This window comes from Hermetia illucens, chromosome 3 (genome assembly GCF_905115235.1).
Source record: "Hermetia illucens chromosome 3, iHerIll2.2.curated.20191125, whole genome shotgun sequence".
In the NCBI taxonomy this organism is placed as follows: domain Eukaryota; kingdom Metazoa; phylum Arthropoda; class Insecta; order Diptera; family Stratiomyidae; genus Hermetia; species Hermetia illucens.
Genome location: NC_051851.1, coordinates 97951630 through 98054622, shown reverse-complemented (window position 1 = coordinate 98054622; position 102993 = coordinate 97951630). Strand labels below are relative to the sequence as shown.

The window sequence follows — 102993 nt, the reverse complement described above, 5'->3', positions numbered from 1 at the left end:
TCCAGTGTGAAATTGCATCATCAAAATAAATGACCCAATGAAAGGAGTTTAATTAATTTAGCTGAAATAAAAATTCTAGTAAGTGGGACGACAAGGGCTCAAGATATGTAAAAATATTGAAGAAAGCGTAAACGTCCCAGAATGCTAGGATTACAATCCCATGCAATTGGAAGCCGAGATGTGTGCAATTGATTGGGAATTACGAAATGCACTGCTCTAGTAAAAGAGATTCTCTTCCTAAGGGCATCATTTACAGGCGCCAATAACCATTAATCAACCGATCATCTACAAGGGCGAAGTGATTAATCAAACCAACCTCAAATAAATCAAAGAAAATAGATACTAAATATAGTGGTTCAAACGCATAATCGTACAAAGAGCGACTCGTGTTTTGAACATATTTTCTAATGTACAAAATTATTTTTTTTTTTCAAAATTTATACGCATCTTTTAGGTAATGAGTATAAAAAAACATAACAACCAAATATAAGTAAAAATTCAAGTCAAACAAATAATCGCTTCAAAAGTGGGATTTCAATATTTTGAAGTTTTTCCTCTTGCTTTTATCACTGCTTCTAAGCTTCGGGGTAACGGGTGCACGGTATTTGCCCAAAATTGTGGGGAAATATTATTCCACCCCTACTTAATAGCCTTCTTAAACTTCCCTACATTTATAAATCTTAAGTTCTTTAAATTTCGTGTTAATTCTTCCCAATCGGGTTAAATAACGTTCAGATCTGGTGACTGCGAAGTTGTTTTCAGAAATTTCGGGCAGGAGGAGCCACTTTTCAGGAACATAGGAAATGTGCCTGGAATCATCTCCTGATATGCCTTACGTTTTGCTTTAAGATCTCCATTTTACCGTCTATGAAATAAATGTCGCGTATTCCTGCGCTAGAAAAATCTCCATACCAACACTGTTGCTAATAACAAATCATACCAGGAAGGAAGTAACTTTTTGTTGCGAAATTCTGCTGATTTTTTTGTGTGTCTCATTATTCGTTTGACGTGACTTATTTCCTATTCTTTGTTGTTCTGCTATTTCATAATGATCATCATCATCAACGGCACAACAACCGGTATCCAATCTAAGCATGCCTTAGTAAGGAACTCCAGACATCCCGGTTTTGCGCCGAGGTCCACCAATTCAATATCCCTAAAAGCTATCTAGCGTCCTGACCTACGCCATTAATAATAATCGTTGGCGCAACAATCCATGTTGGATCAGGGCCTTGAAGTGTGTTAGAGCACTTCATTCATGACCGTAACGGTACACTAGGAGGCAACGTGGTCAGCATTGCGCTCGCCCGAGATTATTACCCTGATTTGACTCAGGTACTCATTCACAGCTGAGTCGATTGGTGTCCGACGTCAAATCACGATACAAATTCCACTGCCACCAATGAGATTTGAACCGCGACCTTCCGTACGACAGCCTTGCGCTCTAACCACTCAGCTATCCGGACCTACGCCATTGCTCCATCTTAGGCAGGGTCTGTCTCGTCTTCTTTTTCTACCACAGATATTGCCCTTATAGGCTTTCCGGGCAGGATCATCCTCATCCATACGGATTAGGTGACTCGCCCACCGTAACCTGTTGAGCAGGATTTAATTCACACTTACTCACGGTATTGCTCATAGACTTCGCCATTATATAGGCTTCATAATAATGTTGAATGAAAATAGGTTATATTATATATATATCTCTTGAAAGGTAAGTATATTATTTAAAATCTCCATATAAATTTTGAAAACATGTTCATGTTTGTGTCCGGATAGCTGAGTAGAGCACAAGGCTATCGTACGGAAGGTCACGGTTCAAATCTCACTGGTGGCAGTGGGATTTGTATCGTGTTTTGACGTCAGATACCAGTCGACTTAGCTATGATTGAGCACCTGAGTCAAATCAGGATAATAATCTCGAGCGAGCGCAAGGTTGACCACATTGCCTCCTATAGGGTACTGTAATCCAGTGTGTATTGTTACGGTCTTGAATGAAGTGCTCTAAAATACTTCAAGGCCCTAATCCAACTGGATTGTTGAGCCAACGATTATTATTAAACATGGAGCACTCTTTGTCCGATTACGTGTTTGACCCATTGTATATTGGGCAGATTTAAAATACAAAACAAAAGACTTGAAGCTAGAGCACGTGGACAGATCGGGATCAAATCCGTAATATTTGTGAATGAAAGCACCAAACACCGTTTGTAATTCATTTTATGCCGCTTTGGGAGACCTTCGCGATGCAATATTGAACAAGTCGGGACACCGAAAGTTGGTCGCTTCAGGCATGAAACGTTTCGTGTCTTCTTATGTAAGGTACTTTGGATATTCGGCAGCTCTATTTGTTACACAACTAATTTGTTTTAGAAAGTACTGTATAGATGAGTCCACTTACGTGAATATCTGGGTTTTCTTTAAGGGGTTACATAGAATTGTAATGTGTGCGGAAACCGAAAAAAAATATATCGCATATTTTTTAAGTACATTTTCTCAAGAACCCGTAAGTAGATATTTTCATATTATTCCCAAGAATGCTTTTGAAGTTGTTCGCACAGTTTTATATAGTGGATATTCGCTTGATATATTGTTTCAAACTGCTTATAGCGGCTTCAAATTACTCTCGTAATGGTGGCTCTCAGCCAGCAGGAACGTATTCTTTGTAAGATCTAAAGTTATCTTCAGATGAAGGGCTTTAGTAGCCACGCAAACAAAAATGGCTATGTACACCTTTATAGTTCCTGGGGTCCACAAGTTTGATGTTTTCTCCTGAAAAGGTCTTCGCAGATCTATTCCAACGTTCTCAAATACTGCTATCCGTCTTACTTGCTCTGACGAAAGATCGGTTATTTTCGGAATTGGTGCCTCCCTTCGTATTTTGGTGCATTTGACAATATATTAGTGACCCCTATTTATTTCTTTACTCTTTGCTGCATACAGTATTTCCTCCGTTCTAATGTCATAGACTGCTCCTCCAAACAGAAGAGAAGTCATCTCAGCCATCAATGTACGCAAACGGAGTAAAACCACCGGGCTCCCGCAGAATTATTCATCGCTTCGCCTCCGCATACGGAAATCCTGGGAATCCAAGATCGTTCCCAGAGAGTGGAAGAAGGGGATTATAATCAAGATTCAAAAAAAGGAGTTTAGATATTTGCTTCACCTTTTTATCGATTTCGAGAATGCTTTCGACCACGTGAATAGGTAGTTTATTTGACGTGCTCTACGCAGGATGATGGCACAAAATGCCATGTGGGGGGGGGGGGGGGGGCGATTTGCGGAGTCCACCAGGATTGCATCTTATCAGCGATATTATTTTTTCTTGTTATTGGTGACGTTCTTTATGCTACTTTGTTCGGGGACGTAACGACGACTATACTGATTATATCTATTTGCTCTCTCATCGGGCTATGGACCTCTTCCAAATTACTTTGAATGTCAAAAAAAGGCAAGTACAGTTGGACAAAAAATGAACATAAACAAAACCAAAGTTCTCACTCTGATGGGTCATCGTACTCTCTCTATGGGTATTAGTGGGCAGATCATCGAAGGTGTTCTTAAGTTTGTATATCTAGGAAGCGTCATTTCTGACAACGGTGGCACTGAATTTTCGCAGAACAGTAGATGACGAGCGCGTGCATCTCGAGAAGCCCTGGAAGCAGTTGAAGCGCATTTCAGCAGACGCACTATATGGAAGTGTTGAGTGTCGACAATGCTGGTTTTCAAACAATACTCTCTGCATACCCTCTCCAATTGTTTTGTGAAAATTTGGTTCTACTGATATCCGATTACCGCATATTGAGCTCGAACTAGCTCCTGGACCACCGTTTCAACAACGCAAACATCTTGCGACGACGTCTAGGGAGTCACGGTGTGGTTGAAAATCGCTGCATGAAATCCAATGAAGACCGTGATTGCGAACTCCCCTTAGTCAACTTAGTCACTATTTTTATTTTTGAAGGGATGGAATCTGTTCGAGGGAGCTCGTCCTGCAGAATTTGTGTTTACTGAAACGACGCATAATAGACAGGATTCAAACTGGATTTTACATGTTGTATATCTGCGGGTATCACAAACTTACCCTTTTTTACCAGCTTATTCTTACTGGATTTTTGGCTTTGGATTCAGCACAGAGCGGCCTCGCGGGTCAGTATAGACCGTGAACTTTGTTGTGATATACCCTAGCACTACGCTACCTTGCTCCAGTTTTGGGATGGTGTATACTTGAGTACCCTGGTTCATTTGCATTTTAAGAGGCGTGACCCTTCTTCACGCGCAATTATTCATATGTCATATCCCTTTTCGGACCTCTCACGGTTGTATCATATCCATCAACTGCCGCATTACTTCTTTTGCGCTAGCGTGCATAGTTCACTGCAGAATACGTACTCCGCTCAGATAACGTAATGAACATATGATCTTCTCCAGCTGGCTCCTGGTTGGAATAGTGATGCCGTTATTCTAGTCGTACCTTCTCTAGAGTAACGGAATTTCCATCTTCAGTTTCATAATAATGGATAACAACTAGTCAATTGGACCGGCCAGTCACAACCTATTTTGGTCCTTCGGTGCTAATAGCATCTGTCTATATATTTTGTTGAGTTCATTAGAAAGCACAAATGGAACCAAACTTGTGTACTCTAGTCACAATGGCAAATATTATGGTCCTGCAATTTTGAACCAGAGTTGAGACTACACACTGAATACACTCTATAATTTAGTAGATGTGGCATTCTGACGTATTAAACTGAGGCATGAAATATAATGCATCTATTGTCCATAATCCCCCTTATCTTACTTACGTTTCACCTTCTTCGTCCACCTTCTTAGTCCATTGTTTAGAGTTTACTATAATAGTATGATACTGGTATTATTCTATCGCCAGTGAGACGGAACTACATACTGACATTGTAACGTTCGATGATAACTTTTTGTTTACAAGTCCGGCATTCCTAATCTTCAACGAGATTAGCGTCATCTTTACCCAGAGGTATATCCGAAAGTATTTTTATTCGGTTATCCAGCTCCTCCATTCCATCCATACATGAGATGAGGTGCATTTCGGACACTCAGCGGCGGCAAAATATTTGAACCCAAAATGACATGTGATGTGGCAATTGGAGTTAGCGCCAAAAATGTTATGCCTGATGCACCCATAGGCAAGGCATTCACTTAGGAAGGGTTCCTTAGATTCCATTTCCTCTCCGTTACAGGATGGGAATGTATCGTCTTCTTATATTCCCATTCAGAACATATGTATGTTCATCTAGTGATAAACTTTGCAATATGTTTGCTTGGTCCTAAGAGGAAAAAACTTTGTGTGTCTAGTGTAATTTAGTCTCTGCCCCTTGCCTTTATGGGAAGTTTATTCCTAGTTATTGATAATAGCATTAGCCAATGTTATTGATACTCCAATTGCTGTATATGTGTACCGAGGCCAGTATTGGCAGTTCTTGCAATTCACACAACGCACCTCCTTCAGGTAGCCTTTCGTTGCTTCTATTGTCAAAAAATGATCAAAACACCTATTTCCAAACAAACAACAACTCGTCTTTCAGAGTTACGTCTTTTCTTTCGGAAACCAAAGAATGGAGCGCAGACTTTCCACTCTCCTAAATATGTTTGTTTTCATTTAGCGAATCTGATGCTCAATCAGTTTCTGCAGATATTTCAGCGAGAATTGTGTTAAGCTGATTCGTCTGAAGTTCTCTGGTTTTAAATAAATCATCTTCCACAGGCTTTGGTATGTGTTCAAGCGATTTCACCGGATTTTCTCCAGTAGCCGCATCTTCGGAGCTAGCCCCATGAAACCCAGTCTGCCTGCGCATTTAACCTCTTCCGTCCTTACATCACATGCTATGCAAATGGCCTGATTGGACATCACGAGATTCTTTTCCGCCTTTGCATCAGCATGTTACTTACCAAATGGTATATTTGGCCTCGACATGACTTTCTTCCGTGACAGCAATTCGCAGCGCAACAGCAGGTGTCGATTTGCCGCCGACAACCAAATTTATAATAATAAACAAGTATTATTGTGTTGTGTACAAGAACACTTTCAAAGCAATGTGTAAACACGGAAAGGTCAAACATAGGTGATTTTAAGAATAACGTTACTTTTAATTTTGAGTAGTTCAAAAGCCTCTGAACAGAGCTAAAGGGTTCTATCCGAGAACACTTTATTACGCGCGGGAATTACTTTAACTCGCTTTTGAGATTAATTAAGTAAAAATTATTAATAAGAAAGAAAGATTATTGTGCTTAGAAAATAAAAGGTTTGTTGAAGTGGAGTCGCGAGTGTTTTCTTTTACTTAAGCCAAGCCAATCAAGTAAGTATTATTCCTAACCCCTTTAGTGTTTTCTGTTTCAGTGGTGTTTGATTACCCCATCGTTCCGAAGTTAAGTTTCGGCAACCCGGAACGAGAGCAACCACGGTCCTCTAGTTAAACATCCAGGAGCTAGTGCGCGAGCTTGGCCAACGCCTAAGCAGGGTAGTTCACTGGAAGAGGCCGTTTAGGAGAATGCTGAAACAGTATGGAAACTGCCTAAATCATCTGTTAAGAGGCAGCTACGTAGCCTAGAGCAAGACGTGTTAGAAGAAATATTTGCTAGGAGTCGCTCTAGGAGCTTCGTACTCTCCTTTAGCATTGTTGTGCTCATTGCTCTCGCACTGTTCCCATTCCTCTTGCAATACTTTCGTGTTGAAAGTTTCACATAAATCGCATTTCTTTCTCTTTTACTTCTGCCACCTGACCTCCAGGGTGGTGTACTTCCACGAGAGTTTGAACTGAATTGGCTCTACAGTTTGTGAAAATACCATCCGCTTTTCTAAGAGACTCCACCTTGGGCAACTCATCCGTTTTAAGGACTCTTCACAACCTTGAAATCTTCTGCCACCTACCAGTTTCTTACAGTATGTTCAAACAAGTCTCAACACGAACTTCCCGCGAATCTCTCGTATTCCGCAATAGTCAGACTAAATTCTAAGCAACGGTAGTTTGGCAGTTTAACTTCGTGTAGCACCTATCAGCTTCTAATCTGAAATTTGAATCTTATCTACGTGAAAGTATTCGGTATTGTGTTTTTTACGTTTCAAGTCAAGTCAATTTTTAACAAAAAATGGGGAAATGGTTACGTGAAAGGACAATCCTTCATTTTGCCCTATGTTTCGGCAATAATGGTAACGAGCTATATATAATAGCAATATATAGCATGCACAGCGTTTTGAAACGAAAATGTCAGTATGCTCTTTGTCGCCTATCAATTAGACTAATTGGAATAATAGTGTTGTAAGGTTGGCGTCAATACCTGTCTCCACAGATAGCTTCAAACAGAATCTCCAAGACTCCGCAGCAGAATTGGTCGCCGATGAATCATTTGGAATGTTGATCCCATTGAATGAACAACGACTTTTTTCCAATTTGATTCCGATCGAGATGAACAATGAATGAATGTTTGCAATTTGATTTTCGGTTGTTCTTTGAGTAATATTGAATATTAGATTTTTTGCACGTTATATGTTCGCAAGTGCGAAGTTAAAAGTAGTTGTTAAATTGAAACCTGATGACCTGGTATCGAAGTCTTTTGGATTGTGTTCGTTTACTAGTAAAGAGCAAATTGGTAATACATGTCGTTATTAAATATTATTAAATGCGGGAATTAAATATGGTGGTCAAAGGGTGGTATAGGTCCCATGGCGAAACGTGGATTGGTACCCACAATGGAGTATAAAACCTGGGAAACGCCTTCTGAACCAACACCAACAGCTCTACTACCAAACCCTATCTCCACCTCCACGTGGTGATCGCTGGGAGTTCTTTCTTTATAAAAAACTGCAGACGGAGAAGGATGAAGGCGAATCTCCCGCGCCTAAAAACAGGACAAAATGTACCAACTGGTCTTCCAGGTTGGGGTTGGGTAGGGCTGACAACCCTACACGGAAAACCGATGTTACGAAGCCACAAAAGGAGCCTCGGACAGGATGGATCTTACAACGATGAACACGACAACGACAACGGATTAACGATTTGCACATTTTCTCATGGAATGTGCGCTCCCTGTACAGACCGAATGCTGCTGAGCAGCTAGCCTAAACTCTGTCCCAATATAAGGCTGATGTAACAACGTTACAAGAGATGCGATGGACAGAGACCGGTTTCCTGGAAAAGAGCCGCTACACCATATATAATAGCGACCATCCAGTAAACCATGTGCTCGTATTAAGTTTCTTAGTCAGCCGAAAAATGAAACCTGCTGTTATCGGCTTTGAAAATATAAGCGAAAGGCTATGCACTCTGCGTTTGCGAGTCAAGTTTAGAGCTGGGAGCTCTTTCTTAACGAAAAGCTGGAGACGGAGAAGGAAGAAGGCGAGTGTGCCGCCCCTAAAAACGGGACAAATTGTACCACCTGGTCCTCCAGGTTGGGGGTTAGGTAGGGCTGACAACCCGAAACGGAAAACCGAAGTTACGAAGCCACAACAGGAGCCTCGGATTAGACGGATAACACAACGACGGGGACCGGTTTCCTGGAGAAGACTCACTACACTATATATTATAGCGGCCATGCAGTAAACCATGTGTTCGGATAGGTTTCTTAGTCAGCCAAAAAATGAAACCTGCTGTTATCAACTTTGAAAACATAAGCGAACGGCTATGCAATCTGCGCTTGCGAGGCAAATTTAGAAATATAAGCCTCATAAACGTTTACGCCCCTAGAGAGGAGACTGCAGAGTCGGAGAAGGATACCTTCTACGAGGCGGTAGAACGAACCTTCGACGCCTGTCTCAGATATGATATCAAAACCATACTTGGGGATTTTAACAGCCAAGTAGGGGCAGAGTCCGTATTCAGACGATACGTTGGCTCCCATAGCTTACATCAAAATACAAATGATAACGGAATGCGGATTATTCAATTAGCAGTGTTGCACGATTTGTTGTTGGAAGTACCTGGTTTGCGCGGAAAGCGGTCCACAAAAATACGTGAGCCTCTCCACGCGGAACCACTTTCAACCAAATTGACCACGTGTTAATCGAACGCCGCCATTTCTCAGCCTTGATGAATTGAGAACATATAGGGGGGCCAATATAGACTCGGATCACTATCTCGTTGGCATGGTGCTCCGAGCTCGAATTACGACACCACCCAGAATTCCCTCTGACAATCAGGTGAGAGTCAACACTGAAGCCATCCACGACGCAACCCTCCGCAACAACTATAAGAGGGAAATGGATGCCGCAATAATCGCAGTCAACAGAGATCCTGGAAATGAAGCATCAACGAATGATCTTCACAATCACCTGAAGAACGTTATCATAAATACGGCCACAAACATACTTGGCACCAGCCGTAAAAAGAGTCGGAACGGCTGATTTGACGATGAATGTAAGCTAGCAACGGAACGGAAGCATGCTGCATACCGAGTAATGTTGCATTTTCAAAGAACGCGGGCACGCGTGGAGACTTATCACGAATTCCGGCGTGCGGAGAAGCGACTTCACAGACGGAAAAGGAAGCCTGGGAGAACCAACAAGTCTGTTAACTAGAAAAGTACAGGGAGTAACCGCACCAGGCGCGAAAGTTTTACCAACAAGCCAGCAGGATAAAGTCTTACACACTTCGATGTTCATCCTGCCGAGACAAAGAGGGAAATCTGATTTCCGACAGAATGGGCATATTGGAGCGAAAGGTTGAGTACTTTGACGAGCTACTGAACAACCAGAACATCGGCGAGTTGGAGGTCCCGCCAACTGAAAACGACGGACAAATACTGCCATCACCAAGCATAGAAGAAACAGTCCGTGCAATTCATCGGCTTCAAAATCATAAGTCGCCAGGAGTCGATGGAATTACAGCCGAATTGGTTAAATATGGAGGTGATTAATTACACCATCAACTTGTGCTCAAGGTGTGGGACAACGAATTAATGCCTGATGACTGGCAAAGAGGCATTATCTCTCTCATACATAAAAAGGGAAATGTCACACAGTGCAGCAATTATAGAGGTATCACGTTGCTGAGTATCATTTATAAGATATTCTCCGCTAGCTTGCTAGGCCGGATAGCCCCATACGCCCAGAACATCATTGGCCCATACCAAAGAGGCTTCACTCCAGGCAAATCAGCAACAGGTCAGATTTTCTCTCTGCGGCAAGCGATGGAAAAACTGTTGGAATATGGACATCAGTTGCACCATCTCTTCATCGACTCGAAAAGCGCCTATGATAGCATAGCCAGGGTAAAACTGTACACGGTCATGACAGAATTCGGTATCCCGACGAAATTAATAAGACTGACTAGGTTGACCGTGATCAATGTGCGAGGCCAGATGAAAGCACCAGAATCACTATCAAGACAAAATATATGGTGGCAAGGTCAGCACCGAAAACCAACCAACCAACAACATCAAACCACACTGGTCAAACGGGAAGAATAAAGATAGGAGAGTACAACTTTGAGACCGTTGATAATTTCGCCTATCTAGAGTCGAAAATCACAACCGGTAACAGCTACGACGATGAAATCCACGCACGGTTGTCGGCTGCCAACAAAGCCTATTTCAGCTTACAAAAACTGTTCCGCTCGAATCGTCTCACTATAGGGTTAAAGCTCTTACTGTACGAGACAATGATCTTGCCAGTCCTCATGTATTCCTCGGAGACTTGGATTCTTAGCAAGAAAAATTACGAACTCTTGGTCGCGTTCGAGAGAAGAATCCTCGGACGAATTTGTGGCCCCCCACATGAGGATGGACGTTTCCGTAGCCTACTCAATGACGAAATCTATGAGCGACACCATAACCGTCCGGTTGTGGATAAAATCCGGCTGAATAAGTTACGGTGGGCAGGTTACTTAATCCGTATGGATGAGAATAATCCCACCCGGAAAGTCTATAAGGGCAATATCTATGGTAGAAAAAGAAGACGAGGCAGACCATACTTAAGATGGAGCGATGGCGTAGGACGCCACATAGCTTTTAGGGATATTGAATTGGTGGACCTCGGCGCAAAACCGGGATGTCTGGAGTTTCTTATTAAGGCATGCCTAGACCGGATACCGGTAGTTACGCAGTTGATGAAAGTGTGTGCGGCCATGCGAAAATGTTGTGCTACATCCCGATTGTCGCAAACACTTCAAGCGATGACGCGGTGGTTCTACACTACAGAGACATGGATCTTAAATCGAAGACAGTACGAATTTAGACTGAAGCCTACTCGGTCAGATCAATAGGTATCAAAAGAGCTTTCAGTGAAGGACAGATAACACCTTGTTCTTCCGAAACCAACGGAGAGTCTATAAAAACCTCACAAACTCAGGTCGCGAAAATAACATCGATCTGAATCAGGCAGAAGACTTCTGGAAAAGTGTTTGGAGGGAATCCAGCCGTTGCAATTTAGAAGCAGCGTGGCTCCCACACCTTATGCGTTCATGTGAGGCCCTCCCTGAAATGACTATGCCTGACACAACTGAAGTCGACATAGAAACAGCCCTTGAAAAGGTAGGGAGTTGGAAGTCGTCAGGAGTTGACAATATTCACAACTTCAGGCTGAAGCGGTTCAAGAGCACTCACAGGGTATTGGCAAATCATTTTAATCAGATGATCGCCGATCCTGAATTAGTTCCAGAATTTTTCATCAAGGGACTCATACCCAAGGGTGCCTCTTGCCCTTCAAAATGTCGACCAATTACTTGTCTTCCTACCATCTACAAGGTCTTCACTTTAGTTCTGTGCGCGAACATCTTGATGTTCATAAATTTATAGCTGGAGAGCAAAAGGGATGCGCAAAAGGCTCCCGAGGCTGTAAAGAATAGCTTATAATCGATACGGTAGCTGTAAAGCAGGCTGTCCACCAAAAACGAAATATCTCGGCAACCTACATCGATTATAAGTCAGCCTTTGACTCCATATCGCATTCGTGGTTACTACAAGTATTACGCTTGTACAAAATCAACTCGAATTTTGTTCTTCTCCTGAGAACAGTGATGAAGAATTGGAGAACGAAGTTATCGGTATCTCATAAACATCAGGAGAAATACCAATCAGGCGTGGCAGCTTCCAAGACGACTCTCTAAGCCCACTGTGGTTTTGTTGGCTATGGGAAAAATACCCAGGAATGAAACCAAACATGGAGGAACAGAAGGAGAATAAAGTTACGATGCAGGGCTTCGGAAAACCAGTACCGGGGGTTTTTGGGAATGGGCAAGCGGGCTCCTGGCCGTCAATATTCAACGACCGCAGTGCCTCAGTAGTGGGAACCTTGGCTATTGTGGCATCTAATGTTACAAGCGTACGGAAGGGACTGGAACTGGCTTCATTGACGGTCCCGTTGAGAAGGAGCTCGATTCTTCGCAGATCCCCTCCCACACGGGCATAAGCCCCGCGATCGCTCCCCCTAGTGGGAAGCGCTTAGCGGGAGTCTTCGATGAGGAAGAATTCTTGACGCCGAATCACCCGAGCGATGTTCTAGGCAAATATCAATCTGGAGCTGCCTTTACTGTCCTGGGTAAAAATATCATGGAGCTGTGTGAATTTATAAAGGAGCGCAGGAACATTCACCAGAATATAAGGGCATGATAACAGGCATCCGTTTGGCGTACAGCAAGGCCCAGGACGAACGACGAATGTTGTTCTTCTCCTGAGAACAGTGATGAAGAATTGGAGCACGAAACTATCGGTACCCTCACAAACATCAGGAGAGATACCAATCAGGCGTGGCAGCTTCCAAGACGACTCTCTAGGCCCACTGTGGTTTTGCTTGGCTTTGTCCGTTGTCAGTTATCCCATCTTTTGCATGAAAGCAAATACGGGTTCCAAGCTAAAAATGGCATATTGTCGAAATACATTAAGTCATTTAATGTATATTGACGACATCAAATTGTATGCCAAAGACGAGGATCAACTTCGCACCTTGCTGGACATCACCATCCAGTTCGGCAGAGATATCGGCATGGAGTTGGGTATGGAGATATGTCGCATAAAAACAATTGTTCGGGGAAAACATACCGACAACGAAGGATACAGCCACAATAACATCCAAATTGAGGGTATGGATTTGGACGACGTCTACAAATACGTCGGCATATTGCAAGCAACAACACCTGCTGTGGCAATAATGAAATCTAAGTTTTGGGGGAATTTGAACGGCGTGTGGATCTTGTCCTTAAAACTGAGCTGTTCGGGAAAAATAAAATCATGGCAATCAACACTTTCGCCATTCGCGTCCTTCTTTATACTTTCGGTGTGATGCAGTGGAGTAATATGGATTTAGAATTTGTGTATAGACGAGTAAGGGTAGTTCTTGCAAACAACAATCTGCACAACAGAGCTGCCGAAAAATTGAGGATCACTATCCCACGTCATCAGGGAGGAAGAGGGGTGCTTGATTTAAAAACTTTGCACTACAATCAAGTGCATTCTCTTCGAGAATTTTTCTTTGAGAAACAATCCTCTAGTCAAATACACCAGGCTACCGTCATGGCAGATAATAATCTCCTTTGAACTTGAAACGCAGAGAATGGGATCCTATGTCGAATGTTACTTCAGTCCAACAGAAAATCGACATGTGGACCGAGAAACCCATTCACGGAGGTCATATCAAAAATTTTTTGTTGCCAGGCATTGACATCGAAGCCTCCAATAAATGGTTGACTAATGGTGTACTTTTCTATACTATGCTTCGTTTCCAACAAAAAATTACAAACGGTACATCCTTCATGGCTCCTCAATCACCAACTGCATTTGTAGGTAATACACTGTGAAGAGGAGACCATCCAGCACATAACATCTGTGTGCAGGATGTTGAGCAGTACCGATTACACCAATCGTCATAACTCCGTCTGCAAGATTCTCCATCAAAACCTTGCGTTGAAGTATAACTTAGTGGCAACGTACCATCATTACTATAAGTATACTCCGCAGAGAATCTTAGAAAATGATCGGGCCAAACTACTAGGGATCACACTATTACCACCAACCACGGTGTTAATCACAACAGACCCGATCTAGTTCTGCTTCTGAAGGAAGAACGAGCGTGTTTCACAATCGATGTAGGCGTACTGTTGGACTGGAACACTGTTAAAAGACAGCAAGAAAAAATCGGAAACTACGGCCCTTTGGCGGACGATATGAAACAGACTTGGAGACTACAAAAGATCGAAGTAGTCCCAGTGGCAATTTATTTTTTTAATTGTAACTATATTTTAGTTCCACGCAAAGCCTCACAATTAAAATGACTTTCGGGCTGTTGGTTCCCGATAATGATTGCAGCAGTGAAGCGCCGATTTTTTAAGGTTTTGTTGATGCGGTGAATTACAACACATTGCTGTACACTGAACTTTAGGGGGGAGGAGGTACCATATACTTAAAAGAGGGGTGCACAATTTTGCTTTACCGAATATAGTCATGTGGGATATCAAATGAAATGTCCCGATTAGTACGAAGGAGATATTATTGACACTGGATGCAAAGGGGAGAGTGCAGGGTCCGAACGGAATGGGAGTGCAGGGTCCGTCAAAACACTCTCCATTACGATATCTGTTCAAATACAGTTAATAATGCTACAGTTCCATATTTTGAAAATTTACTGCGAACCCCCCTGAAGTTCATTCTAAATCCGTAAAACATCATACTGGAAAGTTTGGTGGAACTCTTACGATTATTAACGAAGTTATTGTAGTAGTAACTTGCTCCTTTCGCTTGAAATAACTACTAATAGATAAAATGTGAGCCTAACATGGAATTGAATTTCGGGTATATTCAACGTATATACACTATGAGCTATATATAAATGGACCGTTGTGTGACCAAATATTCTTCCATAAAAGGTCAACAAAATCTTTCACATCTGAAGCGCTGAGCTTCCAGTTTCCGCCTTGATATATGAGTTCCTCTTGGGCGGTGTATCTTTGTTTATGCTCTATATAATGACCTCAAAAAATTCCCAAAGTTTGCTTGAATATTACTAAAAAAGTTATAAAATTCTGAAATTACTTTATGTATGTTTTGTCACAAGAAAAATTTAGCAAAAAAAGCATTAGAAACATGGCTTTCACACTAGATGATCGCCTTAAACACATTTGGTGAATAGTTTATTTCAGTCTAAGGTAGACTGTTTCCCTTTTGAGAAATTATTCGCTTACCAATGTGATTCTCCGCCTTCTCGATTTGATATTTTCTGACAGTTTTTAAGGTATCTTGTAAAGCAAAACCTTATTAAAATCGGTTTACTGTCTGTCTTCTTGTCCGTCAGTTTGTCACACGCACTTTTCTCAGAAGTGGTTATGCCATTGACACCGAGTTTGGTGGATAGTTTTGTTTTGGTGAAGAACGCCTCCATGTGTTGGTAGGTCCTCTGGGGACGGTAGAATCGTTTCAAACTCATTATTATATTTCTGATTTTTCCACAAAAATGAAATTGTAATGTCTGCTGATGGAGTAAATGAAAACTTTCAGAACCATTCAGCCACTTTTTGCGAAAGTGTTAATGATGCATTGAAGTTATTATATATTGCTTCATCGTTTCACAGGAGAGTAGCAGCAAATGCGCTGTGCACAAATAGATCGTTTAAAGAATTTCAAAAAATTACTCTAATTTATTCAATTTTATTTACAATAAGAAGTTATTTTGTGTTTCCGTCAGCTATTCCTTTTACTGCTGCTTTTCGTGTTACCTTCGCTACCTACAAAATCTTCTTCGTGTAGATCGAGTCCTTCAATAGTTGCTTCTTGTTCGGATGTCTCCATTTTCAATAGACTGTTCTCCAGTGATGCCAAAAATGGACTTTCTTTGAATTCAGGCCATTGTCGGAATTGAGTGAACAAAGTTAAAATCTGGGATGGCGTTAAATCACCAAACTCCGTGAAAATATTCATGCTCGGGTAGAGATCTTTATTCGACATAGTTGTACATTGTGTTGAATATTGTGGAATTTCGTGATCTCCGTTTCGGTGCAAAGGCTTCACGCCACAAGGATTGTCTGTTCCAATGATTAAACGGGGACCGCAGCCGGGAGCCCATTTTCTTGAAAAAGGAAGTAAATTAGCAGCCAATATTACACATTGTAAGTTCTTTTACTTACTCCAATGTTGGAATAACTCGATGCTTTCTACTGACACAATTCTGCTTAACAAAATATAACAGCGCTTGCATGAATTCTAAAGGACATAAATCATATATGTCGGCCCGTGGAGTTATTTTAACAAGATACAGATAATCCGCATCGATGGAATAAAACTGTTGGGAAATTTGATTTGAATAACTTTCACTTTACCATTAGATTAAGTTAATACCCGTGTGAGTTTTTTTAGTTTCTCTGGCTTATGATCATACTGCCAGGGCAAAAAGCACTTTTTGGGAATTTTCGTCAAGTATTCATACTCGAACATAATTTGGAAAAGGATAGTGTTGGCACGATACATGATATATCCAGCCTGGGCATTGCAAGTTAAATGCTGGAACGGTTGAAAACAGAAAATAAAATCATCGCTTTATGTAGATTTAAAATTAGCTGTAAACTTACAATATACAAAGGTGGTGGGACAACGAGGAACATTTCGAATCGACCATGGGTGAAAATATCACTTTGGCGAACAATTGAGTAGATGAGATATTTGAAAAAATTTAGAGAACCCACTGCAGCAAAAAATCGCATCGGTTTACCTGTGAAGAGATAAGAATTGGAAGATGAGTGAAATGTAACATCCCTATATCCTTTGCGGCAATAACTTTTTTTCTTTACGATTACGATGAAAAAACAAGCGTAAGAGGAGAATACGCACCATTATAAAGTGACAAAAGGCCTACTACAGAAATTTAGCACTTCGAATGCAACCTCGACAAAATCCGTTTTAGACTTCCACTGGGATTTTACCTCCATGCAGTACATTACATTTTACGCCGTGATATGTCGTTCTGATAAAAGCTTTTAGTTTCTCCGGAATGTTCTTCCTCCGTAAGGTAGCTTTCTCGAAAATAAAGTGGAACGGAGATCTAAACTCTGTACACTGCCCCATAATGACTCGAAGGGTGCTAGTGTCGACGATATAAGCGGATTTAGGGCGGAAATTTGATTTTAGCGACAGCACGGAAATATCCTTGCCTGCACACTCGAATAAGTTAAAGTAGCAACTTTACAGAAGTTGCAAGAAACAAACAGATAAACATTGTTGAACAGGGAAACCAAGCCAATCATCCAAGGACAATTCGAATCTCAAGGGATTGTCCGATCTGCCTCAGAGGATTCTGTCCAACAAAATCCATTATTTCAAGATATCTGATCTTTGCCTGGAAATGGTCTTCGGGCTAATTGGTACAATCTACTAGGAGAAGAGGAAAGTAACATTTCAGCAATGTCCACGAACACCCCTATCGTATACCCGCCTTTCAGAATTGCGTTCTTCTATCGAAACGAAGGAAGAAGAAGAGCAGGCTCACAAGATTCTCCACGTTGATTTTCATTTAGTGGGTGCTACCTTAGCACTTTTCCATGAGTGTAGTCATTTCAAGCATTTTAGCAAGAATGATGTTAAGTTACTCTGTCTACAGTTCTTTGGATTCGAATAGGTATTTTACCCAGGCCTTTATCTTCCGTAGCACAGAGCAAACAATGCTAGAAAAATATTTCTCAGCAGCCGCTCTAGGTGCTCATATCTTTCTTCGAAATCATTGGGTGAAATGAAGTCATTGGTAACCACCACTCTCGCAGTGTTCCAGTATCCCTTGCAACATTTTGCCTTTCGAGGTTTGCAGAATTCGCCGACACTCTTCCTCCCACTTCCGTCACCTGTTCTCCCGGATCCCGGAGTCTGTACATATTCAACTCTAGAGTTCGCGAAAGTTCCATTGTGTTGTAATTTCTTTTAAGGATTCGGCACAGCCTGAGTGTCTCTTCTTCGCCGTCCAGCTCCTCAGAGTACATTCTAAAAGAGCCTTGTTTCGAGTGCTTTTATATTCACGTTATGAGCTCGGGAGTTTAACCAGTCGTCTGGTTGATTTCCGGAGCTATTCTTGGTTTCCACCACATCAACACCCTACGGATCATTTTGGAACATTGCGCGGAGTTTAGATCTTCACACAAAATCTTGAAAATAAGTGGATCTTTACGTAAAAACAGCAACTCAATTGAAGATATGAAAAAAATCTATATATATATATCATAAAATTTCTGAGAACGAAAAGTCGGAGCAATATTTAAACCTCGAGGAAGGTTAAACAAATCTAGTACCTAAGGCAGTAAAACCCCATTATGTATTAGTTAAACAAAGGTGAATTTCAATGAAACGAAAAGATTGTTTTTTGATTAGGGACAACCACCAAATATACAGGTGGGCATACAGTTAACTCCTTGAGGGTTTTACGTGAGCACCTGTCTGGAAGACTTAATCCAACGGTCTTCTTATCACAATCAAAGCCCCGCTGAGACTAGCAACAACGGCACCAGTCTATACCAAGTGCATGACTTAGCATTCATACTGGTGGATGCAAGCCCTACCTAAATCTCTACCGAACTAAGGAGTACGGCACCCCTGTTGATACGCAACACCATGCTGAGGCCCGAAGGTCTCTTTTCGCTTAAGCACAACCACAACCCCCATGAAACTCCCATTAGGGGGCCAAGCACAACAATCGAGCTACTCACATACAACGGGAGTTCACCCGAAGTATGAGAGTCCAGGGGCTATCCCGGTTCCCATGGTACCAGTATACCAATGGTAAGGTTTCGTGATCAAATTGCCACTTCAGATGAATTCCCGTGCAGACTCGGGTTTAATCGCCCTAATTAGGCTTTTGGAGCATGCGCCTACTGCATCACCGCCGGCAAGCCAAAGTGAGTACAGCGTCTCCCGGTGCCACCACTATGAAGGTTCTCCTCGGCCACTTGGTTTTGGTTTGGCCGACAGGGTTGCCGCCCCGTCTTCCTCACCGCCACCTCTGAGCACCAGGTGGGCATACAGGTAATTGTTCCAACATGCGATATTTTCCACAAATTTTAACTTCGCATCTGATTTTTGCACATTACCGTTATATTTTTGAAAGTAGCCCTTATCCATATTATTACATAATATGAAGAATATCAGGAACGATTCTAGATTAACAGTGAAAATAATAAGTTCCCTGGTTGGGCGCTGTAGCGGTTGTATTGAGTGACAAAAGGATTTCAACCTCGGCTAGTGACGTGAATATTTCAAGAATGCAGATTTTTGTTAATAACTACTGTTGTATAATTGGGAAATTTATAGCCATAATATCATTCAATAACAGTTGATGATCTCAGTTTCCGCTATGTTCAGGATAATTTGTTGCAAGGTAAATTGAAAATAGTAAAAATGAGAGAATTAAGCATTGAGATTGCTTCTGCGGTTGTAACTAAGTGCAAAATAGGGATTTCAGCCTTGGGGTTAGCACAGATATGGATACGAAATTTACAACATACCGTATATATATTAGAGAAAAAAAAACAACCAAACAATCTGGCACGGCGGAAAATAGATTCAGATCTGATGGGATTCAAGTGACATCAGCAAGGCAGGATCGAATTATTTCTAACTGCATCAGAAGAAACCCAACTGTTTCCTTAAAAACTGTTCCCGCTAAATCGGATGTAGGGAATCAAATTTAAAACTCCACATCGTCTAAATTGTACCGATTATTTCTCCTTTTAAAAAAAAAAGCACGAAGAAAAAAAGGACGATTTCTTGGCCGCGTTCGAAAGAAGAATCCTTCGACGAATTTTTGGCCCCATTTATGCGGATGAACGATCCCGTAGCCTACATAGCGACGAAATCTATGAGCGATACCACGACCGTCTGCTTGTGCCACTTAATCCGTATGGATGAGGATAATTCAGCCCGGAAAGTCTATAAGGGCAATATCTATGGTAGAAAAAGAAAACGAGGCAGACCCTGCCTAAGATGGAACAATGGCGTAGGTCAGGACGCCAGACAGCTTTTAGGGATATCGAATTGGTCGATCTCGGCGCAAAGCCGGAATGTCTGGAGTTTCTTATTAAGGCAGGTCTAGACCGCACGCCGGTTGTTACACCGTTGATCATGAGATCGGATATCGGTAGTTGCGCCGTTGATGATGATGATTTCGTAGGTGGGACTAGAGATTTAATTCCCATCACTGGCGGGACTCTGGCACAGAATCGTTTCATCCCAATACTAAACGATCATGTGTTCTCATCAGGTGTAAATTGATAAATAAAAAGGCTTGGATCCTTCAGCAGGATAATGCACCGCGTCACAGAAGAAACATGATTAAGACTAATTTGAATGAAATTGCAGTTCAAACAGTAGACTGACCTCCGTAAAACTCCGAACTAGAACATGTTTGGTCAGCCATAAAAAGTAAACACGTGAGGAGAATGTGAGTACGGAGAATCTATATCTACAAGATTACTAGCTGTAATTGATACAAAAGGGGAAAGTACGAATAATAATTTATTAATTAGTAAATTCATTAATTTAATTTTTGACTAAAACCTTATTAGGTTGGATTTTTTTACCTTTTACATGAACGGGTACCATAATACTTTTGTTGAAATAATTATGGCCGAAGTTGAAATATTTTTGTCGCTCAAAACGCTACAGGGCCCAACCAGAGAGCTTATTATTTTCACTGTTAATCAAGAATCGTTGGCAGCATTCTTCATACTAATAAGAATGGCAGCTACTTTCAAAAACATAACGAAGTTAAAATTTGCGTATTTTGAGATAATTGTGCCCACCTATGTAAATACAATAGGGTTGTCCCTAATCAAAAAAAAATCTTTTCGTTTCATTGAATCACTGAGGATAACGATGATGATGATGATGATGCGGGAGCGGATCTATTCAAAACTAGGGCAAAAGTTTTAATACGTGGTATGGTGAATGGGTCATAAATCTGTTTCCAGTTGCAAAATTTTCCCCGATATGGTTTTGAACCTTGCAGCAATTTATCGCAATGATGCCTATAATGATATAATGCAAGGGGTATGGTATTATGACGTTTTATTGTTATGACTTTTGCTCAGACGCTGACGACACGGGTATAACGTAATCTGAACGTTTTCTCACTGAAAAAGCTAGAGAAGTTTGTAGAGAATAGTTTTCCCCAAGGTAGAATGACGGACGTAAGAATGTTCATTTCGAACGCGTACTGTATGGCCCAGATATCGTAGATTAGAGGTGGAATATGAATTTCATCTCAATTTTAACACTCGAAATTTTAAACTCGTTTTTCTCGAAACGTTTTTCGAATTAGACGAACATTTATTGCCTACAATTTTCAAGCACTCAAATTCAAATTGAAGCACGTCCATTTTTTCGATTGACTAAAATTTAACTATTTTGTGACCGATTTTAGACCATATTTAAAAAAAAAAAACAATTTTTCTATTTTAAATTAACGCCATTTTATTGAAAGTCAATATTTTAAAAAAATCCTACATCACCAGATTTTTATGTCAACTTTAGAATTTTTTTTGGTTTCTTGCTCTAGATAAAAAAATTCCCTGCAGACTTTCACCCATCATCGGTCATTCAAAAAAGGGGTTTCATTGAATCTACTATTGCGCCCCCATTTTGTATTAAAATAAACCAAAAATATTTTTTCATATACATTAAACTTTACATTAACATTAATCATTTTCCTTCCATAAATTGTAGAAAATGACCCTTGATTTCGTGCATACAAATTAGTTCTTGTTTTTGTTGTGTTTGTAGGTTTTAGTTGTCCCACAATGTCCCGGCAGGCTAACAGAGAGAGCTAAGCTTTCTGGTCTGGCCCACAATAATCATAGGTACGTAGGGACGAGAATTGGTGAGGCCTTCCGCCTATGTGTGCCAGCCGCCACTTTGTGTTGTCAGACTCGTTGTAGGTTAGATAACCCACGTATGTTTCAAAACGTTTTGTGACAACACTTGAAAGCACAATTACGTCCGAGCTTTTCCGAACAGGCAGGGCACGTGTTACAAGTTTAAACACAGCTATCGTTTTTATATGATTGTGGTTAGGTTATGTTGTATATTACTTGTTCAAGATTTTGTATTATTTGCCACTTCACGTTTTGTTATTATGTCAGCTTATATTAGTTTTTTTTGGGTAGGGCTGACAACCCTACATGGAAAATAAATTGTTACGAAGCTACAACAGGAGCCTCGGACTGGACGGATTACACAACGGCGAACCCGGCAACGACAAAGGAATTACCATTTGCGCATTTTCTCATGGAACGTTCGCTCTCTGTACAGAGATGAAGCTGCTGAGCAGCTAGCCGATACCCTGCCCCAATATAGGGCTGATGTAACAGCGTTACAGCAGATGCGTTGGACAGGGACCGGTTTGCCGGAGAAGAGTCGCTACACCATATATTATAGTGGCCATCCAGTAAACCATGTGCTAGGAGTACGTTTCTTAGTCAGCCAAAAAATGAAACCTGCTGTTATCGGCTTTGAAAATATAAGCGAACGGCTATGTACTCTGCGCTTGCGAGGCAAGCTTAGAAATATAAGCCTCATTAACGTTCACGCCTCTACAGTGGAGACTGCAGAGTCGGAAAAGGATACCTTCTACGAGGCAGCAGAACGAACCCTCGAAGCCTGTCCCAGATATGATATTAAAACCGGAGCCCGTATTCAGCCGATACGTTGGCTTCTATAGCTTACACCAAAATACAGACGATAACGGAATGGAAATGGTTGTTGGAAGTACCTGGTTTGCGCGGAAAGTGGTCTACAAGAATACATGGGCCTCTCCAGACGGGACCATTTTCAACCAAATTGGCCACGTGTTGATCGAACACCGCCACCTCTCAGCCTTGATGAATGTTAGAACATATAGGGGGGCCAATATAGACTCGGATCACTATCTCGTTGGCATGGTGCTTCGAGCTTGAATAGCAACACCACCCAGAATCCCCTCTGACAATCAGGTGATAAGTAACACTGAAGCCATCCACAACATAGCCCTCCGAAACGCCTATAAGAGGGAAATGGATGCCGCAATAACCGCAGTCAACAGAGATTCTGGAGATGAAGCATCAACAAATGATCTTGACAATCACCTGAAGAACGTTATCATAAATACGGCCACAAACATATTTGGCCCCAGCCGCAAAAAGAGTCGGAACGGCAGGGTTGGCGACAAATGTAAGCTAGCAACGGAACGGAATAATGCTGCATACCGAGTAATACTGTATTCTCAAAGGTCGTGGGCACGCGCGGAGACTTATCACGAACTTCGGCGAGCGGAGAAGCGACTTCACAGACGGAAAAAGGAAGCCTGGGAGAACCAAACAGGTCTGTGAACTCGAAAAGTACAGGAGCAACCGCACCAAGCGCGCTAGTTTTACCAACAAGTCAGCAGGATGATGATCTGATTTCCGACAGAATGGGCATATTGGAGCGATGGGTTGAGTACTTTGATGAGCTTTTAGGTTTTTCCCTATTCATTTTCCACTTAATATTTGTTGTACAATTTATTTTAGTAAATTATTGCAATTTTAAATAGTACTTTAACTTCAATTCAAATACTATTAATTGTTACTTTTCAATTCAAATACTATTGATTTTATTTCAATTTAAAATTTTTCTGTAAGGAGACGTCATGCGACTTTTGTACTGTTCGCGGTCACAGTAGGAGGCAGAAGATCGGTTCGTCTCCATGCGGTCCTTCTGCCCCCAACCAGCGGCACGTTCTCACCGCTAGCTCTCCACTCTTGTGGCGAGTTCTAAAAAACCTGGAGAGTTCCGTGCGCCATCTATCCGCGCGTATTCGCAACATTCGAAATAAATTTCGAATGCCGCGAGTCCTGCTGCGCCACAAGCTACTGAACAACCAGAACATCGGCGAGTTGGAGGTCCCGCCAACTGAAGACGACGGGCAAATACTGCCTATACTAAGTATAGAAGAAACAGTCCGTGCAATTCATCGGCTTAAAAATCATAAGTCGCCAGGAGCCGACGGAATTAGAGCCGAATTGGTTAAATATGGAGGCGACCAATTACACCAAGTGGTTCATCAACTTTTGCTCAAAGTTTGGGACAGCGGATCAATGCCTGATGACTGGCAAAGAGGCATTATCTGTCTCATACATAAAAAGGGAGATATCACACAGTCCAGCAATTATAGAGGTATCACGTTGCTGAGTACCATTTATAAGATATTCTCCGCTATCCTGCTAGGCCGGAATATGGACATCAGTTGCACTATCTCTTCATCGACTTTAAAGCAGCCTATGATAACATAGCCAGGGTAAAACTGTACACGGGCATGAGAGAAATTAATAAGACTAACTAGGCTGACTCTGGCCAATGTGCGATAAAAGCAGCAGGATCGCTTTCAAGACCATTCGATATAAACAACGGTCTACGATAAGGGGATGCCCTACCATGCGTCCTCTTTAACCTGGCACTGGAGAAAGTGATCTGTGATGCTGAGGTAAATGTAAGAGGTACGATCCTCTTTAAGTACATCCAACTACTGGCCTATGCTGACGATATCGACATCATGGGAAGAACCACCCGACACGTACAAACTGCTTTCATCCAGATCGAGCAGGCGGCCATTGGGGCGAGATCTTGGGCTGCACACCAATGAATGCAATACAAAGTAGATGGTGGCAACGTCAGCATCGAAAACCATCCAACCAACAACATCAAACCACACTCGTCAAACAGGAAGAATAAGGATAGGAGAATAAAACTTTGAGATCGTTGATAATTTCTCCTATCTAGGGTCGAAAATCACAACCGATAACAGTTATGATGAGGAAATCCGCGCACGGTTGTTGTCAGCCAATAGAGCCTATTTCAGCTTACAGAAACTGTTCCGCTCGAAACCTCTCACCATAGGGTCAAAGCTCTTACTGTACAAGACAATGATTTTGCCAGTCCTCATGTTTTCTTCGGAGACTTGGGCTCTTCGTAAGAAGAATTGCGAACTCTTGGCCGCGTTCGAGAGAAGAAACCTCCGAAGAATTTTTGGCCCCCTACATGAGGATGGACGATTCCGTAGCCTACACAGTGACGAAATCTATGAGCGATACCATGACCTTCAGGTTGTGGATAAAATCCGACTAAATAGGTTACGGTGGGTGGGCCAATCCGTATGGATAAGGATGATCCAGCCCGGAAAGTCTATAAGGGCAATATCTATGATAGGAAAAGAAGGCGAGGCAGACAGCTAATAAGGATATCGAATTGGTGGACCTCGGCACAAAACCGGGATGTCTGGAGTTCCTTATTAAGGCAGGCCTAGACCGGATACCGGTTGTTGCGCTGTTGATGATGATGATGATATTAGTTTTTGTGATAAAAAGACTCAGAGTTAAGTTAATTGTTTTATTTGAAACCAGTATATGCTAGTTTGTACTACTCATTCACATTGATCTTAACCAGGCATATGAAATATGGGATAGGTGGAATGAACTAGGGAGGGTGAATTTGTCCCTAGCCACACTGGGCATCCTACACTCAAAAATAAGGTGGTCTATTGTTTCCTGCACGGCACACATTAGATAATTGTTAAGTTAGTAACCTGACAATTTAAAAAAAAAAAACAAACATCAAAACTTATGGGCAGTTTTTTGTACTAAATACCATTGCATGTAGCTTCAACAGAGAGTGTATTTGCAATGTTTTCGATGGGAAGCACAGCTTCTACCAGTGTTTGATGAATTCAGAGAGCAGTGCAGGATTGCACCCTGTCGTTATTTCTCCCTGTAATCGGTGACGTGCTCCACGTCGCGTTGTCCGGAGCGCAGTATATCTAATGGGCAGTACCCATACTTAATGGACCGGACTTGCGAATGTATTGGGGAAGCTTATCCGTACACATCATATGCGCCCAACATTTGGCAGCATCTACATGTGGTTTAGTGCCTAGCTTCCCCAATACATTCGCAAGTCCGGCCCATTGAGTGCGAATACTACGTATTAGATGTACTGTGGTCCGAAGGACGTGGACGTCACTGGACCATGATATCTTTCCTCAAACACCTCAGACCTCGACCACGCTAATCACATTTGTTTGCTCCCACATCGAGTTATGGGTGTTTGCTAGATGGCTCTGGGTTTGGAGGAGGACAGCAGAGACGAGTATTTTTTTTACCTCAACACCAACATCAAGTTGAGGTTGTTTCACGTCAATGGGCGTCAATGCGTGTTATCGAGGTACTCTGATCACCGGCATACGACCCAGGTACTTGTGGACATATTGATCAGAAGGCGGAAGTGGCATTAAATAGATTACACATTGAGAAAGAGGGGAATTAGATTGCATGGGGTATCTCATGATGGTCGACGTGTGGGTCAGACCAGAAGCTCGTAGCGCACAACAGTCGAGGAGTGCACGCCTGGAGGCTTGCCCATTTATGCATGATGTTGGGAGTTTTCAATAGTGTTGCCCCCAGCCCACCTTTTGGAAGTTACTTGTTTTGAAATCGCGTAAACTTACTCGACCAACTCTTGGATGGAACTCCGGCCAAGAGCTCCTGCAATCTGGTACCGTTATCTTCCCTATCCTGAAAGCCGATCCGCCACATATTCACCAGGTCACCTCTTTGGATCCTTATGCGCTTCCCCTGTCCCGAGTAAGTATCCTGTAAAAGTTATTCAACTGGTATAGTGACCCTAATATGACTAAGTTTCGCGCGAGTACCTGCAATTTCTTCTCGAAGTTGTCGTCGCTTTCAAAAAGGTGGATTTTGGTGGCGCTCGAACGCGCAAGATGTTCGCTTAGAAGCCCGGGCCCGGGATTCGATTCTAGGATGACTTTTGCGCTGGCCGCCGGCTTACTGACGTAATCGGCTATTAACTTGGCAGCCTCTGGGCTGGCTATGTAGTAACTGTCTGGAAACTTATGTTTCTTCCGTAACATCTTAGGTGAGAATTGCTCGAGTAAGTTCTGTTGATTTATCGATGCAAAATACTCCACCAAGTCAGATGGGATTTTGTATTCCCTAGGAGGTTTGGCCGAACGTGCCTTTTTCGTTGCTTTAGGCACTGCCTCCGTCGAGAAGAGTCTTGCAAGGCGGGAATAGGTACGTAGTTGCAACATTTTCTGTTATGTTGCAAAGGCGCCAGGTCCCTCAGTAGGAGTCCACTCAGCCGACATTGACAGCACTTGACGTTTTAGCCAGCGAAGAACAGATGATTGTGTTTATTTGTGTATTTGAATGTGTTACTCATTCCAATTGGAATATCTCGTGAGATGGCACTGCCTCTGAAGTGAATTTGACGTTTGATGTGCCTCCTATCAGGCAGCTCACCGTCGGATAGGGGAAATTTCTAAGATGGCTGCTGTCAAGTGAAACGGGTCGTTGTTTGGCAGTGGGTATTGTCGTGTTTGTCGCTGTAAATGTCTTAATTTCCGTCATAAAATGATATCATTTGTGGGAATCGATAAATCTGCAAGTAATTGAATTTTTGCAATGAATTTAGCTTGTGATTAGAGCGGTCTTGTGGGTGAAAAGGCTCTGTAAATACGCGCGGGTACGTGTACTGTTGCGATTGTCGGGTCGGCGGTGCGGACGTGAACGAGACATTTGTGCGGCTAAGACAACGGATAGTGAGTAATAGGTGCAAGAAGTGACACGAATTTTCCTCGATGCAAACACCGAGCCGCATACGCAAGTGGCGACTAAGTATTGTGAAGTTTCTGTGATTTGGAGGATACGCGGATAGGCTTGGTCCTGGCTGGCGTTTGCTGCATGAATGAATGAACGTTAGCGGCCGATCGACGCGAAAATGGATAATTTAACCAGGAACGGTACGTAATTCATGTTTTTTCGACAGAAAACAACTCGTTGGTCTGCCACTCCTTCGAGCCGCTGTGTTCGGGACGTAGGATGGGACCGGCGAGCGGCCGTCAGTGGCAGCGTGGAAGTTGCGCTCGGCGACGGTGACACATTTTCCAGGAAGGGCGATGCATCCCTTGGGGAAACATAGCCGGTGACGAACATTTCCCGCTGATGATTAGGTTGTTATCCGGTTGAGAATGGCTCCATTGGGATCACTAACCTCCTTAACAAATGAGGAACGGTAGAGCGGGCTGTCGGGGCAGGGGCACTGCAGCTAATGTAGCCATTCTAGGCCTTGATTCACCTTTCCCGGTGAGTCTTTGTTTATTCGCTCGGAAACTCGTTGATTCTTGACCTCATTTCCAAGCGTTCTTCCAAACTGTGCACAAATATGTGCTTTTGTTGCTTGCGGTGACGACACCCGAGAGCGACGAGTGCTTGCGACACTTCAGGTGCTTGTTCTGGAATTCACACTTTGACATTGGACACGGCTGGGCCCGAATGAGGCACTTGAAATGCTTTCCCCATGAAATCTTACTTTTATGCTTGCATAAATTAAACCAATTGCTGCCGACATGTGCCGAACCTAACGGAATATCTCCGCCAGGATTGTGAAGGACGAAGGCATTGTTTGGAAATTGTCAACAAGAATAAGGATTTATTTGGATTTCGTAGGTTTCGCTGCTTAATTTACTCCGCGTGAGTTCCTCTCACGTTTCATTGTTTTCGAGGGAATGGGTAACGAATGTATCTTCCATTAGAAAGTGATCCATCAATTTTTCTTGGCGTGTCTAGTTTTCCTCCCTTAGATTACCTCTCTATGCCGGATTTTGAAATCTGAGTGGTTCTTGGTTCTGAATTTGATAAATGAACTCAAGAGTTGAATGCTTGGATTGCTGTATCTATGCTGCTGTTTTCAATTTTAGGAGATTTTGAACGGGAAAATAAAGGGGATCAATCCACAAAAATTCAACAACAAATTTTGCAAAAAGAAGGGCGACACCTCTCATATCACATTAAACCTGCTCCTCAATTGGGCAGTGGAAGTATTCTAACTTAAGAATCACAAAATCGGAAAAGTGGCTTGATCAAGTCCATTTACACGAATATTTGCGCAGCCTACCGATCAGTAGACGACTTTTGCAACGCGAACTTCTGTGGGAGACACAGTGAGGCAGCAGACTGCAGTTTGTAGCCCCAAAAAGCGGGTCATATACAAACCATCGATTCATTCATGGATTGGATTTTAATCTTCCAAGCGAAAGCGTCATGTGTTCCGGGTCTTCGGATGTTGCAACTCATTTGGGAGAGTCCGGCAAAATCAAATATTTCCTGTAGTCATTCCTCTATTAAGCACTTGGTGGATTTTTCACATCCTGGAGATGAGGAAGATCCATATTGAAGCCGGGCCAAATTCTACTGACGAAAGATGACTTAAGGGCTGTTCGTAAGGAGGAGGGGTTCTTTCATCGTTACTATGGCTGCTGATAATAGACACCTTGTCATGGCTCCTCAAGGACACAGCGATTTTTATGCTAGCAATAGTCGGCTATCTTGCCGGGATACAATATGCAACTGCGAGAGGGGCTCTTCCCCTTCCTACCACATACTTTTTTCATCCTCTCATCCCCTGGGGTTTGGATTGAAAATTCAAAATTATTCATGATATTATCCAAAAACCAAACTTTAAGTCACCGTCACTTACCATTATTTTACTATTTAATGATTATTGGTTCTCATGGAACAAAGATATATCCCTTCCAATCAGACGGTAATGCATGGCACTGAGAAAGTCCCACTTGACTATAAAGGAATGGATTAGATTTGAATCCCATAGAGAATTGTTAAACATATTTGAAACAAAAACTAAATAACTACGTAAAACCACCGGAGGGTGTTAGTGAGCTGTGGGACTGCATACTGGTTGCGTAGCAATCAATATCACCCAGACCATGTTGTTACACTCCTTGATCTTCACGAAATTGGATAAAACATTTGAAAAAAGCAGAGATATTTGACTAAGTACTAACTCGGTAGCGGGAAAACAATGACCTCATTCCAGGTGGAGATATATGCGCCCAGAGTCGGGTTCCACAATGGTAGAGCCACAACAAGCATCTGATATTAGGCCATCCACTATCAAGTTGAGCCTCAAGAGTGAAGTTGCCAGATGTAGCGCAATCGAATTTATACCACCATAACAACCATTTATATTCCTTCTTTCATCATTCATCATCAACGGCGCAACAACCGGTATAAGGTCTAGGCCTGCCTTAATAAGGCACTTCAGACATCCCGGTTTTGCACCGAGGTCCACCAATTCGATATCCCTGAAAGCTGTCTGGTGTCCTGACCTATGCCATCGCACCATCTTAGGCAGGGTTTGCCTCGTCTTCTTTTTTTACCATAGATATTGCCCTTATACACTTTCCGGGTGGGATCATCCTCATCCATACGGATTCAGTCAACCGCCAACCGTAACCTATTGAGCAGGATTTTATTCACAACCGGACGGTCATGGTATCGCTCATAGATTTTGTCATTGTGTAGGCTACGGAATCGTCCATCCTCATGTAGGGGGCCAGAAATTCTTCGGAGGATTCTTCTCTCGAACGCGGCCAAGAGTTCGCAATTCTTCTTGCTAAGAACCCAAGTCTCCGAGGAATACATGATTACTGGCAAGATCATTGTCTTGTACAGTAAGAGCTTTAACCCTATGGTGAGACGTTTCAAGAGGAACAGTTTTTGTAAGCTGAAATAGGCTCTGTTGGCTGACAACAACCGTACGCGGATTTCATCATCGTAGCTGTTATCGGTTGTGATTTTCGACCCTAGATAGGAGAAATTATTAACGGGCTCAAAGTTGTATTCTCTTATTCTTATTCTTCCTGTTTGACCAGTGCGGTTTGATGTTGTTGGTTTTCGATGCTGACCTTCCAACCATATATTTTGTCTTGAGAGTCTTGCCTTCATTGATGTGCAGCCCAAGATCTGGCGCTGCCTGCTCGATCTGTTTGTACGTCTTGGGTGGTTCTTCCCATGATGTCGATATCGTCATCATAGGCCAGTAGTTGGGTGGTCTTAAAGAGGATCGTACCTCTTGCATTTACCTCAGCATCACGGATCCTTTTTCTCGAGGGCCAGGTTAAAGAGGACGCATGATAGGGCATCCCCTTGTCGTAGACCGTTGTTGATGTCGAATGGTCTTGAGAGTGACCCTGTTGCTTTTATCTGACCTCGCACATTGGTGAGGGTCCGCTTATCAGTCTTATCAATTTCGTCGGGATACCGAATTCTCTCATGGCTGTGTACAGTTTTCACGTCAAAACTAATATGGCGGCTTTAAAGTCGATGAATAGATGGTGCAACTGTTGTCCATATTCCAACAGTTTTTCCATCGCTTGCCACAGAGAGAACATCTGATCTGTTACTGACTTGCCTGGAGTGAAGCCTTTTTGGTATAGGCCAATGATGTTCTGGACGTATGGGCAAGATAGAGGAGGTTGTAGGATAGAGGATAGAGGAGAGTACTCAGCAACGTGATACCTCTATAATTGCTGCACTGTGTGAAATCTCCATTTTTATGTATGAGACAGATAATGCCTCTTTGCCAATCGTCAGGCATTGATTCGCTGTCCCATACCTTGAGCACAAGTTCATGAACCACTTGGTATTTAACTAATCGGCTGTAATTCCATCGGCTCCTGGCGATTTATGATTTTTAAGCCGATGAATTGCACGGACTGTTTCTCCTATACTTGGTGGTGGCAGTATTTGTCCGTCGTCTTCAGTTGGCGGGACCTCCAACTCGCCGATGTTCTGGTTGTTCAGTAGCTCATCAAAGTACTCAAAACATCGCTCCAATATGCCCATTCTGTCGAAAATCAGATTTCCCTCTTTGTCTCGGCAGGATGAGCATGGAGGTGTGTAAGGCTTCATCCTGTTGATTTGTTGGTAAAATTTTCGCCCATGGTGCGGTTGCTCCTTGTATTTTTCGAGTTCACAGACCTGTTGGTTCTCGCAGGCTTCCTTTTTCCGTCTTTGAAGTCGCTTCTCCGTTCTCCGTTCTTTAAGAATGCAACATTACTTGGTATGCACCATTCTTCCGTTCCGTTGCTAGCTTACTTTCATCGTCAAACCAGCCGTTCCGACTTTTTTTGCGGCTTGGGCCAAGTATCTTTGTGGCCGTATCAATGATAACGTTCTTCATGTTGTTGGAAAGATCATTTGTTGATGCTTCATCTCCAGGACTTGTGTTGACTGCGGTTATTGCAGCATCCATTTCCCCTTGATAGGTGCTGCGGAGGGCTGTGTTGTGGATGGTTCAGTGTTAACTCTGACCTGATTGTCAGAGGGGATTCTGGGTGGTGTTGTTATTCGAGCTCGGAGCACCATGCCAACGAGATAGTGATCCGAGTCTATATTGGCCCCCCTATATGGCCCTATAAGGCTGAGAGGTGGCGGCGTTCAATCAGCACGTGGTCAGTTTGGTTGAAAGTGGTCTCGTCTGGAGAGGCCCACGAATGTTTGTGAACCGCTTTCCACGCAAACCAGGTACTTCCAACAACCATTTCGTGCGATACTGCTAACTGGATAATGCGCAATCCGTTATCATTGGTATCCTTTTGTAAGCTATGGGAGCCCACGTATCGCCTGAATACGGGCTGCGTCCCTACTTGACTGTTGAAATCTTCAAGTATGATTTTAATATCATACTTGGGACAGGCTTGGAGGGTTCGCTCAATTGCCTCGTAGAAGGTATCCTTCTCCGACTCTGCAGTCTCCTCTGTAGGGGCGTGAAGATTTATGATGCTTATATTTCTAAACTTGACTCGCAAACGCAGAGTGCATAGCCTTTCGCTTATATTTTCAAAGCCGATAACAGCAGGTTTCATTTTTCGGCTAAGAAACTTAATACGAGCACATGGTTTACTGGATGGTCGCTATTATATATGGTGTAGCGGCTCTTTTCCAGGAAACCGGTCTCTGTCCATCGCATCTCTTGTAACGTTGTTACATCAGCCTTATATTGGGACAGAGTTTAGGCTAGCTGCTCAGCAGCATTCGGTCTGTACAGGGAGCGCACGTTCCATGAGAAAATGTGCAAATCGTTAATCCGTTGCCGTTGCCGTGTTCGTCGTTGTAAGATCTATCCTGTCCGAGGCTCCTTTCATGGCTTCGTAACATCGGTTTTCCGTGTAGGGTTGTCAGCCCTACCCAACCCCAACCTGGAAGACCAGTTGGTACATTTTGTCCTGTTTTTAGGCGCGGGAGACTCGCCTTCATCCTTCTCCGTCTGCAGCTTTTCGTTAAGAAAGAGCTCCCAGCGGTCAACACGTGGAGGTGGAGGTGGAGATAGGGTTTGGTAGTAGAGCTGTTGGTGTTGGTTCAGCAGGGGTTTTCCAGGTTTTATGCTCCATCGTGGGTACCAATCCACGTTTCGCCCTGGGACCTATACTACCCTACACGATTGTAATCATCGCAGGCCATGATTACAATGGACGGAGTAAGTGCTCAATTGGTTTAACTGTTGATTGAATCTAGGGGCGCATGCGATTGAATCTAGAGTGATGCAAATTGAAAACGTAATTGCTTTTAGGGTTTTGTACTGACATAAGAAAAACCTGTTTTTAGTTTAACTGAGTTTTTGTTTGTCTGTCTTTAATGACTTACATAATTTATTCGACTGACTGTAGTGACACGATTTTGAGTTTATTAGAAAGACTAGAGAAAGATTCTTTACTGAAATGGCCTCTTTTACTTTATTTATTCAATTGCAATAGTCTCAATAGAAACATACGTATATATGTGTTCCGTCAGTGGTCTAGGAATGCTCAATTTGTTGTGTTATGATTGAAAATTCAATGTTAGTCGGAAATGAGGAATTAATTTTTAAATTTCTGGTCATTAGCGGAAAGATTTTCATTAATTTGTAGTAAGTTAAAGGAAAATCAGTTACTAAAAGAATTGGTCAGCAGTTTTTACTGATAACTAACAACTATGTAGATATAGTATATAGTGCACCTAGCATTAGGATTGAAAGGTTTTGTAATTTCCTTCGTTTCGGGACTGGGCAATATAGAAAAATTTGGGTGATGTTTGCGAAGGAATGTTGGGGCGCCTTTGTTTTTATGAGGATATCGTGAACAGGGTTGCTGTCTTAAGACAATCATATTACTTTGAGTGGAGCGGTTATGCCTAGCGGGTGGCTTACGGCTGAAAAGAGCAGAGCAGCCGATCCGATTTTTTATTGTGTAAATTTTAGGAAAAACGGTTGCCGATTGGTGATTTTCGGCAAAGTGAAATCCTGAAAATCCGAGTTGCTACACGGTCAATGTTGCGACTTTCACTGACGGTCAGCAGCCCAATATTTCGAGATTTCAGTTGGCAGACAACTATCAAACAGCAACCTTTTTTCAGTATGGCATCGAGCGAGAATTGCATGTGTGTTTAGATTGTGAGCGAGAATTTGATTGGCATCTTTATCGTTAGTGAACATTTTTTATAAATGCTCAACCATAAAAATATCTCAAATTTGCGTCTCAACGGATTGAATTATGAAACTGTTTGGCTTATCGCACGTGGATGCTTTCACTGAACTGAACGTGGATGACGGCCTTAAGACACAAAATGAATTGGAGTGATCATGACAACGAGATTGCAGCCCATACCAAAAGCAACATACAAAATAATGCTCAAAATCAATCCTAAAAGTACAAATTTTTCATCTGTAGAAACTCGATTGTAAAGGTGTCCCTGCCCCACTCAACTAAACTCAAAATCGGCCTACCAGCTGTATTTGTTGTAATTACTTTCACTTCCGTCTACTGTTACGAATTATGAAATTGCAATCAGAATTGTAAATTACATTTACAGTTGTATTACAGTTACAATCATATTTTGCAAAGCACTAACCAGAAAGACAAAATCGTGATCAGTACCTATCAAGAACGAAGAAACGCCCCTTATGTGATTACATATTCTATTCCCTCTAGCGAACGCCTACGACTGACGAGAAATATCGTTTACTCAACACAACTCAAAGAAGCCTACTTACATCATTTTTAAGGTTTTGTGTAAACACAAAACCTTATTAAAATCGGTTTACCGTCTGTCTGTCTGTCTGTCTGTCTGTCTGTCCGTCACACGCATTTTTGTCGGAGACGGTTATAGCGATTGACACTAAATTTGGTAGAAAGGTGGGAACTGTGAACGCTCACGCATGCAGTGAATTAAATCCCTTTACGTCGAATTTAAGGGGGGTCCCCATACATGCAAAAGGGGGGTGTAAATTTTTTTTTCATCAAATATAGTCATGTGGGGTATCAAATTAAAGGTCTCGATTAGTACTTTTCAAAGCCGATCTTAGTTTTGACATTCGTTGAAAGGGTGGGGAGCGCGGGGGGTTGAAAGTGATCAATTCTTTAAGGGGGCCATTCTCAGAAACTACCAAACCGAAAAATCCGAAAAAAATCAGGAGGCTGCCAATATATGGTGCCTGGGCTCCGAAATACCATGCCGATATCTGTTTAAATAAAGTTAATAATAGTATATTACTACCATTTTTTGTAATTGGCTAGAAACCCCCCTTAAGTTCATCCTAGTACCATGAAATTTTGCAGTGATATAGGCTATAATATAGAGCATGATCTTACCAAGTTTGGTGGAAATCGCAATATTACTAACAAAGTTATAATACCTCAAATTTGTTGCTTCTTTGAAAATTGCAGACTATGAATGTCAATATCACCCGAAAGTGGATACTCTCACATAATATATGGATATATTACGTTCTACGTACAAAGAAATACACAAAACCTTTCGTACCTGAAGCGTTTAGCTTCCGGTTTCCCGACTTGTTTCGAACTCATCTCAGCTGAAAGTCATACAAATGTAAACTTTATTAAACAACGAGATAAGGCAATCGGATATGAAAATGCAGGATTATGGTTACATGATTATGATTACGTGATTGCATCCGACGCTATCCTAAATGCTAGTTATCGTTTCACATCAGCTGGCTATTGACAAGGGTAGTAGGAAAAGTATCTACTTCATATATGTATATATATACAGTGAAGTGCCAGTGAATTATGCACACGGTCGATTTCAATGCAACTATGAAATTTAGTGTATGTACAATAGCTCTTCAAGGCCGCGGTGCGAGTTTATAATAATAGTGTACTTTTATGATATGTATATTTGCGTCCTGCGAATCCTTTGATTCGCTTTGCCATGAAGTGTTTTAGAGCACTTCATTCAAGACCGTAAAGGTACACTGCAGGATTGCAGTTTGGAGACTGCTGTAACTAAATCTACCGCTCCGTGAATTAACCTGCTGCGGAGTACAAGAGCGGCGCACACTGGAAGCTTCTGGTCCGGCGAAGAAAAATTCGTTGGATCTAGCGTTGAGGCTGCGCCGCTAGATCTAACCACAAGCCGGCCCTTTGCCTACACAGGAGGCAATGTGGTCAGCATTTCGCTCGCCCGTAATTATTACTCTGATTTGACTTCGGTACTCATTTACAGCTGAGTCGTCTAGTACTCGACGTTACGTCACGATGCAAATCCTACTGGCATTAGCGAGATGTGAGCGGCTACCTTTCGTGCGACAAACTTTCTCAAATAGATTGATTTAGGGGCCACAATCAGAGTCCCACTGTGAGAATTCCAGCGGTACTGGTTTATACTAAGTGCAGGCTCACCATTCATACTGGAGGATGCGAGACCTATTGAACACCTCTGCGGGTATTAAGGGATATGAGCCATGAGTTATAAGGCGCAACTCCACGCAATGAACCTGCAAGGTGCTCTGCTCGTGATATGAACGTAACCCCAATCAATATGAAATCCCCACGAGAGGAGTAACTACAAATAAGTGGACCGAAATTCTTCTGACGCATTTATCCGGATCCCAATGTATCAGTGTCCGGATAGCTGAGTCGTTAGAGCGCAAGGCTGTTGTACGGAAGGTCGCGGTTCAAATCTCGCTGGTGGCAGTGGAATTTGTATCGTGATTTGACGTCGGATACCAGTCGACTCAGCTGTGAATGAGTACTTGAGTCAAATCAGGGTAATAATCTCGGGCGAGCGCAGTGCTGACCACATTGCCTCCTAGTGTACCGTTACGGTCTTGAATGAAGTGCTCTAACACACTTCAAGGCCCTGATCCAACATGGATTGTTGTGCCAACGATTATTATTAATGTACCAGGCGACATCCGGTGAGATATCCTAGCAGACTCTGGTCTGAACGCTCTTTTTGAGGATGTGAAGAGGTAGCCTAAAATGAGGCAAAAAAAGATGCAAAAACTAAAATCTTTTAGTCGTAATTATTGTCAGAGATCCCGACATCTCACCTTCAGTAGATAAGTTGATTTCATACTTGATTTTTCTTGGTTCCATCATTTCAAGGCCCCTCTCAATTTCAGGGCGATTATTTAGGTGCTATAGTGTTCAGCGTTAAATGGCTCGCTGTTTTATATCCCCTCAAATTGTGTGTTGTATTGGGAGGAACGTAAGAACTACAGACAGCGGTTGATTTTTCATCATCATCATCAACGGCACAGCAACCGATATCCGCTCTAGGCTTGCTTTAACAAGGATCTTCAGATATCCCGGTTTTGCGCCGAGGTCCACCAGTTTCATATCCTTAAAAGCTACCTGGCGACCTGATCTACGCTATCACTTCATCTGAGGCAGGACCTGCCACATTTTCCTTTACTAGCATACCTTAGATATTGCCCTTATAGGCTTTTCGGGCTGGATCATCGTCATCCATGTGGGTTATGTGATTCGCCCACGCAGCCCGATTTTATTCACGATCAGCCGATCATGATATCGCTTATAGATTTTATCGTTATACAGGCTATGCAATTGTCCATCTTCTTGCAAGAGGTCAAAAACTCTTCGGAGGATTCTTCTCTTAAACGCGGCTAAGACTTTGCAACTTTTCTTGCTAAGAACCCAAGTCTACGAGTTGACATGTGGACTGACAAGATCATTGTCTTGTACTGTACGAGCTTTGACCTTATAGTGAGACGTTTCGAGCTGTGCAGTTTTTGTAAGCTGAAAGAGGCTCTGTTGACTGCCAACATCTGTGCGCGGATTTCATCGCCGTAACTGTTATAGGTTGTGATTTTCGACCCTAGATAGGAGAAATTATCAACGGTCTCAAAGTTGTAGTCTCCTATCTTTATTGACGTTGCCACCATATATTTCATTTTGCACTCATTTATGTGCAGCCCAAGATCTCGCGCCACCTGCTCCATCTGGATGAAGGAAGATCGTACATCTCGGATTGTTCTTCTCATGATGTCGATATAGTCAGTATAGGTCCGTAGTTGGGTGGACTTAAAGAGGATAGTGCCTCTAGCATTTACCTCAGCATCGCGGATCACTTTTTTCAGGGCCAGGTTACAAAGGGTGTACGATAGGGTATCTCCTTGTTTTAAACCATTATTGATGTCGAGTAACTTCGAGAGTGATTCTGCTGCTTTTATCTATAAGACTGGCACTTGGGAATGGTATTGCTTTCTGTATGGCCTCCCTTCATGCTGGCTTGTGCATGCTGCTGCAAAGTGACGGAAATCAGCATCTTCTTGGAGATACTTGCTCCTTTTCGCTGGCTCAGCCTTCTTGGGTAAAGTAGTTCTTGGTGACTTGCTGAGATTCTAAGGATTCGCTGATATCGTGCTTTTTCGTTATTCCAAATTTTCGTCTTACTTATCTGGAGAAGTTTATAGTATCCATTGTATAAAATGCTATCAATTCCATATAAAAAGTGTGGGAGGCTACAAATAATCCTGAATTGTTGTTGAGGATCTTGAATAAAAACATCCTGGGATTCCATGAAAAAACTGCAGGATTAGTGACGCTTCCTGATCCTCTGCTGCCGTTCATCGTTAATGGTGCAACCATAGTTTTGAATATCGGATGAATTTTGAATACGATGCTCATTGACTCGCTAATTGTTTTCTCTTTACAGTGCAGTACGAAAAATGAAGGTGTGTTAGCAATAATGAAATCTCCAGCAGCAGTAAGGCCCTTTCGTGAAAGTGGTGTATTTCAGCTGTCCAGATTGCACATTTACTCTTTTCGCTAGCTCATTCTTCTATGTGCGGTCTCGCAGCGGTTGAGATGTGTTAGGGTAAATTTAGGTTGAGTTTTTTTCATATTTTTCTTAGAAAGCACGTAGTCTATACTTCCTGCGATGGGGCTTTCGTTGCTCAAGTCAGCCGTTTTGTACAGTATGCACTCTGGATCTTTCGCGCAATTTCTTGCTAAGTACTCTTTATCATACTAGCTCCAGCAACATGTGATTTTACAATCTTATTCCAGATAGCCTTTCGATTTCTGACACTTTCTGAACTTTGGTTACTCTTAGTGAGTTGTTTGCCCATAGAGCTGGTAAGCTGACAGCGACTCCCTGAGAATCGCAAAGGCTTTATTGCGTCGACTTCTCTTTCTGAAACCATATCTACAATTGCTTATTGAGTTCTTTCCAAATATTTCCTTTTGTATTGATTTCATTGAAATGTTTATTCTATTCTTTGGGATGTGCAAATATTCCCTAATCCCCTATCTTGCTAGGCAGGATAGCCACCTACGGCCATACTAAACAGACTTCACTTCAGGCAAATCAGCGGCAGTTTAGATTTTTCTTTCACTTAGTCGATCGATGTAGCGTGTTTTAAGGAGAGGTTTACTGCAATTTTTTTAAAATTTCGTCTCTCTGCGTCTGTCTGTCTGTCAGTTGCGCACACTTTATTGGGACAAAATTTGGTAGAAAGATCGCAATTGTGTCTTGCGTTTTATGTTAAGTTTATGGGGGTTGCAATTTTTTCACTGGATACCCATCTAAGGCATCAAAATAAAAGTTCCGATGTGTATTTTCGGAAGCAAGCATTTTAATATCAGTTGGGGAGGAGGGGGGAAGTTAGAGAGTGGTCTTTTATTTCAAGGACCCATTCATACAAACTACAACCACATATTTGTCAAAATCTGAAAAAATTAACGATGTCTGCTCATGATGTCTACGGATTTTTTTGTGGCGTAGACAGCTGCATCGAGGTAAAATCTCAGAGGAATTTGAGTTGCAAAACGGTCACATTTTGTCTTGGTTTGATGGAGAATCGTGAAGTGTTTCTTCTACCTCTTTACCTGCTGGATTGTGGATGAGTATGGATATGTTTTACTTGTGTTTGTACGGCAAGTAGTGTCCGGCTAGTCTTCTCAGTTTTTGCGGTGAGGTCCACTAATTCGACATCCCTAATGGCAATTCAAACTATAGCGGCTCTCCCCTGCTCCTTTTCCAAAAGGGATTGTAACTATCTTTGATAAAGTTAAAGATGTGAATTATTTCGAAGAAACTGAGGATTATATCAAGGAGTTGGAGAATGAATTTGAATAGGCAGGAATGAGTTCGAAAAGAATTCGGACTGGAATTGGGACTTATTTATAGACTAGTTGAGCCGCTTTATTGCTTTTGATAGAAATAACAAACCCGTATATCTACACAAGTAAATATCAGGATTAGTACTATTAAAATTCCCCTTCATCTTTAAAGCGTGTGATCATTGATATCTTAACGCATTGATCAATCGGGTTAGGATTGGGCGGTCTTTCAATAATTTGCATTTTGGGTGCTTTAGAATAAGACCCTTCTATACGCATGATTATAGCAGTATTTTATCAGTGTTGAATGCTCTACTGGAGTCTTTCAATGACTACCTGCCCAATATTGTTAGCCTATTAATCAGATTACGGAAAGGCAAATGGATTCCATTAATTTGTGTGAAGTTTTAAAATTCGTTATTTCATATCTTTTCGACCACATCAATTATTAATTAATTTTCACTGTACAATTTAATTTCTGTACGATTCGCCTATCATTTAAACGGTTTCACGGGTACGAGATAATGAGTCACATCATGTGTATAGCTTGGCTGCCATTTTATAAGAATCACTTTCTCTGGTGATTCAGCTTATATTTTCTCAACTAATTTAAACTTTTACCAATTTGATGAAGTTGGTTTGTCCATATCTATAACAACATCAAACGGGTTTTGTAGAACGAAACATAAATTCTTATTTACTGGTTACCCTGAGTTTATCTCAAATTACTGCATAAGATGTTGCGAAACTTGATAAAGTATTCAAATCGATTTCCGCAGATAATTTTCTTTTCTTTCTTCCTAGAAATATCCATCTGATTTATAGAACTTCTGCGTATATCTACATGTGTTGTCATATGAACTCCTCAGAACCCACGAAGCGAGCAGCCTATCCCCTTCCCATGAATCAATATCTTCGTCCTTGAAAGCATTTTCGGATGATTTCTTTTGCCGAAAATAATTTAATAAAAATATTTGGAACTAATATTAGCATCAAATTTGCGGCAGGTCAGGTCGTTGTACCTAGCATCTAACCTTGGAATCTACATTCAATTTATTTTTAAATTTCACTAAAGCTGCAGCCTCTCATCCTTGAACATGACTTGCTGACGATTGAGATATTTCTAAACTGGCTCACGGTCGACGGATGTGGTTTGCATACAAATTGAAATGGGGCTTAGAAAGTTATGCAAATATGTTTCTTTATGCCATTTTCTATTTCTGGCTGGGGTCGCTCTCCTTTGAATTGGAAATAGTTTTTTTTTCATGAATCATTTGAAAAGTTCAACTTTGCTGCGTGCGTTTAATCTTGTCAGACAGCTAAAAAATTAATTCAGCTTATCATTTGATGATAAGGTGTGTTCGGCTTCGAAATATTTTGATAGAAAATACGAAATCTGACGCATTGCTCAGCTCGCCGTATCGTTTTTACCACCTTGAAGTATTTGTGTGGATAGGTGCGTTCAAATTCCTTCCTCGAACTTGATTCGTTGCTTTTATACATATTAATGGCTGTTTACCAAAGATTGAATAATTCCATAACTCACACTGAGTGAATATCGCCCACTATTTTACGACCATCACCTACAATTTTTCTCCAAAATATTTGTTATTTGTTTCTTCATATACAGCAATTGATATAAATTTTCGCACAGTTGTAAGATTTCCCCACAACCAATAGTAGCAATTATATGTGCATAAACTTAATATCCTTATTCTATAGTTTAAAGCTAAGAACCTCCTCCATTCCTCAATTAAAGCAATCAGAATCGTTTCTTTCTATAGCATCTAGAATTTCCTCATCTTCGTTCGTTGCTATTTTTGCAAGCCTAAAAACCTATTCAAATTTTCGCGTTTATCTTGGGTATTCTTCCTAAATTGTGTTAATAGCTCACAAGCAAACATCAGATTTTAAACGAATGAGATTTGTAGTTGGAATTACTAAAATTTAGTTTGGAAAGCTAATATCATTCGTGCTTTGCTTTGCATACGAATAGCAGCATTCGTATTTAAACGAGCTCGCCCTTTCATTCGACTTGACTTTTAAGGTGTGTTTATGCCCATAATGTCGTATTGAGATCACACACATTTTAGTACACCTTTAAATTTGTTAATCGGCAGTTTAGCCTAAAATAAATTATTTATTAATTTCGTTGGCAGCTTTTGTCATGACATTGCTGACATTATGGGCAACTGGGTGAGCGTTCCCATTGGCTAATCGACTGCAGGAGGGTTACGATCTAGGAAAGTGAAGATCAGTTGTGTGCAAATGGAGTTCCGCTGATCAATGGAAGAAACAACGTTTCCTTCGGAGTTCCACTCTTATATATCATAACACGCTCAGAGCAATGAATTGGAAAACAGGAAGGACTTTATTTAATGATAGAATCATCAAAGGCGATCCCGCATTCCCCCTATGATCGCAGTCCTACTAATACAAGGTGATCTGTGCTATGTTAAGAATCCCTCTGCCCCCTCAAGTCACCATTTTGATAGAGGACATATTCATTGCAATATTTTCCCTGCGCAGCTATTGTACTGTATGTCATTGTGAGTGGTTTTATTACATATGTTGTTGGGAAGGGCTTCCAGAGTAAATTTCGGTCTATAGTAATATGGAAATATTTAAATTTTGTTTATTGTTTTGCATTCGCACCATGTAATAAAGTGCTTTAGCTTCCTGGTGGTTATCAGCTTGTTCCTGTGAAATATGAGTGTGATTTTCTGGGACTGCTTTTGAGACTCTACCAATTTTCAAAGTTCCTTGGACACCTGCGAGCTCCTCAAATAGGAATTCTGAAAGGCATATAAACTTTACATCGGATTTTAGGTTAATGCGAACTGTTTATTTTTCTGTCAAATAACCTGTATATTTCCTCTGAGAGAGACCACTGATCTGTCCCCAGTATAGTCAGGCCTCTTGAGACAAGGCTGTTTCAATTCTTTCCATTATATTCTCCGGCCATCCTCCATTATCACAGTATTTTAATCCTTCTCTAACATGACATTCGTTTGTGCTTCGGTGTCTGCATATCTGAATAAAGAAAATCCAGCTTCTCCTCTTCATTAGGCAGCAGGCCAATCTCTTTACTCCTTTCTTTCTCCTTACTTTTTTCTGCCTGTGGGCTTCCATTTCTTTGGGACTTTCAACTTCACGATCTTGGTAGATTTCTTATTTGATGATATTTGTGAGGTCTTCTTCCTCGGTTTCTTCTTCCTTTTAGGGACCGATCATTAACTTTGCGAGTAATTGGCTTTTGTCTTCATTTTTGCTTCTAACCACTCCACGCTTTTTCTTCAAAACAATCTCCAAAGTTGGAATGCGTAACTTTAGGCAACAATGAGTGGTTGGTTTTAGACGGATAAACTGTTGTCATGTGTGTCCCTGGTATATCATCCCCAGCATATGTCGATAGTTTAGCCTTCTCACAGTTGTACGATTCCCGGACTTGGTTTCTAAACTAATCGGCTATATCCTCTGTAGCACAGTGTGGCAGTATTAACTATATGGCGTCGGACCTGGGCATAGTGTTCCATCCCTCATACAGCTGTTCTTCTTCAGAATTTGTTCCGTTCAGAAGCTAGGTCGGCTCGTCTTGATCGGTGGCGCCATTTTGTTCTGTCAAAGGCCTGATCTGGATGCAGTCGTGAATCTTTCAGATCACCCTCCATCATATGAAGCCACCATTGCTTCGGCCGGCCTTTTGGTCGTCTTCCATCGACTTTGATGATAGGGTTCTTGATTTTTTCTTACCTTTTATGAATTAGTATTTGTTCCGGCTACGGTTTCGGGTTGATGTGGTATTTGGTCCTGATTGTTTATGAGTTTTTATATGCTTGGTACTGTTTACTTGATTCACACAAAGAAGAGGAACAAGGAGTCCACCTTGCCACAGTCTCTAGTAACAAGACAAGATCGGAATTATCTTTTCATAGATTGCATATACTTGTGTTCAAGTCACTATGTGTTACTATTACTGCAAATTTTTCCTTAGGCGGTAAAAAGATTATAATTGCAGTAGCTAAGGTTCGCGGTGTAGTCTCGGGCTGCGATAAGTTTGCTGCCAAGTGCTTCAAAAGCTTTTGGGAAGACGGTGAATCTCGGAAGACAATATATTGAAAAATCCATAACTGGAATGCCCTACTTGATTTGCCCCCTACTATCAGATTCTTTTATCATAACATTTATTGTCTAATACCGACACCGCTTGTGTTCCAATGAAGAATATGTGCCAAACTCATTGTTCGGAAAGAAGGTTGTGAAGAATGGGTGTTGAATTTCATATTTTGGATAGACGTTGTGAATTTGGATACATAAGCGGGATCATAATAAATTCAATGCTTCTCGCCGAAAGGGCGGGTTGGAGAACGGTTTTTTGTCGTTGGTTTCACATCATCACACCAAAGTTGGAAAATGGATGGCGCTGAATACCAACATTACCAAGTGGAGGGTTGTGTCTGAGGTAATGCGTGGAGCTCTTCACTGGAGTATGTGTTTTGTACACCGGGCAAGTTATGTAGTTGCAAGAGAATTCCCCCTTATTCAATTCAAATGAGGATGTAGGTCGGAGATCACAGTTGTAACGCACACACTTTGTAGTCTGCAATAATTCTCGCTGCATATGCATTGGATAGAGTCTTACCTCTTGCGCTATTCTTCAATAACTATTCTTCTATGAAGTGAAAGCTATTAATTTTAAATAGAATCCTTTTTATCTCTTCTTATCTTTCTAAGGTTTTGTGTAAAACAAACCCTTATTAAAATTGGTTTATTGTTTGCTTGTCTGTCTATCCGTCACACGCTTTTTTCTCGGTTATAAGGATTATACTCACGGTTATACTCACGCATACAATGAGTTACATCCTTTTATGTCAAATTTGTTGGAAAGGTGGGGAGTGCGGGGGTTTATATTGATCATTTCCTTCCTTTTCACAAACTATCTAACCGAAAAATTTGAGAAAAATCAGGAGGCTGCCACTATATGGTGCCTAGGCTCCGAAATACCCTACATACCGATATCTGTTGAAATAAAGTTACTATTAATTGGCAGGAACCCCCCTCCTCCTAAGTTCATCCTAAAATCACAAAATTTTGCAGCAATGTTGGCTACAGCATAGAGCATTTGGCGAAAATCGCACTATTACTAACAAAGTTATAATAGATTGAAGCAGTCGTTTCTTTGCAAATTCGAGACTTCGAACGTCAATATTACTTGAAAGTGGATATTTTCACATAATATATGCATATATTACGTGTTACGTACTAATGGGGCAAATGCACACTCAAATCTCTTCATAAAAGAAATACACAAAACCTTACTTACCTGCAGCGTCTGGCTTCTGGTTTCCCGACTTGTTTTGGTTCTGGCCCTACTTTGGACTGATAAAAACGCAGGAAAGAACACTTACTGTTATTTTCATATGAACCTAATCCAGGGTTGGAGTGAAAAGTTTCCGGCCAAAAACATGTTTTGTTGTTTTCTTTCCATTTTATTTTTCAATGGGATCTTCATAGTGACATACGCTTTTCATTCTTCAAGAGCTCCGTGTCATTTTTTGAGGTTAGGGAATAAATGATAGTCGATGGGGACTAAATCTGATGAATATGCTGGATCATCATCATCATCAACGGCGCAACAACCGGTATCCGGTCTAGGCTTGCTTTAATAAGGAACTCCAGATATCTCGGTTTTGCGCGGAGGTCCACCAATTCGATATCCCCAAAAGCTGTCTGGCGTCCTGACCTACGCCATCGTTCTATCTCAGGCAGGGTCTGCTTCGTCTTCTTTTTCTACCAGATACCTACCTACCTAGATATTGCCCTTATAGACTTTCCGGGCTGGATCATCCTCATTCATACGGATTAAGTGACCCGCCCACCGAAACTTGTTGAGTCGGATTTTATCCACAACCAGACGGCCGTGGTATCGTTCACAGATTTCGTCGTTATGTAGGCTACGGAATCGTCCATCGTTATGTAGGGGGCCCAAGATTCTTCGGAGAATTCTTCTATCAAACGCGGCTAAGAATTCGCAGTTTTTTGCTAAGAACCCAAGTCTCCGAGGAATACATAAGGACTGGCAAGATCATAGTCTCGCACAGTAAGTGCTTTAACCCTATGGTGAGACGTTTCGAGCGGAACAGTTTTTGTAGGCTGAAATAGGCTCTGTTGGCTACCAACAACCGTGTGCGGATTTCATCATCGTAGCTGTTATCGGTTGTGATTTTCCACCCTAGATAGGAGAAATTATCATCGGTCTTAAAGTGGTAGTTTCCTAGTTTTATTCTTCCCGTTTGACTAGTGTAGTTTGATGTTGTTAGTTGGTTGGTTTTTGGTGCTGACGTTGCCACCATGTATTTCATCTTACCTTCATTAATGTGCAGCCCAAAATCTCGGGCCCCTGCTCGATCTGGATGAAGGCAGTTCTTCCTATGATGTCGATATCGTCAGCATAGGCCAGTAGTTGGGTGGACTTAAAGAGGATCGTTCCTCTTGCATTTACCTCAGCATCACACAACATTTTCTCAAGGGCCAGATTAAAGAGGACGCATGATAAGGCATCCCCTTGTCGTAGACCGTTGTTGATGTCGAATGGTCTTGAGAGTGCTTTTATCTGGCCTCGCATATTGGTCAGGGTCAGCCTAATCATTCTAATCAATTTAGTCGGGATACCGAATTCTCTCATGGCCGTGTACGGTTTTACCCTGGCTATGCTATCACAGGTGGCTTTAAAGTCGATGAATAGATTGTGCAACTGATGTTCATATTCCAACAGTTTTCCTATTGTTTCCGCTGAGAGAAAATCTTATCTGTTGCTGATTTGCCTGGAGTAAAGCCTCTTTGGTATGGGCCAATGATTTAGTCGGCGTATGGGGCTATCCGGCATAGCAAGATGGAGAATATCTTATAGATGGTACTCAGCATCGTGATATATCTATAATCGCTGCACTGCGTGGTATTTCCCTTTTTATGTATGAGACAGATAATGCCTCGTTGCCAATCGTCAGGCACTGATTCGCTGTCCCACACCTTGAGCATCAGTTGATAAACCGCTTGCTGTAATTGGTCGCCTCCATATTTAACCAATTCGTCTGTTGGTAAAACTTGCGCCCCTGGTGTGGTTGCTCTATGCACTTTCGAGTTCACAGACCTGTTGGTTCTCCCAGGCTTTTTCCGTCTGCGAGGTCGCTTCTTCGCTCGCCGTAGTTCGTGATAAGTCTACGTGCGAACGCGCGTTCTTTGAGAATGCAATATTTCTCGGTATGCAGCATTCTTCCGTCTCGTTGCTAGCTTACATTCATCGTCGAACCAGCCGTTCCGACTCCTTTTGCGGCTGGGGCCAAGTTTGTTTGGGGCCGTATTTATGATAACGTTTTTCTGGTGATTGTGAAGATCATTTGTTAATGCTTCATTTCCATGATCTCTGTTGACTGCGATTATTGCAGCATGCATTTCTCCCCTATAGGTATTGGGAAGGGGTGTATTGTGGATGGCTTCAGTGTTAACTCTCACCTGATTGTCAGAGTTGGATTCTGGGGGGTGTTGTTATTCGAGCTCGGAACACCATGCCAACGAGATAGTAATCCGAGTCTACATTGGCCCCCCTATATGTTCTGACATCCATGAAGGCTGAGAGGTGGCGGTGTTCGATCAACACGTGGTCAATTTGGTTGAAAGTGGTCCCGTCTGAAGAGGCCCACTTATGTTTGTGGACCGCTTTCCGCGATAACCAGGTAGTTCCAACAATAATTTCGTGTGACTGCTAATTGAATAACCCGCAGTCCGTTATCATTTATATTTTGATGTAAGCTATGGGAGCCGGCGTATCGCCTGAATACGAGCTCCGTCCCTACTTGGCTGCTAAAACCTCCAAGTATTGTTTTGATATCATATATGGGACAGGATTCGAGGGTTCGTTCTACTGCCTCGTAGAAGATATTCCTCTCCGACTCTGTAGTCTCCTCTATAGGGCCGTGAACTTTAATAATAATATATTTCTAAATTATAGTATGTTATGTTATGTTTTCAAAGCCGATAACAGCAGGTTTTATTTTTTGGCTTACTAAGAATCCTACTGCATAGCACATGGTTTACTGGATGGCCACTATAATATATGGTGTAGCAACTTTTCTCCAGGAAACCGGTCTCTGTCCAACGCATCTCTTGTAACGCTGTTACGTCAGCCCTATGTTGGGATAGGATATCGGCCAACTCCTCACAAGCATTCGGTCTGTACAGGGAGGGCGCGTTCCATGAGAAAATGCGCAAATCGTTATTCCGTTGTTGTTGCCGGATTCGTCGTCGAGTATTCAATCCAGTTTAAGGTTCCTTTTGTGGCTTCGTAAGCTCAGTTTTCCGTGCAGGGTTGTCAGCCCTACTCAACCCCCAACCTGGAGGACCAGTTGATATGATTTGTCCCATTTTTAGGCGCGGGAGACTCGCCTTCATCCTTCTCTGTCTGCAGCTTTTCGTTAAGAAAGAGCTCCCAGCGGTCACCACGTGGGGGTGGAGATAGGTTTGGGTAGTAAAGCTGTTGGTGTTGGTTCAGGAGGGGTTTTCCAGGATTTATGCTCCATCGTGGGTACCAATCCATGTCTCGCCCTGGGACCTATACTATCCTTTGACCAACTTTGTTAATTATAATGGTTTCAAAATTGAATTCTCACAAAGCGGAAAAGAGAACGAGGTGATTGGCAACAACTCCATTTGACGTCATCGAGTGAGCAATTTGAATCTTATCTACGTGAAAGCATCCGGTTTAGTGTTTGTTACTTGTTACTTTTCAAGTAATCACTCAGCTTTTAACAGGAAAGTGGGAAATTGATGCGTGAATGAACAATCCTTAAATTTACTTTACGTTTCGGCATTAATGGTAACAGGATGATCGGATTAAGTCACAGGCCTCGGATAAATGCTAGGGCGTCCACCTCAGTCGACGCGGCAGGACGGGCCCCGGTCCTGTCGAGAAATGGGCAAGGGTTCTTGACGCATGGACGGCGTCAGGACGTAAGCAAGTTAGTCCGCACACAACGAACAAAACAAATACGTGTCTGCACGCTAAATGTTGGTACCCTAACTGGAAAGACCGAGGAACTCGCAAGAGCCCTTCGGAAAAAGTGCATTAACATCTGCGCTCTGCAAGAAACCCGATGGTCTGGTTCCAAAAGCTGCGACATTGAACGCGAACGCGGTAAAAATGGCTACAAACTTCTCTATTTTGGTAACCCACACACTCAATATGGTGTTGGCATTGCCATCTCAGAGGGTTTCCGTGATGCCATTAAAGAAGTCGAACGATTTGATGATCGGCTGATGAAGCTCACCATTATATCAGCTGATCGCACTATTCACTTCTTCACCGCGTATGCACCACAGACAGGCCGACCTGATGCCGAGAAAGATGCCTTCTGGCAACTTCTCGATGAAAAGACTTGTCACGTGCCTGCTGACGATTACATAATCATTGCCTGCGACCTTAATGGTCATGTGGGTGAAAAGGCAGACGGTAACAGGTGCCATGGGGGAAGGGGGTTCGGAGCGCGCAACGAAGGTGGCGAGCGTATAATCGATTTTGCGGACACCCATGACCTTGTACTTATGAATACATGGTTCATCAAACGATTGTCTCATCTTCCCACATTTTATAGTGGGAACAATAAAACGCAAATGGACTATATTCTCATAAGACGTCAACATTTTGCTACTGTCACTGATTGCAAAGTCGTTCCCTATGAGACCATCGCACCTCAACATCGGCCGTTGATTGCTGTCCTGCGAATTAAGCCACCGATAAAACGGCGTGAGGAACGCACTGGCCCGCCGCGCATTAAATGGTGGCGATTTGGTGAGAAGAACGAAGAAACGGTCTCACTCATACGATTGCCAACCATCACGAATGTGGAAGAATCATGGAACCAAATGAAAGACACGATCCACAAAGCGGCCTCTGCAACCCTCGGGGTCACCAAGCCGGGTAAGCGGTACATCAACCGAGATACTTGGCTTTGGAATGATGATGTTGAAATGAAGGTCCGTGAGAAGAAACGCCTCTACCACAAATTTCTCGACGATAAAACGCCTGCTAATTGGCAAATTTATAAGAATGCCAACCGGGAAGCAAAGAAAGCGGTCGCTGTCACCCGAGCGAACCATTTCAAAAATCTTTACGATAAACTGGACACTCGGGATGGCGAGAGAGATCTGTATCGACTTGCTAAAAGCCGTGATGAACGCACACAGGATATCGAACACTTCTGTTGTGTTAATGACAAGAACGGTACTTTGCTTACTGATCGTCAAGCCGCGACGGATAGATGGCGAGAATACTTCGAGCAGATTTCAACTGAAGAATTTGCTCATCCTCCACTTCCACAATCATTGCCGACATTTGGAGCAGTTCCACCAGTCAGCGCAACTGAAGTCGAGGAGGCAATAAAACAAATGAAATCAGGGAAAGCAACAGGACCTGACGACATCGCATCTGAGCTCTGGAAAGCAAAGAGCTGGGACCCAACACCGTGGCTGAGTGAATTCTTTAACCGGGTTATTCAGGAAGGAAGAACACCATCTGACTGGCAAGAAAGTACCACTGTTCCAATATGGAAAAAGAAAGGTAGTCCAGCAGAATGTTCAAATTACTGTCCGATCCGGTTACTTTCCCATACCATGAAGATTTTTGAACGCATTCTTGACAACCGTATTCGCGAAATCGTTGAAATAACCGTGAATCAAGCCGGATTTGTCAAGAACTGCGGAACTACTGACGCAATACACGCTGCGCGGTTACTCATGGAGAAACACCGTGAGAAGCATCGCCCTCTTTACATTGCCTTTCTGGATCTAGAGAAAGCGTTTGACCGTGTACCACACGAACTCATCTGGTATGCTTTACGACAACACTTCAATTGCTCTACCACGATCCGAAAAGTAAAGTTCGAAGTATGGCGGGTGTATCAAAACCGCTTCGTGTTTCTGTTGGAGTTCATCAAGGAAGTGCCCTCTCACCACTCCTCTTTGTCCTTGTTATGGACACCGTCACACGGGATATCCAACGTCCAGCGCCCTACACACTGCTTTATGCAGATGATGTTTTCCTAGCATCTGATAGCAAAAATGATCTCGAGCAACTTGTTCAAAAATAGAATGATCGCCTCATGCAACACGGTCTCAGATTGAATTTAAACAAAACTGAATTTTTGACGACCGATCCCCATGAAACAGGCACAATCACTGTCAGCGGCAGTGATCTGCCCAGATCTGAGCGATTTAAATACCTCGGGTCAACGCTATCAGCCAATGGAGAGCTGCGTTATGAAATTGCTTCACGCATTAACGCAACCTGGATGAAGTGGCGTTCCACAACTGGTGTCCTTTGTGATCGACGTATCAACGAACGTCTCAAATCTAAAATTTACCGCAATGTTGTCCCTCCAGTCGCTCTCTATGGTTCTGAGTGTTGGCCGACCATAAAAGACAATGAACGGCATCTCGCGGTAATGGAGACGAAGATGCTACGTTGGACTAGTGGCGTCACACGTTTAGATCACATCCGAAATGAGGATATCCGCGATCGTTATGGGGTTGCACCGATCGTGGAAAAGTTGCGAGAGAGGCGTCTTCGATGGTATGGTCACGCAATTCGTGCAAACGAGAATTCACTTGCAAAGATTGGTCTGAACATCGAAGTCGATGGTAAACGACCAAAAGGCAGACCTAAGCAATGGTGGCTTGATACGCTGGATGGGGATTTGAAAGCCTCGAGATTGCACCCAGATCAGGCATTCGATAGAGCCAAATGGCGAAGCCGATCACGACGAGCCGACCCCGCTTGTGAACGGGACAAAGGCTGAAGAAAAAGAAGATTAATGGTAACAGGCTATATAGCAAATTCTAACACCTTTATCTGGGCGGCTAAGAAAGGCCAGAAAAAAATGGATTTGCCCTGAGCGGAATTCGAATCTTGGGCCGGTTTAAAAACCTGTGATTCTCTTGTTACTTAATTTGAATTTGAATAATAATGACACAAAAATCTAACGCAGTTTTAAAAATCTTAAATCACATTGAAATCATCCTCAAAATGTAAACATAATTTCAAAGACTCTGAATTTAGTCGGGCGATAGCGATCCACTTGCGAACGTTTCCTTTTGGGACAGCTGAAAAAGGTTTCAGCCGGGTTTTAGGGAATTATTTGTGCAGCAAGGCACGAAACAATATTTCACCGTCCTCCTTGGCGTTTCGCGCGGGGGGAATTAATTTTGACAGTTGTATCTTTTTATGAGTAACTGCCAGTTGTCGGTCTATTGAAATTTCTTGACTCGAATTGTGACGTCATACAACAGGGCGCGGATTTTTTAGTCTGTTTGAATTTGGTTGAAATTTCAAATGCTGCTAATTTTAAATATGCAGTTTTTCCAAAAACGGCCTTTGAGAGTTTTATTAGATTGCATCCTAGAAGTGATTTCCCTCCCTCCGTCTATTCGGAAGAGCTACACCGAGTCACTCTCGGTCAATAAACCCCACACCACAGTAGATATACTATAGGCAGTACCCTTACTAAAATGGCCCCACTTGCAAATGTGCTTGCAGAAGCTTATCTGTACACATCAGAGATGCTAAACAAGGAAAAGGCATAATCTTCGTCGAATCGTATTGGTAAGAGAGAGATCGGTGAGCTTTTGCTATTCTGGTACTACGGCGTGCTCACCCATATAGCAAAAAGTTGTTTCACGTATTCACTTATACATAAGCAAAAACTTGCCAATCTCACCAATACATTGGCAAGTCCGGGCGGTATGTCAAACACAGCTGATCGGGTTTTCGGTACATCCCGCTCATACTCAAGGGCAAAACAATTTGAAATCGTGTGTACTCGCACTGATTTCCCCCCTTGAGGGCCAAGGGGGAGTGAGGTAGCTGTCTAGTATCTAACTGTGCCCCACACCTACAACCAAGAAAAATTTCAAAGTTTTGATTCCCGCAGACAAAAATTGGAAAGTTTGGCGAAATTCCTACTTTTATCAATCAAGTTACATTAGGTCGGTAACCTATTTTCAATGGGGAACTGGTTTACTTTCAAACACGAAATGAAATTGTTGAGCTGATGACGTGCATATCGAAAAGTTGTACGTACGAAAATTACATAAGAGAATAACGAAGTTTTTCAGTTCCTAACTCCCGGCCACCGGCTCACTCAAGAGCTGCTCACTATTATCTCATGTGGAGAGCACTGGAATATTCTTTTATTTATTGCTTGTTTTAATTTTCAATGAGTTTTGTGTATTTTTATCCTTAATGCTATGAAGGTGATTAGTCACTAGCAAATTAGGGAGAGATAGCGTTCATGAGTTCGTCCTCCTGGCGGAGGAAGACTACACTTGCCTTTGAAGAAACAAACATTGATCAGGTCCTATTACAGTGAAAGTGATCCTATTTATTTTAGGCCCCAAGCTAGGACATTAGACTGTTACTGAAGAATAAGTAGTTTCATATGGTAAAGTGTACAACAAGTCATGTTACTGGGTGCTTTCCGTTTGCTTGGTGCGAGGTTGAGTGATATAGGTTTGTTTGTTCTTCAACTTTGTCTCCTACGTATTGAAAACAACGCCAAAAATCAATTCAAAATGTATCTATTTTATTTGACTCGCAGTCTGGTTTGCTTGCGGTTCCCGCGACTAATGATTGCGGTTTTTAATTTAGCACCTCGACCTTTATAGCACACAATCTATAAACTGTGTCTCATAGAGAGTACGAAACGCACAACTTCACCAGCACCGGAGGAGACTCTACTGACCCAAATTCAATCTCGAAACTCGCGTTACGACTTTTCTTTTGCCCCAATCGAGTTTTAGTTCGAGTTTTGAAGACAAGTTTGTCTCACCTTCTCGCTTTGTTTTGTCTCTTAAAAATGTTTTAGATATTTGTTGACTTCGCGAAAATAGCACAAGACGAAGAGTGGCCTGAGACCATTCCAGTGCGGCCCGGACCTGTGGGCTCCCAACGATTTGCCTGTTGCAGTTTTTACGTTTATTGGTACCTGGTATCCATTCAGCGCTGCTGCAGATACTCCTCGATAGCAATAATTCTATCTTTCGCTTGTGGCATTCTAGTGGCTTGGAGTAGCAGAGCAGAGAGGCGCGGCGTTCATCTGCGTGGCCATTTAACTCGGGAAAGTTCAACAAACTAAGATTGAAGGTTAGTACTTCTTGTAAGTCTCCCAAGAGCTGTTGTGGATCGTGGTTGCGCTGTTACTGCCTGCGAGTCCAGGTCGCCGTCCGACAGTTGGTGCTCGTACAAAGTGCTACATAGTTGGCATTACGGCCGCTTTCAGTATTATTCGATATTATTGGTGTCAACCTCCGTTCAATATTTGCTCGCCACCGTGGTCGTTGCCGTTATTCCTTGATCTCATTCGGGAAAAATACTGAAGTGTTATGAGAGTGATGAGTAGGAGTTTATGCGTTCTATGACTGGTTCGTGAGCAGAGTTAACGTAATTTTTGGAAAGATCACACATCGCGATACGGAAAGTGGCACACACGAGAAAACTGGGAACTTAAAGTAGTTGTTCGAATTTGGATTGGAGTATCTTCGGAGCTGATACCATTGTGCAAAGGTGAAAAGTTAGATGCTTGCCTATTATGAAGTCGTTGTTCATGTTAATATGTCCATATTCTACTTTCTGATTGGGTGAATTTGGAGAGCTTCCGCCTCTGCGTTAACGTTTATTTGTGAAATTCATTCGGAAATGTGGAGTGGAGTTTTTTGTTGAATTTAAATTCTCGTTTTCAATGACCTCGCTCAAGGACCTCCGTTTTCGTTGGGAATTAGCCAAGTTCTGATTTCATCAGTTTCGTGTGGCTTTTGTAAGATATTTTTTGTTTATTTATTTCACCATTTGGGAAAGATTAAGACCAGAGATTGAAAATTGCCAACGTTTCTGGGTTCAGGTATTCATTCTAATCATTGCGAGAAAGCTTTCAGGTTTCAGATGAATAGGAACAAACAGATTGTACGTGAATTGGATGGGTATCTCATCCAGTTTCATAGAATTATTTTTATTTATACATTTAGGTGGAATTTTCAATGTGGGTAGTAGTTTTTTTAGTGTCGTCTTTTCTTTCAATAACAATAGCAACTTTAATTTCTACAACAATGCATGTATTTTTGTATTGGCGACATTTTCTCTTACAATTCCTCTTATGCTCAAATGGAGCTTGATTTTAATAACTTTACACTTGTCTCGTAATTAACGTGTCATAATTGTTTCTGTTATTAAGTTATATTAAACTTTTTGAAGAAAATCATATTTGAACTGCTATGAAAAATGAATAATATGAATTTTCAATCGTTTTTTCCAACTGAGGAAAAGCTTCTTAAGCCGTTCTCAAATCCTAATCTCAATAAGTGCACGACCGTTTGGCAGAGCATTATAATTAAATAGGATATCGCCATAAAGAATTAAACGCAGTTTAGCAGATTACAATATCTTTAAAACCCGTGGTGCTTTTTAAGATTTTGCGCAACGACAAAACCTTCTTAAAATCGATTTACTGACTTCTGTCTAGTTGTCTGTATGTCGTACATTTTATCTCAGAAACGACTACTCCTATTGTTACGAAATTTGGCCGAAAAGGTGGACCTGTGTATCCTACTGCATGCAGTGAGTAACATAGTTGCAAAAGGGGGGTAACATTTTTTTACAAAGTATGGTAATGTAGCGTATCAAATGGAAAGTCTTGATTAGTACTTCCCGAGTTCGATATTAGTTTTGACATCGATTGCAAAAGAAAGGAGTGCGGGGTCCGAAAATGGTCAGTTACTTAAGGGCCCGTTCTTAGAAACTAACCAATCCAAATATCTGAAAAGAAATAAGGTGGTCCACGCACATGGCATTTGGGTCTCGAAACATTCTCCATACCGATATCTGTTTAAATAAAGTTAATAACGGTATATTATCATATTATAAACATATTTTCTAGAAATATTATCGTAGAATCATGATCATTGGCAGTAAAAAAGGCTACAGAATAGAGCACAATACTACTACGTTTGGTGGAAATCGCACTATTACTAAAAGAGTTATGATAGGTCAAAGTTATCACTTTTGTGCAAATTTCTTGAATTCTAAGACTTTGAATGTCAGTATCATACTAGAGTGAATGGTTTGATAAACTAAATGCATAAACATTACGAGCTACAAATAAGAAATACAGAAAACCTCTCATATCTCAGGCGTTAAGCTTCCGGTTGCCCGACTTGTTTATTGGGCGATCAAAAAAACTTCTGTACACTGACTTGTCGATTCTTCGCTTCTACATCTGTATATGCAATTTCAAGGTGATCATTTTATCGACGCATATTTCCAGGCATTTCATATAATTTAATTGAATTATGACGATGTTGTTGATCATTTTCACTTGTGGGCAGTTCCTTTTTCACAGAATCAGGGTTTTTGGATAGATTTGCACTCAATTGTATTTCGTGGAAAGTACGATTATCAACAGTTTATGGAAACAAAAAAAGGAAAACATTTGAAATTAAAAGTAAAATTTGTATGTATAACCTTATCGCATGTTTGTTCAAACCTAGAAAAATACTGTGCATTACCGAAAGCGTTGTTTATTTATAATATTATGTGGTTAATTGAGTATGGGTGAGAAGGATCTCTATAGAAGCACCATCTATAGTAGAAAAACAAGACGTGGTAGGCTCTGCCTCAGATGGGACGAATGTATTGTATGTCTGCTTGCTAGGGTAAGTAATTGTTGTTGGTGCACCAGTTTTTCGAATAGCTTCGATATGATGTGCGAAAGACTTATGAGTCTATACAACTTTATTTCAGCATTAGATTCTGAGAATATAACAGAGTAATTTGAAAGCTGCTACTGGCGCTTGTTTCAACATGAATATAGTGCCTTAATCGCGATTCGGAATCTTAACTGTTAACTGAATGTGAACTTTTTCGCTTATGATGCTTTTTCTTTCCCTATAATCTTTATTCCTTTTAATGAATTTAGATATACATATATAAATTCAGAGCACTGTAATGAGGGTAGCTCATAGATTTGTTTGCTTAAGTTTATAGGGGAGATAATGGGAGAACCGAATCTATCTCTTGTAATAAATTTGGATTCTCGAATCCCCATATATCTGAGACCGTGTTGCATGAGGCGAAAGAGAACTGCGTATGAAATTGCTTCACACATTAACGCAACCTGGATGAAGTGGCGTTCTACAACTGGTGTTCCTTGTGATCGACGTATCAATGAACATCTCAAATCTAAAATTTACCGCAATGTCGTCCGTCCTGTCGCTCTCTATGATTCTGAGTGTAAGCCGACTATAAAAGACAATGAACGGTGTCTTGCGGTAATGGAGACGAAGATGCTGCGTTGGACTAGTGGCGTGACACGTTTTGATCACATCCGAAATGATCGTTATGGGGATCGTGGAAAAATTGCGAGTGAGCCGTTTTCGATGGTATGGTCTTGCAATTCGTGCTAACGAAAATTTATTTGCCAAGATTGGTCTGAACATTGAAGTCAATGGTAAACGACCAAAAGGCCGGCCGAAACCACTATGGCTTGATACGCTGGATCGGGATTAAAAGGCCTCGAGATCAGGCATTCGATAGAGCCAAATGGCGAAACCGATCACGTCGAGCCGACCCCGCTTGTGAACAGGACAAAGGCTTAAGAAAAAGAAGAGTGAACTTATCGTCAAACATAGAAAAAACTGTGGCGATGAATGCATGACGGGATATACTGAGGTCTTCTATACCGATGGCTCAACAAAAGAAAAATGAGAAATGGGCTTTTATCTTGGGACAATATACAACGGTCTTCCAAATTTAAGTGTATGCGATCCTTGGAGCTTGGATGCTGATGAGTGATTGAAAAACAGCTGCATCGTAATCTGAGTGTTGAGCAATTCTTTGTTCATCTCAAAAATTATTCAGGAATGTCGATTGAACTCCATTTCCAGATTTCTAGAAAAGGGGCCCACCTCCATTGATAATATTACACTCTGTATAGAGCATGCAAAATACACTCCTTGTTCATGGTATTGAAAGCTTTCTCGAGATCGATGAGGAGCAGGTGGAGCAGGGGTCTAAATTTCGCACACTCTTCCAAAATGATTCGAAAAGTATTAATATTATCAATGGAGGTGGGCCCTTTTCTACAAATGGAGTTCAATCGACACTCCTGAATAATTTCCGGAAAAAATAACAGCGACATGACATCAAGTCAAATTGGAAAACATCGAAAGTGAAAATGGCAGTGGTAATTTATCCACATCTATGCAAGACGACAACTTCATTTTCGGTTTTATAGAGGTACCCATTATCCTAGGATATTTAGACGAATGGGTTGCCCTAGAGCTATGTGGTTTAAAATAGTAAAGGAGGGGTGGAAGCTTCTCGGAAAATCGTGGAGGGCGTTGAAACACCATTGCCAAGAACCCAAACTCCGCATTCTCTTTGGCGCGCGATTTAATAATTTCATTGAGTTTATTACTCGTTTGGGGAGAACTATGTTATCGCTATTCCCTTCACGATCTTCTTCAATTACGCAAAAGCTTTGGAATTGTGGATGAATAGATTTTTTTTAAGAATATCTTCTTTGATGTTTTGGTGTAGCTGGAGAGACGATTTCCTATGTAGTTTCGATGTGCTTTATGAATGTCTGACTAATTTAATAATGTATCGTATGGTCGTGAATTTGTGGATTTCCTAATCTATTTGTCTACTATTATTATTACAATTATAAATTGCTTGTGGAGAAACAAATTTATGAATATTTTTTCGATCCGTTTCACAGATTTTTTGAATGAATTTCTCGGACGTTTATCACTTCGGCTCATTGTAAAGAGAAGGCGCGTTTGTGCTTTCGAGTTATCCGTTTGGCGATAATTCATTTTTGCGAACTGGAAGTTTAGTTACTTTTGACCTCTATCGGTCATAACACTGGTATCCTGCGAATTGTTTCGAGCAGCCTTAGCGAAACACCTTCCCAATCGAGCAGAAATTCATGGTGAACGACTCCATCAGATTTTTTCCCCCGAATGCGAGTTTTTATCTTATCTAAACGCCGGGGTTTAATCAATATTTGCATGTTGAAGGGGAGTTTTTGACAAATTTTCGCCCGTAGTTCCTTCTAGTCAGTTTTCTTGGTATATGTCCAGTTTTTTTAAACAAAATTTATTATGACTCAATTCAAATTCCAACTTTTTCAGTAAGTTCCCTGGTTAGATTATATAGATTGAGTATCATGTTCTACTGATTATTGTATGCTTTGAGCCTTTGGTCATTGATAATGTTGCACAGGGCCTGAAGTTTTGCCTCTGTAACCTTTTTCAAATGTAAGAAGAAGATTTCGGGGGAAACTTTACCGAGTTTCATACAAAATTTCACATTATATCATTGTTCATTCAACTAAGATAATGTGCGAATCATCACAAATCGCAAAATACCCTCTACTTGAGAAAAGATATTTTAAACGAAGAAAAACAGTAGGTTTTAATGGATAAAAGGACGAGGGACACTGCAATTGATTTGAATCTGATGCACTAAGATTCTAATAAAGGTCTATCAAACTCGGCGCCAAAATTATAAGAATATAGGGTGATGTCGTTCGGGAAACATTCTAATGCAAATAACAATGATTTTGAATATTCCAAAATTGATGGAGAGATAGATAAAGCGTTTTACCACGGTTCCAGTTGTGATAATTTTTGATAACTCTGGCCACCGCATGAAGGTGGTACGAAATACTAGTTTTTTGTAAGGTTTTGTTGGAAGACCCGTTCTCAGAATTTATCCAACCGAAAAGTCTAAAAAATTGGTAGTCCATTCATATGACATCTAGGCCCCGAAATATTTTGTGTTATGATGTCTGTGCAAATGAAGTTAATAATAGTGTATTATTATTATTCATCCTAGATCTGCATTAATATAGGTTTTACTATGAAGCAGATTATTGGAAAGTTCAAACTGATTTTTTGGCGAGTAATCGGGTCAACTCTATCAGCCAATGCAAAACTGCGTTATGAAATGTTACACGGATTAGCGCAACCTGGATAAAGTGGCGGTTCACAACTGGCGTTCTTTGAGATCGATGTATCAAAGAACATCTCAAATCTAAAATTTACCGCAATATCGTACGCCCTGTCACTTTCTATGGTTCTGAGTGTTGGCCGACTATAAAAGACAATGAACGGGGTCTTTTGGTAATGGAGACGAAGATGTTGCGTTGAACTAGTGGCATGACCCTTGATTACATCCGAAATGAGGATATTCACGATCGATATGGGGTTGCACCGATCGTGAAGAAGTTGTGACAGAGGCATCTTCGATGGTATGGTCATGTAATTCGCGTTAAGGAGAATTCGCTTAATCGAACCCCGAAGTCGATGGTTAGCGGCGAAACAACAGCAGCTTGATACGCTGGATGGTGATTTGAAGGCCTCGCGACTACATTCAACCGATCACGACGTGCCGACACCGCTTTTGAACGGGACAACGTCTAAGGAAAAAGAAGAAGCATATTCTAGTTATTAGCAAAGTTATATTAGGTCAAAATTGCCCTTTTCGCCTCAATTTATACTCCCTAAGAAATAAAATATCAGTACCACATCAAATTGAATATCGGGTATAGCCATACGCTACGAGCTATATATAAATGGAACCATCGTTACCCAAACATTCTTAAGTAAAAATCAACAAAATCTACAGTATGCAAAATTCGTATTGGAACACATAGGTTTTTAACAGTTTTTTGCTTAAATCTTCGAAATTCGCACGAATTTTGAAAAATTAAAATGTGTTTTGGATTTTAAAGCAAAATATTTATTCAATTGTATAAAAATAACTAAAAATTTTGGTAACAAAAAAAAAAATAATAATAATTTCATACTTTAACAAAAACAAAATTCGTATTGGAACACTAAAATGGATTACAAAAATTCATTTTCTTAAACACATCTAATATTTAGTTGGGTAGCCTTTTTGCTTTATAGCAGCCCTTAGTCGTTTTGGCATCGACTGCACCAATTTTTCAGTCAAGTTTCTCGGAATTTTTTTCCATTCTTCCTGTAATGCAGTTTTAAGGTCACTGATGTTTCTTATGCTATGATATCTTAACCTCTGTTTAAAAATTGATCACAAATTTTCAATAGGGTTAATGTCTGGGCTCTGAGGAGGGGTTTTTAAATATTTTCTACAATTGTACAATAACCACAAGCGAGTATTTAAAGCGGTATGCTTGGGGTCATTGTCTTGCTGAAATATGTAGCGGTCCTCAATGCCCAAGTTTCACGCACTTTTATGCAGATTTTTTTTAAAATGTCGATATACTGCGCGGCATTCATATTTCCTTCGATAAAGTGGAGCTCTCCAACGCCGGATGCAGCGAAACAACCCCAAACCATTAATGAGCGGTACCCATGTTTAAAGGTTGGTCTCAGATTTCTCGGATGGAGGCGAGTATTTCGTTCACGCCAAATTCGTATGCGACCATCCGACGACTTAACATTAAATTTACATTCGTCGGTAAAAATTACAGTTTTCCAAAATCGGAAGTTTTTATTTAAATACCTTTTTGCGAATGTAATTCGCTTTTTCCGATTTACTGTATTTATAAAAGGTTTTCTTGCACTTACGTTGCTCCGAAATTGAAGCCGGCGAATGTAATTTCGAATCGTTTGAGCTGTTACACTTACTCCACAATATTTCTCTAGAAGGGCAGCTAGCTTTACAGCACTTACGGCATTATCCTTTCGAATTTGACGGAGAAGAAAGGACTGATGTCTGCGAGTCAGAAGCATTCGATTCGGATTATGCGATTTCTTATTGATCCTGCCGCTTGATTTGTATATTTTGATTATGTTGTAAACCGTCGTATGACTTCTTTGAACGATTGTTGCTATTTCCCGGAGCGATTTCCCATTTTCATGCAAATTAACGATTAATTTTCGAACATCGTTTGATAACTCTGTTGACTTCCGGCCCATTTTGATAAATTTTGAATAGTATAACTAATTATGGAAAATAAATGTAATTTTTATACTTAGAACTATTCTCTAACTCGATACACAGCCGATCATTAACTAAAACATCACAATCTGTGCAAATTGTGCATTTCCTGGAAGCGTACAGTGTCGCACCATTAGTGTTCTAATACGAATTTTGCTTCGACAATAATGATCTATAGCCTATTATGAAAAACCGGTTTTGTTATTTTAAAAACTTTTATGTGTTAAAAGTGTCTTAACTCAAATGCAAATAATTAGAAATATAATTGTGCTAAAATCATTTAATTTTCTCGTAGAATAAACCATTTTTCTGTAAAATCATAGGTGTTCCAATACGAATTTTGCATACTGTACATACATGAAGGGCCGAGCTTCTGGTTGCTCAACTTGTTCATAAATATGTACTTTTACAATGGAAAAATTTCTTTGGTAGTTGATCACTTTTAAACTGAATTTTGACTATTGAACATTACTATAAATCCCATATAACGAATTAATTCGATTTCCTTCCGATATAATAGCATATTTACTTCGTTTAAGTTATTTAAATTTTTTTTCATCATTCAACATTCAACTACGTCACTTTGGCTTTTTTCGAGTTCTTTCATATTTGTGAACTTTCTTAGTGTTGTTGCGTGAAGTTGCTTATCTTGGATACATATTGGTTTTTGTGCTACAACGCACGGACCGGTAATTTCGCGACCACTGGGAGTCTGATACAGTATTTTCACTGGAAATTAAGTTAGAAAATTTTAAAGTTTGTTTTCGCTGCGAAGTATCCAAATAATGCAATGCTTATCTACATTCATATCATAAATGTGGGTTCTCATTCTTAGAATCATACTGGGGAGTAGTACGCTCTTACCAATAAAATTGTAGCTGGTATTCGTTCCACTTAGCATTCTCAATGCTGCTACTCCAAATGTACAATAAAGTCAAAAGTTTTCGTCGCTGGCTGACAGACCTTATCACCTTATTCTTCTTAAATATGTACTCGTGCATAGATATGTATTGCATATATATATATACGTACCTATTCATATGAAAAAATGCGTTGGCTGGTGACGTCTTGTCCTAAAAAATAGAAAAAATTCCACATTTATATATATGTACATGTTGGTTATAGCGGATGATGATGTAACAACCTTGAAAGGGAATGCTATCTGGTACAAAGCAGAAAACTGCAATGAATGCTTGAGGGCATAATTTTTCTTCAAAAAGGCCCGTTTATTCTTAGATTACATTTGAAATTTGGTTATCTTTAGAAGCGTATATTCTCATATTATTGCATTTGGGGGCATAGAAGATGTTAGCATAAGGGACAAGATCAAATTTAAAAGCGAAGAGGAAAAATAATAGCTCAAAGAAATATCTATGTGTAGACGATTTTAGCTAGCAACTTAAATAATCAGGAAAATTTAATTTCGCTTTTCTGGAAATATAGAACATACAGTTCCTCGTAAACTTATGGCATACTACAGTTCTAGGGTTAATGAAGACGTGAATAGTATTGAAAATATCTTTTGCTACCGGTACTCGGACGAAAATAGGAGGGAACGAAGCTCCAATGAAAAGATAATGGTTTTACGGAATTGATATATTAATTGATGCTTGTTTCTATTGATTTCTGAATGCAAAATGTAGCCAACAAATGAAAAGGCTCGATTAGTACTTTTCGAAATTGACTTTGTTTTTGATATTGGATGAGACGCAAGCGAAAGAGGACATAAGATGTATGCCTCAAAAAGTGAAGTCTCGGTTTCAGAACTTTCAGAACATAAATCTGAAAAAAAATCACAATGATGCACCTATACGAAATCTTGGGCTCAAAATACATCCGATTCTGATGTTGCCTACGAGAGATGTCAAACAAATAGAGTGTATATATGTATGCGAATGAATGAATAAAAAAATGGATGAAATAATGATTGCCATAGTTATCGATTGCCTGGTGTATCTCTATGTATTTTTTAATATATTTTTTGAGCTCGATGCAACTTAAGGTACATTATGTACATTAATACATAATCATTGTCCACAATAATAAGCATACAGACGTGTGGTTTTCCCTTTTTTCTGAGTTTTCATTTGACCTAATTCCTTCCTATCTTTGATAAAATCAGTTCTCAGGTCAGCAATTAGATATGAATGCGAGGGATTGAGGTATGTGTCCATCAACTTCATTTAAAATTGTTCTGCATAACATCGAACATTGAGAAAAAGTCCTTGTAGTCGGATGGATATACATACAATATCGAAGTATGTAATATGCAATCTAACACACCATTAATATGTAGGTAACCCTATCTAACATAATAGAAAAAATACATGGCTATTTCTAGTAAAAAACACCATGGAAATAAGAAACAAGAACCACGATGAGTTTTTCTTAAATTTGCCTACTTAAAAATATGGGTAGTCTAGTCAAAAGTAATTAACATATGGGCATGGGTTTTCCCTGCTAATAAGTTTTTATTGACTTAGCAGCATTTATCCAGGCAATTCGGCAATTTTATACTCGGATAGCTGAGTCCCGGTTCAAATCTCACTGGTGGCAGTGGGATTTGTATCTTAACTTGACGTCGGATACCAGTCGACTCAGCTGTGAATGAGTACCTGAGTCAAATCTGGGTAATAATCTCTGGCGAGCGCAGTCCTGACCACATTGCCTCCTACAGGGTACTGTAATCCTGTAGTGCACCGTTACGGTCTTGAATGTAGTGCTCTAACACACTTCAAGGCCCTGATCCAATATGGATGGTTGCGCCAACGATTATTATTAATTCTGCAATTTTTGCAATTTATTTTTTTTTCGGGATGTTGTTTTCGTCCGCCTGCGAGAGAAATGTTGCATACACGTGGATAAAGTGTTCGTGTTCGGCTAGGAGAGTGTCCGGTCTTATCATCTTATTCTTCTTAATATGTACTCGGGCGCACTGGCGTCTTTTATTCTAAAACCACAACGAAACAAGTCGGGAAACCGAAAGCTAGATGCTTCAGGTATGAAAGGTTTTGTTTGCCTCTTGAGTGCACATTGGGTCCAGAACAATTCCATTTGTACGTAGCCCGTAATGTACATATATGTTTATTTAGCTTGTGAAACTATTCACTTTAATGTGAAATTGATGTTTTGTATTTTGGGTTGCAGTAAATTTACACGGAAAGGACATTGAGCTGCTGTAACTTTATTAGTAATGGTACGATTTTGATGAAACTTAGGGATATCATGCTTCATACTATAGTCGATATTATTGCAAATTTTTGTAACTCTAGGATAAACTTAAGTGGTGTTTCTAGCCAATTTCCCCAAAAACAATAATATACTATTATATACTTAATTTGAGTAGATATCGATGTGGAGAGTATTTTGAGGCCTGGACACCGTATAGAGCCAGCTTCATGATTTTTATTAGATTTTTTCAGTTAGGTAGTTTCTGAGAATGGGTCCGTCAAAGAAATCACCAGTTTTACAAACAATACTTTAAGAAATACCTACGGGAGATGTCCGTCTACGGGAGCTGTCTGCGACTGGATTTCACTATATGTGGAGTAAAGTGGACATGCGTGAAGATGCGTTAGATCAATTTAGACGGGCAACGTTTGTTTATTTGTGGTAAACGCAATTAGTCCAGTCATCAAAGCCGAAAATCTGTTGCCACCTCCGAATTCTTTCAGTCAAGGCCGATTGACATTAAATTTGGGATGGGGTGGGGGTTGGCGTAAGAAACGAAAGCTAGTATAGCACCGGTGTGGGCCTAGGAGGTGCCACACCCCTGCGGGGTAGAATTTTTTTCGAAATAACCACAGAAATCCGTTAAATGGTCGATTTTATGTAAAAAATGTTTAGTGAAAGTTTTTCGTAGAAGTAGTAGTTTTCGAGTTATTCATGTTCAAACTTGTCGTTTTGCTTCGGAAAAATGCAAATGCAATGCGATGTTTTTCAATAACTCGAAAACAATGCATTTCATGTTGAAATAATATTAAGCAGAAACAAAAAATTATTTAACAAAATAAATGGATTTTTTATTTTTTGGAGGTACAATATGGATCGAGTTATGGCTCGTCAAACGTAAATTGGTAATGTCTAAAAAAAAATTAATACTTTCAAGGTGAAATAACGCAACGTCAGTAAATTTTGGTGGAAATTGATATAAAATTCTTTAAGGTGCTTGAAAAGGCCCTTAAAATGAGGATGATCAAATAAAGTCGGTGGGATAAATAATAACGGACCTATGATCAGAATAATGCAATGACCTGGATTTTTGATATAAAAAGAATATATAAAAACAAAACCGGGTTTTCTCAAATAAATTGAAAGTAAGTCGAATCCCTTAAGAATGTACAGTATTTAACCCTTTGCATAAATTCTGAAAACTTGGTGGATTTTTCGAAAAAATGTGCTTTATCTCAACTTTTTTTAAGGTTTGTCGGAATTCTCTGCTAATTAGTATTTTCGGCGTCATTGTTTGGTTAATTTCCTTCTAATATGGGGGCGTGCGTGGATTTCGAGCTTTCCGTTAACTTTTCCTTTCCTGATGTACTGGTAATCTGTGTAGACAGTCTGACCCTCATATAGCTCATCTTGATGCTTTCTACTCATTCCTATATAGATTGTAAAAAGTGGATTTGGTTAAAGTATATAGTATAGTATAGTGTAAACATTCAAGGAACTCGGAACTTCAGCACGGTTAGCTTATCGAAAGGCTATTTTCTACTCACACGGTAGTTTTCTAAATTGTGTATGTCTCTAATGAGATTGAAAATGTTATTTTTGCTTGCATTATGCATGATTATGAAATTTTGCAAAAGAGGTTTTTGTAATTTAACTTCTAAACTAAGTTCTCCGGAATCCGATTTCATGCTCCTAAAACGCAAGTCTACTAATTGCTTTCGACCATAAACAGTTGACGCAAGTCGTTTGAATTCCATCGAAAAATCTTGAATATTCAATATGGTTTGGGATCTTCCTGATGGAGAACAGTGGCAATGGTATCATTGCTAAAATAGGTGATATTCGCATAAATACGAGAATCATCAATATCAAACAAAAATTCACGGTGTATTAGGCGAAACAGGTGGACGTTTTGTTGTGTGTGACTCATACCCCCACAGAAACATAAATCCATGAACATACATATTAGATTCGTATATTTATTTCCTTGATAAGATTTCCTTATCATTTGTGTTATGTAAAGTTTTCTATAGTGAGTCAAAGATTGCAAAAATAGGAGAACATAAAATTAATGATAGGGTGCTGATTATATTGAAAGGTTTGCTTGATAATAATAAACTAGACTGGTTCCGAAGCCGGGCAATTATTTATACAGATTAACATTTGATATGATTTTTTTGCCTTTGTTTATCAAAATCCGCTTGATAAAACACATTTCCATTGCTATAAGTCAGTGCAATAAAAGATTAATCAAATCAATGTTACTTTTGCTTTTGTAATGGTAGAAATTTCGAAATGATATTCTTCCTGCAACATTTGACTGACATTACTGGTATTTTGAGTATCAGGGTTTATCTTCATTGCGCGATCTTAATTCTTGCATTGCCTCCTGAGCGGTTGTTCCTTTTCCTTTCTACGGCCAAGCTGAAAGAACATCATTAACCAAGCTAAGCCTTTATGAAGGAAGTAAGTAGCTCCCGAAATATATAGATGTAAAATAAAAATTTTTTAACATCTAAAAAATCTTAAAAACATAACAAGGGGATATGTCTGTTGGCTTTGAAATGAAGAATGATTACATTTATGATATTCGAAATATCATAAAAATGTTTACCAGAATTTAAGCGTGATTTAGGTAGGATACCCGACCGCAAGACATTCAATCCATACAGAATGTTGTCGTCGGTTTTTTATGCTTCATCCACTTTCCGTAAGACGTTCCTTTAGGAATTTTCAACATTTGTTCCAGAAAATTGAAAATTCATAATAAGTAACTTACTTCTTTCGTGACTGCTTACATTGTTTCTCTAAATGTCCAACAAGTTAACACTTTGATATTTGTGCTTTGAATGATGCTAGTTCCTTTTAGAATTTTCGGCTTTGGAAACACGGTAATGATGATAGACGTTTTTGTTTGGCTTGGCGCTTACGGCGTTAAAGTCTTACCGTTGTGACGAAGTCCTCCGTTTATCTTTCGTCTCAGGCCAGAATATTTATGTACTACTTTCATATAGCAGCACAGAGAAAAAATTGGCATGGAACAACCACAAATTGATGTTAGTGTTGAAAGTAGCGAAAAAAGATCTAGCGCTGCTAATAGGTCGAGCAACATCACTTTCAGTGCCACAGTCGGGAGAAAAATCGATTTCTAGATATTGAAACTGTTCGACTTGCTCGATGTTCTGCTGATTAATACAAATGGGAAAAGTGCGATGACCAGACAGATTGAAAGTTCTGATTTTGTTGGTATTTATCTTTAATCCGACCCTGTTTGCCTCCTTCTCCAAATCGAAAGCCACTTGTCCATGACTCGTTAATGGAACAAGCAGATGTCATCAACAGGGTCGATGTGTTTAAAGGAAATGGCGTCGTCCATTGAAACTCTCCACGCCCACAGGAAAAAGTAGTATGAAGAGTGTTACTGATATCAAGAAGAAATAGTACCGCTGAGAAACTGCAACTCTGGCGGAGTCTACTTTGGTCTTCAAATTCCTTTGAAATTTTATCTCGATGCAGCATGTGACATGTTGCCCCATCATGTCGCCGGGATGCCCTTTTGCATTTTATTTGAATGAACATAATTTTGACTTGAAAGGACAATGTTTTTGTGTATTTGTGTGTATTTTTGTGTTCAAACTGCTTTTATAAGTAAAATTCGCTATTATTATATTCGAAAATTTTTATTTACGTGCAGCTGTTATAACAATTTCGCTCAATATATGTCCCTCCCTTCCCCCTCTTGGGAATGCTTTTCTCATCTTCATAATGGAAAAAAAACTTTATTTTGTGTATTTGAAATTCAATGAAGTTAATTTGCTAAAGAAGACATTCAGAAATTTCCATATCAATTGTTCTGCTTATAAATTTGATATCAAATTTTTATTAATTTCATTTCTTTTTAAAAATTGGTTTCTCTAGACTAATATGAATTTCACGCTACCAAATTGTTATCAATAATCTTTCCACAAAAGCGTTTGTGTATGTTAATTGTCTATTAAAATATTCATGGGACCAAAGCTGTGCCCACCCGAACCTTACCAACGTAAACATGGCTTATTTTGGACAGGAACAACGCTAATGCAAATGATACTAATTCGTAGCTTGTAAAGGAAACTAGGTCATAAGTGAAACGATTTTTGAAACGTGTGCCGCTTTTAATTATTAATGAAATCATGATGCGTTAACTGTAAACATAGGGAAATGTTTAGCAGTCTGAGGAAACAATGTAGAAAAATGAAAATGAATTGTTGTTTGGAAAAACTCATTTTTTTTTGGGAAAAACAAAGCTGGTTGTGATAGGAAAGCTTTTTTATTTTATAGCATTATTTTGAGAGGTTTTAATTTCTTATGTAAAGGAAAAGTAATAATTTAATCCATTCGATTTGTGATTGATGATTACGTTTAACTAAATTTCGTTATTCTTGTTAATATGTATGTATCATCTAAACTAGTTCGAGAATCTTGTTAATCAACCTCGGCTTGCTTAATTGGTTGCACTATTTTGCTCTGTCAAAGACCTGATCAGGATGCAGTCGCAAGGCTTTCAAATTACCATCTACCATATTAAGTCGCTGTTGTCTCAGCTCATCTTTTGTTCGCTTCCAATCGGCTTCGATGTTCAGACCAAGTGGCAAGTAATGTTCGTTAGTGCGGATTACGTGATCATACTTTCGCAGATCCCTTGCAATTTTTCAACAATCGGTGGAACCCTATATTGATCGTGAATATCCTCATTTTTAAGGCTTTGTGTGAAACAACACCTTATTCGAATCGAGTCGATGTCTGTCTGTCACACCCGATTTATTCGGAAACGACTGGACCAATTGTCACGAAAATTGGTGAGAGTGTGCGGTCTGTTGTTCCGCAAGCATACAGCAAGTAGCGCTATTTCTCCATAGATGTGAATGGACAGTGCAAATGTTTTGTTTCATAGAATATGACCATGTAGGATATCAAATGAAAGGGCTCAATTAGTAATTTTCGAAACTGGTCCCATATTTGATATGTAGGGGAGTAAGGGCTTAAAATATGACCTCCAAAAAGTGTAACAGGTCTCGTTATCAGAACCTATCCAACCGAAAAATCTGAAAAAAATTACAGTGGAGTATTTAAACGAAATCTAGGCCTTGAAATATATCCCGTTCCGATATCTGCACAAATAAGGTTAATAATAGTATATTAGCATGTTTTAGAAATTTTGCCGAAAACTCCCCTTAAGTTCATGCTAGAACTACATAATTTGGTACTTGCAGAAGGGTTAACATACGGCATAACTTTGGGAGTGTGAAGGGAATCCAATTATTATTAACAAAGTTATAGAAGGTGAAACTTTTAAATTTGGGTGAATATCGTGCATTCTAAACCGTGTATGACGTCATCATAACATATCAATTCGTCAATACCACAACAAAGTGAGCTCATATGAATGGCAGGTCGCAGGGAAATATTTCGTTTTAATTTTTTATCAACATTTATCGGCAGAGATATGTACGTGTTTATATGCATAAGTAAATTAAACTTTGTAGTAATGCCTAATTCAGATAGATATATTTGTACATTGGACAAGATCTATTCAATATATGTACTTTATATGTACATATGCATAATTTTATGAACGAAGTAAATCGAAAATAGGTGTACGATCAATTTATATAGATGCATATAGAATACAGTATTCGGTAATAGATACTGTTTATTTGTTTAGCGTGATCATAATATCTATGTCTGTAATATGTACGTATTTCTTGCAGTTTGAAAAAAAAAATATGAAGGAATATTTCTGGTTTTTCGCTATATACAAATGGAAAACTGTGAGTAAAAATTTCTCACCTAAAATAAACAAAAAACCTTTATACCCAAAACGCCAACTTCCGGTATTCCGACTTGTTTTATTTCGATCCCAGTTTCGAATATTTTTTCCAAAAAGAGTAGAGGTCATCGAAGCAGCTCCATTACCGAGAGACGCCGCTCATGAAGTTTTATACTCGGCCAATACTCAGAACCATAGAGGACGACCAGGCGAACGGTCCTGCAGTAACTTTTAGATTTGATACGTTCGTAGATACGTCGATCATAAACAACCCCGCTTCATCCAGGTTGTGTTAATGCGCGAAGAAATTTCATAACACATTTCAGCATTGGTTGAAGGTATTGATCCGTGATATTTAAATTGCTTATTCGGGGCAGGTCACCACCATAGTGATAGCGCTTGTTTCATTAGGGTCGTTCGTCAAAAATACAGTTTTATTCAGATTGAGTCTGAGACCGTATTGCATGAGACGATCATTCCATTTTTGACCAAGTTATTCGAGATCAGCTAGGAAAGCGTGATCTGCATGGAGCAACGTATAGAGCGCTGGACGGTGGATATCATGCGTGACAGTGTCCATAACAAAAACAATGAGGAGTGGTGAGGACGCTTCCTTGTTGAACATTGATAGAGACACGACGCGGTTTTGGTATACCTGCCTTCTGGTACTAGGTGTTGCCACCGAGCATACGGGATGATTTGTGTGGCATACGGTGAAACGAACTCTCTAGATCTCCAAATAGAATATAAAGAGGGTGATGCTCTAACGGTGTTCCTTCATGAGCAATCGCTCTGCGAGTATTTCGTCAGAAGTTCCCCAGTTCTTGACAAACCCGGCTTAATTCACGTTTATTTGAGAAAGTCGCTTGAATTAGTCAAATGTGTTTTGTCCACCTTAATTCGCCTAAATTAAATTCAAGTTTTCGTTTAAGCATACTCATCTTAATGACCTTCAGTTTTTTATTAGTATTGTGACTATCTTTGGGGGGAATTCTTCTGCCGTTCTAAATGTGTGATTTGGTTTCTAAAAGGAAACACTATGCTTGTTTGAAAAGTACTAGAATTCACGGGGATCAAGCCGGCAACCATTCATCAAAAATCAGTTCTGTGACGATTCAAATTATTCTGGTTTATAGTTTGTTGTTCACTGTGTTAAGCCATTGCGGTTTCTTTTATGCCACATTTTTTACCATTACCGTTTACTTACCATCAGCACGTATTACATAGGTGTACCGCCGAAAGTGTTTCTCTTATTGGACGCGTTCTTCTTTGGTGGGGGTGTTTCCATTTCAAAGGTGATCATAATCCCTTGATTCAATGCAACATCTACTTAACCAGGTACCATTCGTTGGATTTGATACAGCACTCGCAACCACAGAGTGTAAATAATGGTGCGGTAGCTTTTTAATGTAAAACCAAAGAAGATAAGTGACATTTCTTTTGTGGAAATCGACACTGAATCTCCGTCTGGTGCACCGGTCGCCATTAGAAATCTCTTTGAAACTAATTGCCTCAGAATAGTAGGACCCATGTATTCACGACATGGTGAAGAATGATGCTTTCTATGAGAATTGTCCACAGTTCAGGAGTGGGGCACTTGCCTTTGCTTGCGGGTCATTATTGCGTTTGTCCGCATAGAACAGAGCGTCGGCCCCACATTGAATAGGAGCCGTCTTCTCAATCCTGCTATCGTCCAATAGTCCAGCAGTAGGAAACCTTTTTTGCTTCCCACTCAAGAATATTGATGATCACAAGACCACCACGAAAAATACCCTCGTATCTAGTGCGCATGAAATTGACGGCCATGTCCGAGAAGGACATTTCCGACTGGCTGATTGCGAAAATCGGTCGTAAATCTTTCACCTGCTATTCGCTTTGATCGCCAGAGAGCTGGTTGATTTGCGCTCTGGAGCTTTCTGAGTATTTTACGGAAAATAGTGGACCTACAGTTTTGTTTGGGAATAGGTGTTTAAACTCAAACTAACCAAGCTTGCAAACCTTTCAATTCCGATCAACACAATTTACACCCTTGTCAGGTTTTGAATTCGATATATACGGAGCAAAAAATATCTGTAGCTGCTTACGATCACTTTGCTGCCTTTGTGCCGCAATCGAAACCGTTAGCCAGGAAAAAATGTTGACCATAGTGGAGTCTGCCGAATTTGCATTTTGTCCTCAATATTTTTTCTCCTTGTTAACGGTGCGTCCCTTTTGCTGTCTTGTCCAGTGAACGTGGAGAAGTTCAATGGGCGATATCATGCTTCTCTCTCACCTCGAATATGCTGATGGTGTATGCTTGCTCTTTCACTCTGTTATTGACCTTAGCCAAATGACTCTCAATTTGGAGAAAGGGTTCTTAATCTGATGGCTTAACGCATTGTTTCTTTTTGCATTAATAAGCAGAATATCGAAGAGATCGACCGATTTCTGTATCTAGAAGCGGAGGTTCTAAGTTTCCATCCGTTGTTAAATGTGCCGGCACAGTGCTGGAGGTCCTGTTTGTTAAAATAAAGAATGGGATATAATATATAGACGCCATTTGCGTGGTTTAAAGCATAGGGATGCTAGATGGTTTAAGTTGGTTGAGTTAAGTAGTGAAGCCCGAGCTTTCTGCAATTGCAGCTGGGTTGCTTTGAGGAGAGAACATCTGTAGCTGGATTTTCTTCTTTTTAGAAAGCTAAGAACTAGTTTGCAGGGGTGTGGATAGTGGATAATGATGTTGTTTAGCTTATGAACGAGTACATGTTGCCATATAGGGTGGAAAACTTTCTCTATGTCAAGGAGAAATATTATTTTATTTGTCTTGCGATTAATGCTGAACTGGATGGTCTGCTCGTTTGACGAACTGGATAGTCCAGGAGGTGATTTTTCTATGATTTTTGTAGGACTTGCAACTTCCCGATGGGAGAGAATTTTTTTGTTATGGATGCTATCTAAATGTACTTTCAACTCAGAGAGTATTTTTTTAGGATTAAGAGTCTGTTTCTATCAAGCCTGGTTGACTTTTTATCCATTCTTTGTTTGATGGTGTCGAGTCTGGCTGAGAAGAGAGGTTGTTGGAACAGTTCAGTCCGGCTTGGCTGTTTAAGTGTAGGACGGGGAGGATCACCTTGCTTTAATTAATGTCTTAAATGCAGCTTTCGATTGACGGCACTGCCAAGTCATCTGTGTGTGAGCCGCATGCGCATCAATTTAACTAAATAATAGAGAGACGATTATGGAGGAGGAATTATACATGATCAAAATTGTCGTATCGGAATCAAATATCTCGTTCTCTAGAAAGGAGTGCTGCTTGGAAAATCTGTGGAGGGTATTATCAAAATAAAAGTAGTAAATTAATATGAAATTTTGCGTGACATCATTGCGTATTCGTAGTTCGCTGAGTACCATTTTGTTGGACTTCATTTAGATATGTGTGTATAAATGGGTTGCTTATCTGTTCATATTTGACGAATTTTAAATTTTCAACGAAGTGCTAGTAATACGTAATGAAAGGGGTTTATGTTCCCACTTTTGCTCTAATCGAAAATTCAATCACAATACGCAAGAAGACCATGCTTCGAAATTGAAATTCCTTCAAACTTTTTCCGATTTCTGTAAGGTCTTGAAAAAAAGAAAGAACATTTGTGTTATTGAAGATGTGCGTCACAGAACAAGCAAACTTATTTATTATTTAATTTCCCTATTCTTATCCGTGATGAGTTTTGTCGAATACTATTTGGGGTTCTGTTGGAGTTAGAGGTTTTGCTTTTGCATGTTGCAGGAAGAGATTGTATAATGAAAGCCTATCGGCAAATGAATTGCTCATTTAGTTATCTTTTGGAGGCCACTATAAGTGGAAATGTTGTGGTGTGAATGAGAGCAATATTTTAGGCACTAAGAAGAAATTAATATTCGTGGAAAGGTATGGATCATGGAATTTTAAAATTTATTATTCGTAGATAAGATTTCTTTAGTAATACTTGTGTATGGAGTAGATGTGAGCAAGTCTTTGATGATCTACGTTTTCATCCTTCTTACATGCCTACCACATAACGCACTGCCTGCGTCTTGGCTGTAGTTCTATCTGACATCAGCATATCGATGGATTCATATCAATTGGATGACGGAATATATGTACAATGGTGTTTCACGCGAAAAAATTTCTATGAGTCATGAACCACAACACGGTGCTCTGTTGATTGCCGTACCCTCGTCTGGTATATACCATAATAAAGTTAAATAAAATTCAAATCACTTGAGCACGTCGTGAGTCACTCATGGAGAGAGCGCCATGACTCAAATGTCAACAACGAAGTGTTTTAATAAATTTAACTCAAAACAATGTCTATAATCGAGGTGGTTGTTCTGCGTACCTAGTGGAGTTCAAAAGATCAGGCAGCGCTTATGTGGACATATTTAAAGAATTGTAAATAATGTTTACATTTTAGTTTTGCATACTGTATACGTACCACGAATTTGAAATTATATTCGTCTTCATGTAGATGTACATATGATCTAACTTTTCCACCTCCTGTTTTGCCATAGTTGAAGGTATGAATTCGAAATTAGTTAGCATAGCCGCGGTAGTAGTTGTAGCATAATAAATGCTTATAAACATATAGTGCAAAGTGATTGGTTGTCAACTGGTTTTTATTTCAGATACTAGAAACCAGTTTTTGTGATGTTTCCGTCATAGACTTAGCTCGATGATTTCATATTGCACAAAAGTGCGGAGACAGCGGAGTAACTGTTGCTTCAGCGACTGATATAAGGAATTTACAATTGGAAAGATAGCGACTCATGAACGATATCAAGTTCTGAGTTTAGGGCGCCATATAGATATTTACTTTCTGATACAGTGAATGGAGTAAAGAAAGGAGGACAGCTGATATCATATTTGAAAAGAGCGGGTATTTCTCCCATTCCATCAAATGAATTACATAACAACAAACATAAGCACGCTGGATGAACCCCTTATTGGACAATCCAATTCAGGGCCCTCTAGGCTAAATTTAAAGAATTAAGTTAAGTCATAACACCAGTGGTAATATGGTTTGGTCTAATTACTGAGAAAAATTTATTTTGTTATATATTTACAACAGTCGCGGTTTGATATTCAGACGGGGAGACTATCTTGATAAAGGACAATAATGGAAAGCAATGCAAATCGAAGGTGCATCAAAAAGTTCCTTTTTAAGGTTTTGTGTAAACACAAAACCTTATTAAAATCGGTTTACCGTCTGTCTGTCTGTCTGTCTGTCTGTCTGTCTGTCTGTCTGTCCGTCTGTCTGTCTGTCTGTCTGTCTGTCTGTCTGTCTGTCTGTCCGTCACACGCATTTTTCTCGGAGACGGTTATAGCGATTGACACCAAATTTGGTAGAAAGGTGGGAACTGTGAACGCTCACACATACAGTGAGTTACATCCTTTTACTACGAATTTAAGGGGGGGTCCCCATACATGCAAAAGGGGGGTGTAAAATTTTTTTTCATCAAATATAGCCATGTGGGGTATCAAATTAAAGGTCTCGATTAGTACTTTTCGAAGCCGAACTTAGTTTTGACATTTCTTGGAAACGTGGGGAGTGCGGGGGGTTGGAAGTGATCATTTCTTTAAGGGGGCCATTCTCAGAAACTACCAAACCGAAAAATCTGAAAAAAATCAGGAGGCTGCCACTGTATGGTACCTTGGCTCCGAAATACCTTTCATACGGATATCTATTTAAATAAAGTTAATAATAGTATATTACTACAATTTTTTGTAAGTGGTTAGAAACCCCCCTTAAGTTCATCCTAGTACCATGAAATTTTGCAGCGATATAGGCTATAATATAGAGCATGTTCTTGCCAAGTTTGGTGGAAATCGCACTATTATTAACAAAGTTATAATACCTCAAATTTGTTGCTTCTTTGAAAATTGAAGAATATGAATGTCAATATCACCCGAAAGTGGATACTCTCACATAATATATGGATATATTACGTGCTACGTACTAAGAAATACACAAAACCTTTCGTACCTGAAGCGTCCAGCTTCCGGTTTCCCGACTTGTTCATAAATGCTGTCTGGCAAGATATCGTGAGAATGGTTATTAGGTTGCGTATGATTAACTGATTCTAATAGTGTTGCAAGATATATGTTTTCACCACATGCCTAACCCGCATTGCGTTTTTCTTATAATAGTGGGAGATGATCCTTCGTTGGAATTCTTTCATGATTCAACTATGCTTATGTGTATGTACATATCTATTTATATATAAAGACTATATATGCTTTCCGTCCATTTTCACGCTGAAAAGAGAAGATGAAGCATGTCCCCTTTTGCTCTATTTCCGAGTTATAATAATATTGGTTGATATCCAATTTTATCTATTATAGGTACTTACAATTGGAGTCTGACAATCTTATGTTATTCACTTATTATAATCGGTATTTATGACAGATTGCAAAGAGAAACATGGTTAAAGATTGAAAAGCTTGACTCGAAAGGTATTAAATCCGTTTTTCTTAATTTTTTAAAAAGTCGATGGACTCCTACATTCAATGTTTTAAAAATGGTTTTTTTTGTGCAATAATAGTAAACAAAGTAGTAATCGAATGCCTGGAGCTTCAGGCATGAAAAATTTTGTGTATTTTGTTACACGACGCAAACCATCCCACAATTTTCCAATATTATGCTCCATATTGTACTTATAATTTGTCATTGGCATCAATTTAAATTTATATTTTGTGAACTCTCCTTCTCTCTCCTACTTTATAACCGATGTCAATGTGAGACCTGTTTTGTATAGTAAGCATCGAACACGGTTATATTCAGAGCATGAAATTTTCCCCGTCTGCCCACTATTCTTCACGTGTATGGAGACTCTTTCGTAAAGGGGTCATCCCGGGTGAAGGCTGTTTTTTTTTTTTTACTTTTTTTAGAAATTTTTTGTGAAGAACTGGATAAACATATAAATACGAAATACACCATAGATTTATTAATATCTTGAGCATGCATACTAATTTTTCCAGCCCGATCGCATAGTTCGTTATTGAAATACGGAGCAATCATATCCAAGCATATCCAAAAAAGGTGTTTTTCTGCTGTCACGCTAGATGGTGCTGCGATGATTTTAACGAAAAAAGTAAACGGTATTCTAACGCACAGACTTAACTACAGTCCGCAAACTATGATTATTAAAAAATATTAAAAACTAAATTTTTGGTGTCGTGTTAAACTGGTGTTTTTTCACGGCATCTTGAATGAATAAAAAAAAACTACTGAATGAATCGCAATTATCCTAGTCTGCGGACCGTAGAAATATGTTCTGAATGAGTCGTGAAAATTTCAAAGAAATTGGTTGGGTAAATTTCGGGCTATGGTGGCAGTCGATTTTCAATATGCCGTTTCGAGAAAAACGCATTTATAGCCATAAAACCTTAACTGACCATTAATCTTTCTTAAGAAACGCATTTACCGCCTTCGCTTCAATTCTTGTCCTTTTAGCGAAGTCATTCGGACCGATAAATACAAACTTTATTACGGCGATCGACATAAATCTGGCATGCGACTTATCACGTGTTTAACACTATAATTTCCGAATGACCCCGAATATCGAAAAATCACTTTGCCCATATATTCTGCACTATATCTAGATACAATTGATGCCAAAAAAGTCGATTCCACGGATCCAATACACAGGATGACCCCCTTAAACTCCATACAAAATCATGCCATCGTCATCATTGCCAAAGTAATTTAAAAACAAGTAATTACTAAGACGAATTGGCACTGAAGGGGCAAAGTGGATCACGTCTATTGGTATCGAGTAAAAGAGGCCGTGACAAACCCTAGAAAATTCACTTTTGTTGGGTTAAAGTAAATCTTCTATTGGGAACTGTAGGGGAATTCAAACCTCTACCAGCGACTGAAACAAAGGCTGAGAAATCAAGCAAACGGGTTAAAACAGGGTGTATATATTTTTCCATCGAGTATGATCGTGTGGGCTATCTAATGAAAGGCCTCGATTAGTGTGAAACCTATATTAGTTTTGATATTGGTTGCAAAGGGGAGGAGGGTGCGGGGGGCGAAAAGGGTCAATTACTTCAAGCACCCGTTCTCAGAAACTAGCCAACGCAAAAATCTGAAAAAAAAATATAATAGTCCATGGGCATGGTATCTGAACCTCAAAATACTCTCCATATCTATATCTGTTTAAATAAAGTAAAGTCAATAACGGTATTTTACCATATTCATTATAAGTAGATTTTTTAGAACTTGACTGGGAATCCTTCTTAAGTTTATCTCAGAATCATCAAGGTTTACTAGAATAAAGGCTATACTATAGAACACGATACTATGAAGCACCGCTCTATTGCTAACAGAGTCTTAATAGGTCAAAGTAGTCACTTTTGTGCAAATTTTGTATAAGTTGCCATGTAATCCAATAATGAACGATGATATCGGTCTGTAAAAATTGTTTCGTGTGTACAAAAATTCTCATTTGTATCTCTAGTTTTTCAAAAAAAATTCAAAAAAGGGGAAAAATTTGGAATACCGGAAGCTGGCGCTTCGGGTATAAAGGTTTTGTGTTCATCTTATGTGAGAAACTTACATATGCATATAAATACATACATATGTCTGTCTCGAGCAATTAATATTGATATATAAATGATTAAAAACTAAAACAACATGTTTCCCTGCGACTTTCCCTTCAGTTCACTTTGTTGTAGTATTGACGAATTGATATGCTATAATGACATACACGGTTTAGAATGCACGAAATTCACACAAAAGTAAGAGTTTCACCTTCTGTAACTTTGTTAATAATAATTGGTTTTCCTTAAAACTTCCCAGTTATGCCCTATGTTATCTCTTATGCAAGTGCCAAATTTTGTAATTCTAGCATGAATTTAAGGGGATTTCGGGCTAAATTTATAAAAAAAGCTAATGTATTATTAACTTTATTTGTGCAGATATCGGAACTGTATACATTCTGAAGCCTAGAATTCTTTAGATACACCATTGCGATTTTTTCAGATTTTTCAGTTGAATAGGTTTTTGGGGGTCATATTTTAAGTCCTCACTCTCTTACGTTTCACCCTATATTAAACATGGACCGGTTTCGAAAAGTACTAATTGAACTCTTTCATTTGATATCCCACGTGACCATATTCTGTGAAAAAAAATTGCACCCTCCATTGACATATATGGGGAAATGGTGCCACTTGCTCCACTCGCTAATTTTCGTGACAATTGGTCCAGTCGTTTCCGAATAAATCCACAAATCAGGTGTGACAGACAGACAGACTTCGACTCGGTTCTAATAAAGTTTTGTTTCACACAAAACCTTAAAAAACGACCTTCACACGGGATGGCCCCTTAACTAACTAATTCGTTGAAATAAGGACATTTCAAAACTACTCAGAGTAAATTAATTGTTGGGCTTCTGTTATGTGTAAATTGTTGAGCGTGTCTTACCGTAACTGAAGCGAAGATTAGATAGCTCTCCGTTAACTTCCAATCTAATCTATATAACTTGTTTCAATATTTTACCTGGTCGATCCAGTAAGTATTATAAATAGGACAATATGAGTTCGGCTCTTCTAGACGTTTATTTAGTTCTGGTAGTAGAGATAGCTTGTATACTCTCAGTATCCCGGGAAGACTCGTTTTCAGGACGTAGGTGAAGGATTCGTGATTTGATTAAACCGCTAGCTTAAGTAATTTGTTCGTTGCCCAACCCATGGTAGAAGATGCTTTACTAAGTTAGCTGCATATGTCCAGAGGTTTTGTTTTGGTAACTAGGACAACATTTTCCATTGCTTTGTTGCTCGCTAGCTTCAGAAGACTTTCATCGTGATAAGAAAATAACTTTTCGGCGATCTTCATCAAGGGATTGAGGTGCGGTGATTTGAGGATTTTATGCCTAACATAACTACTAGATACGGCTGATTCTATACATGTCTTCTTGTTTTGTTCCCATGTACTCGGAAAAAAGCGATGAGACCCGAGTCTGCAAGAGATTCATCTGAAGTGGCTCTTGTTATGAATTCGCACTTGAATTTATTTGGTACCAAGGGAACCGGGATGGTTTTCAGAGAACATATGATTTAGGAAAATTCCTGGTGGATGGTTGGATGGTCTCCCCCGTGGAAGTTTCATGGTGATTGTGATTACGCCTACATCGCGGATAGAGTTTCTTGTGGGTTCAATGCGTCGATTTTGATTTTAACGTTTTTATCCAATCTTCTCTATTTGTTTCTGTAGTTCTGTGTAAAACAAAACCTTATTAAAATCGATTCAATGTCTGTCTGTCTGTCTGTCTGTCTGTCTGTCTGTCTGTCTGTCTGTCTGTCACACGCATTTTTCTCCAAAACGGCTAAACCGATCCAAACGAAATTTGGTGGACAGATGGGAACTATGAAATCCCACGCATACAGCGAGTGGCATAAATTTAGGTGGAGTTTAAAGGAGGGCTCCCCATACATGCAAAGGGGGGATTCAAAAATTTTTTTCACCGGATATAGTTGTGTAGGGTATCAAATGAAAGGTCTCGATTTGTACTTTCCGAAACTGACATTAGTTTTGGCATAAATTGCAAAGTGCGTGAGTAAGGAGTCAAAATGTACGCATTTGAAGTGAGACAGGACTCATTTTCGGAAACTACCCAACCTAAAAATCCGGAAAAAATCCGAGTGGTGCACCTAGAAGAAATCTAGGCCTCAAAATATGTCCCATTCCGATATCTGCTCAAATAAACTTACTAATAGTATATTACTACTTTTTAGAAATTTACTGAAAAACCCCCCTTAAATTCATCCTAAGACTTCCGAACTTTGTACCAGCATAGGGGACAATATTTCTTATATATGTGCTAAATTTCATGGAAATCAGGCGACTAACGCCAAAGTTATAGCAGTTCAAACTTTGCAATTTCGCGCGAGTTTACTGCTTCCAAAGCCATGCAAATCAGATGCTGACGTCATAATTACCCGGAATAATTGACATTCGCGTGGAATATTAAAGTCACATTTATGAAGAATCTATTTATCTGCAGCCCTTATTAAGGTTTTGTGTACAACACTTATGTGAAATCTAATCTTCGAGAGATGTCCCATTCCGGTATCTGCTCAAAAAATTTACTAATAGTATATTACCAACTTTTAGAAATAGACTAAAAAACTCCCCTTAAGTTCATCCTAAGTGTACTAAATTTTGCACTGACATAGAGGACAGCCTCGTTCATACACTTGCCAGGTTTCATGAAAATCCAACTATTAGTGGGAAAGTTATAGCAGTTCAAACTTATCAATTTCGTACTAATTAACAGCATTCTAAGCCATACAAATAAGATGCTGACGTCATAATTAACGAGAATAATTGAAATTCGAGTGAAATATTAAAATTCCATTCAAGAAGAATCTAATTCTCCCTAGCCCTTTTTTATATTTGATGTTGGTTAAATTGTTTTCATTCGCTAATAATATTAACCTGAGGGCGTGAAGCGTATGAGGTTGACCATTATCAACACAGGGCTTTCTATCAAATGATTTATTTAAATCGCTTTCCAGAAAATAGAGGGCAATGAAATTTTTAGCTATATTACACGGAGCTGTCGTGCACTCGTCGCTCCTCACATCTTTTTCTTTTTCTTCAGCCTTCAGTTCGCAAGCGGGGTCGGCTCGTGGTGATCGGTTTCGTCATTTTATTTTATCAAATGCCTGATCAGGATGTAATCGCGAGACCTTTAAATCCCCATCCAGCGTATCAAGCCACCATTGTTTAGGCCGGCTTTTTGGTTGCTTACCATTGCTTTCGATGTTCTGATCAATACTGGTTGTTGAATTCTCGTTACCGTGAATTACGTGACCACACCATCGAAAACGCCTCTCTTGCACTTTTTCCACGATCGATGCAAACCCATATCGATCGCGGATATTCTCATTTCAGACGTAATCAAAACGTGTCACGCCACCAGTGCAATGCAACATCTTCGTCCCCATTACCGCAAGACGCCGTTCAGTGTCCTTTATAGTCGGCCAACACTCAGAACTATAGACAGCGGCAGACGGACGACATTGCAGTAAATTTTAGATTTGGGACATGCGCTGATACGTCGATCACAAAGAACACCAGTTGGGGAATGCCACTTCATCCAGGTTGCATTAATGCGTGAAACCATTTCATTACGCAGTTTTCCATTGGCTGATAGCGTTGACTCGAGATTTTTAAATCGCTGAGTTCTGACAATGGCAGTAACCTGCCCTTCGAGATACTTAAATCGCTCAATTCTGGCAATGGCAGTAACCTGCCCAGAACTGAACGATTTCAATATCTCGGGTCAGTGTTAAGCCAATGGAGAACTACGTTATGCTCCTCACATAGGGAAACACAAAACCTTTTATACCTGAAGCGTCAAGCTTCCGGTTTCCCGACTTGTTTGAATTCTGCGTACGTGTGGTCCATTTTTGCAGACATCTTGTATGCTAGAGAAGGCTTTTTTAAAAAAAAAGATGTTAGTTTTTATTCGCCTAAGTCCAGTCTTCCATAGCACTCTGTTTTTCTTAGAGCCGCACCTGTAGTTGATTTCTGATTTTGATGAAGGCTGGTCATTTCTGCTCCTGGTAATTGTTGTTAAATTCCCTGGGTGGCCATTCTCGCTCGATTTAGATTTATTGGTAGTTTATGTGGTGCAATCTTTATTAATGGCTTATTATCGGTGGAATTGTCCTAATTTGATTCTTTATAAGTTGATACGTAACGTACATTAGCGACGTAATCCTGTCACCTAACTTGTGTAAGCAATTGGCTTTTGTTCTAATGAGATTAGGTTCCCTTCGAAGATATTTGTTTCGACGGCGAACCGGGTTGGAGAAGAATTTCCACATTCTCGTCGATTGAATTAAGAGCAATATTGCCACTGGAGCCGAAGTTTTTCCCCTTTTTTAAGGTTTTGTGTGAAACAAAACCTTATTAGAATCGAGACGGTGTCTGTCTGTCCGTCTGTCTGTCTGTCTGTCTGTCACACCCGATTTATTCGGAAACGGCTAGACCGATTATCACGGAAATTGGTGAGAGTATGCAATCTAGTGTTCCCTTTACATGCAGTAAGTGGCGCCATCTTGTGTTACATTTAAGGGGGGGCTCCTCATACATGTGAATAAAGGGTGCAAATTTTTTTTTCATAGAATGTTGCCATGTGGGGTATCAAATGAAAGGTCTCAATTAGTACTTTTCGAATTTTGATATTGGGTGAAAGATAGAGGAGTGAGGGCTCAAAATATAACCCCCAAAAAGTGTAACAGGTCTCGTTCTCAGAAGCTATCCAACCGAAAAATATGAAAAAAATCACAGTGGTGCATCTCTACGAAATCTAGGCCTCAAAATATATCCGGTTCCGATATCTGCACAAATAAAGTTAATAATAGTATATTTCCACATTTTAGAAATTTACCCGGAAACCCCCTTATGTTCATCCCAGAAGTACAAAATTTAGCATGCGTGTAATGAAGAACATGATGCACAAGCTAGTCAAGTTTGAAGAAAATCTGTTATTAATAAAGTTATAGGAGGTAAAACTTTACCATTTTTGTGAATTTCATGCACTCTTCAACCTGCATGACGTCATCATCACATAAATTCCTTAATACCACAACCAAATGAGTTCTTATGAATGGGGTCCCAAAGAATTATTTTGTTTTAGTTTTTTATCAATTGTGTATGTAGGTATATAGTATATGCATGCTAATGAACTTTGCGGGTTGTGCCTATAGATATAAGAAGTAAATCGGAAATATAGGCACGATCAATTTATATATATATGTGTACGGTATTCGGAAATAGGCAGTTTGTTTGTTTAGGGTGAGCGTAATATCTACGGCTGTAATATGTACCTATGTCTCGTAGTTTGGAAAAATATGAAGGAATATGTTGGGTTTGTAGCTATATACGGACAGAAAAATGTGCCTTGAAAGTTCTTATATAAGATGAACACAAAACCTTTATACCCGAAGCGCGAGCTTCCGGTATTCCGACTTGTTTTATCCTGGCTCACCTTTCTGTTCTTTACATGTCCATCAGAATTGCAACTTCTGATTACACTTGATCAGAAACTGTTTCCATAAACGTCTTCCATAGATTAGGACGTGAATCGCTATCACTCTCATGATTTTAAAAAACGGCTTTTTCAAATTGGAATTCGAAAATGGTAAACGATGCCTTATCACAGGTTAACCTTAAATTTAAGTCTTGTGTTCTCTTTGATTACCGCATTAATGAACAGAATATCGAGAGAATCGAATGTTGTGTAATGCTTCATTTCTACCGACGGCGGCACCAAATTTGATGTCATCAGATGCATTAACGGCGCTACATTGACCTCCGCGTTTCTGTGCAAAATCTGAAAATCGAGCTATTTCAATACCAATATCAAACTAAAGTTGTTCTGTGCAATGTTCCTTCTGTGTCTCACTCTCTCCGTTGTCTCATCGAGGTACACTGGCGTGGACGTGTTATTAAGGTTTTGTGTAAAACAAATCAATATCAAATGAAAGGTCTCGATTTGTACTTTTCGAAACTGACATTAGTTTTGGCATAAATTACAAAGTGCGTGAGTAAGAAGTCAAAATGTACGCACTTGAAGTGAGACAGGACTCATTTTAGGAAACTACCCAACCTAAAAATCCGAAAAGAAATCAGGGTGGTGCGCCTAGATGAACTCCAGGCCTCAAAATATGTCCCATTCCGATATCTGCTCAAATAAACTTACTAATAATATATTACTACTTTTTAGAAATTTACTGAAAAACCCCCCTAAATTCATCTTAGGACTTCCGAATTTTGCTAAATTTCGTGGAAATCTGGCAATTAATGCCAAAGTTATACCAGTTCAAACTTAGCAATTTCGCGCGAATTTACTGCTTCCAAATGCTGCTACAAATCAGATGCTGACGTCATAATTACCCGGACTAATTGACATTCGCGTGAAATATTAAAGTCACATTTATGAAGAATATACTTATTTGCATCCCTTTTTAAGATTTTGTGTAAAACACTTATGTGAAATCTAATCTTCGAGAGATGTCCCATTCCGGTCTCTGCTCAAAAAATTTACTAATAGTATATTATCAACCTTTAGAAATTGACTAAAAAACTCCCCTTAAGTTCACCCTAAGTGTGCATCGACATAGAGGACAGCCTCGTCCATACACATGCCAAGTTTCATGAAAATCCAATTATTAGTGGGAAAGTTATAGCAGTTCAAACTTATCAATTTCGTGCTAATTAACAGCATTCTAAGCCATACAAATATGTGCTGACGTCATAATTAACGAGAATAATTGACATTCCAGTGAAATATTAAAATTCCATTCAAGAAGAATCTAATTCTCCCTAGCCCTTTTTAAGGTTTTGTGTAAATACAAAACCTTATTAAAATCAGTTTACTGTCTGTCTGTCTGTGATTGGCACCAAATTTGGTGGAAAGGTGGGAACTGTGAATGCTCACGCATATAGTGAGTTACATCCTTTTACGTCGAATTTAAGGGGGGCTCCTCATACATGCAAAAGGGGGGTGTAAATTTTTTTTTCATCAAATGTAGTCATGTGGGGTATCAAATTAAAGGTCTCGGTTAGTACTTTTCGAAACCGGTCTTAGTTTTGACGTTTGTTGAAAAGGTTGGGAGTGCGGGGGGTTGAAAGTGACCATTTTTTTAACGAACCCATTCTCAGAAACTACTTAACCGAAAAATCTGAAAAAAATCAGGAAGCTGCCACTATATGGTGCCTAGGCTCCGAAATACTCTTCATACCGATACCTGTTCAAATAAAGTTAATAATAGTACAATACTATAATTATGGTCACGCAATTCGTGCAAACGAGAATTCACTTGCAAAGATTGGTCTGAACATCGAAGTCGATGGTAAACGACCAAAAGGCAGACCTAAGCAACGGTGGCTTGATACGCTGGATGGGGATTTGAAAGCCTCGAGATTGCACCCAGATCAGGCATTCGATAGAGCCAAATGGCGAAGCCGATCACGACGAGCCGACCCCGCTTGTGAACGGGACAAAGGCTGAAGAACAAGAAGAAAGAAGAAGACTATAATTTTTAGTTATTGACAGGAAAACCCCCCTTAAGTTCACCCTAGAATGACAAAATTTTGCAGCAATGTAGGCTACAGCATAGAGCATGACCCTGCCAGATTTGGTGAAAGTTGCACTATTACTAACAAAATTATACTAGGTCAAAGCTGTCGCTCCTCTGCAAATTGAAGACTATGAATGTCAATATCACTTGAAAGTGGATATTTTCACATAATATATGTATATTTTACGTGCTACATGCTAATGGGACAAATGCACACTCAAATCTCTTTATAAAAGAAATACAGAAAACCTTTCATACCTGAAGCGTCTAGCTTCCGGTTTCCCGACTTGTTTATATTTGGTGTTGGTTAAATTGTTGGCATTTGCTAATAATATTAAACTCAGAGTGTGAAGCGTATGAGGTTGACTATTTCAATACAATGCTTTCCATCAAATGATTTACTTAAATTACTTTCTAAAAAATAGAGGCCAATAGAATTTTTAACTATGTGACACGGAACTGTCAGGCTCATCGCTCCTCACATCTTTTTCTTTTTCTTCAGCCTTCAGTTCACAAGCGGGGTCGGCTCATCGTGATCGGTTTCGTCATTTTATTTTATCAAATGCCTGATCAGGATGTAATCGCGAGACCTTCAAATCCCCATCCTGTATATCATGCGACCATTGTTTTTGCTGGCTTTTTGGTTGCTTACCATTGACTTCGATGTTCTCACCAATACTGGTTGTTGAATTCTCGTTAGCGTGAATTACGTGACCACACCATCGAAAACGGCTCTCTCGCAGTTTTTCCACGATCGGTGCAAACCCATATCGATCGCGGATATTCTCATTTCAGACGTGATCAAAACGTGTCACGCCACCAGTGCAATGCAACATCTTCGTCCCCAATACCGCAAGACGCCGTACATTGTCCTTTATAGTCAACACTCAAACTATAGAGAGCGGCAGGCGGACGACATTGCAGTAAATTTTAGGTTTGGGACGTGCGCTGATGCGTCGATCACAAAGACACCAGTTGGGGAATGCCACTTCATCCAGGTTGCATTAATGAGTGCAACAATTTCATTACGCAGTTCTCCTTTGGCTGATAGCATTGACTCGAGATATTTAAATCGTTGAGTTCTGGCAATGGCAGTAACCTGTCCTTCAAGATATTTAAATCGCTCAGTTCCTGCAATGGAAGTAACCTGTCCAGAACTGAGCGATTTCAATATCTCGGGTCAATGCTATAAACCAATGGAGAACTACTTTATGCTCCTCACATAGGGAAACACAAAACCTTTTATACCTGAAGCGTCAAGCTTCCGGTTTCTCGACTTGTTTTTTTTTTTTATTATTGGCTATGCCATGCAATAGAATCCACTATGATAGAGTGGCCTAGATCATCCTAAAAAGCTACGTGGCGTAGAATAGATGAAGAAGAATGCAAACTTCACAGTAAACTTGAAGACAGAACTTTCAGCGAATCGACAGCAATGGCTGACGCGCTAAGCCCTAAAGGGATAACATTACCCATATACCGGGGTCGAAGTTTGGACATGCAATACATCGACCCTAGTAGTGGTATGACATTTGCAAATGATTTCGATACTTGCCCAGAATCCTTGCCTTCTTCACAACAAAGTTCATGCAATTTAACAGGTTTGTGGCAGTCGGGCGTCAGAACTGAAATCCGCTTTGCTCCCTGTGAAAGATTCTCTCCATATGTTTTGAAAGATACATCCGGGGAGATTCTTATTGAAAGTGGTAGTAAAGGAAAAGGCTGAGATTTTTTAGAAGTTGAATTCCTGTCGCTCAAAGGGACCTTCAATTTTGAGCACTCGCATTTTCAGGATAGAATTTTCAAAAAAAACGATGGAGATACATTATTGCTCCATCGTCACTAAATAGGGCTGAAAATATCTCGGTAATTTCACCCTGAAAGCAGTTCGATTACTCACTTGTTGTTCATTATTATTCAGCTTGCCAACACTTTTTGGGATTTGGCTGAATATGCTATTTTCCCAACGACGTGTTCTTGTATAAACATATCCCCCAGAATATGTGTTTTATGTACTCATCTATAGACTTGATGTCAACTAACTGAAAGATTATACCTGTCCACATCAATTGAAGTGTTCTCAGCATCCAAGAGAGCAACCACAAATATTTGTTTCGCTGTGGTTGCTTATGCTCTTGAATGTAACTCAATAAAAATGTTGATTTCGAAAGTAGTCCTCTGTTTTTATTTATAAGTTCCATGTGTTAATATATTTGTCGACACAGTATCAGTGTCCACCTTCTCAGTAAACTGTTTCGCGTTACGTCGTCTTATGGTAGGTCATGAAGCTGGTAAGGAAGTCTGAATGCAATTGGTATACTTAGTTGAAAACACATAGGACAGTAAGTGCTTGAGGCATATGATTGCAATGATGAAGTTATTCATTTAAATATATTATAACGGTAACTTATTAAGGCATTCAGAACAAATCTGTTGTTTATGAAAGTACAAATTTTTCTGATTGTAATTTCTTTTTTTTTGCAGTTTCAGCTGTAGTGGATTACGATTATAGTGCCAACGAGCCAGATGAACTTGATTTAGTCAAAGGTGCCATAATACATAATATAAAAATTCAGCCAGGAGGATGGTGGGAAGGCACATTGGCATCAAACGGTAGAACTGGCATGTTTCCTGATAACTTTGTGCATATTATAGACCCGGATGAGAAAAGTCCCGTGGTGTTAAGGTGAGTGGTTATGTTAACTTGATGATGAATTTGATTTAACGTTCGTTGATTTCGTTTTAACTCCATTCGTTTGTAACCGAGCGGCATGAATGATGTTTGATAATCTTTGGTTATTTCATGCATAAATGTAAATATAAAGTAAATGAATATGTATAGAATGCCATCGTTGGAAGTAGGCTTGTTAATATATATTCAAGTGAATGTCCCGATTTTTCCATACGTGCTTACATAAAATTTTAGACAGTGTTTGAATCAGGAATACAAATGATTTCAGTGAGCAGTGTATATGGAAGTTGAGGACCTCTATGAAATGTTGTTGAACGTTTGAAATAGTATACGGGAACGGTGATAATATCACTAAGAACATAAGAATTTTAGAAAGTCGATTAACTCATCAAGGAGTAATTGGGGTAAAAAAAATCTCAAGGCATCATAGACAAAGCCTGAATTGGTGCGGCTACACTTTGAGTATTATTCTTGGAATTGAAGGACTACATTACTATTTCAATTGTTAGTTCCGCAAATGCACCAAACTCACATTCAAGTATCATACTGCCGATTTTTAAGTCTACTCCGCTTATTCTTAAAAGTCTTCAAACAATTATCGATGGCTTAAATTATTACACACCTGATAGAAAACAAAATTCTCTCCCAGCACCAGCCTAGCTTTCTATTAAGGGGGTCATTCCGTGTGTCGGATCCACGGAATCGAATTTTTTTGGCATCAATTGTATCTAGATATAGTGTAGAATATATGGGCAAAGTGATTTTTTGATATTCGGAGTCGTTCGGAAATTATAGTGTTAACCACGTGATAAGCTTGTATTTATCGGACCGAATGACGTTCGAATGACTTCACTAAAAGGACAAGAATTGGAGCTAAGGCTGTACATGTGTTTCTTCAAGAAATCTAAGGTTTGTGGATTAGGTATAGCAGATTAATGGTCAGTTAAGGTTTTATGGCTAAAAATCTCATTCTTTTTAAATGCGTTTTTCTCGAAACAGCATGTTGAAAATCGGCTGCCACCATAGCCCAAAATGTATCAAACGAAATTCTTTGAAATTTTCACGACTTATTCAGAACATATTTCTATGGTCCGCAAACTAGGATAATTGCGATTCATTCAGTAGTTTTTTTTATTCATTGAAGAAGCCGTGAAAAAACACCGAAATTCGCAAAAAAAAGTTTAACAGGGCAAAAAAATGTAGCTTTTAATATTTTTTAATAATCCTAGTTTGCGGACTGTAGTCAAGCCTGTACGTTAAAATGCTGTTTACTTTTTTTCGTTAAAGTCATCGCAGCACCCTCTAGCGTGACAACATAAAAACACCTTTCTTTGGAGATGAGTATATAAATTGCTCTGTATTTCAATAATGAACTATGCTATCGGGCTGGAAAAATTATTACGCATGCTCAAGATATTAACAAATCTATTGTGAAAAATTCCTATTTGTACTTTTATCCAGTTCTCCACAAAAAAATCCTAAAAATGCGAAAAAAAATGGCCTTCACACGGGATGACCCCCTTAAAAATATGTACTAGTCGAGTTCACAGTTCTCAGGAATGTCTATGCTGAGCCGAGAGTTGTATTGGCGGCTTGCGCATAGTAGAATTTCCAGAAGATAATAATTGCAAACAAACAAAGTTTCTTTGTAAACTAAGAGTCGCGGACTGATAACAGGGTGCAATGTGTATTCTTGGGGATATATCCAAAAACGTTTTGAATCGTGGGTAGTATCGCCATCAGAACATTGTTCCAGCAACAGTGTTAATATAAAAAGAGATGAAGTAATTCCGGCACGACTTTTTACTGGAAGTTTTGGATTTGATAAGACGTTATCGACTAGACCGGCTGTGAAGGCATTGGAAAACCATTTAATCGAATGTTTTTCCAGCAATTAAATTATATTAGTGAATATTGAACAAAGGGTCCCTAGTATGAGATCTTAAATGTTCAGATGGTGTGGAGAATTTGCGGTAATTGGTGAGTGTCATAGATACAGTTATAAGTTGAGGAAGTCAGTCACAAGCAATCTACTGAACGAATAATATCTCTATAGTTAAATACAAATGACCAAGTTACAGATTTGTTTTGCAATTTTTCGGTTACAAAATCGGTCTCGTGTCTAAAGAAGTTTTAACTTTTTAGTGGTTTTGTGTCAAACAAAACCTTATTAGAATCTAGTCGATGTCTGTCTGTCCATCTGTCTGTGAGACCCGATTTATTCAGAAACGGCTGGACCGATTGTCGCGAAAATTGAGAGCGTGTGGTCTGTTGTTCCCTTTGCATGTAGTAAGTGGAGCCATTCTGTGTTGAGCTTAAGGGGGCTCCTTATACATGTGAATGGTGCAAACATTTTTTTCGTAGAATGTGGCCATGTGTGCTGTCAAATGAAAGGGCTCAATTAGTAGTTTTCGAAACAGGTCCCATATTTGATATCGGGTGATATGACCATCAAAAATTGTAACAGGTCTTGTTCTCAAACAAATAATGTCAATAATAGTATATTTCCACATTTTAGAAATTTACCAGGAATCCCCCTTATATCCATTCCAGAAGTACAGAATTTGACATTGTTGTAAGTGATAACACAAGGTACAATTTGGTGGTTTGAAGAAAATGCAACTATTATTAACAAAGTTATAGGGGGTGAAACTGCCATTTTTTTGTGAATTTCGTGCATTCTACAACATGTATGACGTCATCATCACATATCAATTTGTCAATACTACCACGAAGTGAGTTCATAAGAATGGAGGCGGAAAGAATTTTTTTTTGTTTTACTTTTTTAATCAGTTGTATATGAATATCAATTACTCCAAAAAGACATGTGTGAATGTAGGGATATAGTATATGCGTGTTAATGAAATTTGCGGGTAGTGTCTAATTCAGATAGATATATTTGTACATTAAACCAGCCGTATTTAATATACGTACTATATATGTACTTATGTATGCTTTTGTACACAAAGTAAATCGAAAATATGAGTACGAACAATTTATATATATTTATATATAGTTTGTTTGTTTAGGATGAGCATGATATTTATGGATGTAATATGTAGGTAAGACATACCTATGTAGTTTGGAAAAATATGAAGGAATGTGTTGGATTTGTAGCCATATACGAATAGAAAAATCTATTTAGAAGTTTCTCACATAGAATGAACACAAAACCTTTATACCCGACGTCGCCCCCTTGCCAAAAAAGACGCCTTCCGGCAACTACTTGGCACAAAGATCTATAACGTACGAGCCTCTTGAATCCACCAGTAAGTCTGCATTATCGGTTCCGTGCTCGAACAACGTGCCGCCAATGACAAAGCGTTATGGTCGTTACGGTCCCCAAGATTGTATTTCCATGGTTCTTTGTTCACATATTATAATTCAATCATAAAAGCCATTTAGAGGTAAAATTTATTACGGCTTTTTCATTATGTTCCTTGCTGTTCACTAAACTTGTGTTTAGCAATAAAGAATACTGTCAGAACAGCGGAACAGCGAAACATTGTTGTTGATCGAATGTTGTGTGAAAAGTCTTTGCCGTGCCGTTTAAAGTTGTAGGCCTCATCAGCGACGGGTTTGTGTTGAAGCAATTCCGCTTATATTGTAGGTTTCTTTTCATTCTGACCCAATTTTTGTTCAAGAGAAAGTCAAGTCGATATCAACTTTTGGTGTTTTCTAAAATAGTTTCAATCCATTAAATTCTTGAGTAACAGTGGTGCAGGCAAAATCCAGCCACCGTCGGCAGAAACTACATTTCCTAGATATACAAATATACAGATACAGAAGGGGAGAGTGCGACGAGGCGTCAGACTAACAACTATAGTTTTATTGGTTTTTATCTCCGAATTGATTTGCCGCTCTTTCCAAATCCAGAGCCATTTGACCCAGGTCAAAAATCCGTGAGATAGCAAAAAGATGTCATGAACGTAATCGAGGTGTTTGAGGAAAGGGAAGCGATCCCGAGGTCAAACCAGCTTGCTTTTTGTCGATCGACCTTTCATTATGTTTGTTGATGCACGCCATTATTTTAGAACAAAATACAAAATTTTTCTTTTAAGTCAGTGAATTCTATTTATCCTCCCATATGCGTCTTTGGGTGGCTATATACTACCTTAAATAGTGGGTTATGAAGGTAAAGACCTATGCCTGAATTCTATTTATTCCCCTGTATGGTCTTACCTTCATAACCCACTGATGAAAGTAGTATGTAGCTACCGAGATGGGAGAATAAATAGAATTCACTGATTTATAGAAATAATTTTACTTAAAAAAAATAAACAATACAGTCAGCGCAAACAAGCATTCTCTACAAGAAGTTCCATTCAAAACGGGTGCCCTTATTTGGAATTTTAACGGCCATTACTTTCTTCCACTTTCTATGAAAGGTTTTGCGTTCCCAGGATTTTCGTATAAGTGAAAGTAGCAGAACTGCAAGTGCAGCGATAAATAATTCTACGGGGAGAAAATCCAATCCCATCCAAAATCCCAACGGATTTACCACGTTTGAGTACATTGATGGCTGAAATGGTTTGCTTGGAAGAGCAGTTCATATCAGGATATGCCACGGCTAACAACTGTGGTGAAGTGTTCCTTTCACCTCTTGAACTGTTCGTCATCATTGATGTGAAGTCGTCCGTTAACGTCCTCTACAGGACCATTGAAAAGTTTGGGACCGCATGCAGTCTCTTTTGTGATGTGCTATATACTTCTGAAATTATTGTTATCTGCGGCAACTTATGCTCCCCTGACCAGCATAATAACAAATTTCCTTTTGTGATTGCACACACAACTCGCCATCACTCGCACCGTTCAATATAGTCTTGAATTCCTCTCGCTCATCGATCCGCTCTCATTATTTCTCAGACAGCTAGATTTTGGTGACCTACGACCTGCGTAACATAAAAGCGAATTTTTGATGGCAGCACAATGCTCATCAATATTCTCAGGGGATTACAGAGGGTAGCTGCCATCCGGTTAGCAATATATGTTGTTGTTGTTAAACTTAATGGATCACAGCTTTCCAACCTTGCGAAAAGTGTCCGAAGCAACATACAAGCGAAGGAAAGTGACCATGAGATGGTGATCCCTTTCGATGCCGATGACAGTGCGTCTCTTTTACACACATCCAAAAGATAACTCCTAAATATACTGCTATCGCAAAGTGGTCCATTTGATTGCTCGTATGGTGTTTGGGGGGAGGTTCCAACTGACCCTATGGCAAGCTCTGTGCTCGAACAATGTGCAATCAATGATGAGGTGGTGGAAGCTATATAAATCCTCAAAACTGTCATTATCGATACGGTCACCAAAGTCATGTTTTCTACTCACATGTTCACCTTGGCATTCAGATCACCCATCACGATCACAATGACACCTTCCGTCTTTCCTGGGCTGCGGACAATTGCTCATAGAAAGCATCTTTCTCGACTATATAAAAATCTCCGTTGGCGCATAGCACTGTACAATTGTGATACTTCTTAACCTGGATCAAAATCTTGCAGTCAAACTGGCTCCCAGGTCGCCCCAACGCCTTTTGGTAGCCGTCAATAACAATCTGATACCGGACCCACGTTTGCTTGTACTTGGCTTTCCAGAGTACAAAAGCACGTTGACTTAATACCACCTGCTTAGGCCTATAATGTCCAATTTATATCACTGGAATTCCTGCTCGTGTCGAGATACCTGGAGACCTTTCCTATCGAAATTCGCAGGTTCCTAACTTACAAATTTTGGATTGATGGGTGCTTCTATTACCATCGTAAATATCTTTTCATGCCACTTTTTCCTTGATCACTACTTTCTGGGTTAAAAAGTCGTTCGGAACTATTAGTAACTTTTAATTTTTTATGTTCAACTAGATTCCATTCGATGATTTACTTCACTTTAGTTCTATTGGGCTATAATCCATCTACTAAATTTGCGTACAACTCTAAACGGTTTTAATATTTCAGAGACAAATCAGCAACAGCGCATCGAAGGTGTAAGGTTATCTATAGTTATACGCAACAAAATGAAGATGAATTATCCCTTGCCGTTGGAAATATCATTGAAGTGTTGGGAGAGGTAAGAAACATCGCATTTATTGAATGAACAATTCGCCTGATTCTATGTTTAATAGGTGGAAGAAGGGTGGTGGCGAGGTAAACTTGGCGAAAAAGTCGGTGTATTCCCATCCAACTTCGTAGAAGCACTACCCGCGTCGCCTGTCCTAGCTAATAAGAGACCAAATTCAACGAAAAAAGAGAATCGAAGTTTACATAGCTCACGTGAAGATCTGCTTAGCACATCACCGTCTTTGAATATAATTGATAATAAGGATGCACCAGTCTTACCACCAAAACCCGTTAGAGAATATTGTCGCGTCTTATATCCTTACGAGCCACAAAATGAGGATGAATTGGAGTTGCAAGTTGGCGATGTTATCACAGTTGTTAGCAAAGAATTGCCTGATAAAGGATGGTGGCGAGGTGAAATACGTGGAAAAATTGGCGTTTTCCCGGATAACTTCGTGAAGTTAATTCCTCCCGAAGGTGAGTTCTGTTGAATTTTGTATAAGAAAAATATCTAATCAGGAAATAGAGACTATGCTTGTTTGCACTGCAAACCAGCTATACTCATGTCCATTACATTTGAATACAATACTTTTTAATATCGAACGAAACACCAGGCTTCATAGGTTAATAAATTAAAGATTGTTTCCTGGATAAATCGATTTAAAAATGTGGTTTCTGGACCCATCTTTCATTCTTTTGGTTGTTACCTAGTTGATGGAAAATTGAATTTTCTTTTCGTTTCAAAACTGTCATAAATTTAGGGTAGGATTCAGTTTATTTTCATTTAGCTGTTGTGGATGAAAAATGATAATAATTTAAGCAATCAATTGCTATTAGCGCTCTCAAGACATTACCCTCAACTGGAAGCGAATCGATTTCACTATGGCCCAAGTCGAGTGGACTTTTTCATTGAACAAATATGTATGTACTTTAGAAAAGAATACACATATACATATCCCCGTTGTATTCATTATATTAGCAGTTCCTAGTTAGAAAAGTACAACAGATGGAAACCTATATTTCCACATTGCTTGCAATGGAATGGAGATATGAATGAAATGAACCTTTCTATTATTTCATTTTCTTTTTCATTAGGAAGTCATATTGTCCCACTAATTGCTTGCAATTATGATATATAAGTTAACTAAATTCTTTTAGGTTTGGAATAGAATTTTTTTTTGGAAAATTCATTGAATAATGTGTATATCTAGAAAGCCAAAAAGGACTGGTATTAAAGTAAATTTTCTGGACAGCATTCTAGTACCTTATACTGTTAATATTATTATTCCTAGTAGAGTAGTATGCTAATGTGCTGATACAAGAAGCATTTGTAGTTTTGCAATGTCAACTTATAATTTTTTCAACTTCTTTCTTTCATGAAAGTAGATAATTCCGGAAAACATTTTGTCCTTAAGAAAATTCTGAGAATATTCAAATTAAAGTTTATTATGCTAATTTAGAAAAAAAAACCTTGTGTCTCATAGACTTTATGGGACGGATATTAGCTGCAACGCAGTTAATTAATCAGCACTACAGTCAGTTCCTATACGGAAGTGTTTATAACCCGTAGGCTCAATTTCAAATAGAACCCTTGTAAACTCTTTTTTTCCGGGAGGGGTGAGATCATTGCTTGGAGATGATTTATGAATATCTAAAGTAATGATTGCGAATGTAAAGGTGCAATATAGAAAATATCAGCAATTAAAAGGAGCCATGAATCAAACGCAATGATTTGTGCGTGCCATGTCTATGAGGTTGTGTTATTTTTAAAAATGAAAGCATTCTGGAGCTCAATTTTATATAGATTCGGTAGTTGTAGTCGGTTTTGAGACCTATCAGTGTCCTCCTTAGATTTAGACTATTAGCCATTTTGCTCCACCGTCTATTCATTTTAATCTATCGTTGTTTTGCATCATTTCATCCAAGTTGGTTGATCCGTGGAAAAGAATCACTGGACAGTACCATTGACCCGAGATATTTAAATTGCTGAATTCTTGCGAGGTTGTCGCCACTGAGAGTGATAGTGCCTATTTCATTAGGGTCGGTCGTCAAAAATTCCATTTTATTCAGATTCAGTCGCAGACCTTGTTGCATGAGGCGATCATTCCATTTTTGGACAGGTTGCTCGAGATCAGCTTTGTTATGAGGCACTTGGGAAACATGATCTGCAGAGAGCATCTTATGTGATAGTGTCTACAAGAAGAAGAAACTGGAGGGGCGAGGGGACGAGTCCTTGATGAAAATCGAAAAAGGCACGAAGCGGTTTCGATATATTTTCCACACTTTCAACTTGGTCTTCATATCGTAATAGAGAAATTTAATCCAGTCGTCGAGTTCCTCTGGCACTAGGTGTTGCCGCAAAGCATTATAATTGATCCACCACGGTTCACGGTTATTTGCACAATGTTGAGTCAAGTATGAATTCTAACATCTACAAGGTTGATTTTTGATTTGATTTTGATTTGTTTGATTTTTTTCTCGACTTCAGTGGTGCTGTCAGGTGAAATTGAACATTGTTTTTCGAAGGCTAAGTTTCAAGATTGATGACAGCCTACTAGGCTTGGTGACGTTCGTAGTGGTTGGTAATCGCGGAAGTGAAATCACTTCTCACGGAATCGCCACCATTTAATTTGGGGCGGGCCAGTGCGTTCCTCACGTTGTTTCATCAGTAGCTTGATGAGAACGTAGTTGATTTGCGTTTTACTGTTCGCACTGTAAAATGGAGAAAGATGAGACAATCGCTTGATAAACCATGTATTACCAACTACAAGGCTATGTCATGCCATACCACAATACGCTCGTTATCCTCATTGCGTACTCCGAACCCCTTTTCCTTATAATCATTAAGATCACCCGCAATACGATATAGTCGGTGAAGAAATATCGAGAGTACAAACACACGGATTTGTTTGAACCGGACTGATTTACTTACTTCCTGACGCTGTCCATGCTTCAAGAAGTTTTGTTAATCTTTCGACAGGAGTGAACCGGTTCTGCAGTACCGACTAAAGTGAACACCCTAGCAATGTGCATAGAGATTTAATCAAATGGGTAATCATTTTTATAACGACATTAAATGCGTTGTCACTAAGGCAGATCAGGTAGGAATTAGCATAGTGGAGTAGCTAGAACTATAGATTAATCTTCTTTTCTATCAGCCTTTTATTTTCGTTTTATTGAGGTTTATGTGAATAACATGTTGGAGTTAAGACGGACTTGAAAACATTGTGTCAATATATTTTATAGTCAAATCTGATCTGCTTCGCCTCTAAAATATGCTTAGTTGGCAACGAAAATGGATTAAAATCAGAATAACCAACTGCCAATGACAATACGAAAGGCTCAGGTATTGTGCTATCTTCAGTACTGCATAGATACCGGTGGGAGTTTCCGGGAGATAATCGTAAATCGACTTTATGATAGATTCAAAAAATTTAACTTGCTTCGAAAAGAGCTTCCTAAGCTATGAATTTATCTCTATTATTAAATCTACCATGATTCTATATGGCTCGAAAGAACCGATAGAACCTAAAGAGAATACTTGCGTGGTCCATTCATTCCTTATATGGGAAAATATTAAGCTGAGGGGAAATTTTTCCGAGTATGATGGAGAATAATTTTGGAAAATCCTTACCAGGTTCAAGTATATTTGCTGAGCCTGAAAACGCATCTAAATAAGTCCTGCCTAGAAATTGAGAAATTGCAATTAGTTAAAAATGGACATTGAAAACCAAGTGTTTATTAACATTTCTTAGAATTAAGGAAATATGAACATAAATGATGATGATGATAATAAAGCGAAGAAAACTTTTAGGAATGCGTAATTAAAAAAGATTTAGGTCATTAAGGAGGTAGTTAATCTTTGGGGTATGTATTAAAATTTTTCTTGGCCGAAAAATGATTATAATGTAAAATGTTTATTAACATACCTTGATTATAAGACTGTTAGACCTTAGGTAATATACATCTTAAGTAATATAAGACCCAATAAACAAACCAGAAAACTGTGAGTGAGATCAATTAAAAACTGTTGCTTTAAATATGGATTGCTACCAACATTTCTGATTTAGTAGTGAAGGAGTACGTACAGAAGCAAGTTATCATCTAGGCAATTCAACCTATTGAGAATTTATTGATATATTTTTAGGTTAGTTGAATTTGAGTTTTTATTTATTTATTTCCTTTTTCTATCTGTTTGTGCTAGAACTTAGGATATCTTAGATGAGATGTATTAAACCTAGTAGCATAGAAAATAAAAGCAAAATTATGAAAATATTCCTAATACACTTCTCTCCCATTCTAGTTTCTCCATCTAAGGAACCTCACATTACGGATAAGCCACCAGCTGCCGCAACTGCTAAAGTATTCGTGAAAAAATCTGGAAGTGGATCCTCTTCACAAGGCTCTACACGAAAAGACAGTTTTGGTTCGCGAGATTCCCTGAATGATATATTAAACGAAACAGGGATTGTTTCGGGTAACGTTGCAGCTCAACGAAAGTCTTTAGAAAACAAGAACCTCGATCTTACAAGTGGCATGGCTGGCGGCGACGGAAAACTCCGAAGAAGTATAGAAACAAAGCCAACAGAAATCAGAAAAAGTTTAGATATCCCAGACGACAAGAAGACTCCTCCGCCTGTTTTATCGAAAAAACCTGTGGTGCCAGTTAAAAAGTCGACGTCGGTGACCAGCGTAGCGGGAAGTTTGCTATCAGGTTTGAAGCAGAAAGTGAAAAGTGTCGAACATAAGGTGACTGCGCACGATAGTTTGGATGGAATCGGAAGCAGCAAATCTACTTCGCAAATTGCAGATAATAATGAAAGGGGTATTATAGGCGAGAAATTGAAAAAGGGAGATTTAGACTTTGATCATGTCGAGCGAGACTCTCTGCTGACAGATATGCGTGCAAATCGAGTAAAGGCGCCAAGGCGAAGACCTCCTTCGGCTGCGATCAATGCAATCGGAGAGAGTAACAACAACGATTCAACTTACTTAAATGGAAGCGGTACTTATTCAGATGTTATGCAATCGGAGTCCAGGGCTGATTCGTTAGAAGAAGAACTGGTTAAACCAAAACCCCGGGAATGGGGCAAAATGAAGGCGCCTTGGATGGAAGAGTTGAAAGCAAGTCAAGCCAAAAAGACTTCCCCGAGTGTTGAGCCTCGAGCCGGGGATCGGTTATCGAAGATGGACGCGGACAGTTTGACCAAAACATCTTCCGAGAAGTCGGAAATGACGCGATCTATAACGAATAGTTACTCTTCTTCCTCTTCATCAGTAACGGCAACTCAACGTAAAGTAGAAAACGCGTCATCACTGCTATCCTCCATGTTGTCGTCCTCGACGGAAATGAAATCAACAGCCATTGAAACAAATTCCAAGCGCGAACTGAACGACACTTCGAAACCCATGTCGTCGTCCCTAATAGCAACCACCAAATCGCCTAATGCGGCAATTGAGAGCTCAACAGCGACCACTGCCCCATCTGCAGGAAGTTTGTTGGATGACATGAAGTCACGACCAACTAGCCTTTCGATTCTAAATCGGAGCGTCTCTCCAATCAGTAGTCGAACTGCAACAACTGCAACTACGATAAGCGGCAAAACAATGACAACATCGACAGCAACAATATATTCGAGTGTTACAACTGCTACTACAGATAATTCTGTAAAGCCACCGAATAGTATTGCTCCAGTTAATGAGGAAAATGTCTGCGAACGCGTCATGGAACTGGATGAACGCATCCAGAAACTAGAATCAATTGTTCAAGCACAGAATAAGATAATTGATGAGCTAGTGCGTTCCCTCAAGGAGGAAACGGATAAAGTGAAAGGCCTAAAAACTGAACTTGATAAGTATGCGCAGTGCGTAACGCAAGTTTGAAATTGCGTCATTATGTGTTTTTTATTACTATTATAAATATATTTTTTACAATATTGTTAGTATTAAATACAAATAAAAGAGAAAGAAATGAAGCAAAGAAAACATATAATTTTTAAAAGATACCAACACTAAACATAAAAAGAAATCATTCCGTAACTATCGCTATTATTATGGATATTTTATAGTAAAATAGACAGCAAGAGTGAAATTATCAAGCGAATGATGTTTTGTAACTACCATAAAATGTGTGGCAATGCCAGCTGAAAGATAAGGTGGAAGAGATATCCATTGTTTGTAAATAAAACTAAACACTTAATTGCAGTATTGTAAAATATTGAAATCTTTGATTGTGCGCTGATGATATTTTTTAATGAACTAAATTGAGTTGTCACGCATATAACTAGTAGGATTTGGTGCTGAATGGTACTCTGTCAATGCAGGTTTTCCGTGTTTATAAAACTAGAGGCGCTCTCCACATTTGTGGTTACTGTTTAGTTTGACTTTGCTTTGCGGTCGCCTTATGCGTTTTGAGAGAAATGGTAACTGTTTACTTCAGAGATGTATGCATATGATTTATTGATCTCAGCTTTCGCCGGGACCCCAAGATCAGACTATCAAATTTTGGATCGGTTGTTGGATATTTCCCTGTAAATGTGGATTGTCCTAAAATAACTCCAAAATTCTTAGTTTTATGATTGTCGATATAAGGACACTAAATTTGGGTTTCTCACAGTTGACAAACATAAGAATATGTTGGCGGTCTTTGGGAACAACTATGTAAGTCGCTTGAGGGAAGACTTTTCCATGGACGGTAGGAAGATTAGTTACTAAACTAAACCACGGAGAGAGTCGATCTGTGTCTAAGGGGCATTTCCAAATTGTTTGCTTGGCTTCAGTTTTAATGGATCGCGTATATGATAGTAACTCTAAACAAAGAAAAAATGAAAAAGTAAATAGGATAATTGATGAGCAATTGGGATTTTTTAAAAGTAAATAACGGCACTAGAAAATTTTTCGGCAACAAATTTTGAATAAAAATGTTATTTCATTTGTCAAGA

General features: G+C 39.8%; 2 protein-coding genes across 4 annotated transcripts; one reads left to right on the top strand and one right to left on the bottom strand.

Annotated features, from left to right (window-relative positions):
* Window positions 1-15589: 15589 nt before the first annotated feature.
* On the bottom strand, window positions 15590-27115 carry LOC119652992 (dimethyladenosine transferase 2, mitochondrial). Its single transcript, XM_038057417.1, has 6 exons — window positions 26645-27115; window positions 26441-26585; window positions 16521-16660; window positions 16291-16452; window positions 16080-16234; window positions 15590-16021 (listed from the first exon to the last, which is right to left on the bottom strand). Exons 1-6 carry the CDS (start codon window positions 27041-27043, stop codon window positions 15637-15639), a joined length of 1386 nt encoding a protein of 461 aa, XP_037913345.1. The 5' UTR covers window positions 27044-27115; the 3' UTR covers window positions 15590-15636.
* A 167-nt stretch (window positions 27116-27282) lies between these two features.
* On the top strand, window positions 27283-102269 carry LOC119650798 (SH3 domain-containing kinase-binding protein 1). Of its 3 annotated transcripts, none has more exons than XM_038053934.1 (5): window positions 27283-27754; window positions 89789-89990; window positions 95951-96062; window positions 96118-96529; window positions 100356-102269. In XM_038053934.1, the coding sequence occupies exons 1-5, from the start codon at window positions 27733-27735 to the stop codon at window positions 101933-101935; spliced, it is 2328 nt and encodes a 775-aa protein (XP_037909862.1). In that variant the 5' UTR covers window positions 27283-27732; the 3' UTR covers window positions 101936-102269. The 3 variants fall into 3 exon arrangements, with proteins under 3 accessions (XP_037909862.1, XP_037909864.1, XP_037909863.1); XM_038053936.1 differs by lacking the exon at window positions 27283-27754 and adding an exon at window positions 54168-54371; XM_038053935.1 differs by lacking the exon at window positions 27283-27754 and adding an exon at window positions 76318-76345.
* Window positions 102270-102993: the final 724 nt, after the last annotated feature.

Bases quoted from the DNA above. Each gene is read 5' to 3' on its own strand.
- LOC119652992 (XM_038057417.1), bottom strand. From the start codon at position 27,043: ATGTTGCAACTACGTACCTATTCCCGCCTTGCAAGACTCTTCTCGACG. The intron at 26,586-26,644 runs GTACTCGCGCGA...TAACTTTTACAG, and splicing joins ACTTCGAGAAGAAATTGCAG to GATACTTACTCGGGACAGGG. The intron at 16,453-16,520 runs GTAAGTTTACAG...CAACCGTTCCAG, and splicing joins TCCCACCACCTTTGTATATT to CATTTAACTTGCAATGCCCA.
- LOC119650798 (XM_038053934.1), top strand. From the start codon at position 27,733: ATGGATAATTTAACCAGGAACG. The intron at 27,755-89,788 runs GTACGTAATTCA...TTTTTTTTGCAG, and splicing joins GGATAATTTAACCAGGAACG to TTTCAGCTGTAGTGGATTAC. The intron at 96,530-100,355 runs GTGAGTTCTGTT...CTCCCATTCTAG, and splicing joins GAAGTTAATTCCTCCCGAAG to TTTCTCCATCTAAGGAACCT.